At 37.6% G+C, this 144,179-nt stretch overlaps 3 protein-coding genes and 1 long non-coding RNA gene across 6 annotated transcripts; 2 read left to right on the top strand and 2 right to left on the bottom strand.

The window, feature by feature from the left end:
• Positions 1-9,126: 9,126 nt before the first annotated feature.
• Positions 9,127-32,394, bottom strand: LOC149803442 (tRNA wybutosine-synthesizing protein 3 homolog). 3 transcript variants are annotated; one of them, XM_089953147.1, is made up of 7 exons: positions 32,131-32,394; positions 27,822-27,905; positions 20,431-20,529; positions 17,952-18,023; positions 12,418-12,486; positions 9,812-9,876; positions 9,127-9,345 (listed from the first exon to the last, which is right to left on the bottom strand). In XM_089953147.1, the coding sequence occupies exons 1-7, from the start codon at positions 32,308-32,310 to the stop codon at positions 9,141-9,143; spliced, it is 774 nt and encodes a 257-aa protein (XP_089809273.1). In that variant the 5' UTR covers positions 32,311-32,394; the 3' UTR covers positions 9,127-9,140. The 3 variants fall into 3 exon arrangements, with proteins under 3 accessions (XP_089809273.1, XP_089809274.1, XP_089809275.1); XM_089953148.1 differs by lacking the exons at positions 27,822-27,905; positions 32,131-32,394 and adding an exon at positions 24,096-24,238; XM_089953149.1 differs by lacking the exons at positions 27,822-27,905; positions 32,131-32,394 and adding an exon at positions 22,806-22,926.
• A 6,434-nt stretch (positions 32,395-38,828) lies between these two features.
• On the top strand, positions 38,829-41,663 carry LOC149803441 (glutathione peroxidase-like). The gene is made up of 3 exons (XM_089951413.1): positions 38,829-39,160; positions 39,961-40,104; positions 40,734-41,663. Exons 1-3 carry the CDS (start codon positions 38,861-38,863, stop codon positions 40,968-40,970), a joined length of 681 nt encoding a protein of 226 aa, XP_089807539.1. The 5' UTR covers positions 38,829-38,860; the 3' UTR covers positions 40,971-41,663.
• Positions 41,664-44,529: 2,866 nt separating this feature from the next.
• Positions 44,530-62,190, top strand: LOC149803440 (uncharacterized). Its single transcript, XR_016420218.1, has 3 exons — positions 44,530-44,890; positions 59,601-59,744; positions 61,467-62,190. It is a non-coding gene; the product is annotated as an uncharacterized LOC149803440 (long non-coding RNA).
• A 17,255-nt stretch (positions 62,191-79,445) lies between these two features.
• Positions 79,446-141,608, bottom strand: LOC149803439 (DC-STAMP domain-containing protein 2-like). The gene is made up of 15 exons (XM_089953146.1): positions 141,447-141,608; positions 137,310-137,492; positions 136,671-136,841; positions 132,906-133,007; positions 130,122-130,242; positions 102,465-102,541; positions 101,825-101,890; positions 100,215-100,428; positions 94,646-94,803; positions 91,062-91,226; positions 89,005-89,172; positions 87,940-88,180; positions 86,573-86,700; positions 82,560-82,659; positions 79,446-82,107 (listed from the first exon to the last, which is right to left on the bottom strand). Exons 1-15 carry the CDS (start codon positions 141,598-141,600, stop codon positions 81,678-81,680), a joined length of 2,478 nt encoding a protein of 825 aa, XP_089809272.1. The 5' UTR covers positions 141,601-141,608; the 3' UTR covers positions 79,446-81,677.
• Positions 141,609-144,179: the final 2,571 nt, after the last annotated feature.

Here is a 144,179-nt window from a genome sequence, read left to right as displayed (position 1 = left end):
GATTATACGTAACAAAGATATCATCGACGCTACGATGAACGACAAACAAGCAGCAACTATCATTAAATACCTTGATAATCGCAAATATCTTTTCAGAATAAAATTTGTCGTGCTAACAGAAACAGATGATTGGATTATTCATGACAAATATGATCCTGTTCATGCTAATAAAAAAAACTGTCGTACTAAGTAAAGATTCCAAACCAGGTCTATTGACTGGTATTGACAAACCGTATTATGAACGAGCATACACTGTAACAGCAGTTATTTATGGAATCTATCCGATAAATGAAAAACCTAGCGTTGATAATCTGAAGCCAATGAAATTTTCAAAAATAAACTGTGTAGCCAAACGAGTAACAGAACATTTTACCGTTTCGACTCGTGGAAGCGGTTTAACAGATAAAGGACATAAAATAATAAATGAGTGGGGAGAAATGGTTAAAGATACCGGAGCGTCTATCAAGGATGTTGCTGAGTTAGGAAAAAATTAAAATTCCAAATAACCGTAGCGACAATAACAGGAGAAATATTATATGAATCAAAATATAAATCAAAAGGAGCTTCGATTAAAATTATTGATCATAACGCACACGCATGGACTAGCGCAGTAACAGTGTTTCCATGAAATCGAACTGTTAAATTTTACTGCGGAGATATGTTTGATTTTATTAACGAAATAAGTAAAAAGGATCCTGTGTCAGTATGGTTGTTTGAAAGTTCTGAAAACGACGAATCAGATGTGGAAGAAAAAAGTAAATTTGATCAGTTTGTAAGACCGAATGGTGTTATTTATCAAACAGATCTTCTCCACGAGAAAATGAAAAATCTTGCGCTGCAATATACTCATGATACTGATGAACTATTGAGCAACTGTTTTACTGTTCCGTCAGTTGCGGCTCATTTTGCTAGAAAGAAAAATTCGTGGAAACCAACTAGATTTGATTTTCTCAATGATATAATATCGAGTTGTGTCGAATACAGACACGGCGGACTATGGAATACTAAATACGATCATAAAGATGTTATTTCAGTTGATATGGTTGCATGTTATCTGGGAAGTTTTCTCGGATACAGAGATTGTTCTGTATACTTCAAGAGATTCGGTCATCCAACACATGAAATGGTGCGAGTATCGATAAATGGACCATAACAGGATTTTGACTTGACTGGATTTGCTTGTGTCGAATCATTCGAGTTTGCTAAAGATCTCCATATGATTTGTTATGTTTGGTTTGGTAGGCATTTTCCAGAAAAAATGTGGGCACCAATAGTACTATTATGATATATGCTTGATTGTGCGATATTAATATCGCTGACGATCAGTGAAGCAATTATATCATACTGGAAACAAACTGAAGTTTGGTTACCACAACAAAAAGAATATTCCGATTATGAAAACCACAATAAAACTGATTACAAGAATAAAATCGCAAAAGATCTTGGCAGAAAAATAATTGGCAAGTTCACCCAAGGAGGATCATATGATCATAAACGACACTGTACAAGACTGATCATGGACGATGCTGAGTTAGATTTTATAATCGCCGATACAACAAATAGAAACACATTTATAAGTCGAGAAATAGCTTTCTTGCCAAATGGAAATAAACTAGGTACAATTGTGAGCTATATGGACAGTGAGTCACCTCAATATACTCATTTAAGATCATCAATGTTAGCGTACGTTTCGATAAATCTATTATCGATGATAAATAAGGTTTCTGAGTTTGCTGTCAGAGTCACTATGGATTCGTTTTATATCAATAAAAAATATTCAGGACTGTTAGAAAAATTAAATATAGACACTTGTGCATCGTGGGGTTCATGGAGAATAAAAAAAAGAAAATATACTTAATTATTCCGAATCCGCTGATGTTGCGGTTAAAGATATTTACCTGATAAAATCAGGCAAAAATAATCAAACATTAAAGCTATCATCTGCACTATCAGTATACGATCCAATAACTATTAATAAAAAGGTTTATCTAAATGGACCTGGCGGTTCTGGTAAAACCACTCGAGCGATTGAACTATTTCAGAATTCAGATATGATTGTGCTAACACCTACACACAGACTCGCGCGAGAAATGAAACAATGAGTACAATCATGTACTTATAACAGCTTTTTTAGGTACAAAGATGATACATGGACTCCTGATTGAATGGGAGAAAAATATATTCCGAGGATTATCGTTTGGGATGAAATATGTACTGTGTCGTTGGAAGTATTAAAAACATTTCTCGATTGGTTATTAACAAGAAATACTGCTGTGATAATGTGCAGCGATCACGGTCAACCACCACCTATAGATGGAGCATCTCCACATGATTGGCTGAGAAATTTTGTTGATTATTACAAAGAAATAAATGATGATCATAGAGCACTTGATGCAGAATTAAAGGAATTAAAAAAATTAATCAGACTACAACCAAATAAAATTCAGTGTGAAATTATGCGCGAGGTAATTTCAGAAACACCCATGAACGACTTTCTACAAACGTGGAGACCAAACAATTTGATAGTAGCAAGTAGGAAGACAGTTCGTGATACACTTCAACAGGAGTTGTTTCAGTTACAATGAGAAAAGTTTCCAACGTTGCCAGTTCCATTAAGTTATCGACCAGCAGATACGCAACGGCAAAATATTGATGTTGATATACCAGGACAGGGGAAACAGAATCTTGTATTGAATGATATTATTGCAGTTGATGTTGATGTTGTTGAGGATGCTCTACGTGCTGATAAATCCCCATAGACGCTTGGATATGCGATGACGATTCATTCATCTCAAGGATTAACTATTACCGATACAGTTGTTTGGATCATTGATGATCGTATCGAATGGTCAAACTTAATTTATCTTGCAGTGTCTCGAGTTAGAAAAATATCTCAACTGCGGAGAATCATCATGGACTCGTCAGTGATCAATGATGACCTCGATAATGATATAATAAGAAAAAGATTGGCTGGTTATAAACAAAGTGTCAAAAAAAATAATTGAGAATTTGATCTTGACGTTGAATTTATTAATGCGCTGAAACAGCAACAAAATAATCTTTGTGCTTGTTGTAATTGTATAATGTTATGGCGGTATCTGAAAAATGATCCAAGACAATTTACTGTAGATAGAAAAAATAAGTCTTGGTCATACACGAGAAAATACTATGTTGACCTGTCTTAAGTGTAATCGACGTCAGGGTGCTGGCACCCTTGGTGACAGTTAAGTGATTTGGGTGGTAATTGAGTGTCCTCGGGAATTATTTGTAATTGTTCACGTACAAATCCACGTTGAGGAGCAGTTGAATCCAATCTGTAGATTGCGGGTCTACCAGTGGATCTTGTTAGGCTAGATATCATGTGCGTCGTAATACTCCAAATAGGATCAGTTGCTCTTTTTTTACCACCTTCAAGTTCACCAGGTTCATATAAATATCTTACAGTAGTATTACCTAATACTGGTTGTGTTGAAAAATCATGTCGTTGTGTAGGTATATGTGCTTTTGTAATTGCATTAATGGGTTTCATGTTGGTTGTTCGAGTAATTACATTATTTAATGCAGTTATCACATTTGGTAATCTTGCCACCCATTCACGAGATCTCGTATCCTGAATAAATTCCTTTGCGTATTGATATCCAAATAACCGCTCAAAGTGTTTGATTAAATCGTTCAACAATTGCCTGATCACGATGAATTGCAGTATGTCCTCATCGTATTTTGACATTATGTTACTTCATCAACGATGATACTGGACCAAGAAATTCCTTGCCAGGATCAACCTGTAATAATTGTGGCCATCGTAGACCACCTCGTTGATAAATTCGTTTAAAAGCATTGGCTACTTCAGATGATGTTTTAGTTGATAATGGTTCTGCATCTTTGTATCTACTTGCAACATCAACAACAGTTAGCGCGTATTTGTATGTTATTTGACGTCAACCAATTTTAACGGTATCATGTGGTAAAAAATAATATATCAGTCTGATGAACTTCATTAGGAACACTAACATCAAAATGTGCAAATCGAATTTGCTTAGGTGGCGGTAGGTAAATTTACCATATTGCCTGTTTGGATAACCATTTTGCGGCTGTAGAGTACTTGACTTTTGCTGCATCAGCGAGTTTACTAATTGCTGCTTTACCCCTCCAGTATCCAATTGGGGAATAATAAATCGATTCCATTTATATATTACCAGCCCCTAGTGCTAATTTACCTTTCATCGCGGATCTTACTAACCAATTAGCTAATGATTCTCTTATATTTTTATTTTTTATAGAATTTAATGAATGAATCAATTTCACATCTGCAATATGTCTATCTTGTAGGTGTTTGCTTTTATAAGCTACATCATGAACATGACATGCTTTATCAATAGCATTTATTGGTTCCTCGCCTGGTTTTGGTTGATCCTGATTATCAAGCCTGATATCAAGTCGAGTACCAGGACCGCAATAATTATATCTTGGTAGAGTACCAGGACCGCAATAATTATATCTTGGTAGATGATTTTCTCCAGAGTATTTAGCCCAGGGAGTGCCTGGGAACTTTGACATTAATTTAGCAATATCACCACCATCATTTTTAGGTGAAAAAGAAAACTTTTTTCTATTACATACTGCACATCTTCCACCATATGCTATTCTTGCATTTTTTGTTGTAACCATGGATAGATCATTAGTTGGGGTTTTAGTTCTACAACGTAAACAATATAGATTCATGTATTTATATAATATGGATATAATTGATTTCTCAGTGACTCGAAAATGAGAAACTGTCAAACACCATCCTGCGTTACCGAACTCAATTAGGATGATAATAATAGGACCATCTGGAAGTGGAAAGACACAGTTGTTACTTAATCTTATAATGAGATGGCTAAAATGGGATAAGTTGTATTTGGTAGCCCCGTCTGTAGATGATCAACGATGTTATGATGTGCTTAAAGATTTTAATGAAAACGCAAGATTATTGGACAAAGATAACGATGTTATCGAGTTTATAACCGATATTGATGAAGCACCATCAGTAGATTCCATAGACGGATTTATTAATAATTTGGTTGTATACGATGATGTGATCCTGGACAAACAATCAAATCCTGCTAGAATATTTTCTCGAGGTAGACATAAAAACACTGATGTGATTTATGTTACTCAGCGATACACACAAATACCAAAGGCGATCAGAGACAACTGTAATATTTTAGTTGTGTTTAATGGAGTTGATACACATACGTTGCGAAATATTCATCAAACTTGGTGTGGTGGTGACATGGATATAAATAAATTTAGAAACTTTTTTTTCATTAGCGCAAGCTACTCTGCATGGATTTATAGCAATAAACTTACATGATCCTAGAACAAGATATCAAATCGGACTTGATAAAATTTTTGGATAAATTAATAGCAGCCGGAAGGGCGCGACCTCACATATGTAAACAAAGTACATACATTACCTTATTTTTTCATATGATGTTTTGTTTTAAGCAAATTATATTTCAACCAAGTGGTCTGTTCGCTCTTCCTGCTGCTAAGCTTAATGGGCCATAAAGATTTACTCTTGCAATGAAGACGCTGTGTTCATCAAAATGCATCTGATTACAAAATTTAATGATTCTAGATAGAATACAATGTAAATAAAATGCAAAATAAACCTATTAGATCTACTGGTCATGAGCTAAAAAAAATTTATTATAACATAATCCAGTTAAAATGTGAATTGTAGCTTGCAGTGATCTTTTTTATTGGTGAGCCGCTAATAGATATAAATGCAATCCTCTAGTTTAATGACCCTAGAATGAACAGCTAAATGACAATATTTGACGTAAGTCAGTGAAACATGTATTATTGGTCATAGTGATCTACTTCTGCAATTAGAGTGTTTTACTTATCAAAATTCTGTTCAACAAGTTTTATGATTCCAGGTATAGTTTTGTATAGAATGCAAACAAGAGAACTGTAAATGCCATATTACACACTCATCTCACACTTAATAGTCATGTGTAGACACTTGTAAGGCTTGGCAGACTCTAGTGACTCTTGACCAAAAGAGTCTCAGTGACCTTGACTTTGGTCAAAGAATGTGATCTTGAACTAAACTCACTGTGCAGACACCATAATTATTTTCTTATTAGACATACCATGATCACAACCTTTGACCTTTAGAATCCAGAATCCATGTTTCTTTCTTACCCAAGTGCAAGCCAGCCACAAGGTTTGGACAAGTAACTTATTCTAGAACATAAATTATTGTGCAAAATCCATTTTAATTTGAGCCGCATTTACCATGACCTTTCACCTTTTGATCCCAAAATCAATACGCCTCATTCTTTCATCTAACTCTTCACAGACACTGGTCACAGTATGCAATCTAGAACTAAGTTTATGATGCAAAAACCATTTTTTCTTTAAATTACAGTGACCTTAAGCAGGACCTTTAGAGCCTAAAGTGAATACTTATTTCTTACCCAGCATGTAAGCCAATGACAACCTTTGGTGCAGGTACATATATATGAGCTTAAATTGTTGTGCAGAGACCATTTTTCAATTTTCATGCACAATGACCTTGACCTATGACCTTCTGAATTCAAATCAAACCAATAGGCTTCTACTTTACTCCAAGTGCAAACCATCCACAAAGCTTAGTCTATGACTATGATGTATAACTAAAGTCATTGTGCACAAACCAGTTTTCTACTTTTAGATTCAGTGTCTTTGACCGTTAAAACCAAAATTAAAATATAAGCCATTTGCAAAGTTTAGTAATGGTAGTTGGTTAACAAATCAAATTGCTGTATGAAAAAATAACAGGGAACAGATGGATAGTAAACATTATAACATGAAATGTTACACCTTATGGCATGCATAGTAAACATTATAACATGAAATGTTACACTTTATGGCATGCATAGTAAACATTATAACATGAAATGTTACACCTTATGGCATGCATAGCAAACATTATAACATGAAATGTTACACCTTATGGCATGTATAATAAACATTATAACATGAAATGTTACACTTTATGGCATGCATAGTAAACATTATAACATGAAATGTTACACTTTATGGCATGCATAGTAAACATTTTAACATGAAATGTTACACTTTATGGCATATAAATATCTATGTGGTTATCAGCTAAATGCAGAAACTTGAAACATGTGAAATGTAGATGATAGTAACCTTGTTTTGTTGTAAGGGTGTGATACAGAGATACATATACTCATGAAGTTTAATGATTCTAACATGAACAGTGCTTGAGAAATAAACTTTAAAAAAATATATAACTCAGTGAAGTGTGAAATCCAGGTCAGTGACCTACTTTTATACAAGAGTGTAGCATTCATCAAGATGTGTTCCAACACCAAGGTTGATGATTCCAAGCAAAATAGTATGGATATGGGGTGCAAAAAACCTATGTGGTATTGAGTTAAAAGCAACTTAAAGTAAGCCACTCAAATGTGAAATGTAGGTTACATTAACCTTTGTGGTAAGAGTTTGGTACTAATAGAGATGCATACAATCATCAAGTTGATGAGGCCAGCATGAACAGAGCTTGATAAATAAACTTAATACTAAATTTGATCAAGTTTCTAAAGCCTGACATATTGGCCACAGTGACCTACTTTGTGATGTGGGTGTAGTACTCATCAAATTGTACCCTATTATCATATTTCACATACCAAGTATCTATAGAGGATGTAGGCAACCTTTGCTAAACCAGCTTAACCAGGAATGTACAAGTAATGTACATATATACACTGCTAAGCTTGGAAGAATAGTGGAGATGTAGTAAGGCTACACACACACACATACATGTACACAAATACACCTATATGCACTCATGCATACAAAGACACAGAAATATGCTTTTATAAGAGTGGATGCCAGTGCCGCAGCAGAGGGAAATAGTACTACGGATCCATTTTATTTTGTATACATGAATTAAAATAAGACTGAATACTCTGCTATGCTGGTGACACTAGACAAGGAACTACATTATTGTTCAACTGCCAGTCCTTACGAGAAAACAGTCTTATTAAAATAGCATTAAAATGATTGACCTCTTTTTAAGGACACTGAATGAAGGGCAATGGACGTATTCATTCAGGTCGTTCTCAGTGCATAACAAATTCCTTAAGCTCATACCATGCCTCAGTTCATAAATAATTACTGGAGATCAGCGAGAGTCAGAGAAATCATATGCATGGAAAGCTTTAATATTTTGGTACTCATCCAACCTTGTTTGGTAACACTATTCTTGTTAATTTTTGTTGTTGTTGTTGTTCTAGGGTTTAACGCCATTTTTCAGCACAAGATAGGCTAAACATTGAGGCCAGTATAACTGGTGGAGGAAGAACCCTGGAAAACCCAGGGAAGAACCACCGATCCACGAGAAGCTACTGGCAGGCTTTCCCACGTACCCATGCTAGCCGAGCCTTGGACTCGAACCCACGCAGACAGAGGTGAGATGGCAGTGATCCGGAACGATGAGCGCTTTAGACCACTCAGCCACTTGGAGCCCCCTATTCTTGTTAAGATTGGATAGAATGTTGATTATTATTTCTCCATTATTTAATCTAACATCATCTTGCACAACTTAACATGGCGTTTTAGTGATGGTGCTTTTAATATGGTTGTTGTTGTAGGGCTTAACGCCATTTCTCAGCATAAGATAGGCTATACAAGGCAGCCAGTATAACCAGTGGAGAAAGAACCCTGGAAAATCCCATTCTGTGCAGGCTGAATAGTGATAAGGAGAATTTTCAGATGGCTGCCATGGCATCTATATTGGAAGTCAGATTGGCACCATTTTAATTTTGGACAAACAAGACATCAAAAGAAGCCTTTTATTGAAAACCCAATGTTGATATGACAGGAGGAGTAGTGATGTTATGGCTATTTTTGATGTCCAAGAGTGACCAATTTCACTGAGGATGAACTTAATTTTGGGATTAATGTACATTAATTTTTATGGCAATCCTCCAAATAATTCCAGAGGAGCAGCAATAACAAATTTGTACTAATGGACAAATGGCAGACAGACAGCAGAAAACAGGCCATCCCAGTGCTCCTCTGGTCTATGACCAGTATAGCTAAAAACAAAACAAAGAATAATTAACAAAGATTCTTTATGTCACAAAATCAGACTGAAACAGATTACAGACACTTAAATCCTCTTCCACAGAAACTTCCACTTCAGTATCTTTTTCATTTTCCTGTAGCTGAATTTTCTCAGTGCTAACTTTCCCTTTGATATGCTCTTTCTCTTTATGCTTCTTCTTTCTGTAGTCACAATTTTCTCCTGTGAGAGCCTCCTTCATGTTGGTGAAAAGTCTGAAGAATGAAAAATCATAGACTTGGTGACCTTTTTATGTGAAAAAATAGCAAATAAATGATCACACTGTTCAGCAAAGAGATTAAGTTTGTTTGTTTGTTTGATGGTTACCCACAAACACATGGAAGGTTAAATTGTGTCAAGACAATTGGAATAAAGTGCCTTGCCCAGGGACAAACTATGGAGGCTAACCTGGCAATGTCTGTGCAGGTAATGAAACTGTACCAATTGACAACAAAGTACATCATACTAATCACAGAGCAAACACTAACTGCATGTCTCTGTTTATTTTTATTAGGACTCTCCTGAAAATGCAAATTTTGCATATAAAAATGCACAAAAATATTTCAATGATGTCAGTACCTGGGTTTGAATGGGCTATTTTGTGAAGAACAATATATATCGATGATGATTATTTTAAAACAGACAGACAAAAGATAATTCAACACAAAGACAAATAGTTACCTTTCAATTCTTTGAAAATTTTCTTTCATCTTTATATTTGCAAGTTTGACAAGGTATTCAATATACTGAAAAGAAAAGAAAAAGCATAAATTTTGGAACAAAAACTTTTTCACTACAATGGATGTCCAAAGAAAGAAATTAAAGAAAAACATTATTCAAGAAACAAACATTCAACAATATTTTTGTGGTAAAATTTGATAATCTCTTCATGTAAAAGTTGATATGAATTTCGAAACAAAACATTTGGCTTCAAATATGAAACTTTTTTTCAGACTTGTGGATTAGGACAGAGTTAAGCCATAACAAACATGTTAATGTAAATTAAGTATTTAAGTCAATGGAATCATGACTTTGATCAAATCTATATAGAATCTTGAAGTCTTACGTCACTTGTAGGTACTAATATATCGGAAAGAAACTGACAATTTTTTTTACAAATACTGTTTACACAGAAACTATATTATGAATGGAATATTTCTTAACCTATTCCAGAACTTTCTGAAAACTAACTCCTCAGATTTTGTGAAACATAAAGGCCTGACCTTTCTTCCAAAATATTTTACCAAAATCTAAATGGTTTTTTTTTTGTTACAAATAAACTTGCCTTAACTTTCAAGTCAGATCTCATGAAAGCAAGGATTTCTGTCTCTTGCAAGATGAACAGACAAATGTCATAACTTCATAGATTTGACAGAGATTCATATTGGATTTTTTAAACTTGATTATTACTTAATATTTATGATAAAGAAAACCAAAAAACATGTACTGACTGTAAAGGTAATTCTAAACATTTTCTCTAATGATGACTGAAAATTTTGTGCCAACATTAGATTTCATTTTTACATCCAAAAAGTCACCCCACTACTACGGTAACTATTCCCAGACCAGATGCAATACTCATGTGGGCAAACTAAGCTGTAAAATGTTCAATATAATTTTATATACCTATCAATACACAACTCATGAAAAAGGCAAGTTTTCCCTGAGGATGATCTGAAGCCTTGTGTCAGATTTACGTCTGTATGAGTTGTTGTAGTAGAGCAATGATGGTTCATAGAGAAAGTTGCAGTTGAAATTTCAGTGCCAAGTGTCGAGAATTCCAATTTCACATGTTGAATCCCATTGTTGGTGTCAAAGGTCCCATTTCATATATTGAGTTCTGCTGAATTACAAAGCAATGATTGAAAGTTCCATTTTCTGTGTTAAGTTTTTTAAAATTTTTATTTGTTCCATCACACAGCAGTGGTTGAAATTTTAATGTTGTATTTTGAGAATTCCAGTTTCACATGTTTTATCAAATTATTTGCTTTAATAGATCCATTTCATGTCATGTTTTTAAACTGTATTTGCAGTGGTTGAAAATTTAATTTTGCACGTCGAGCTTTTAGACTTTACATTTGAATTACAAAGCAGCAATTAACACTAATTTTTCATACTAATTATTTGGTATACTAATTATCCGTATATTAATTTTTCATTTACTTTCATATTTCAAAAACTCATTTTTCATGTACTGTAAATTTTTTAAAGTCTAATTTTTCAAAAACTCCAATATTTGATTTTTCATACATTCCAATTTTTCATATATGCTAATACTTTTTACACATCATCAGTCCATAAAAATTACAATTATTTTTGGTCCTCTAATACAGAGAACTTTCTTATTAAAATTCAGCTAATTTAATTTACCCAATATACTTATATTTTTAAGTGTAATATTATCTGTAAATCTGAAAATTAATTATTAAACTGTGAATGCCATTTATTGTGGTTTTACAGTGCACTAGCACTGTAAGGCCATACAGCGCTACAAAAAAGGTTACATGATGAATGATTTATGTATGAAAAATGGTTCATTATCAACCAGTTATAAAAAGACAAAACGATGAGTGTGTGTGTGTGTGTGTGATTAGGATTTTTAATGTAGCTTTAAAAATTTCTTAGTCATATCGCTACAATGTCTGCAGTGTGACAGTTTATAGTGATGTCCAGCACTGAGGTATCATGCCGCAGACATGTAGAATGATGTCCCACCCAGTCACATTATCCTGACACCAAGCCGACCAATCCTAACACTAACCTCTTAATGCTGAGCGCCAAGCGAGTCAGCTGTTAGTACCATTTTTGCAAGTCTTTGGTGTGGTTCAGCCAGGAATCGAACCCACGACCTTCTGCATCTGAGGCGGATGTTCTAACCACTAGGCCACTGGAGCAGTACAAAATGATGAGATTGTTGCTCTTGTTGTGGGGTTTAACACCATTTTTCAGCACATGATAGGCTATGCATGGCGGCCAGTATTAATGGTGGAGGAAGAACCTGGTAAAACCACGGGAAGAACCACCGACCCATGAGAAGCTACTGGCAAGCTTTCTCACATACCCACACTGGCCGAATCCTAGACTCGAACCCATGCAGACAGAGGTGAGATGGCAGTGATCCGTAACGGAGAGCGCTTTAGACCACTCGGCCACTTGAGGCCCGCAAAAAGATGAGATGGTGATGATAATATAAAGTGTACAAAAATTACAAACACTAACAATAAATAGTTCTGGCTATAAATGTATATTTTAGCAAGAATAGGCTATGTGTTAATAGTTAAACCTACCTCTTCACTGACCATCAGTCTGCCATCACAAGTGAGGGGAACCTCTAATGAATGTGTACTTCTTACAGCCTGAAAAACATTCTTTTACATTATATTTACCTGAACGTTTTTACATATGGCATTATCTTTACTATCAAGGGTCAAACGATAATATTTGATGGTAGGGGCCATGATTCGCAACCTTTTACAGTTTTCCCATAAACTACAAATCTCATAGGACAGGTCATCTCCTATAGAAGGTCAGCTTTACATCATTTATAGTGATTACCTAATAACAGATGGGTAATAGTTTTAAGATTCTGTATTCTTTCATACATATTCCAACTGGTTTAAACACCTGGTAATTTGTCATGTATAAAGAAGTCACTATTGGAATTGTACATTTTAAAATGAGGAAATATCTTAAATTCATATTTTTAAATTCCTTCTTGTGGTTAATTTTTTCAATGATATCCTCATTATATGATTGATTATGTAAAACCAACCAATTATGTAGCATCAGTTATTATGTGATCAATCATGTCAGACCAATTATTATGTAATCAATTACATACTTATGCAAGATCAACTATATTGTAACCAATCGTGTAATAACATCAATTTTTATGTGCAGTAATTAATCATGTAACAACATCATTATGTAACTGAGTACATGACAATATCAATTTATATGTATAGTAATCAATCATGTAACAACATCATTATGTAAATGATTATGTGACAATATAAATTTATTTTTAATTTTTATTTTCAACTTGAATTAAAACCATTCATTATAATACCATGTTATTTTTATAACTTATTCTATTGAAAGTAAATCTTTTTTGTAAATTATGACTCTTTGAAACTACTTATCAGATCACATTAATGTTGCGAAATACAGTCAACCATCTCTCAAATCCAGCCAGTTTGGAAAGAAGAATATTTTGTCTTTTCCATCAATCGGCCATATGACAAAGGGAATAAACTCTCACCAATTACCTCCCTTGATCACAGCTAGCAGGCCACCCTTTTTGACAAGGTTTGAGAGGTTATGACGTGTTTCACTGTCTTTACTGGAAAAGGAGACATTTTTTTGGTCTCAGCCTGGGAGCACAATATTAAGCCTTGTTCTTTTATTTGGACAACAGAACTGCCTGATCTGAACTGGAGATAGTTCAGGTCCATCAAACAGGCATCCAACTCACTCTGCATGCTGAACCTTTAAGTTATCAAAAACATGTTTTGTAAGGTAGCAGCTACAGAGAGGTTCTGGTGAGGGGTTCCAAATTGTCTGAGTTGAACTATGTCAGAATGCATGAAAGTCACGCTTGGAGAAAAGGGTGATTGTCTGGTCAATTAAAGTCACAAATGTCATGCAAGTCATGGAGGTCATTGCTGTGACCTATATTTCCTCTTCCTTCGTATCTGAATGTGTCAGAGATGATGGAGTGGTTGCCCCTGATTAAAATAATGTGCTAACTTTATCCCACTGATGACACTGTGAAAGCAGTTAACAAGCTGACAGATTGAGGCCTGCAATGGAAAGATGTTGATACCCTGTGAAATCCTCTCACAATGACAGGGCCAAATATCTCTCTGCACAGAGCTCTCTTAACAAGTCAAATATATAGAAGTATTGGAGGAACAGGAAGAATTGTAGTATCAAAACATGATTCACCCAAGATCTGTCCCTTTTGAAAGAGGCTACCAGAATCACTCTGCAGGTCTGGTTGATCAGTTTCTGTATCATCCTTAGTATTAAAATTGATGGAGAGAAGGCACTGCCCCAAAACCCATCCAACTGACTGATAGAGCATACATGACCCAAGCTTCTGCGTCCAAGACTGGAGACATAAAGATAAGTAGTTTGTGGTTCCAACTCACTGCAAAGAGGTTTAACACAGGATTCCACAAAGCTTATTGTAAAGACTCAAAATGTCATGGTTGGTTGAAATTCACCTTTCTTGTCTCTTCTGGTTTTCAAAGTTTTGTGAAGTACTGTGGACTATGTTCCCTCTATGCACTGCACAGCATGTGCACCATGTTCCCTCTAACTATTGCACTGTACTGTGGACTATGTTCCCTCTAACCATTGCACTGCACAGTGCACCATGTTCCTTCTAACCACTGTACAGCACTGTGGACCATGTTCCCTCTAACCATTGCACAGCACTGTGCACCATGTTCCCTCTAACCATTATACAGCACTGTGGACCATGCTCCCTCTAACCTCTGCACTGCACTGTGCACCATTTTCCTTCTAACCACTGCACAGCACTGTGGACCATGTTCCCTCTAACCACTTCTTAGCACAAATACTGCTTGGTGAAGATGAGGAAGTATGGTGAAGCTGAAGAACATATTTTGTACAACTAAGGCACGCCTTCTGTCCCTGATAACCTTAAACCTCTTGTGTGCATGTGTGTGTGTGTGATTTGAATTTTTAACATAGCTTTAACAATTTGTAAGTCATACTGCTATGATGTCTGTAGTGTGGCAGTTTATAGTGATGTCTAGCACGAAGGCATCATGCCGCAGGCATGTGGCATCATGTCTCACCCGGTCACATTATCCTGATGCCAGGTAAACCAATCCTAACATTAACCTCTTAATGCTGAGTGCCAAGCAAGGTAGTTGCTAGTTCCAATTTTCATAAGTGTTTGGTATGACTCGGCTGGGGTTTGAACCCATGACCTTCCACATCAAAAGCAGAAAATCTAACCACTCAGGCCATGAGAGAAGTCTCAAACATTTTGCACTTGGTCATTGCGCAACTGAAACATGATAACAACAATGGAAAATTACAACCCATAAGTATTTACTATAACAGTATTACATGCCTTAATAAACATGCAGACATATTCAAGCAATGTCCTCAAATAAGACAGCTAACAGCAAGCATCAATGATACCATACTGGATTACATTTATAGAAAATCTAATGCCACACTGTGAAACAATTACACAATTATTGATTCAAATACAAAAGTAAGGTTACCAATATATAGCAAATACCTTGATCATCAATACTTCCTGTTTTTCAGGCAGAGAATAAGCTACATTGATTTCTGATTGGTGGTTACTGTTTAACCTGGAGCGGAGCAAGCAATAACATATTTCAACGTGCAACACACCGGTAAGATAGTTTTCAAATCAACCAAAGGAGTCAAGATACAATTCAAAGTAGAAACTTCGCGTGAAAGTGGTTATTAAATGATGAGTAAAGTACTTCATTAAACATGTAAAACATGTATGGAATGTATAGTATATGCTGGACATACTTCTGGGTTAAGATAATTAGCATGAAATTGGGGGGAGAGGAATGGATTACATACCATGTTACTTTGTGTTAACTTGTAGATGGCGAGTGGGTATTCTCAAAAAATCTTTTTTGTTTTTACTAATAAACATGAATGCCTGTGACTGCAAATGCTGTTTCAGTTGGATTGTAATTTTACAGAATAACAAGGCAACTAATAATAATTATTCATGACTGCTGATGACTAAAATAACATGCATACAGTAAGTATCGTTTTGCATTTTATGTGTATCGTTTCAGCAAAAGTACTGATGCATCGATATATCGATGAATCGTTTCACCCGTAGTATTAAAATATGCAAGCACAATTACACGACATGACAAAGCATTTGCTAAGTGTTTAAATGTTAAAGATGATGAGCATTATATTTAGGTTAAGTCCTAATGTTCACCATTTACAGTTTAATGTTTAATGTTCATCATTTACAGTTTACCATTCATCATTTATAGTTCACCATTCATCAATTCATTCAATGTTTATGGTTTACTATTCATCATTTATGATCTACTGTTCATTATTTAAGGTCTACCATTCATCATTTACAGTTTACCATTCATCACTTGTGGTTTATCATTCATCATTTACGGTTTACCATTCATTGTTTACAATTTACCATTCATTATTTATGGTTTACCATTCAACATTTATGGTTTACCATTCATTATTGATGGTCTAATATTCATTATTGATGGTTTATCATTCATCATTTATGGTTTACCATTTATCATTTATGGTCTACCATTCATCATTTATGGTTTACCGTTCATCGTTTATGATTTACCATTCATTATTTATGGTTTAACATTCATCATTTATGGTTTACCATTCATCATTTATGGTTTACCATCCATTATTGATGGTCTACTATTCATAATTTATGGTTTACCATTCATTATTTATGGTTTACCATTCATCGTTTATGATTTACCATTCATTATTTATGGTTTAACATTCATCATTTATGGTTTACCATTCATCACTTATAATTTACCATCCATTATTTAAGGTTTAACATTCATCATTTATGGTTTACCATTCATCATTTATGGTTTACCATTCATCATTTATGATCTACTGTTCATTATTTAAGGTCTACCATTCATCATTTACAGTCTACCATTCATCACTTGTGGTTTATCATTCATCATTTACGGTTTACCATTCATTGTTTACAATTTACCATTCATTATTTATGGTTTACCATTCAACATTTATGGTTTACCATTCATTATTGATGGTCTAATATTCATTATTGATGGTTTATCATTCATCATTTATGGTTTACCATTTATCATTTATGGTCTACCATTCATCATTTATGGTTTACCGTTCATCGTTTATGATTTACCATTCATTATTTATGGTTTAACATTCATCATTTATGGTTTACCATTCATCATTTATGGTTTACCATCCATTATTGATGGTCTACTATTCATAATTTATGGTTTACCATTCATTATTTATGGTTTACCATTCATCGTTTATGATTTACCATTCATTATTTATGGTTTAACATTCATCATTTATGGTTTACCATTCATCATTTATGGTTTACCATTCATCACTTATAATTTACCATCCATTATTTAAGGTTTAACATTCATCATTTATGGTTTACCATTCATTATTGATGGTCTACTATTCATAATTTATGGTTTACCATTCATTATTTATGGTTTACCATTCATCACTGATGGTCTACCATCCATAATGTATGTTTTACCATTCATTATTTATGTTTTACCATTCATCATTTCTGGTCTACCATCAATTATGTATGGTTTACCATTCATCATTTATGGTTTACCATTCATCATTTATGGTTTACCATTCATCACTGATGGTCTACCATTCATTATTTACGGTTTACCATTCATCATTTACGGTCTACCATTCATCATTTATGGTCTACTATTCATCACTTATGATTTCTTGTGCAAAGCATTGTTGTTGGGTCCTGTTCAACAAAAATAAAACTACTGTATATAGTTAATTATGAGTCCAGTTGCAAACACCCATCACATAATACACCACCAGATCCCGGTCTAGTTTGTAAGGAGTAATCAGCAGAATATGTAACGCAGACCCTGATTTGCCAGTATATTATGTGATGGCAGAATAGAGTCTGTATTGTTTGCAGTTAGACTTGAATTATAAGTGAGTATATATAGTAAAATCAATCAATCAATCAATCAATCAATTTCAACATTTAGTCATCAGGAATACTCACGGTTATAAATTTTCCCTTGTTTCCAATGCTAATGCCAGAATTTCTGAATCCTGAGGCAATTGCACAACTCAACTGAAATGATTTGAGTTCAACATTCAGTTATACTTATGAGACGTACAACACAGTTCATAAGGCACCAATATTTGGAAGTTATAAAAAAGAAAGCTGACTGATGTTACTAAATTAGATGGTTTCTTGCTGTGGCTTCATTAGAATTAACTTAAAACTCACTGATCCAGAGAGAATTTTTTTTCTGTATTATCCAACATTAATGGCAGAATGGAGTGTGACAAAACTGCCTTACCATATTGACCTGTGGTCAGTTACAAGGTCCCTATTGTTTTTTCTTCATGATTTAATCAGCCATTCCATGTTGTTTTACATACAAGGACCACCTAACTGAATGTGGTTCATGATGTGACCACATATTCATAAAGCCCCTTAACATTCGTGAAAACGTTCAAATTTAATACCCAACATGGAACAAACTTGTATATATGCAAAGATTTAAAATCTGTGTATGATCAAATCCAATGAATCAAACCAATGAATCAAACTTTGACTGAGTGAGCAATCAAGATGAGTTTGATAATTACATGGTCTGCTCTTTTCAACTAAGTGTATCACAATCTGAAACAAACTTTAAGTCCCTGTACTCAAATAACTGATATAAGTATGTTGGATTATTTCAAGAGAAAAAACCTCAATAATATCCTAAGAGCATTACTTAAGCAAATTATGTTGCTATTATTTCAATAAAATGTCCTAAACTATATGTGGGCTTTTTAATGATAAAGGCAGAGTTTCCACCTATGCCCAATGAGATTACTCCAAGATACCCAGATGTTAAAAAAAAGCACCTGTCCTCACAGATGGTATCTTAAAACAAATTCCACTATTCGTCTACCAACTTTATTAGGATTGTTACATACATCAGATTTTGCTGTAACTCAGGTACTGGTAATGAAAAGAGAATTCTAATAAGACCGTAAAGACTGATTCTCCAAATCCTATGGAAGAAATTTTAAAAATAATTGTTTGAAAGTTTTCAAAACTTTCTTCTTAACACACTGACTCAGTCTTTACCTTTAGTAGTCAAATATAATCACTGATTTAAATGTCCAGATATTACAAAAAATAATTACTTTTCTCACTGTCTGGATAATGCATGTACTAATGAAAATTATTATCTTTTCCTAAAAATAGTCCAGAAAATTAATATCTCATTTATCAAGATACTGCATCAGAGTGCATGGCAAGTTCAGTGTTGATTGGTATGCATGGCAAGTTCAGTGTTGGTCAGAATTGGTGGCTAGGTTGTATTATATCATTGCTTACCAATAAAGAACACTTTCATGATAATGTTTTGGTATTTTCATTTGTACAAATAATGAATGATTATTTTTAATTGCTGGTGATTGTTTTTGTCTGTTCAACATCTCAATATAATGCCAGTGGTGATAAGAACAGACAGTGTCCAAATATCTCCCGTGATGAGTCCTTAATGATGTAATTAATTTAATTTCTGTAAACTCTGGGTACGTTTTCAACATCATGGCAGATATCGTGCTGCTGAATCTGTTTGACTGGACATCCAAGTATTAATAAAATCAACTGATTAAAGCCAAACAAGTCTCCTTATGATCGCTACCATAACCCAGATTATAATAGTGTATGAGAACTAATGATTGAAATAAGTTCAAATGTTACATTGTTTCATGATATAAAGATTGTCGTTGAATAAAGAATTTATCACCAAAATCATTGACCTCTATTTATATTATCAATCCTTTGAAAATGCTTGAAACTATCTTGACACTACAAGTCTAAATATAGCAACAATCTTCCCCAAAAATGCCAGTGAGTCAAATCACTCAGATGGGTGCCAGAATTTACAATTCCATCCTCATTCTTTCTTATTTTTGGTTGGCTTCAAAAATTTACTTAGTGTCCAGAAATTGTCTGCACTGTTCAGACTGATAAAACAAATAGGGAAACTAATGCAATGATTGCCCCAAATATGTAAAATCAGTTAGACTGGTTCAGGAATTAATTACAGAATACTATTAATGTCCAATCCAACTTGAATCTTTTAAATTTTATTGGGCTTTGAAAAGATATACCTGTCTAAAAAAACTGGAGTGTTAAAAAATTTGGGTCAATGGCAGCATATTCTTATGGCGATCACTTTGTATGGTTTTGCAAAAAATGATATTTTTTTTGTACCTAAATTTGTGGACTGTGGAAAGCATTATATTGTTTTGGTAAAAGGGTTAGTTGTTTGGGTCTTTAAACTCCTGGTTTCTAGTAACAATGAAAACCATAAATTTATATGCCACTGAAAAATGATTTATTCACGGAAAATATCTTCCTCCAAGTATTTATCTCTTGCAGAACAGTTTGTAAAAACTTTTATGAGAAAAGTATTTCCAGTAGATATCTAATATGAATTTTAAATTAAGTAAACATGGATGCTTACAAGGGTTTGTGCATCTGTCAGATTTCTGCATTGTGCATGTAGAACAAATGGCTCAAACTTGAATACTGCATTACCATTAATGCTCTTCAAACTGCTGACCTGGAAATAAAGATAATATTATTAGCTATGACCTTTCCAATATGAATGACAGAATGAGCATAAGAATATGTTACCCAAACGATGAAACAAATCTGTCCTCTCTATAAATGGCTGATTTCAAAGCTAAATTCTGTCAAATTTTTTAAATATTCATTTCAAGTTGCAGTGGCACTGTGGTGGTTAAGGCAGTGAACATGTGACCAAAAGGGTTTGGGTTCGATTCTCACAGTCAGATCTCCTTGGAGTGTTCAAGAGTAGGACACATTTGTCCAATTGTTTCTGCATGATATAATGTTCAAAATAATGATGTACCCTAAAACCCCATAACCTATAAAAACTTGAAAATGTAATAAAATCTCACCAACATATAATTTGTCTTTAGACTCAAAATTTTGCAAACCAAGCAATACAGCTAAGTTTAATTACAGAAATGGTTTCCATCACAGGAAGACCACGCATAAATGGTTTAAGCAACAATGACACCATATAGAAACCAATATCTGAGGCATTAGGTGCATATAATGTGATAACCTGTTATGAAACCAAACTTATAAAAAAATTATAGAATGGTTTCATTGGTTCTAAACCACAGATGTAAAGTGTAGTTTGCTTGAGAAATGAAACAAGAGGCTCTAGAAGAGATTGATACTCTAGTGGCTGACAACAACTTGCAGGAATTCATGAGAGTCCACTTCAACCCTCAAAATTGTAGCCAAGAGTAACTTGCAATTTGTTATGACAACTCGCTAGCCAAAGAATACCAACAACTGGGAGGGGGACGAGGGGAGGACGATGACAAATGTCAACATCAATTCGAATATATAATACGTTCAGGCAAGTAAGAAAAACTGACATTATATATTTGTCTTTGTTTTAATAACAATAAATACTTCAGTTTTATTGCTTCTTTTTTAAACATAATAATTGCAGTTTTTATAAAAACATTTTACCTAACCTATAAACTAGCCACTGAAAGCTTGCACTTATGTCCACCAATGTGACATTTGCCTGGAGCTGTGAAGCACCATTCATCAATGGTTTGACTGGGATTGTAAATCTCGGCCGGTGGTCCTTTAACAACCAGCTGTTGCAGATCGCACAGGGTGGAAGTGTCTAGAGCCAATCTTTGTTTTGTTTTATTCTGTTTACAAAACTGAACCTTTGCTCACACGATGCAGTTGAGACAGCAATACAAGCTGTAGCTTCTAGAAAATTTTAATTATTTAGAATTTTTTATAAATAGCTATATTAAATATCACTGTAAACACCAATTAATAATCCAAACGCAGGATACCCAGTGAAGTGGGGGATGAATAAAAGACACTGTGAACACAAAATTGAAAAGAATGAACTTAAAACAAAGCACGCAGAAACTAACACACAGCACATGATACCCATGTGATGTCTGAGTGGGACAGGGTGCTTGTTGCTGATGCAATTGACTCTTCCAAATCTGAACTGATCCGAATATTGCCGAGTTACTTCGGTACAGAAGCACAGTTAACAATACGCCAAAAAGGGTGGGTAGGTATGCGCTGAATATGCCTCTATGCATTCCTCTCGCCCATGCATGGCACGCATTGAAGGTGTATAAGTATATTATTATGGTTATTCTAATTCTTTTCTCTCAGCAAAATCAAGACTCACGTCTAAACTGAAAATGCTAGTCAAACTGGTTGCCAGTAAATAAATGGTTTTTTAAAGTAGATAGAAAATCACGATTTTTTGTGAAAAATATTGTTGTATGATAGCCCACTTGTTATTTTCTGAGCATGCAAATGACATCTGTCCACTTGCAAATTGCCTATGTCAATATAGCTATTAAGAAGAAGAAGCAAAAACAATATTTTAATGATGGCTGCCATGACAGCCATTTTGGATTTCCAATTGTCACCAGTCTCATTTCAGACTGTCCTATATGTGATAAGAGTATTTAAGTAACAATTAAAGACCACCATTTCTGAGGAAAATCCATCCACTGCAATACATTACAATCCAATCATCATCATGAATAGACAGATGGAGAAACTGCGCATTGACATATATGCACGACAAACACCTCTTCTGGTTATTTCTCCCACATATTTTTTTCACATCCATCCACCACCCAACAATGAGTAAAACTCTGTATAACATACTTCAACCCTTTATATACAAATACCAAATGAAACTTTAGAAATGACAGTAGTAAATGGTTATCATACAAGACCCGAATATGTAAAACAGATTGATGGAAATAGACCGTGAATAAACTGTCTGTCCACAAAATTACTTACTTTGCAAATTACCATGCAGATGCCCATGCTTAATTACTTTACACTGGACAGACACCTATAAATATCATGTTAAACATAATTTCAGACTGGTACCAAGTTTTTCTGCACCAAAACTGATGTTCCACAAGACCTACCATAGGCAGTGTTTTAGATGGTTCAGACAAGACCCTGAATAATTGCCCTGAAGACTGTCCTAAATTCAGGACAGTCCAGACAAATGTGTGCACAACTTATACTAAAAATTGTTGTTTGTAAAATAAAACAGAATTTGTAACTGTGAATTAACTGCAGTTATAATGGTATTTTACCTAATTAAATTCAAATGCTACCAGTACTTCAATTTTGTATTGTCTTCTATATTCAAGACAGGACAAAGCTAAACAACAGGCCTCATTTATCATCTAGAGGACAAATTAAAGAGCTGACTGCTTTCCTGCCACTACTTACCTTACTAGTGTAATTAATGACTTAATTATTTACTTCCTTATGCAAGATTTACCATACACACGTATCTATTTCAGTAGAAATTTTCTTCTAACTAATTCTGATTCAAAATATCAAACTTCCAACAAAGAAACTACTGTCAAGTTAAACTGATAAAGGTAATTACTGACTAAAACCTAAAATGATATTCTTTCTAGGATTTCTCTAAAAAAAGTGACCTGTATCTGCCATATTTGTAAAACTGTTGCTTAAGTAAGATTTACACTCACCCCAGACCACTTACATTTTCAGCAAAATAAACTGAAAATATTTTTCAAATGTGTAAATGGAAATTAAATACTAATTAAAATGCCGACAGACAAAAATCAAATGAAGGAGTAATTATGGATTCGACAAGCATAGCACTTGATGCTCATCAGTGATTTCCAAAATAAAATTCGCATTTTTAATCTTAATTGCTTAGTTTTAAAATTTACAAACATAAATGTTAAATTACTGAAGACACATGTAATAAAATCATGGAAATATCAACTATCACCACTTTGGATGGTCATATAAAATTAAATAACTCACTTAAATGTCAAGTCCAACTGCAAACAAAACAGACTCATTCTGCCATTGCTTAATGCACCACTAGATCAGGGTCTATATTGTTAGTTGTACCAATTATGTCGAGGGAATTTCATAGACCCAGATTTGCCAGCACATTATGGCAACCAAGTCAAAACTGGAGAATGTGACATTGTACACTGTAGTAGATCCACTGCAACCTGTGTGAATAAGCACACATGTATATATTATGCTTTAGAAGTCATTTATCATTTACACCAAAAAGATTACACTTACCTGTGTAACACTTGCTGAAGCCTTGATCATTATTTTAAACATTTCTAAAATAGTTCTGGCCCTTTTTATTTGACAAGGTTCATTGTGAAGTGCACTCAAGGATAGGTGATGCCATTTTTCCAACACACTAAGCCATGCCAAAAGTTAGCAAGTGATGATTTAGCAAATCTGAAGCAACTTTATGTAACCAATCAAGGATGTAAACAAGCACTGGGGGATGTAGTTAATGCTACACTAAATCTTGACACTGATTGCAATGATTAAGATTTTGAAGATCTGTCATTTTGTCTGAACTCTCCACTGAAAAATCAACCAACAATGTAAAGGAAACAAACATTTTGGTATGAAGATCATGAAAACTGGTTGAGAAATAAGAAAATATATGATGGTTTTGCTAAAATTATTTTTCCATACATTAAAGCCTTGTGTGAACTATCTTAGCACCTACTGACAATTAAATTATTGGTATCAATAACCGGCAAATTTATTTGTTCCAACGTTATTCTAATACTGAGATAATGATCAGAATTTAGTTCCTATGTGTTATTTCTATCATTTTGAATAAAGAAATAACTGCAGTTTGTCACATGAAGGTACCCTAACATTAGAAAGCAATTCAGAAATTTAGTCAAAATCTGACACAGTAAAAACAGATAATTGCTGCCTGTTCTTTTAATCTGGACTATTAATGCTAAAATCTTTGCTGAAGATTATGTTTTACTAGCTTGAACTGAAGTTCTGTCATTGTATCTCCCATAAAGGACATACCAAAGTAGATGAGGTAAACGCTGGGAGAGGCTGTAGAAATCATATTAAGAAAGATAATAATGGTCACATGACACCAAGATCAATTAATACACCAATAATTAACAAAAATGCTATGCAAATTTGCCCACAGCTCTTTCACTGCGAAATAATAAGGCCCAAGTTAAATAACATCACTTAACTTCCTGAGACAGATCTAAAGATAGGAAGGGTATGGAAGAAGGTGGGGTTGAAGACATAATGACCTAAATGTCAAAAGGACTGATGCTCCAGTGGCAGAACAGAATTTCCTGGAATCCAAGATATAACCATTTCTTCTTTTTAACTGCTGAGTGTTCAAACCATCTCTGATATTCTTTTGTGATTACAAGACGGATGCCATGATGACCATACCTGATGCAAGATCGGCACTGTTTTCATTCAGGACCAACTAGACATCAAAGAAGTCTTTTCAGGAAAACTCCATGATAATATGAACTTCCATTCAGAAGGAGCAGCAAGATTTTCAATACTGCTGTTTTGGCCTCTTGGTAATAACTAGACTTCATAAAAATATTTTCTGGTGAAAATCCAATGCCAATATTACTTTCTGTATAGCAGCAATTACAAGATTTTCAAGATCAATTACAGCCTTATTGGATATCATATTGAAACCTCTTCATTTTAGGACCAATTAAACATCATATGAAGTCTTTCAGTGAAAATCACATTTCAATACCATTTGCAATGATTTATTTATACTCACAGCTGAAGGACTTGTGAACACCTATTTTATCCATTTACTTAAGAATTATCATCTAGTCACCTTGTAATAAGCGACATACATAAAAATATTTGACAAGCCATATTTGGAGATTGAGAATGTTTATTTTTATCCATTTAATTGTTTGGCAAGCAGTATGTATCAGTCTTCTGCATTTATCACATAAAGAGCTGTTCATAAACACATCTTGTAGGTTCTACATTTTTGGTAAATCGATCACGATTTGAACAAAATGCTCCTGATGGTTAATCATTAGAGTTGAGTGCCTTTATTTCCAAACACAACTGTCAAAGAATTCTCATGATTCATATTGCTAACAGTTAACACCTACTCACCTTAAAACTGGGAACATCAAAACAATTTTAGACAAGCCAATTCTTTAGAGTCAGCAAGCTAACAAACTGGCATAGGATATGGAAGTCAGTGAATCCCAGATACATACAAATATTACGATTAAAATGTAATGGATAAGTTAAAATTTAAGTATTTATTTCTCATTTGTCAAAACCTGCTTTAAATATTCACAATAATGTTCGCAAAAGAAAATGCGAGACTGACCTTCACACTGGGTACAAGATGGAATTAACATATAGTAAGTTTTTTTTTAAAATGTGAGCAGTTATGTGACAGAAGAATGTGGTACATATAAACACTAAATAAAGATGCCGATAAGTGTATGTGGCAGGATCACAGGGTACAAAACTTGCAGAATGTAAGCATTATTGAATGGAACACAACCCCTTTCTCCCTCTCTCTTGCGATGTTTTTGGAGTTGCCTACAGGAAAATCCTTTGGAAACTTGAGCTTGTCTGAACCAAATCTGAGCTTGTCCAGGGCATCAGGCAAGTTCATGTTTAAATCCCTGAAGTTTCCCAGTGATCCATAAAAGCTGCTGAACAAGCTGCATTCAAAAGATTCTGTCTTACACTGATTTCAGCTGCAGGAAAAATTCTAACCAAAATTTGGACAGCACAGTGATTTGTTGATGTTCACATCTTCAAAATGATGACCATAAGACAGAGTTTCATGTCATTCCACTGAAAACTACCAAGACTAGCTGTGTTCATAAGAATATTATATACTACATCAGGCTCCAAAAGTTAAAAGGGCAATAACTCTAAAAAACAAATTTCAGAAGGACAGTGGTTTGACTTTATGTGCATCATCAGATGATTACATTTCCCAAATTTCATGCTGATCCAATTGAACCTGTGAGGCAAGCTGAATTCAAAGGAGTCTCTCATACTCTGCACTCAACTGTTAAGTTAACAAGGGCTACAACTCTTACAAAACTGGATGATGGACAGGGATCTGAAAAATTTATCTTCAGGTGATGACCATAATATTTACTAAGTTTCATGGCAATTCATTAAAAACTACAGGACTAACAGCACTAATAAGACTGTGTCATGTATTTCCTTAAGCTACAAGACATACAGGGAAATAACTCAAACAAAGACTGTGTGAACAATGTGATTTTTCTTCAAATGATCTTTAGCAGATGACCATAATAATTACCAAGTTTTATCACAAGCCATAAACAAGACTCCCTTGATTGGACTCATACTCTACTGACCAAAAAGAATTATTAAGTGTTATGTCTATTTAATTTGAATTGATTGTTAGTTGTTTTTTTATTCATTATATGCTACTGATAACTGTTTTTTTGAACTTGATCTTGTTGATAATCAAGTTCACTGTGTTCCTGACTAGAGTCAGTGAGGATGTTTTTGTTTTAGTAAACAAATTATACATAGCTAATTAGTTTATCGAAGTGTGGGTTTAATATGAGGATCATTATCAACTGAAGCAAACTGTTATTAGCATCTGGGTCATGGTTATTGGAATTCCCCCATAAAAATACCTAGCTGACATGATGTTTATTACATCATTCTATATTATAATTCTAGTAACATTGTTCTACAGTGGAAAATTCCATTAAGTCATCAGAAAATGTTAATTGTGACCTAGGGTTTTATAATCTTGTTTACTGAGTCTTTGCAGTTTGCAGCTGGATTAGACGTAAGAGCAAGTACATATGGTACCTGGTTAAGTTTAATAATACTTTGTAATTATAGCAAAGTTAAACTTATGTTCCAAAATTATGGTACTATAATCATTAGGTGAGGAATCTACATGTACAAATTCACACATAAATTATCATATCCATAAAAGTTATTTGCTGCAGTCTGACTTACCACTTCTTTGCTTTCAACAAGGTCATGTGATGTAAATATCCATTGGCAACCTTTCTTTTTAATACTGATCTCATCAGTGTCACTCTATAATAAAAAAACAAAGAAGTGATCAAAGGATAAAAGTAATGGAATCTAGAAAACAATTTAAAACTGGAAACCATAACAAAAAACCTTTTCAAAATCACAGCCATATTTACTGGGCATGAATTCTCAATATAGTTTCATTTGAGTAAGTCCCTCACATTTTTGTTATTATGTTTCCTTGGGACTTTGAAATATTAATTCACCATCAGGAAGTCCCAGCTAACTAAATGTATGTTATTTTGTGACATCATCAGTACTCAAACAAATGAATAACTAACACGTGACCTTTCTGCATTTAGTTTAGGTGTACAAAAAACTACAATACTTGCAAATTTGGTACATTAGTGTTAAAATGGAAACTATTGTGTTTGTGTGATCTGGATTTTTATGTAGCTTTAATAATTTTTCAGTCATTCTCCTATGATGTCTGCAGTGTTGCAGCTGATAGTGATGCCTAGGACTGGGGAATCATGCCATAGCAATGAGGCATCATGTTCCACCTAGTCACATTATCCTATCACCATGCCAACTAGTCTCAACACTAACTTCTTAATGCTGAGTGCCAAGCATGGCATGTGTTAGTATCATTTTTAAAAGTCTTTGGTAATATGACCTGGCTGGACTTGGAACCAATGACCCTCCCGCATCCATGGCGGATGCTCTAACCACTTAGGCCACTTGAGCAGTAGCTTATTGAAAGTGACAATGTCAATGCAAATACCATTAAGAAGTGGAGAACAAGGTGTGATACTATTTTCTGCTGGTACCATTTATCACAGGGAATATGTATTAGAAGGACGAACACCATATCAGTTGTGCCCCTAATAGCTCTGAAGCCACACTAACTCTCTGGTTCTGGCAAGATAGATCCAGGCGAAATGCAGAGAACAAAACAAAGTACTGTACATCACATTTCTGGACCTGATGAAGGCATATGACACGGTGAGCAGAAAAGGACTGTGGAAAATCCTTGAAAAGCTTGGCTGTCCTCCTAAGTTCCTTACCATGGTCATCCAGCTACATGAAGACCAGCTTTGTTAGGTTTGAAACCTGTCACAGACCTTCCCCATCGCAAATGGCATGGAACAGCGCTGCGTTTTAGCCCCCACGTTGTTCTCAGTCTTCTTGAGCAGGATGCTCCAGAAAGCAACAGAAGACCTTGATGACGAAGATGGCATCTATATCTGAGTTCGTACTAAGGGCAACCTCTTCAGCTTAGGGTGACTTCATGCCCATACCAAGATCTTGGAAAAACTGATTAGAGAAATTCTCTTTGCAGAAAACAATGCCCTTGTTGCTAACATCAAAGCTGCCTTACAGCGAGTAACAACTTGCTTTGCAGAAGCGTGCCAGCTCCTTGGTCTTGAGGTCAGACTAAAGAAAACTGAGGTACTTCACCAGCCGGCTCCCAAGGAAGAGTACCAGCCACCAAGTATATTCATTGACCAGACATAGCTGAAAGCAGTCCACCAATTCACCTACTTGGACTGTGTAATCTCCTCTGATGCCAAATTCGACAAAGAAATAGACAAAAGATTGGCCAAGGCAAACAGTGCCTTTGGCAGACTCTATAAACAAGTGTGGAACAACACCAGTCTCAAGAAAGATACTAAGATCAGCGTCTACAAAGCTGTCATACTGACCACCCTCCTATATGGCACCAAATCTTGGGTCACCTACAGCTGCCACCTCCGCCTCCTTAAACGCTTCCATCAGTGCTGCCTCCGCACCATCCTCCACATCCATTGTAGTGACTTCATCACCAACACTGAAGTCCTCAAACAAGCACGGATCACCAGCATTGAGGCCATGCTCATAAAGATACAGCTACACTGGGCAGGGCAATGGTGAGCTGTCCATTAGCCACCGTGATAGAGGGACACCTTGAAAGAGATATAAAGACTCATTGAAAAAGACCCTCACCACCTGTGGCTTTGACCACCGCCAATGGGCATCATAAGCTGCCGACTGTGAAAGCTGACAACGTACAGTTCACCAAGCCACTATCACATTTGAAGAAAACAGATGGGCCAAAATCATTTTTAGTCAGTCTTTCCTTTTTATCTTAGATCAAACAAAGGAGAGCCAATTTTTAATCAAAGACTCAAAAGCCAATATAACCATATTTGATCCCTTTATTGCTAATAATACTTCAATAAAACACCCCACATTTGGCATAATATCCAGATTACAACAAGTAATAAATTAACAGCTTACCATGTCTACATGCTTGCTTTATTCCCATTTATTCCCATTACACGGCAAAGGATCATTACATTGGTTCCCATGATTGCTGGAACAGTTCCATTACCCACCAGACTGGTTTCTTTACTGTGCATAAATATCCAATATGCTATTTTCAATTCACATGTATGCCAAAGCCATATGAGCACTAGTTATAGTAACCCAGGCAGTTGGTTCCCCATGTATCACTTTGTACCTGACAAACAGATGATCCTCACAAGGTAATACAATGTGACAAATATTAATAATTTACCAGTCTTTTAACAACTTGAAAATAGTTTTATTGCATTTCATCAGCATGATCCAGGCTTGTTCAGTCAAATTAAAACTATTTTCAACAAACCCAACAGGAACCTCACGTACAATACAGGAGGGGCTCGAACTGAAATTATAGGGGTCCTGGGCATCAGGCTATCATGTTCTTTTTGGCATTGGTATGTAACACATTTATTTCAACAAATAATGTTTATTCATCATGTGACTGTTTAAGATTTGCCTTCAAAAAGATAAGTTCTCCTGAGGCAGTTAATCAGCTATCCATTAACATTTTGCTTTCAAACAATAATATCTTGAAAAGAAAATATATCTAATGCTAAGTCAGAACATAAACGTTAAAAAAATGTAAACAGGTACAAAATTATTTGTAACATTGCTGGAATATATGAACCACAAATCAGCTGTCCAACTGACTGAATCAATATATGTACACATACAAAAAACATTTTAATCACCCACTGCTTCTTCACGATTGCAGATTTTAAAATCTGCTTATACATGATATATGTATACACTGAACCAGTAAAGAAAGACCACAGTTGTTTAATCAAGATGTAAACGTTACATATGAGATGGAATTTATAGTTTTCACCAGTAATCTTAGAGGCTTGCACTTCTTTGTACTTTTGATATATCAAAGCACAGTATTGATAAAATCTGCAAGAAAATTATTCATTTCTTTCAAATATTATGATTTTTAAAAACCAGTCTTTTTGGGACCATGGCAGCCAAGTGGTGAAAAGTGCTAGCCTTTACCTATCATTGCCATCTCACCTCTGTCGGTGTGAGTTCGAGTCTCTGGCTCTGCATATGTGGGTAGGTAAGAAATGAGTTGTTGGTTATTTCCTAGGTTTTCCTTGGATCTTCATCTACCAGTTATACTGGATGCCATGTATAGCCTATCTTGTGCTATAAAATGGCATAAAGTCCACAACAACAATCTTAAGCATCTCCTTGTAAAATATACTGCACCCATTCCCATTCTGAGTGAATGGTAAATGGTAATCCACATTTTTTTCCAGGTCACCTGGACATTTATTAAATAAAATTAATCATCATACATTTCTGCTTTAAGAAGCATGAATCAGTTGCTGCTTGTATATACAAGCCATTGCATATTGTTCAATGAACTTCTGATACTTTCACTAGACACAGCTTAGCAAATGGGCCTTTTCTACTTTATTCACCCATTATCAAATTTAGACTCATCCAGCAGGATTCTAAATGAAGCTAGAAATGATTAGCAAAATGTATTTCATTAGTTTTAACCAAGCTGTTCACTAGATATGGATATTATGATCATGTCCGCATCTTGCTGAAGAAGGTGGTTTAAGAAATTAATCATTTTTATGCAGACTGTACTAATAATGTAATTTTTCTGTGAGAAGAATATAGGGATACTTGTCGCAGTGAACTAAGTTGTTCTTTGTGTTTATTTTTTCTGATTTGACTGGCTGCCACCAGTGAACACATCAGATGGTCGCCGAGAAAGGTACATAAGAAATTTGACATTAAATCTACTTTACACTGCATTACATATCAATGGCTGATTAAATGACAGCAAATTAAAAGTGTATGGGTGAAATGTGACGTGGAAAAGGAACCCCTAAAAAATTATATGACGTGGAAAAGGGAACCCCCAAAACTTTCTATAATGTGATGAGGAAAAGTGAACTTCCAAAAGCGTTTATATAATTAGTTGTACATTGTCCAACAGTATTATCCTTCCAGAGCATGAGCTGGTGGAGAAAAAATCAGGGTGATCATTGATTAACTGCACAAGGTGAATAATGTGTGCATCAACTGATCCTTTTCTACTGAGATCCGCCGCACTTAGACATTTCTTCTTCTGTTCATCAAAAAGGTGGAAGTTGTTTAAATTCATTTTTAACACTGAAATTTTACACTCTTTAAAGACTTTAAAGCATCTGTAACACAGTGCGCCGTAGTTCTCGACTTGACGGAAAAAGCCGAGGATATTCCGATTGTGTAGTGAACTAAACCCATTACCAGACTGACTACATTTACGGATTTTTCACATCTGCTGAGCGTGCGGACGGATAATGCAAAAATGCAGATTTTTCCATGGTCTAAAATAATTGTGCCAAACTGACTATTTATGAATAATTTCTGGAACTACTGCTTGCTTTCCTTTTTAAATTATCTGGGTCATGTAAGTTATTACAAGAAAGCAGGAAGAATATATATTGATATTTTATTGTATTTGTAGATGTCTCGCAACCCTGTCATAGATCTAGTTAGAGCGTTAGAGATGCCCCGTCGACTTGTAAGATATCAAAAGTTGTTATGTCTGTTATTATCAGTCCACACGAGTTGTTATATTAGGTATTTCCCATATTAAAAAAGTAAATCAATAAAAGGTCGAATTGTTTCTGTGTGTGTGTGTGTGTGTGTGTGTGTGTGTGTGTGTGTGTGTGTGTGTGTGTGTGTCTGTGTGTGTGATTTGGATTTTTAACGTAGCTTGAACAATTTTAGTCATATGGCTACCATGTCTGCTATGGGTCAATTTATAGTGATGTCTAGCAATGGGACATCTAGGTCAATAAATCAGACCGATATTGATTTCGGTTCCACATATCGTCCGTCAGTATCAAAACAGATGTGGGGGGGGGTATCGAACTATGGAGCACCATGCTGCAACATGTGGCATCATGTCTTACCAGTTACATTATCCTGACACCAGGCCACCCAGTCCAAACACTAACCTCGTAATGCTGAGCGCCAAGTGAAGCAGCTGCTAGTACAACTTTTTAAAGTACTGCCGTTACGTGCAAAAAGTCGTACATGCCAAATCATCTGAATACTACTGAATCTCGAAAGATATCGGTACTAAACACTCTTGGGTTCCATTTAAACCAGATAATATCGACGTTTCATCACATTATGAGCCAAATAATTTCTCCCTCGAACTGAGAAACCCGGATACGTTTCAGATATGTAGGAATTAATCCGATCTTAATCGGCAACATCAGTGCGTGAACCAATTTCAGTCGATAGCTGGAATACAATATTTCATGAGGTCATCCTTGTAAATATAAGAAGCTATCGCCACACAATGTCGGATTGTCTTCAGCCCAGGATCGCCCTTCAAAGCATTCCAGCGGCCCAGCTGATCACCAACAGTCACCAGTTTTATTTTTTACCTAATGCAAGCTTTTTCTTCTCAGATCCGCTTGAGCAAAGCGGGCCTGCATCTCTTCATTCCCTCACGAATCACTTAGTGCGCCACGTGCTAATGTTATTATTATTAGATTAGTCACTAACGGAATTTGACGAATGTATCACATCATCACCTTTGGAGCACTCCCGAAAAAGAACGGAATTACGAGCGACTTCAGTGACTGAATTAACGGGTGGCACCTCTTAATTCTACACTGAATATTTGAAGGTCGTTTAAGCATATATTTAGATTATTTCAAAGAATGGTATTTTTTAACCAATTGTTTCCTTTTTTCCAAACTTGAATTTTATTGGAAGAATGGTAAAATTTATTATAAACGGCAGGCACTGAGGCTTTAGCGGCGCGAAAGTCAGGATCGTATTTACCTATAGTGTCTGATTATCTTAGTGGATGGAGAACATTAACGGCATATATATATATATATATATATATATATATATATATATATATATATATATATATATATATATATATATATATATATATATATATATATATATATATATATATATATATATATATATATTTATTTATTTATTTAATTATTTATTTATTGTTACACGCACAGGGGTATTTACTTGACCGAGCGGTTGTCAAACCCTGGCGCGATTCCCGCTAGAAGTCATACGTTTACCCCAACATTCCAAAGACTTCCATACAACTTCAGTTGTAAATTAGAAAGCCCGACGTGTCCATTCTATACCTAAATTTTACTCTAATTAATGTAAGACCACAGATGAAACTACCTGCCAAATATATATCAACCGCACATCTGCATGATTTATCTTCATGTTTCCGTACCGCCAGCCGTTTACGCCTTAGAAGATATAACAATATCCCCTTAACACTGGGAACTATTTTAACTCCGCCACCTTAGGCAAGTCAATGTATGCTTTCCAGGCATACTTCGCCAATATAACTGCACACATTTGCCCCCATGGCGACATAAAAGGTATCTGCCAAGTCCCTTCTTATTTATTCTCTTGTGCAATTTACCGGTTTTCTACCGTAAATACTGCCACTGTAGTCCACCACCAATGTACACTACTAAATTTTAATATGGCCTATCTTACGACAGGGACATTCATTCGGTTTTGGCCTGAATTCACTAATAGTGAACCATGGCATCATGGAAACTCACTAACACTTCACTCCGTGACGTTTGCTCATAATAATTGGCTAATTATTTCGGGCTAGGAATATTTCCATTGCGCCGAATTCCAATAATCACACAAGCAATCACACAAATCTAAGAATTCCTTAAAACGGTGCGCTTTAACCAAATGCGCATACTCGATATTTATTACTATATATATATATATATATATATATATATATATATATATATATATATATATATATATATATATATATATATATATATATATATATATATATATCCCAATAAAATGAAGTTATGCTCTTTATAAATAACCCAACTTACACTATGCCTGGATTCAGATCACAATCATCTTGACTACTAACGTATCTTCAGATTACAAATGATTGGTTAATATAGCTCACATTATAAAAAGAACGTCTGTAGGTTGAGCAAACCTACTAAAATCAATGCTTTTGCCAAGGAAAGATAACTTACACAAATTGTATGTTCTTACATAAGACATTTTTAGGAACATGCTAATAATGTGTGGGACGTTTTCAGATTTGATAAATCTGAATACGGAGAAGAAAAAATAGAAACGTTTCCAAATGGAAGCAGAACGAATCTTAACCAGACTGTCATAATATGCGTTTCAGTAATATTAATTTGTTTGAAACTGGATCGGAAGCAATACCACAATAAGGAAAATATGTTTGTTTTATAATGAATTAGTAAGCACCTGAATTTTTAAAAGAACTATTACCCACTCTCAGTTCTCCTATATACACGTGTAATTTCAGGCTTGTAAAATGTATGTGATTGTAGACTCTCAGATACAAAAAGTTTTACTTACCATCGATGTTAACACAGTGAAGTAATCTTCATACATTGTAATTTCCATCGATGTTAATAGAGTGGAATGATCTTTGTAAACTGTATTTTCCATCGATGTTAATACGATGGAATGATCTTCATGCATTGTTCTTTCCATCCATGTTCATACAGTGGAATGATCTTAATGCAGTTTACTTTCCATCAATGTTAATACAGTGGAATATCGTCATACATTTATTTTTACATCAATGTCGATACAGTGTAATTATCTTCATGTATTTTACTTTCCATCCATGTTAATACAGTGCAATTATCATATAGTTTACTTATCATTAACGTTAGTATAGTGGAATGAACTTCATACTTTTTACTTTCCACCCATGTTAATACAGCGTAATGATCTACGTACATTGTACTTTCCACCCATGTTAATACAGCGTAATGATCTACGTACATTGTACTTTCCACCCATGTTAATACAGTGTAATGATCTTCGTACACTGTGCTTTTCACCCATACTATTATAGTGGAATGATCTATATACAGTGTACTTTCCACCAATGTTAATACAGTGGAATGATCTACGCACATTGTATTTTTCACCTATGTTAATACAGTGGAATGATCTACATACTGTGTACTTTCCACCCATGTTAATACAGTGGAATGATCTACGTACATCGTACTTTCCACCAATGTTAATATAGGGTAATGATCTACATACATTGTGCTTTCCACCCATGTTAATACAGTGGAATGATCTACACACATTGTATTTTTCACCTATGTTAATACAGTGGAATGATCTACACACATTGTATTTTTCACCCATGTTAATACAGTGGAATGACCTACATACTGTGTACTTTCCACCCATGTTAATACAGTGGAATGATCTACGTACATTGTACTTTCCACCAATGTTAATATAGTGTAATGATCTACATACATTGTGCTTTCCACCAATGTTAATACAGTGGAATGATCTACACACATTGTATTTTTCACCTATGTTAATACAGTGGAATGATCTACACACATTGTATTTTTCACCCATGTTAATACAGTGGAATGACCTACATACTGTGTACTTTCCACCCATGTTAATAAGTGGAATGATCTACATACATTGCACTTTCCATCCATGTTAATACAGCGGAACGATCTTCATGCACCTTGTCTTGTCTTCTATTTCATCTTTAACAAGAGCTTTGACAATGAATACCATGACACAAAATTATTATTGGTACTCATTCTTAGCATAAATTCAACTTTCACCACAACCGTTATTTGCCCACTTGCTGGCATTGGAACCGTGCAGCATTGCCTTATTCATTTTCCAAATTTGGTGCACGGCAGAACATCTGAACTGACCCATACTTTGTTCTAGTTGATACGCTTAAACAGCCTGTCGTGTGGTAATGATAGTCCCACTGAGAAAAAATATTTTTGTATGTTCAGAGGGTTTAATAAAGTTACCAAACGACTGAAACAATGATCAGCACTCAAATGCTCTGTCTCTCTCTCTCTCTCTCTCTCTTTCTCTCTCTCTCTGCTGTATTTATTAATATTTAAACTATTTATCTAGGTTTACAATATGTTGTCATGTTTCGCAGCGTTTATTTGTATATCACGCAGGGAGAGACGATGAAAGTTGATAGAATGTATGTCCAATTATATTGCATTTTATTGGGCAGTAACATACATTTAAACTAAGCCATACAAGATAAACGATGTCGATGGATTTGTCAATTTAATTGCTAGCTGAGTGTAAATTAGTGAGTAACCGTGTTGCCAGGCAGCAGCTTGTCCACCTTGGGTGGAACCTATGCGGAATGTATATACAATTTAAACCATTTATAAATTCGACATTCTTCCCTTCTAATTTAAAAAAAATATCCAATGGCTAAATGGACCTCTTTTAACCACTATGAAATATTATAAATAAAAATTACAGATTTTAAGGAAAGGTACATGCAAATGATTATGCAGAGAATTGTCAATATTTCCGAGTGGTCGATCCATGTTTCCAAGTGGTCAATAGCAAATGCACTGTTAATACAATGCAGTTGTTTAACGAATGAAAATAAATCTAGAAATATAACATAGAGCTTGATACAGACACACAGACATAATTCGAGAACCCTCACTTAACCAGAAGTAAACTAATTCTGATAAATAACCTTATCGTGGAACAAAAGTTCACAAATCAGCAGACGATACCTCGTGAGAACTCACATGCAAAGGACGTATTGATAATCGGACTGAAAGCAAATACATTTATCTTGGATTTATTGCCCCAGCGTGTCTTAACAGTTGATACGACTATCGTCTGTCTAAACAAAGGATATCCTTGACCTTGCGACTCTTCCATTGATGCAAAAATGGCGGCAAGATATTACTACAAAACATGATGAAATCGGTGATTTCATTAACTGGTTACCATAGTGAAATGCATACGAAGTATAGAAATCGAAGATGATGTCCCCATGACTTCCAAACAAGGCAACGGGTGGTGGGTGGTGGTGGTGGTGGTGTACGACTACGTTGTTATAAGTACCCCTATCAAAATATCTTGTGTCATGTTTATCTTTCCAAGATGTATACTGTGGAGATCATATTCAAATCTAAGAGTGATGCAGATTTTCTGCCAGTGTAAGCTTTTCTTTTTTTTTAATTCTCACTATTTACATACTTATGGAACGACCATTTAAAATTCGCGGGGGAAATGGGGGACTATGGTTTTCCTTCGAACAAAGATATTTTATTTTTTCTATTACATAAAAATAATTTTTTTTTTCAATTAATATAATTGATGTAATTCGATCTTTTTCTACGAAACAGAACAATGATATTTTTGGAAACTAACTGGTGGTTGAATATATATTTTTGGAATCCCAGTCTCCCCACTCCAACATTAAATTGTCCGATTGTCGGTCAGATCCCATAATAAAATACTTAAAATATTGTCTTTATTTCTCCAAAAATCTTCCTTATTCTATTTACGCAAAATTTCTGAAGTATTCTTTCTTTGTGTTGCACATATGGCTAAGCTTTATATTATATGTTTCAAGTACCATATTATATGTTGTTCACCCCTTTTATCGAGAAAAACTATGCCTCGAAGCTCTGCTATAGGAATCTCTTTACCAAATAAATATACTATAGTTACCGTGCCAAGGACAGTAAACATACTATCCATTAATCTAATCAGTAATTGTATCAGCTCGTGACTGCTGTACCTGTACAATCTCGGGTATAAATGTGAGTCCAAGTCCCCCCTGTTAGTGCGAAAAAATGTTAACACTTGGCCAGCTATTGCTGGCGTTCGTCATAGGGACGCTGCACAGCGTCTCTGGAACGCGTGTGACGTGTCTAAAGACAGATACTGACATCTATAACCAGACAATTATGGACATATATCAACAGGAAACTATAAATTTCAATGATTTTCGAGGAAAAGTCCTCCTGCTCATGAACACCGCAACCTTTTGAGGGTTAACCACCCCACATTACCTTGGATTGAACGCACTTGTCACCGAATTCGAGAATCAGGGTTTAGTTGTGATCGGCTTTCCTTGCGATGATTTCAATCTGGTAAGTGCAGATAATTGACAGTTTCAGTACTATGGCATCCATGACATGCAAAGAGCAATTCACAGGAACGATTTCCAACAGGTTGTAAAATGACGGTTTGCGCCTGTCAACTGTAACCGGAAATATTAGCGTCTTACATCCACTGATTCATTACTCGCAGATTACCCATTCAACGGGTTTACTAACGTCGATTTTGGCTAGTTTTACTTTTACACATTTGTAATTATTTAATCGAAATGTTACATCAATCATTTCCAACTGTCACTTTATAAAGTGTTGCATCTACCTAGGTACGATAGCTCACAGCGAAGGGTGGCTTAGTTCAATACTTGTTGTCTTTTTATATTGTGAAGACCAACTACCATCAATATTCAAACGCATTTGTAGGAGAGGGGCTCAAATGATTTCGAACCTTTAAAGGTGCAAATTGTCTAACAGGATATGTGGCCCGTAAGAGTCTATTTAGTTGACGATAAAGTTAAGACCTTAACAAAATTATATAATATGTATGTAAAGCAATTAGAGAGAAAAAGAAAGAAAAAAGAATTCATTTAAGGCATATTTTGCTAAAATGTCTTCTCATTCGTGTCCATGGAGACCAATATGGCTTCGTCTAAATCATCTGGGAAATTATCAGTCCTAGTTTGAAATTACTTCCACTTCAAGAATGTCATATGGCAACAGAAATGGTACTCAGGACCTGTAATTTATAAAGCACGTGTTGTAATAGCTAAAGTGTCATATCCACATATGCATGTAATTAGTAATTAGTTTCTTACTTTCTCTTTCTTTCCGAACAGCAAGAGCCTGGAACCAACGCCACTGAGATTCTCAACGGCTTGAAATATGTCCGGCCTGGGAACGGGTACGAGCCAAAATTTACTTTGACGCAAAAAATTGACGTCAATGGAGATAAAGAGCATCCTATCTACACGTACTTAAAGGTAAAATTACCTTTCATTTTGGATATAACCTAAAAACGTGTATCTGCTTCATTTTGCAACGAGTGACACAAAAGGGTTTACATAATTTTGATGATTTTAAACAACCTCTTCGGTCTCAGATAACTGTTGCCTGTTTATATTTACCTCTGACATGCAAAATTACTTGTTCTTAATTGCATCGCAATATTTTATAATGCTTAGTTCTGTATATATTTTTGTATAGTCTTCCTTGATGCGAATCCAAGAGTAACAAATGATACAACGGCTGTTTTATTCATTCTGTCTTAATACCACAGATCCCGACATTGTTTCTTGCAGTCCAAGTCTTTGGAACATCGACCTGAGGCTTTTTCGAACAAAATGATTAATCATGTTTTAAACTTTTGTAAGGAAAATACAATAAATGCCACCATAAAGAAAGTTTTGAACTTTAGAATATATATCTAATATTTGCGAGTCTTATATACCGGTAGTTTATGTCTGCATCTTGATGTACCAGTCTTTACCAGACAGGTATTTACCAGGTATTTTGGCATTCTATCATATCACATCTTTTCTGAATTAATTTTACCTTCATAATATTTTGATTCAAAGATCTCTATTAATTTATTTATTTGTACTTGCTGTAGTCTTACTGTGGGCCAACAAGTGACACTTTTGAGACAGCCGATATGTTGCACTATTCCCCCATCCGTGTGAGTGATGTTCGCTGGAACTTTGAGGCTTTTCTAATCACCAAAACTGGGATTCCCGCCTACCGTTACAGTCCGGACACTATGCCCAGCGACCTCAGACCGGACATCATCACTCTTCTTGAGAACAATGATATTTTCAAGGATAATTCCATCTTAAAGATACCGTACTAATTTATAGTCAAACATATCGGATATTGCAACTTTATTGGTATTCTACTTAGTTGACAGATTGTTTTGTTTCGTTTTCACAACAGAAGCGACATAACGTCGAAGAAAATATAGTGTCTACCCTTTTGTTCATATTTTAACAACTAGGTTTTAGTTTCATGACTCAAATTTAAAATGCAATCACTCCGCTTTTAGTAACTTAAAAGTTATGTTTCTTTAGTTATAAACTGAGCTTATAATCCTACTTTAAGGACTCGCCTAAAATAAAATGGAACCAGTGTGTGTGGAGGAGAGAGAGAGAGAGAGATGGTGAGAACTTTTACGATTTCTGTGTGGCATAAAGCAATTTTTTTTATTGCAAAAATACTTATTTATGACTGATATTACAATATGATAGTAGTTATTATATTTTCATGTAGATCATTCATTTGAGGAGATCAGGTCAGCCATTCGTAATGGTAACAGTCAAGTTAAGCTTGTTCAGTGCATGACGAGGGCTCCGAAAACAGTCGTTGGCTGAAGGTAGCTCCCTGATTAAGAGGGAACACTTGGAAATTTTGTGCGTTCTTTTTCCACGTGTAAACCTTCTTACTGAACAGTCTTCATTATGATCAAACCTGCAATATGGCTGACTTGTTTTCTTTCAATTTTGAATAAATGTTCGGAGGACAAATAAATAAAAGAATTAACAAAAAACTTTGCATTTTGTTTTATATTTCCATCACTTGGTGTCTCTCTGTACCTGTATTCATCAAACGCACGAAAGCTTAAACACAATACCTAACCACACAAAATGTTATCATAGAAAATGTAATCAGATAATAACCTATACTTCCTGTTTGCCTTCCCATACCCATACTCTTTGTTAGGTGTTCATGACATTTGCTTTCCCATCCCGTACTCTGTCCGTGACATTTTCTTTGTGATATAGATAATAGGGAAAGAAATCCTGGACAAATTTGATTTTTGTAACACAGCCTTTCTTCGTAGGAAGATAGCGCTCAGGCTCAAGCTTACCCAAACCTGCTTTTGAAGACGTCTATTCACTAAAAATTACTATCTCTAAAAAAACCGCCAAATTAAAGCATCAGTACGTGAGAAAGGGTCTATGGAATTCCGGCGAAATTCTAGAAATACGCATATGGCAGCTTTTTATGGCGTTAAAATATTTCTTTCTGACCACAACGAGCAATCGTATACCAAGGAGGAAAGAAAAAAAAAAACTTTTATGCAAAAAGAAATAGTATTAGAAACCAATTTGTCATGTGCGCGGCAAATTCTTCTGGGACGTTCCAATACGCACTAATAGGCTGCTACCGTTTATTTGCTACTCGTTTACTGGTAATAACCAGCTGTTGTAGGTTTTGAATTCTCATTATCAGCAGACTATGCTAGCGGAAACATGTAAATTAAAACTTGAATTATTATACAGAAGCACTCCCGGACGTTCGAGGTAGTTTAAAGTTCTCCTTGGTTAATCTAAAGTTCTCAATATAATATTCTCTATGGGCTTCAAAAAAGTGCTGTATATATCCCTGCATAATACTCACCTGTTTGTAAATAACTTGGACCTAGATCTCCTGTCACTATATGTCCCAGAAGATCTTAGTCTATGTTGTTCATTCTACTATAACAAGTTTCAGTGAAGAGTGCCGACTGGTGCGACATAAAGACAGATATGTTTGTCCGTGATGCGCACTATGCTCGGATAAACCGGCATTTTCAACAGCTGGTTTCAATGCGATAATTCAGTAAACAAGCAGAACAAAGCATCGTACATAAAAAAATAAATATGTCTTCAAGCGAGTAAAGTCCCACAAAGATAAGTCACAGCGGCGATGCGGTTAGCGTGCCAGATTTGTGACTGAAAGGGTTCGAGATCGAATCATACGATTGGCTCAATCCGGGTCGTTTTCTGTTAGTGAACTTTAGTCTGAATGCCTCGACTCTAGATAACCTGTCTGTGATACTGTGCCGTAAACAGTAAGCAACTCCATCAAAATTGTTTAAATAACCTTAATAATTCGATTTTGCTATCATAACCCCACCCACACAAACACACGCGCGCACACACACTCTCCGGCGTTAACATGAAATGGGCATTCATCATCACTCCTCGATCTACCCATTTGTCTGGATAACTACTTCAATGTTAGTTTTTTTGTATACATACTCCAAATGAATTTATATATTTACCATGTCGGTCACTTCGGCGATATATTTCTGACTGACAGATTTTTGAGTTACCTCAGTGTGCGTGCACATGTAAGTAACTAAGTAAAAAAGTAAGTAAGTAAGTATATATGTATGTATGTATGTATGTACGCATGTATGTATGACTGACTGAATTTCTTTATTTCCTCTTCAGAAGAGATATTCAGTTAATTTTTCATCATTACACAATAGAGATAGGAACATAGATTGACAATAATGGATTTACAGCACACTAAAGATGTAGTATTATATATATATACATATGCATACATACATACATTTATTTATAATGAAAAGATCCAACAGGTTTTACCTTTTACATAGTTCTGGAGGACTGATCACTTCACCCTATATGGACTTTTTTTTTCCAGAAGCCTAAAAGGACGGAGAGCAAGCCCATTGCTAACAGTGAAAACCCCAGTTTGGATTGAAACGCAAACACGGTTAGGAACCCCTTTGGCGACAATCTGGTTTTAAATGATAAATTAATGACTGAAATGACTTAATTCTGAGCATTTGGATATTCTTGAAGTGTTTCGTTTTTAAAATCACAAGGAGATACAGTATACATTGTCGAGGTGGGGGGGGGTAGGCAAATACCTTATATTTTATTTGATAATGCGTATACACGTTTTCTGCAACTTTGCAGAAACATTGTACTGGATTGGGCTGAAATGCGGTTAGAATTGTAATATGAAAATATATCATATATGAAAGCATAATAATTGAATGTAGATATGGATCTTTTTTGTAAATGACAGAAAAATTTTATATGCCTCCGACGTCAATACAGCATCCATGAGTCATGTTTGCAAGAAGATAACTTCAATGTCGAAAAATCGTTTTGTCTGGAGAGAATTTGTTTTATGACGTTGCTACAATGGCAACTCTAGCATTGCCAAACTGTAATCTTTCAGCAACAATGTAAATACGTTGCCACAACATCTTTTATGACATAATCAAACTGCAACCTTTCAAGCAACGTTTAAGATAAATTATGTGAAAGTAAGCTTGAGTAAGTTGCCAACCCGTCTCAGTCAGCACTTTCTCTTCAACCAATTTTTTCTCTCTCTGTCTCTGTCTGTCTGTCTGTCTGTCTGTCTGTCTCTCTCTCTCTCTCTCTCTCTCACACACACACACACACATACACAAATCTACAGTTTATAAAGACCTAACTTCTATACCCCATAGACTTTAAAATCCACTATTACGTTCATGGTTCTTTCGGATGACAACTGTTGAACAGATGTGTACGTACGGTATCGATTGATACTATTCGTTGCCTCTATTAACAAAGCTTCACCAGGAAGCAGTGTGACAATGACATGCGTAACAAGGCTAGGCTGAGTTCATTTTAACTCGGGCTGGCAAGCGAGTCTGTTACATCTGTTCCGACAGACATGACTCCCTCGACTTACTCCCCGTATGTTCTGCTGTCTGTACTTCTAGGGAGCGTCACTTCCGGTTATGGAAAGAGGGTGACATGCTCTAATGCTGAGAGTACTATTTATAATCATCGCATTTTAGATGTTTATGAACAGGAGGAAATTGAACTCGGCAGCTTTAGAGGAAACGTTCTTCTTCTGGTGAACGTCGCCAGCTACTGAGGTCACACCAGGGTGCATTACCCCGAAATCAACGCACTAGTAGAGAAATATCAGCATCATGGGTTAGTCGTGCTCGGGTTTCCTTGCAATAACTTTGGATTGGTGAGTTGTTTTTAAATTTAAATATGTCAATATCTTAATGCATATGTTAGTTTTACTATTTTTATCCTAAAGCCGCGGTGGCCCAGCGCTTCGCATGCCGGATTCACGACCGAAAGGGCGCGGCTTCGAATCCGACCTTTGGACCAATCTGGTTCAGATACTGTGGGATGTCCTTTGGCAAGGCACTCCGATTGTCTCTGCATAAAGTAACTTACTTATGTTGCAGTGTCTTAAAGTACCAAACCAAACCAAACACCTTTTGTGTCAGACATGGGCAGGACTCACAAGAGTGATTCTACGCGTGGCTTCGTGACAGCCTTGAAACATACCCTGCCTTAATGGACTCAACAAAATTAAAGTATTTAGACTAATCAGCAGCAATGCTTCGTTAATGCGTGACTGGTATGTGTGTACTGTTAAATGCCTTGGTGTTTTGGCTTCATTTGTGTTTAACGGCGCATTATGACGTAAATTCTTATAACGTGCACAAGTGCAATGAGAAAACAAAAAAGGCATTGCAAACAGGGCCGGCGCTACCATATAGGCAAACTAGGCAGCCGTCTAGGGCGCTGATTTCAGGGGGCGCATCTTCTAAAAAAAATTATTGTTTATAAATTTTGAAATTGATATATTCGGGGGGGGGGGCGGGTGTGAACCAAGCGTCAAAATCTAACTTTGCCTAGGGCGCCAGATAGTCTGGCAGGGTCTGGCGCCGGCCCTGATTGCAAAGATACACCACGGCGGTCGACCCGATTCGAACCCGCACCCTGCTAGTGCCAAGTTGGACAGCAAATGTGGTGCAAAGTGGTTCATAAAAATCTTTAAATGAACCTGACTACTACCTAAAATTGTTATCAATCGCTGGTTTTTGTTTCTTTTTAGAGAATCAACTAGTGACTTTGAAAAGTCTAAGTTAAGATTTTGCGCTAATGAAGACACGTTTTGAAATCAACAGAAAGATCTATAATTTGCAAGGATAACAATCATAATTAAAGGCTTGATGTTAGTCAGTTTTAAGAATAAGGAAGTTATTGTGACCCTGTTTATGAAGGCTGTACAGTGTTAGAACTGGGCAAATACTTGATTTGTAGTTTATTGTTTTACAGCAAGGCAATGATAATAACTTGCGACTGTTAATGTTAGTACATGGTCATTATGTATTTTATTAGAGACTGGAATTTATGTAATGATATAACGGATATGAGTCACATTTATCATCCAAGAAACTACTAAAAGGACAACTTATTTGGTGTTCCTCAAACGAAAAAGAATGCCATGGTCTTTTGAAAGATGAGTTATGTTGTGCATCTATAAATAAATCGTATTCTCTTATAAGTAAGCTATAATTCTTTAGGACTGACAACGAAGAACAGTTTTCTCTAGTTTACTTTTGACATTAATGAGTAATTATCCTTGGTCCACTAGTCCTCATTTTGCGGTTGGCGCTATTTAATTACTTAGTTGTTTATTTGGTCATGTGTGTTACCTGTTATGTATATTTGATTTAATTATATCTGATTTAATATATATTTATGCCAATTTAATTGTTTGTCAGTCTTTTTATATACTTTTTTATTTTTCATTACATGATATTGTAATATAAATTTTTTCACTAAAGATGATACTTTGTTTAGAAAATAGTTTGACCTTGACTGCTAGTTTATAAACCAGGTGTTGATCTAAATCCTGACCTTGTTTCGGGGTTTGTAGCAGCCTTCGTAAACAAGTTCTATTTTATTTTAAAATGATTGGTTGTTTCCAGGGTCATGATGGGACACTGTCTTTAAGATGTAAACAATTATTTTTTTTCTTAGAGTGAAAATGATTGGTTTTCGTCAGGGTCACATTGAGTAAACGTGATCTGTAACAAGCACTTGCTTCTATAACTTTCCAGAAGATGACCACGTGACCCCTTGTTTACGTTTTAGAAAGACCATATAACCAATGTTTTGGGGAATTAATCTCAGTAGAAGCTGGGCTGTTAAACTGTTAGTTGTATGTTGTGCTGTTTGGAGTTCCATCAAATTACTTGGTTTGGAGTTATTTCAAATTACTTGGATTCAAAAGGATTAATTCTGTTATTTTTCTGGAAAATACGTGTGCTCATGTAATATTGTGGAACAAGCACAGTTTATTTTATATAAAAATGTATTCAGCTATAAGAAACCAGAGTGATAGCTCTTGTTTTTACAAGGAACTGTAGACGTCAACACTACAGATTGCAGCATACGTCATCGTCTTCCATCTTGGATTCTTCCTCGGGATTCGAACGTGAAATCAGTAGAACATTTTGTTATTAAGACTAATACAATTTTATTATTGGATTATTCTTGGATTCATTTTGGATTTGATTCTATAAAACCGTAAGTTCATATTTGTTCATTTTTACAGAATTTTTCCAGGGAAATAAATTTTTGTATTTTTAAAAGCTTGTTTTTTGCACACTTTCTTGTGTTACTGTTCATTCCAGCCTAAACAAGTGACATAAGATACCAAGCATTCAGATGGAATCTTGCTCATAGGAACTTGAATAATCAGCTATCGAATGCGTCAACATTCGGACCTATTGCATAAATCAATATCTCCTTGAAAAATATTTTCTAACCGACTGCATTACCTGACTTAGATGTTGCGAGGTAAATAATCAGTTATGGGGGTGAGGTGGGGTGTGTGCCTCAATTGCTATATATTTTTTTGAATTTAAGAGCATTTCTGGAATAGAAGTTTGCTGTAATTTTGATACAGTTAACAGTCTTTTGATGTATCACAATAATATGATCCAAAGTCTCCTTGACTAAATTTACTATAATTCAAAATTAATATTTTATTTAAAAAATACCATTGAGCACTTTATAATTCCAGTAAATAATACTTGGAATAAAAAAACTCACCTAATTAAACACTGAAGACCACAATAAAACTGATTCTGTTTCAGATACTAAGGCAAAATTGAGTATTGTTTATTTTATTTAAAAAATGATATAAAGCTAATACATAATATCGATATACATATTTACTTACATCTGAATGGCCTGGGTGTAGCTCTGTGTCCTTTCTAAAACATTCAAACGTGTCCACAAGTTTAGGAATTTCTGAATGATAAACTAGTACCCTACATTCAGATGTAAGTAAATATGTTTATTACCATTTATAATGATCTGAATATCTATTTATACTCATACAGAAATTTACCTATGTATCATTTTGTTTACAAAATAAATGTCACTAGTCAAAAAACAACATTGACGTGATTTTGGACAAAGGTCAAGTACAAAATATAGATATGCATAGTATATATTCGTTGAGAAAAGCCAACAAACAATACAAATTAAATATTCATAACATCCTTCTATTTATCGTACAAAACAAATCAAGTTATCTTTTCCATGTAACTCAGCATGATTTCATTCTGACGAAGATGTTGCTTCTGTTTTGTATTTTTAATCTGTATTGTGCGATAGACCTTTGTCCATAACTGAGCTAAGATTTTGGGCCTACATACCTAATGTCATGTTCGGTAAACATGTTTACTTGCCTTGGACTTCTGACCCTATATAATACAAGAAACGAAGTTTGTTTACAGTTTGTTGGAAATTTCTATTAAGAAGACCTTTATCCGGGTCCTCATTTTGTGACGTAGGCTTTTATATAAGGTTGAAGTAAACTGAAATTAATTATTCCTACCTTAACATCCTAAATGGAATCATTCATTTAGTTGTGTTGAGCTAATAAGTTGAGAGGATTTATTTCTTTATTTAAATTATTCATTAGAATTGCAAAGTACTTTTTGAGTTTAGGATTAAATCACTATTTTGGAGCTATTGCTAATTCATTCAGAGACATTTTGTATTTAATCATTGTGATAAATCAATACTTTCAGAACATCTAAGCATTCCAGGCTATTGATAAATCAGCAGTATCAAATTGCAATTCATTCGGAACACCGCTGGAATTTGATCTGAATACTCTACACATTTTTTAATGTGATAAAACGTTTATGTATATGTGGGATTTAATTCACAATACTGTTAATTCGTTTTAAATTTTCACTAAGCATACGTAATAAAAATATACCACGCAAACCATTATATGCAAAATATACGCATATCAAAGAGTGCAATAATAAATGGAGAACACAGTTAAGTTAATGCTTTAAAAATCATCGACAACAAGCCTGGAGAGAAGAAAATACGAAACACAAGGGAAACATTTAAAATTAGAGATCATAATGACGATATCATATTTACGAAATGTTCAAGTTTTTATTCAAGTAGTATTAACTATAATTTTAAATGCGTTGACGCAAATGTAAAATGGGTAACACTGTTACAAATACTTCATTCGCATTATATTAGCGATTACTGTAAAGAGTAAATCTTGACGATACCCGAAGGGTTGATGAAAGGGATCTCGATACAAATTGCCCAATTGTTTGTAACTCTTTAGGCCTCTCTGATTCTAATCAACAGTGGCATTTTTTTTCTCTCGCTCTTTAGTGAAAACAGATTTCATATTTAGTCTGTTGTTTGTAGATATGGTTTGTAACCTTTGTGCAGCAATTGTTGTGAAGGATAGTTCAATCCATACCTGTTATGTTTTTTTTTTCTCGGATTAGAGGTCAACAATTAAAGTGTCACTTATAACATTTTGTCGCTGTCCAGTTAAAAGATTTCACAATTCCTAAATACCATCAAAAAAAGAGAGAGACGGGATCATATTAAAATAGTCGAAGTTTTAATAACTGTTAATTTTCTTTTTAGTGATATTTTAAATAATATCGTTTAGTCTGTTCAAACTGTTCTCCTTTGTTTCCTGGAATACCTAACTAATTAATAGACAGAAACCCTCGGTGTAAAATAGTACTGCTGCAATTGTTGTCAAAGTTGAAAATATATCAGTTACATAGCATACATACAACATATATTGCGGGTTATATTCTGTTTTAACGTTCATCTTTGATTTGTTTGAATGCTATCAAGGTACCGCTTAGTGTTGATAGATACAAGTCCAACGTGAATGGTAATAACCCAGTAAAATATCTAATACAATTCGATGTCATATGGCTTTTCAACTCACTGTAAATCACCGATCGAAAGAATTTACTTATCAAAGATGTTACTCGTAAAATAACACTTACAGTCATAGTTTGGCCGATTTTACAGTAAAAATGATTACATATTTTTCTTATTTTGTTTTGTGTGTGTGTGTTGCCAGCAATTTCTTTGTTAAATTTGTTCCAATAATATCTTTGTATGTACCATTTACAATTATTAATTTTCAATTCTTGTTTTTATTTTTCAATTTCAGAAGCAATAAAGCTACTGTTATTTTGATCTTCTGTGAAACCCGGTTATTTACAGAGTGTATTTTTTAAAAAATCCAATCCATTTAAATAACTTGAAAGTGCAAAAATATGGTTATCCCTATCAAAATTTTGAAATAACTCAGCATTGCCTGAGAAATTAACATGGATCCACACAAACAGCACCAAATATCGAACCATTTTACAGGCATCTGAAATATCAACCGAAGGTTTAAAAAGCTCCTCGTCAATCTAGACATACAGGTTTAGACTCTCATCAAATAATGCGAGATTTTAGCATTGATAAAATTTCAATGTGAGGATGATGTTATCAATAAGTATGCAAAAACTATAAAGTTAGAGATGATAAAATTACCATTTGACTAGAAAGTAAGAGAAACAGAGACAAAAGTAGATCATTACTGCAACTGAATTCAAACTGTAGAACGTCCACCTGCAGAGCGTCGGTTATTTACATTGGAAGAAGAAAGATAATTAAGAGGCTGTATAAAAACTATATACGTTATTAGCAGGGCCGTAGAGAGCGATCACTGGCCCTGGTGGAAGAAACACCCAGTCCTCTCCTAGTTCTTGCTCAATCAAAATATTTCTTTTATGAAATTAAAAAGTTTTGTTCGCGGCCTGGGCCCCGAGGATATATCATCGGTTGCCCATCCCCTTGTCGGCTCTGGTTATTAGTTTGAAATTATAATTAATGAAATCAGACGTCGAAAAGAATGACAGAAAGATGGAGAACACGTAGAATGCACTAAAGAAACAGACATACCGAAAACGGTTAAAATGTAAAACTGTTAGAAAGTCCTGAAAGTTAGCAAGCACTGATAGGTGGTCGTTTAATAGAGTTAAAGAGAAATGCAAAGACGACAAAAGACAAGAAACAATAAAATGAAACATTACCGTTAGGAGAAAGGCTAATATGATTGTTCTAAAATAAAGGCGGGATAATTATCACGGTAATATTAGCAATTGTTATGATTATAGAATCACTTGCCCTGTCTGTAACATAAAGTAAAATGTGTTGCAAGAGGCGAAGGATGAACAGATGTTTGTTGCGTACGTTCTGGTTATGGACATATTTGCACAAAATCAATGACAAAGTTAAACAAGGCATGCAAAATATTGTCCACTATTTGCTCGGAGTATCCAAAAAGGAAATCGCAAATTACCGAGTAATATTGACAGTTTAATGAGATGCCTTTTTTTTTTTTTAAAACTGATAAACATGTTTTGTTCTTAGATGAGTATGTCATTTTACTTATTCTAGCATTAACCTGTTGCTTGGAGATTTTATAAAAGGGGTATACACGTGAGAAAAGGCGCAAATTTTCATAACGTATTGGAAAAATAACATTAAGCCACCCCTTGCTTCCATTAGTATCAGCATAAATGACTGTAGGCTTCTTTCAAAGTCTCTTTCAAATCACGTGCAGTTGCGATTACACACCATTTTTGTACTTTTGCCAACAGAACAATTAACCAAGTTATCTTCGAATATTCTATTGTTTATCCTTGGAAGTATTACTAAAGAATTTTATCAGCTGCTGGAATCATATTTCTTTTTACGTCAGTATTTATCGCAGTGTTTAGTCCAAGTTTAAAGCTATCTGATTATGGGTTTCAAGTTATTGTAGCCAACACTGGTTTCCGTTTTCATCTTCATATCACTCTACAACAAAAATATATCATCACCATCGACTGTACTGTCTCACGTGATCTTTGAATCTGCAATATATTGCTGAAAATTGAATCATGTTTTCGTTTGTGTCAGATCATTTTTGTCCGACATTTTAAGTTCTAAGCAACCTGTTAACACTGTCTTAAAAAGTTTAAACAGACTGTGCAATGGATGTATTTTGTTCTGAGAGACTAAAATGCAGATGACAGCAATCCTGATATTCAGTTTTAAACTACTCGCGATTCCTTCTTCAGCAAGAAAGTTAATATCTTGCTGAAAGAAATATGCCAACTGAATTCTCTCATCTGAAGTAACCATCGTGTTGTCAAAATCTTTTTATTTTTTTCTTCCTAATGTTCCATGTATCCCCATTCAGTCACCCCATTCAGTCTCTTACCCTCAGTCTGGTCTCCATCATCAAAATCTGTTTCCCACACTATCGTAATCCAGTAAGCCGTGTCATCGTATAATACTGTCTAGGTTTTGTTTTCCCCATGATGTATCTCCAGTCATGAAATGGAAGTAGGTTAAAATTATTACAGATTTATTTAAAAAAGTTCGATCTGTGTTGTTTTTGTTGTTATTATTATTATTATTATTATGATGTGCCTGCTTATTAGGTAATGGTGCTACAAATTCATACAATAATTTCTGCATTTTAAAGTTAACAACAAAGTTATAAACTGATGTCACCAGCTCTTGTATATTTCAATTTGTTAAATGCCAGTAGGACATCACAGAAGAGGATATTGCTTTTCATATTGTCATCCACAGTGGTAAGTTTTATTGATTCTGGTCAATACTGTGTTCTGTATCATTTTCCATAATCATATTAGCAGAGTAAACGTTTTGGTAACCGAAAAAAGAAAAGTGGCCGGAGACATTTATCATTATGACCGTTTTCATTATTTTTATTATACTCAGAGAGTAAGCAGTAATGTAAATGTCGAATCCAATAAAGCACACATATAAAATACTATTAGACTGACAGTGATAGTTTATCCATTAATATGAATCAAGGCCGAAAGGGGTTGGCTGGGGACTTTAAATATTAATCTAATGGCTAAAGGAACAGGCTAGGAATCCCCATTCATCGTACTGCAAATATAAAAAAAGAAACAGCATTTTCTTATATCTACATATATACATAAATATTCGCTTTTTTTGTAACTACCACGTGACCTACTTAGCATCATGACAGTGCTTATATGTGTTAATAAAGCACCAACCATACTTATCCAACGTCACATGCGGAGGACATGTGTACGCACGCACTCACTCACTCAAGCACATACATGCATACGGAACAAAAATATGGCAAATTATGTCTTATTTTGGACTTACACTTTTATTCCTAAAATGCAATGGAAAAAAAAAATCTTCAAACCTATTATCAAACATGTCCATAAACTGGACTGTTTGCTACTAAAAAAATGCATGCAAAGAAATTAACTAACGGAACTTCAACAGTTTTCCTAAAGGTTATGCATGGCATGTATGTCAACGCTTTGATGTTGTTATAAAACAGAGCTACAGAAAATATTTGAAAGTAATAATTGTTTTGGAGTCAATGTTTCACAGTCCAGTAAAAAAAAGTCGTAAGACTGGCGAATGCACACTAAAGTATGATTTATGACGTCTGTTGTTGTCATACAAAATATTTAATTACTTGTAATTACTTTCTTCTGGAGATTTTGTCAGGATAAAAATCAGCCAACATATAAAATGTCCGTATATTTAATAATACATACAGGTTAGTATTGTTTACAAATCTGGAAAATGCATGTCACCCCTAATGATTAAATAAATATATAATAAAAAGCAAAACGATATAACTTTACACAAAAGCAGTTTACTGTCACTATGGTATTACAAAGACAATATAATATCACAAATGACTGTATAGCTTTGCCCACATATAAAACGCTTACAGTATTCAAAATGTCAGGGTTTAGTAATTGATTTTGCAGGGCGTGATGTTTACGATCTTGATTTTTGCAGTATTTTGGTTTCTCATTCACTAGAGCTGAAGAAATTATTTCTGAAATTCTGGTTAGAACAAACGAAAGAACGACCTAACCTTTCCCCTTTTGTAACTGTATTCTGGAATTTTTATACAATTATCCATATTTAAGAAACAGAAAATGAAGAGAGATTTCAATATTTCAGTTCATATACCTTTATAATCCTACAAAGGTAATCGATCCGTGAACGATTTAGATTTTCTATAAAAAAAATCAGTCGATCAATCAATATATGTGTCTATAGAAATAATGACCTCGCTAACGTGACATGAACGCAAGTCTTCAAAAAGTCGGGCTGACGGACATACATACATGCGGACGGACGGGAAAGGATAACACTAAATATCCCTTCCATAGTTGCTGGGAAACATGCAAATTAGTTAGTTTAAGACATTTTATGGGTTTTGCTCTACATGTTAGAAAACCAATGGTAACCGAATAAAACTAAATTATACATGACATTCATCCGGCTGTATGCTAGTGATTTATGGTCTATTTTACCTAAGTAATGCACAGTATATGCATCCGAACCTCGTCACGCCCTAAACTACGAATGTACAAAAGCAATTAACCAGTTACATGGAAACCTCCCCGAGACAAAATTTAACCGCTCATAAACTAGATACTAAAATGTAGAAAACAGTGTTTGAACAACACCTATACATTAGATCGCCTTGTAGTCCCATATAATATTGGTGAAGTTCATGATCAATATCCGAAAACAGGAAGTATCTTTCTCCATTAAAACATTTATATGGGAAGCACACACACACACACACACACACACACGCATAAGAGAGAGAGAGAGAGATGAATAATACTAATGCGAAGTACTACATATTTCCCCGAAATATGTTTTATATGCATCATCATTCGAGTTTTGTCATTCTTTGCCGATCGGAGCGGCAACTGCTGAGTGTTTAGCGTGCCGGACTGAAATTGAGTGGGTCGCCGGTTCGAATCCTGCTCATGCAAGCATGGGTACTGTCGCGGTGCGTCTCCGGAAAAGATACTCTATTCCTATTGCTTTGCCATTAAACAGTCTTTCATTTTGCTGATATGCCATTAAACACCACTCATCCCAGTTGATGATTTACTCCATATTTGTGTTATGAATGAAGTAACACGTGACATTAACTGTTTCTGAATTCGTCTCTATTTTCTGAAAATTGCCGGGCTTGACGTGATAATCAGTGGGTTGGTTTCTCTCATTTCCACTCATTGTCATTTTATATAACATACTATTTTATCCCTTTCCGCTGTCAACTCAACACAGAAAGATGACTATACTTGTGTTCCAGATGGCACTTTGAGGATCTCAAAAGACTACATAAACATTTGCAAATCATAGCGTTTTGTTTCTTTTAGAAATCGCTTTATCTTAGTTTTATTTTAAAGAGACTCGCAATAATCCCTGCCAAATTTGATCAAGGTGTACGGGAACTAACTTACCCACATAATGAATTTTTTTAGGGTGTTGTGCTTGAAATTCATTATTTGTTTGGTTGGTTGATAGTTCTTAACTCGTCTGACTATCAAGTCACGACAGTGTGCAAATGGTCCTGTGTCCGGTATTCGTTTTTCTTCAACAATTATTACTGACAATTTCTCAAACACCACGCGACCTTTCAATTCTTTGCAAATTATGCCAATTTGCCATCAAATATCGCCGCGTTACTATATCTAAAAAACAAACAAACGGTTTAGCTGATTAGTAATAAAAACTATTAAAATATTCGACCATAGTTGACAAAGATTTTGCACATGGCACAAGACATCTTAACAAGAAGAACGTTCAATATTTACAGTTAATGCGGACTTGATGACTGCCATTACTAAAAAAATGAACAAATGTTACAGTACTTCAGGCGCGTTTGTTCGTCGTCCGTGGACAATTTGCATTTTCAAACTGTAAAACAACTCTGCTTAATTTAACAAATGTTCACGCAAGGCAACCCGGCATGAAAGACTTGAAAGGTTTGAAAAAAAATGCAGATTTTTTAATCAAATATAGCTGCCACTATTAACGATAAGTAAATAGTATACTACTTCATTAAGGCGATATGTAGAAGGTGAAAAATGTGGACATATAGCATCCTAGGCCTTTATGAATGCCGCCACACAAAAAATTATCAACCTTTAAACGACTTTTAAGAAACCGTTAAATAGAATCTGACAAAATACGACAAAATCATGCTGGAATGAAATTTTTTTAATTTTGGAAAACAATGTCTATCTTCTCTCAAAAATGACCCTGTTACTAAAAGAGACATTTTTTTTTTCTAAAAATGTTTAACCGAATTTTCTTCAGAAGCAAGTCTATATAATTTGACAAAATATGAAAGATAGCGTCCTTGCAAGAAGGGTTTGTATACATGATACATGAATTTGACCAAATTTCACAGGCAGCAACCTGGTAAAAGGCCAAAAATGTTTGTACAAATAATACCGATACGTCATCCAATATGGCTACCATTAATAACATATATAATGATGCCGATACGTTATCCAAAATGGCTACCATTAATAACATATATAATGATGCCGATACGTCATCCAATGTGGCTACCATTAATAACATATATAATGATGCAGATACGTCATCCAATATGGCTCCCATTAATAACATATATAAAGATGCCGATACGTCATCCAATATGGCTACAGTTAATAACATATATAAAGATCTGTAAATTTAAAAACAGATCCTATTAACACATATTTCTCGGCCTACTGTCCTGGCATTTGATTTTAGGTCACTTGCGTACTATGTTGTTTCTATTTTACGTGGCAATATTGAAAGGCTAAATCCAAAATTCCACCTTCTGTTCTTTCTAGTGTAATATCTACGAATTTTTCAACATTATAGCTTACTTTTCAAGGAATATGACAGGAAGTAACTTTTCAGTAGTTGTTCAAATTAACCATTTATATTTTAATGTATATGAATCTACAGTTATATGTGTTTAGTTCACCTGGCTGTTAGGCCGAGTAGACCTGTGGTATGGCGCTGCGTCCGTCGTGCGTCAACCGTTGTGCGTCGTACGTCGTTAGTCCAAACATCAATAATTGCTTGTAACCACTCGGTATTTCACATTTCTAATCAGATTTACATCATCAAAATCTCAGACGAGTTCGATAATAGGCAAGAGGAATGCATATTAATGAGGTGAACGTGCACCTGATTGGCTAACCTTGCTACCACTCTGGAGGCCATACTTCTTATACGATTTTGATCGAACATGGAAAATATTCTTATATCATTACAGCCTCGAAAGAATTCCATAAAGAGCGAAATCCACATTTAATAATTCGGTGATACCGAACCTGAACTAACCTTTTTACCACTCTTAAGGTCATACTTTAATTTGATTTTCATCAAACTTAGAAAATATGCTTAAATAATTAAGGTCTCTGATGAGTTCACTAATGAGCTAGATCCACGCATATTAATGAGATAATCTCGCATCTGTTTGTCTGACAGTGTTGCCATTCTGGAGGCCATATTTCTAATCCGATTCTGATCACACTTGGCGTATATGCTTATATCGTCAAGATTTCGGGGATGTGCACGCATATTAATGAGACAATTACATCGGACTGGATAAGTTTGTTACCTTCTGTAGGCCATATTTATAAATTTATTTTAATTACACTTGGAATATATGCTATTATTCGTACATCCCTCAGTTTTCAATACAAGAAAGAGCCAGAGGTTGGACTTTTTCCCGGTTACAGCTGAACAAGCGTGAACAACTATGTTGTTGCCTCACTAACATACAAAAGGAAATTAGTAACACTCTCATTATCAAATTGACATTATGAAGCTTCAACAACTGGTCCAATCCCATTGTAAATAATTGTTTTAAAAAAATCTGTCATCCCGATGCCAATGCCCCATCGGAGCCTCTCACACCGCTTTTAACCTGGAATCAGATCACAGTTAGGTTTGCTATATGTTTCTCAGTACTGAACTTTTCATTTTGTCTCAATGATAATAAATCATATCAAATTCCAAAATACTTTCAAAGATGAACTCACGGTGAAGATCTTGTCATAGGTAATCCAGCATTTCTGGTTGTTGTGAGGCTGGACTATAAACAAAGCAACGTAAATTGGGTCACATATTTCATTTTCTGATCATCAAGCAATGCCGCCTTACTTACTGTGCACTATCGGCGACATACACACGTAAAATCGCACCTTAATGCTCATATTCCAAAGAATATACATTTACCTTTAAATCAACACCAAAAACGCCTAAATCAAGCTCATGTATCGCCACCAAAAGGACACAGGAATAAATGCTCTAAGAATAGACTGGGACTACATTCGAGGGTACTGAACCGGAACTAATAACTGTGTTCTGATTCCACCTGGCCTAGGAAAGAAACTTTCAGAGTCATTCAAGTGTTGAAATCTTCCGCAATGCAACATTTGGGAACTGTTTAATACTTGTAAGTCAAATGTATGGGTCTGCTGCCCCCATGCTTTTAGGAATTCATGCTACTAACAGTGGTTATTTAGTGAAATTTAGTGACTCATTTCACGCGCTTCATTGAACAACTGAGATATTTATGCGCGTATCAGCTGTCTAATATGCCTTTCGGTTCGTGACTTAAGAAAGGTTGAATTGTTAAAATATTTTAAGTTTTGCAGTAAAGTACATTGATTTTATTAAAGTATCTGAAAATTGACAAATATATAGCAAACATATATATCGTTCTCATTGCAATTCGATCTTAATTGCTAGATGACACCTTTTTGTCTGGATCAGAAATTTAGGCTCATGACTTTACTCTTCGTGTTTCATAATTTTCTGGAGTTTCTAACGCTGTCAACTCGATTTCACCTAGCAGTTAAGATCGCACTACTGTGATAATCCATTTACACGTACACACACACACACACACACACACATAGACACAGACACACACACACACACACACACACACACACACATATATATATATATATATATATATATATATATATATATATATATATATATATATATATATATATATATATATATATATATATATATATATATATAATCATCTTCATCGCGATCTTGTCCATGTCTGATACCAGGTGAGATGCATGCATATTAATGAGTTGATCTGGAATCTAATTGGTTGAGCTTTTAATCACTCTGGAAGCCTATTTGTGATTTCCGATCCTATTATGATCACATCTGATATATTGGCTTGTACCATCAAGAGTTTTTATAGAGCGAGACCCACACGTATTAATGCTCTAATCTTACATCTGATTGGCTCAGCTTGTTACTTCTTTGGAGGTCATATATGTGATCTGATTCTGATGAAACTTGGAATATGCGCTTCTGTCATCACGATATTGTACTGTTTCATTGAAGCGAGATCGATGTATATCAATAAGGCTATCTTCCGTCACATTGATTAAGATCTTGGATGAATTTGATTATGAGCAGGAGACAGTATGCGTCCAGCTTTAAAAAGTGCTTATATCAAGGTATTGTACAATAGGTGAAATAAAAATACGAAAATTTGGGAGGTAGTCAACATATGAAGTGTTGTTGTACTACTAAAAAGCTTTGTTTGTGAACCGGTCAGCTGCAAAGTTATGTAAACCAGATAAGCGATATCAGGGCCACTTGGGTCTTTTGTTCTTACAAACTTTAACTGATCTTTTGATTTATTTCAGCAAGAGCCTGGAGCTGATGCCTATGAGATCCTAAATAGTCTTAAATTTGTGCGGCCCGGAAATGGATTTGAACCACGGTTTAGGCTAACACAGAAAATAGACGTTAACGGTGACAATGAGCACCCAATTTACACATATTTAAAGGTAACTGATACATGGATCTGGAAACCCTTGTTTACAGTACAATAGATTTTGCGTTTATTTTTATGTGGTACGGTATAGAATCTACTATTATTTCATGTAATACTTTCATAATGACTTATGAATTGATGCCCCATATACTACTGTTAATTTCTTTTAAAATTCACAAAACCGACATTTAAAAATATGAAAATTACGGTGGTCCACGTGAAACGTTTCCAGATATTTGCTGACGACTACAGGTATACGGTCTGGTCATGGAGCATTATTACGGAGTATACTGATGTAACTTAAACAAAAATACTATATGTGTGTTTCTCATTGACATCTGGGTTTAGTTCTATAATGAGAAGTCTTTGACTTTCGATTGAAACTGACATAGTATAAATTTTGACGGCTTGTGAACACAATACTTTTCATGTAACTCTTATATGAATATACCGTGACGTATTCTAAACTTCTGATAGCTAGCATTGTGTGAATGTTGTCGCACGGTGAAAAACCATGACCTTTGTTTTCTGAAATATGGTAGATGTGAATATAATAATTTGAAAAATATAAACCATATTGACGAAACTAATTCCTTTAGCGTCTGTATCATCAACATGACTGACGAGTTTGTTAACCAGATCCTTGTGAGCTTGGGCTCAAGGTCAAGCCCAAGTTGAAAAGAATCTTGACCAAACATTATACTAGCTGAATTGTAGCATGAAATTCGACTTGTCTGATAAGCTAAATTTAAGGTCATTGGTCATTAATTCAGTTTTGAACAATACCAGTTGTGGACATTGAACTACAATAAATTATGACTGGAACTTTGTCAAATCTGGTTTTGCGGATTTATTTCAAGAATACCCACAAGAGGTGCAATTAGGTCTTTTGTGATCTTGAAATCAATTTCAGTGTATGTAAATTATTATAGTGTAAATACAATCATTCAAAGATATAGTAACCGTGGGTTTTAGTTTTGCATTTATGTATATCACGAATTTATCTGAGTTCAATAATTAGCTAATATACACGTCAAAAGTTCAAGAAGTAAGGTAATGACTCGGACTTCATACTTCCAGTTAACCTGTAAGTACTCCACCAGTCAACTCACACTTATAATATTAGATTCTGACCAACCTTTGTTGTGGTTTCTCAATAATATTTCATCTGATTCGGTACTTATAATTTTTAATATGATATAAGAAGGAAACAAATATAATCATACTTTATTAACACAAATTTGTTAAGCCATTTTAGATTAATTCCTTCAAGGCCGCGTTCTATCCAGGCTTGGAGGTCATACAATGTTTTAGCTTTTGTTGAGGTTGATATTTGCTGGCAACCAATTAGAAAGAGATCTTGCTTTTGTAACACCATATTTAATTGGACGATGGTGAAACCAAACGTCATACTCAAGGTGGTTCGTGCCCAGATATCTTACACCACTATGCTTTTATATGGATGTCACTTGCTTTTGAGAGGGTGGTTTATTATTATATTTCTCTTCCTTCCAAAAGGTTGCTGTTTGCATATAAACAAATTAATCAAGGGTTTATATGTTTTGGACGTATTATATAACGCTAATCAGAAAAGTATGGCGTGATTTCACCGTTTAACTTTTAGTCTTTGGTATTTTAAAAAGTTTTAAAACATAGACGTGATAAATTCTGAACTATTACAACCGTTCATCAGTCCAGCTATATTTATCTTAGAATATAACTCTAAAACTTTCAGAGAAACTGCGAATCTCCAAAAGATATGTTCTACAATACGACCGACCTCTTCTATTCACCTCTACGCTCTCGGGATATCAGATGGAACTTCGAGTCTTTCCTGATCAGTAAGGACGGTTACCCCATATACCGATACAGCGATGACACCCTTCCCCTGAATCTAAAATCCAGCATCGAGGCACTTCTTCAATTTTAGTAGTATTGATATTATTACTACCAAACCAAATGCGAAAAAAATGTAGGAATCATCATTTCACCAACAATATTTTAATCCTTGAGTTTCATGAACTTTGTTTAAGGTAAATTCAAGCTGAACAGGATCTGCTCTTGCTATTCAATGAACTTTCGGGAATCTGGTTTGTAACCAACGTTCGAAACATTTTTATGACTAATAATTGTTCGAGGCTGCCTACTGAGATTGTGCCATAGTGATAGTAAATATATGAAGTACTAACTGATGTGTGTAAATATTTTTAAATGAGAAACAGTAAGTAAGATGTAATGATCAAAATGCGTTTTTTTTTATCATTTCATGACGAGGTCATCTGAACTGACATTTTGGTCAAAAATGCCCTCTGATATAAGCCTTACCAAATGGGAAAAAATGTGCGTTGTTTTCCATGTGGGGCTTTTGTGTAAAAATGTCGCATTTTGTTCGCATACATCAAAATGTCTCTGTAATTTAATAATCTACATTATCTTATATTAATAAAGCTTTGCTTTAACTTTGGCCTTGAATTCACAAAAATATTTAAGAATGCATCATGTACTTAAGATCTTAAAGCCACAATCGGAAATTATGTTTTGAATTAAACTTAAAATTAGAATCCAGCATCTGATTGGCTGAAATTTAAGTCTGACTTAAAATGGATCAGTCAGATGTCTTAAGCCTAGACTTAGTTTAACAGTTTAAAATTTAATTCGGTGAAATCTAGCATCACTCTAAATTAAGAACTCCATAATGTTTACTATTCCATTTGATTGTTTCGTAACATGATATAAGAAGCACACATGGCCAATATTTAGCACACCCCTACAAAGCTGAGGTAAGTATGACACCCGTATCACAAAAATAAGTCAGTGTGACCCCTATTTCACGCTTCACTGATATTGGTTAAATTTAATGTTTGATGTATATTTCTCAAGCTCTGTTCGTGATATGTGTCATCATACTAGATAATCGTATCCATCGATAATTAGTATCACACCTTCGCAACAAGAGTAAAGTCATGGTCACCAACACTTTACATTTTACTGGCTTATGTCAAGTTTTGTGTTTTAGTACTATTTATACATACTATTATACAAAAACTCGTGAAAATGTTTGAGGGGGTGCATCTGGATGTGTATTACACTATCATTACAAAGTTATTATTATTTTTACAAGTTTATACGACTATGGCTGACTTTAATATCTTTGGTTTAGTTTCCAGACTCTGCTCGTGGTAGAACCACCAAACTAGATGACTGGATGTATCTTATAAGTAACATACTCTTACAACAAAAAGGTCAGAGTGACCTACATTTCGCATTGTGCTGGTTTAGGTTAAGTTTTACGTTTAGCTCATAAATAGGCATGTAATACCCTGTATAAATATTGTTATACCAAGTATCATTAAATTTGGTGAGATGATGGTTATTAATGTGATCATAGTCAGAAATGTAGGCCACTGCTACCCATATTTAACTAATTACTGACAGGTTCAGTCGAAAGTACTGTTCATGCCAGAATCATCAAAACAAAACGATTGTATGAATCTCTGTTAGTATCACAACGATAAAAGAAGGTTATATAAAGGATGGGCATGTGGTATCTGCATAAGCTTGCTAGTAACTTACTGTGTGTTGGTGGTTCGCCTGGGGTTTTTACGCTTTCTTCCTCCACCAAATATATTGGTCATTTATGATGCGCTTAAAACTTGCGTTAAACTCTTCAATGCCAAAGCAGACTTAGAAGGCCCAATCTGACCATTACTTTTGGAAGCAAATTAAATGTTTATTGAAGTATTCATTTTCCATGCATTTTATGTTGTTGTATGTCACCCCAACAGGTTAACTGTATTATTGTATGTTTGATGAGTGAAATTCATGCTGCTTTCTGGTTAATCAAGGTCATCATAAATGCATGAGTTTATACTGCTTACCATGCCAATCTTGTAATATCTGGCTTCTCGGCGGTGCCGGACTATTTACTAAGCACATGTTTATAGCACCAACAAAAAAGAGCTCAAATTAATTGTTGGTGATAAAATTGAATAAATTATATATGACTATATCGGTCTGCATGTACGAGTATTTTGATTTGGAAAGATGGAAACACTGGTATTTATTTTTTAGTTTCACATTTTGTGTGTGTTGGGGGGGGGGGGGATACTATTTTCAGTGCTTAGGGCCCAGGAAGGCCTTAATCCGGCACTGCTTCCTGAGGTGCTTTCTGAGGTGGTCAATTATAATTGCTTGTCAAGCATATTTTAAGAACAACAGTAGTGAATGGGGCCACCCTAGCCTCAATGGGAATTAGCATTACAAGGACCCCTGGGCCACTCTAGCCTCAATGGAAAATTAACATGGAGAAAAATCGTGGGCCACTCTAGCCTCAAGGGGAATTTAACATGGGAAATAGTCTTGGGCTACTCTAGCCTCAAGGGGAATTGAACATAGAGAAAAAACCCTGGGTCACTCTAGCCTCAAGGGGAATTGAACATGGGATTTTTTTAAATTTTTTTTTAAATTTAAATTTAAATTTAAATTTAAAAAAGGGGTAGGCAATTTAATAAAGTCATTCTCTTTTCGAGAAATATGGCTGGCCCTGAAAAGGGCCTTTGGGTTTATGTTAATGTATCCATTAACATAAAGGGCACCGCATTGGTCTTCTTCTTGTCCTTAGGCTGCGTTTCACTGTAGGACCGTAAATCAGGACTCTTTTGAGGCATCCTTGTCTTTCTACGTAGATCCTACGTATCCACAGACTGGTGTTTGTCCTGTGGACAACGGTCCACTTGGATCGGACATACATGGGTATGTCCGTCCGGAACATCATGGAAGACACAAGCGTAGAAGATTGCACATCGGTCCACATCTTGAAGCGACGAGAACAAGTGAATCAATGCACTGAACTGCGCTTATTTATAGGTAGAGGTAGGATTGAAACGGATTGAGTTCATTCACCAATCCAAACACGCGTTACAAAATTCAGTCAGCCCGCATCCAATCCGAAGAGATTAGTCTGTGACGTCAGTTGGTCTATATAGATTCGCTAGCGCTTGTGTGCAGTCAATCTATGCGACAGTGATTCAACATGACGGAAATTCAGAAAACGATCCATTGGGGTGCACCAGCAGGGGAGACCGCCCAAGGGAACCCGGACTTACTTTCAGAAGAGGTACATTGGGATTTTGTGGATTTTCTTACCTCGCAAGAATTTGTTCCGGAACCTTCGTCTCATTCTTCATTACCGCAAGTGGAGAATTTTAGACAGAGACAGAAAGAAGAATTGGAGAAATTTATGCAACGACAAAAGGAAGCGGAACAAGCTTTTCTCCTACAGCAACAGCAACAGCAACAAGAAGAGGTAAGAAAAAAACAACAGCAACAACAGCAAGAAGAAGTAGCAGCAAAGAAACAAGAGGGTGAAAATCAAACGGCTACGGTACTGTTGGACATTTTAGCGGAGTTAAGAAGTCTGAAACAAATGTATCAGACTTCTTTATCACGACCGAAGAGAATACGACCTTCCCGAGCTAAACACGCCAACCCTGTGACTAAGCCTGTCGTACCCCCCTTAGTGATTTCAACCAAATCATCAGAAGTAGGCCTTGGCCGTGGCAAAGGCTTAAGGCAGTTAAAGTTGATTGGTTAAACTCACTCCTACACCATAAAGAAAAAAGGCCCTTTTCAGGGCCACCCACATTTCTCGAAAAGAAATACAATTTCAATTTGCCAATAACTCAAAAATAAACCCCACCCATTTTACCCTTATAGTACGTGTCTGTGTATGAGTGCGTGAGTGTAGCTTCTTATTTTAAAATCAAAACTCAAAGACACTTACCTTATATCATTAATGTATTCTTTTCTCCATAGTTACAATCCAATTCACATTTCACAACAGAACACTTTAATTAAAAGTTCATTGACTTCTTCTTTCTCCTTGTTTAGTCTCTCTGTTTTTTGAATTTCTTCACCGTTTTTTCCTCATTTTCTTCCCTTCTTCTTTTCTTCTCCTGTTTCTTTCCCTCTTTTAAATAGAATTGTCTTCTTTCTTCCTCTTCTTCCTCTGAAGAATCCCTCTCTTCTTTCGAAGAATCCCTCTCTTCTTCCGAAGAATCCCTCTCTTCTTCTGAAGAATCCTTCCTTTCTTCTGACTCCTCTTGTTTCTTTTTTGGGCAATCTGGAGACCAATGTCCTTTTTCTTTACAATAATAACAGGTATCTTGACTTTTGTCTTTTTTAGCCCCTGTTTTTTTTTTCTTTTTTGACGGTCTGGACACTCTGAAGACCAATGCCCTTTCTTCTGACAGATATAGCAAGTATCCTGACTTTTATCTCGAAAGGAAGGAGAGTAGTCCGTAGGCTGGTCTGAAGAGAATTTTCTAATGACCCCTCGCAAAGCTCTGACGAAACTTTCCATCTGGGTAGTCTCTTCCATCGTTGTGCTCGGTTTGAGAGTGAAATGAATAGTGAAAGGACAAGACACACACCCTTTTATATACGCTGGTTTGTCATGGCTATAAATTAGTCTATGGTGTTTAAACTTTAGTCATTTGACGTTTTTCACTCAAGATGACACGATCCTATTCATTCGAGAAGAATGAAGAAGAAGAAGAAAGTAAGAGGCAGAAACGTGATCTATCGCCTCGTACCAGGGCTGAAGTCTTGGCACAAATTCATGCCAGTGATTTTGAAGAGGACATGAGTGAACCAGAATCAGAACCCTCTAAACCAAGTTCACCACCCTTAGTCAACCCTGAAAAGTACTATTCCATTCGAGAGACGGAAAAGCGCTCCTCTAGAAAATTCAGAACCACGGCTTACACCTACACAGTGAAGTTTAAAGATTTCAAGGCCGACGTACCATTGGAGAAAGCAGAAGGGTTTACCACCGAGATGTGGGATTCTTTGCTCACCGCACTCAAGCGACAATGTCAACCCAAAGAAGACGATCGCTTGACACTATCCATAGATCACGACGGTTTGAAATCCCCTGTTTGGATCGAGTTTAGCAGACCCGCAGAACTAACCCCTTCCAAAGTCATGGACAAGATTCAACACGTACAACAATCTAATGACCAGTTTGACATCACCGATTGTAAAGCCACACTGAAAATGGCCCGCGTCTCTCCTCCTCAAGGGACTGGACGCAAAAAGATGTTATTGGTGGACGACCTTCGCAACACCAAAACGAGTCTCGTCCGAATTAACAACCCTCAAGACCAGATGTGTTTAGCTCGAGCCATCGTGGTGGGACGAACCTATGCCAACAAGAACGACACGGTAGAATGGAAAAGAGCCTGGAAAACTATTCGACAATCGGACCGAGCCAAACAACGAAACGAAGCAGAACTCCTGTTGCAACAAGCTGGTCTGTCCAAAGACACACCCTGTGGCATTCCTGAGATGCAAAAATTGCAAGATGCCCTAGCTCCACGCTACACCTTGAAAGTGCACCCTCAAGAAATGCGCGGACCTCTGTTGTTTCGAGGCCAAGACTTTAAGGACGGAAAATACATTCATGTTTATTACCACGATGACCATTTCGATACCATTACCACTATCACCGGATTCCTGGGATACATATATTACTGTGAGAAATGTGATTATGGTTATAACAATCGAGAGCAACACAAGCATTGTGGATGGAAATGCCCAGGATGTTTGGCCTCTCCACCCTGTCTGAGCGAAGAACCAGTGCCTTGTTCGACTTGTCTGCGCACGTTTGTCAGCCCTACTTGTTACCAACAACATTTGAAAACACAAGGTTCGCAGAAGAAATGTGCTTGTCAACTCCTGAGATTGTGCCCTACGTGTAGACAAGGCATACGTACCAACAGTACCAAGGCACACGTATGTCGAGGAAAGAAAAAATGTCACATTTGTCACCACATCGTCCACTTGGAACACCAATGCTACGTGCAAAAATACCAACCCCCACCAGAGAAAGAGGACGGTCACAAGAAGAAAAGCAATTTCATCTTTTTCGATTTCGAATGCATGCAAGAGACCGGCATTCACATTCCTAATTTCTGCGTGGCTCATCGAGCGTGCGAGAAGTGCATTCAAGAACCTATCTTCAGTCATTGCCCTCACTGCAGCAAGATTCCTGGAGGGCGCGAAAAAATCTTTCGAGGACCGAACACGTTAGCCGATTTTGCCCAATGGGTCTTAGATCCCATCGACAAGACGTGGAGCCAAGAGGACATCGAACGTTACGGAGATTGTCATCGTCATGCCACAGTGATGGCTCACAATTTCTCCGGATACGATGGACAGTTTCTTCTCAGATACTATACGGAACAAGGCACCGAGCGTCCTAAAGTGACTTTGAACGGAGCCAAAATCATTTTCATGCAAGTGGGACAAGTGCAGTTTAAAGATTCGATGAGTTACTTGGCCATGCCTTTGAGTCGAATGCCTGAAACGTTTGGAATGACAGAAATGGCTAAAGGGTACTTTCCTCACTTTTTCAATACGGAAGCCAATCAACATGCCGTTCTACCCCATTTACCTGAGGCTCACTATTATGACCCCGACAACATGCGTACCGAACAACGAGAAGCTTTCTACCCTTGGTACCAAGCTCACGCCTCGGACCCTTTCGACTTTCAGGAAGAAATGTTAAAGTATTGTCGTTCCGACGTGGACATTTTACGGCGTTGCTGTGGAAAATTTCGAGAACTGTTCATGGAACACGGAGGGGTCGATCCTTTGAAAGAAGCTTGCACCATTGCCAAAGCGTGTTCCTTAGTGTATCGACAACGATTCATGCCTGAAAACACTGTGGCTGTCATCAGTCCTCAAACGACCCACTTTGTCAAACGTCAATACTCGGTCAAAGCCCTACGTTGGTTACATTACTTGTGCGACAAGGAAGACAAGTGGATTCAGCATGCCCGCAACGGAGGGGGTGAAAAGACCATCGGAACGTATTCGGTCGATGGCTGGGACTTAGAAAACCCCAAGATCGTGTACGAGTTTAACGGTTGCTTATTTCACGGATGTCTCGTCTGTTACCCTGACCGTGGCACTAAAAATCAGTTTTTGCAACGAACCATGGAAGACTTGTACCAGGACACTTGTCAGCGGCGCCTAAAGTTAGAACAGGAAGGATACCAAGTGGTGGAAATGTGGGAACACGAGTACGATCACCGTATGAAAACCGATCCCGAGTTTAAACGCCTCGTGGAAGGTTACCAGTTCATGGACCCGCTGAACCCGAGGGATAGTTTGTACGGAGGAAGGACCAATGCCACCTGTTTGCTGTACCAAGCCGACGAAGAGAAAGGAGAAGAAATCAAATACTTGGACGTGTGTTCGCTGTATCCCTACGTGTGCAAATATTGTCGCTTTCCTGTAGGGCACCCACAATTGTTAACGGAACACATCGACCTGAAAAACATTCGACAATACGAAGGCTTGATCAAGTGTAAAGTTTTGCCTCCCACGAACCTATACCATCCCGTCTTACCTTACCATTGTCAAGGCAAACTGATGTTTCCATTGTGCCGTACTTGTGCCGAAACGTGCAACCAAGATCAGCCTTGTCAGCACAGCCAGGAAGGACGGACCTTGACGGGAACCTGGGTCAGCATAGAATTGTTCAAAGCTCTGGACATGGGATACCAACTGTTACAAGTGTACGAAATTTGCCACTTTCCCAAGACACAACAGTACCACAAGGGTGACCCTACTCAGAAAGGCATTTTCGCCGACTACGTGGATGCCTTTTTGAAACTGAAACAAGAAGCCAGCGGTTATCCTTCCTGGTGTCACACTCCCGAAGACCAAATAAAATTCAAAGAGAAATACTACGAACAAGAAGGCATCTCTTTAGACCACATCGAAATAAACGAAGGCAGGCGATCGTTTGCCAAAGTGATGTTAAATTGCTTGTGGGGTAAAATGGCACAACGACCGTGTTTACCCAAGACGGAATATTTGACAGAACCTTCCCGCTACTTCCAGATGATTCACGACAAAACCAAATACATGAAACACGTGGACGTCGTTTGAGAGGATTTGATCTTGGTCAGTTACGAAGAAGATCTGGACTTTGTACAAGACGACCCTTTTGGAAATGTCATCATTGCGGCTTACGTGACAGCTCATGCTCGCTTAAAATTGTACGAAGCTTTAGAACTGTTAGAAGAACGCGTCCTGTACTTTGACACGGGCAGTTGCATTTACATCCATCACCCGAGTCAACAGCACCCTGACATCGAAGGAGACCGTTTAGGAACCTGGACAGACGAGCATCCCGACGACAAGATTCTAAGTTTTGTCAGTGGCGGTCCCAAAAATTACGGCTACGAATACCGGGACAAACAAGGAGAAGTGCACACGACGTGCAAAGTGAAAGGACTGACTCTGAATTATCGTACCAGTCGAGTGGTCAACTTTGGGGTATTGAAAGAAGCCTTGCAATCGGGAGAGGATGGAAACTTTAAAGTGACCACCTATCAACCGAACAAGATTGTACGTTTACCCACTCACCACATCGTCAGTCGACCCTTGGAAAAAGTCTATCAAATTGTATACCAGAAGCGAGTGCGACTTCCCAATCACTTTACGTTGCCGTACGGTCACGTCGGTATTGGTCTGTATATAAAAAGGAACCCTAGGCAAGATCGATAGTTCATTGTTCATTGAAGTAACTTACCATGTCGTTGACGAAGAAGAAACCAGATTGGTTAGGAGTCAAATGTTGGACATCACCGAGACCAGGGTTTTGAGGCTTGGACACAAGAGGTAGCCCAGTATGCACGAGAGTTATTCAAGGAAAAAAGTTACTTTTCAACCTGTGTTAGTGACGGTGCAAGAATAACCCGTCACCCAGGACAGGACTGTCGTGGACAGGCCTGAAAGACCCTTTCGGGAGGACACTTGTGTGACCTTACCCCATACTATAGAACTGGTTAGAACTTTACCCAAAACATGTGGTTGTTGTACAGACACTTGTTTTTATTCCACGTTCATGGTTATCATGTGCCTTTTATTCTTGTACTTAAGCCTTTGGCTTTTATGTATTTTTGTCTTTCGTATTCATGTTTGAAAAAAAACATTCAATAAACGTGTTCTGAAAAAAAGTATATAAACTCTTGTCTTGTTTGTTTTCGTGTCACAAGTGACATTTCTCACACTATGGCTACCTCTGCTGTCTCTGCTCCCTCTTCCTCTACTGTCAAAGTCATCGAAGAACACTTAGATCGTGCCAGTTGGGAGGCTTTGTATCTTCGCCATCCCTTTAACATGTTCATTGCTGGACCTAGCGGTTCAGGCAAAACCGAATTCGTTAAACGTTTGATCGAACATAAACATCATTTGATCGATCGACCCCCTCAACGAATCGTGTGGTGTTACAAAGAGTGGCAATCGGCGTACAGCCTCTTGCGAGAAAGTCAAGGCGATTCCATCGTGTTTGTGGAAGGCATTCCTAAAGAAGACGACGGCATCGTCTCTGACTCCCGTCTAACCGATTTGGTCATTTTTGACGACATGTTAGGAGAAGACGAAGAAGAAATTAAACTGTGGTTCACGCGCAAAGGGCATCACCGTAATGCCAGTGTCGTTTACATCACCCAAAATTTGTTTCAACAAAGTAAAGCCCATCGCACCATCAGTCTCAATGCGCATTACGTGGTCTTGTTTAAAAGCCCTCGAGATAAATCGCAAGTGCAAGTCTTAGCCAAACAGTTATGAACGCCTTGGCTGACTCAGGCGTACGACGATGCCACTCAAACTCCACACGCCTATTTACTCGTCGATTTGAAACCTACGACCCCCGAGTATTTGCGATTTCGTACACACTTGTTTCACCACTGGTGCCAAGACGGAGGGCCTGTCCTGTACACGTCGCCGTCCTCGACTTCATTTCACTCCCCATAAAAAAATCTATAAAAACCTCAGACCCTTTTCGTCTGTCTCACTCTCAGTGCGAACATGACGTCCGTTCAGTCGCATCTTCCCGTCAAATTGATTCGTGCCTTGTATGGCATCAGTCGAGAAAAAGATCCACAAACACGAGCTCGTGTCTTAGAAGCTAGTCTCAAAGAAGTCTTACGATGGTTCACGGTGACGGCACGTCAATTACTCCAAGGAATCATTCAGATTCCTCATCAAACCAAACGCATTTTTGATCGAAACAAAGTCGCTTCGGTCCAACTGGCCGATCCCCGCATCGACACTCAAACCAAAAAACAAATCATTTTGCAACCTGGAGGGAGCGGTACTCTAGGAGGGGTCATCATTCGCTCACTCTTAAGATGGGATCCTAATGCCCCAAAGTTATACCCAAGACAAAAGTCCAACGAAGCCCCAAGAAGAAAAAGACCAGGTCCCCAAGGAGAACTTCTCCAGTGGCAGGACCCTCCTCTTACCAGACACCACCCCGGAAAAAGAAAAGAAGCCCCCAGAAAAAGAAACAGAGAAAAAGTCCCCAGAAAAAGAAAAGTCCACAGAAAACTAGTCGCAAGAGAGGCACTTCGGCCAGGACGCAACCTTACACTCGCAAACCACGACCTGCCACGGCGGTGACTGCGTCTCCGGCAGCCTCACGTTTGTCCACTTCTCCGTTAATGACACCCAGAACTGAAGAGTACTTGGAGACGTTGATCACACCAAGAACTTCTCCGTTGATGACCCCCAAGAGAACTTCCCCAGTGGCAGGACCTTCCAATTTAGTGGCAGTGGCTGCTGCTCACAAAGTACCTTCTCCCAAAATCAAAGTTCAAGAAAGATCGGGCATGTTACAAAGTTTACTGGATTTGTCCAAGCAAGAACTGGCTCGATTTAGTCCGTTACGTACCCCTGCACGACGTGTCATGCCTGTCCTCAAACTAATACGACGTAAAGACAATCAGTGGCGACGCGTTCCAGTATAAAAAAGGCCTGTGACCAAGTCGGGTATCAGTGTTTTTTGGTGCTCCTGAAGACTCAAAGATGTCACCCTCCAGAAAACCCCAAGGAAAGAAAAGGAAAGGACTGCCACCACGTTTAGCCAAACATGGGGACATGTTATCTGTCGTGTCCAAAGCTTCTCCACCCCTACGAAAAAAACTCATTCAAACAGCCTCCAAAGAGGTCATCGATACCGTGTGCGAATGTTGTTTGAACGTTTTGAAAGGCACGATCCCTTTGTCCAAACACCAGAAACAATGCTTAGGCAAACATCGTCACGTTCTTCGCCAAATGGTTCAAAAGAAAATTCCCATTCGTCAAAAAAAAGAAGATGTTAGTGCAACGTGGAGGTATTTTACCTCTCTTGTTAGGCCCCATACTGAAAGGAGTCTTGGGAACCATGTTGGGAGGACTGGTGGGAGCAAGATAAAAAGGCCTCGGAAGTTCCAAGATCTCAGAATCGACCCCTGACAACCCCATGGAAGGACGAAAACTAGCTTTAGTGCCTTACAAACGATGGATGGAATACCATCGGTGGCAAGAATAACACAGCCCGCATTTACCTCCCAATCCCAATCTGAGCGAGATGTCCCAGTTACAACACGAATTGCAGTCCTTGATGGATCGCCAAGATTTGTCCGAAACAGAAAAATCGCAAAAGTACGGTCAACTCTTGCAACGACTGCAACTCTTTCAAAAGAAAGCTTTAGACGAAACAGCTCTACCCACTCTGAAAGATTTTAAGACCTTGATGAAAAGTCCAGCACCATCACCAGTACCAGTACCAGTGACCAAGACAGGAAAAGGAAAAGAAGAAGAAGAAGAAGGGTTTCAAACTCCACCAGAAAAAGTACGCAAGTTAACAACACCACCTACCTCCAGAATTGGATGGATTAAAAAGATGATGGCCACCCCTTCTTCATCACAAGAGAAAAAGAAAGTGAAGACAGAAGTGAAGACAGAAGTGAAACAAGAACCGATATCCCCCGCTCAGACATCCTCCTCCTCCTCTTCAACACCTATTGCCGGTCGCACACGCAAAGCATTGCAATCCAAGAAAATACCCCAAGAGAAAAAGAGTAGCATCCTCCAAGAGTGGGTGCCTTATTAACACACCAACCAACACAAAAAAATGGAAAAAGTCTTAGCCAGCATTTACTACGATCCCTCCCATCCTGCAGGTTACGCAGGAGTTCAAAAATTGTATCGTGCTGCCAAAACGCGACTGAAAAGTCTCCGTTTACCTCAAGTGCAACGATGGTTACAAGAACAAGCTACCTACACTTTACACAAACCCATTCGACGCAAGTTTGCCAGAAGTCGCACCCGAGTGGAAGGCATCGATCATCAATGGCAAGCCGATTTAGCCGATGTCTCTCATTTGGCCAGCTACAATCGTGGCTACAAATATTTGTTTTGTGTCATCGACGTCTTTTCCAAATTTGCTTGGGTCGTACCCTTGACTTCCAAATCGAGCAGCGAGTTAGTGCGAGCCCTGCAACGGGTGTTGAAACAAAGCGGTCGTCACCCTCTTCGATGGCAAACGGACAAAGGTACCGAATTTCTGAACCAAGCTTTCCAAAAAGAATTAAAGAAACGTGACATTCATTTTTTTTACCACCGAGAATCCCGAAACCAAAGCCAGCATCGTGGAACGTTTTCAACGCACTTTGAAAGAACGCATGTGGAAATATTTTACGCATCACCACACTCTGAAGTACATCGACATCTTACCTCACCTGGTGCAAGCGTACAACCAATCTTACCATCGAAGCTTTGGACGTGCCCCGCAAGACGTGACTCCCGACAACGAAGTGTTGGTGTTTGAGCGCCTGTTTGGTACGTCCCCGACGAGGGCTGTCCCCAAGAAAAGTGGAGACTTGGCCGTAGGAGATTGGGTGCACATTGGCAAAACCAAACGTACTTTCGACAAAGGTTACTTACCTAATTGGACGACCGAATTGTTTCGCGTCACTGGACGAGTGCATGGCCGTCATCCTGCCGTCTATAACTTGGAAGACATGAACGGAGAAGTGCTCAAAAGAACGTTTTATTTGCCCGAGTTACAACGTGTCACCAAAAAAGAAGACAACGTGTACGACATCGAAAGCATTCTCGAACGCAGAACCCGTAAAATGGGCAAACGACGTGTCAAAGAAGTCAAAGTACGTTGGAAAGGATATCCACCCAGTTTTGATTCTTGGATCGACGCTTCGCAAGTCATCGACTATAAAAAGAAGTGACCATCATGCCCTTTCACACAGCAGACGCAGCTACGTCGACCACTCCTCCTTCACCTAGTTCTTCTGTGCAAGATTTACAAAAACAACCCTTGTGGGTGTGGTGTGGAGAACGTGTGCCTAAAACGCAAATCGTCTTTTTCTGCCAAATCTTCGTGGTGTATTGTGTCATCGGGGCAGCCATGGCCAATTTGAGTTTGCAACAAGGAGACAAACAATTGTGGACCATTTTATTGAGCAGTTGCATCGGTTACCTGCTTCCCAATCCCTCCCTGAAATTCTCTTCCAACGGGAACCTTGTGTCCAGTGCCAGTGCCAGTCACCACTCCAATCACCACAATCAGAACCCCATTTTGGGCGGAGACGAGATCGTACTTGTCCCTGTACGAAGCCACTGGCCAGTTAGGAACCAACACCAGTCACGGCATTACGTACGAAGATTATGCAGGAGGCTATGCTTTGTGGGCTTTAGATTTCACTCCAGACCAAGGCAGCGACGAGGGACATTTCCACCCTATAGAATCCGGCCAGATTCGTGTGGAAATTCAGTTTAAAGACCGAGACCCTGATGAAACGGTGAACGTCATCCTGTATGCAGAATTCGATAACACAATAGAAATCAACAGTTTGATAGAAGTCATCCTAGATTACTAGAAACCATGGAAGACTGTTATCCCTCTTTACCTAGTGGAGAAACTTTGGACATGAAATGTGAGGAGACCGTGGAAAAAGAAGAAGTGATCATGATGAAGTCAAGATGGCCAGAACAAGAAGCCCATATAGTCTCCTGTTTTGCCAAACACTTGGTCGACAAAATGACGGAATTGATCAAGAAAAATTGCTATGGATGTCAAAACGATCATCCCAGTCAAATTCAACACGATAAATGCCTGATGTTGAGTCAAGAAGAAAAATTGGACGAGTATCTGGACGAAGCTTGGAGTCTCATCTCGAACAAAGACGTGTTGCATCAGTGGTATAAAGACCTGCATAAACATTCTTGTCCATCATTAACCACTCAAGAGATCCATCGTATCGAACCTCTCCTGAATCAGAGTGAGGAAACAGAACGAATAACCGTTTATTCGTCAGACATTTTCAAGCAAAAAGTCAGGATCGAATTGACGACTTATTATTACCTGTGAAGAAGAAAAAAACACACACAAATCAATGGATACCTGGGAACTTTATTACCTTTTGAACCACAGTTCGTATACGGCTTCTTGGAATCCTGTCGTCTGTGCTAAAGATGAACTCCCTCATCGCAAACCTCAAGACTATCAAGCTTTCGTGATCAACACGGACGACAGTCATCTCCCAGGAACCCACTGGGTAGCCGTCTACTTTCCTCAAGAAGGATGTGTGGAATATTTCGATTCGTACGGATTGCCCCCTTTGGAAGACGATATCATCGACTTTATGAGAAGAAATGCTCAAACCACCCGATTCAATAATGTGAAATTACAAGGCACAGATTCCTTGGTGTGTGGACAATATTGCGTGTATTTTCTGCATCATCGAAGCCTGGGCTATTCCTTAGAACATTTAGTGACTCATTTTGATCCTCGTTCTTCTTCAAGAAATGATGTGAAAGTAGATAGATGGTTTTGTGACCATTATGCTTATCTTTTGTCTCAAGCTAGGAAACGTAGTGTCCATCAATGGCCTAATGATTTCCAACAGTGGAAATCACAATTTCATTCACAACGTTGTCAGCCCTGTTTAAAATAGATTGTGAATTGAGAAAAAAATGTTGGTGATTTGAAAAAATTGTTTGATGTTATAGTGTTGGATTATTGTTAAAAATGTTAGAGTTGTTGTTGGTTAGTGTTAAGTGATTTTTGAATAAAAATGTTGTGTTTTGAAAAAAATGCCTTTGTCTTTTGTTTAGCTATAAGAATGTTGGATTGATGCTCTTTGACTTCTTACTATCCCTCTCATGACACTCACTATAAATTGCGACTCGAAAACCGTGTGGGGGATATTTTCCTTCACGTCCGCGCTTTGACTTTAAGAACCGGTTTGTTTCCAGTTTAACCATCCATTGTCGACTCATCCTCCTAAGAAGATGTGCTCCAAACTAGCTAAGCTAAACGAAGCCTACGTGAATTTGCATAAGGTCAGACACAGTCTGATACCGAAACCAGAAGAAATAGAGAATGTGAGAATGTTAAAAATCACTGAAGACCTGATAGAAGAGCTTTTCAGAGAAGAAATGAACAGGGAAAAAGAAGAATGGACAGAGAAGTACAGACTTCAGAGACAGCAGCAACAGCAGCAACAACAACAGCAGCAACAAGAACCTGAAGCTGACAGAGGCTTTGTCGATTGTCGTATCGACACCAAAGAGTTCTTCTTCTCTTTCCGAAGAAGCAGACCTATCGCCAGAAAGTCTATCCTCAGAGGACATCGCATTCTTAGAAACTAAAAGATTGCCATAGCAAACAAAAAAAACCAGCCCTTTTCAGGGCTACCCAATACTCTAGAAAAGAAATAGCTATCCATTTGCCAATGTGTGTAGGTAGAGTAGTGTGAAAATAAACTAACTCTTTTTAAAAAAATGTGAGGATATGTGTTTGTGAGTTTGTGTGTTTGTAAGTGATCAAGTACGTTGGTGTGGATAGTAGATTAAAATGATGTCTTTATTTGGTGTTTGAGGTGTAGATTTCGGGGTTAGATTGGATTGCTTTGAGTATGTGGATAGTCAATTGAAGTGATTTATAAAAAATTTTAAAATAGTGATGGGTAGAATAAAAAAGTGAGTGAGTGTTTCTTTTAGGTCCGCGCGTTGTTGTTTTTTTTTTGGTTATTATCTAGGTAAGATCAATTTTATGTTTTTAGGGGGATGTTTTCCTTCACGTACGCGCTTTCACTATAAATTGAAACTCGTTCGGCAGTCTAGCTACCCTTGTTGATTGATCAACACAAGAATGAATAGTAGCAGAATAAGCAAACTTCTTGAACTCCAGATACATCTGGAATATGTCAGGCGCCTGGTAAATGAACTGGCTGCGGAGGCTATAATAGAAGAAGAAAGAATAAAGAAGGAAGAGGAGGAGAGAAGACAGAGGGAAGAGGAGGAAAAGAAAAGAGAAGAGAGGATGTCGTTCAATATTCCTGAGACAGAGGATTGGGGTGCTGAAGCGAATCATCCTCCCTCTTCGCTCCCCAGAAGAAAGGTGAAAGGAGACTGGGGAAGAAGATGCGTGTGTGGCGCCAGGCCAGGAAGGTGCAATCATTAGATAGTTGCATCTGGAGTTCAAAAAAACAGCCCTTTTCAGGGCTACCCAATACTCTAGAAAAGAAATAACTATCGATTTGCCAATGTGTGTGTGTGTGTGTGTGTGTGTGTGTGTGTAGGTAGAGTAGTGTGATTATAAACACTCTTTTTTCATAGTGCGAGGGTATGTGTTTGTGTGTTTGTGTTTGTAACTGCTCACGTAAGTTTGTGTGAATGGTAGATTATGGGTTTCTTTATTGTTTCTTAGCGTATGTGAAGAGTATAGTTTGGGTTTTGTAACCGCTCACGTACGATTGTGTGGATAGTAGATTATGGATTTTGTTTATTGTTTCTTAGCGTATGTGGAGAGTATAGTTTGGGTTTTGTAACCGCTCACGTACGATTGTGTGGATAGTAGATTATGGATTTTGTTTATTGTTTCTTAGCGTATGTGGAGAGTATAGTTTGGGTTTTGTAACCGCTCACGTACGATTGTGTGGATAGTAGATTATGGATTTTGTTTTAATGATTTGCGTGTGTAAATAGTAGATTTGGGGTTTGTTTATTGTTGCTTCACTTATGTGGATAGTATATTATATGAAATGAGAAAAGTAGTGGATGTTTTCTTTCACGTCCGCACGATGTTAAGTCATGATCTAGGTAATATCAATTTTATGTTTTAGGGGGATGTTTTCCATCACGTACGCGCTTTCACTATAAGAACCCACAGTATTCGTCGTTCAAACCATTCTACAAAGAAGATGGCTTCTAACCAAATTGACAAAATGCAAGCATTGCAAGACGTTTTGGACAATTTAGGAATGATGGAGCAGATGTTAATAAGACTCGTTGAAGACCACTATTCCTATAGTCCCCATCGTGTAAAGATGGAAATTAATAACTTAAGAAAGGTAAAGGATAAGATAAGTGGTGTAATGAAAGAGATAAAGGAGGAGAAGGAGGATGAAGAGGAAAGGATAAGAATACGCAAATGGAACGAAAAAATTGAAAAAGAAGAAGAAAATGAGAAGAGGAAGAAAGAAGAGGAGGAAGAGAAGAAGAAAGAAGAGGAGGAGAAAAAAAGAAAGAAAAGAAGAGAAAGAGTGTAGGAGAGAAAATAAGAAGTTGGTTGAGAAAAAGAAGAAATTAGAAGCAGAAGAAGAAGAAAAACCAAAGGCCCTTTTCAGGGCCAGCCATATTTCTCGAAAAGAGAATGACTTTATTCAATTGCCTACCCCTTTTTTAAATTTAAATTTAAATTTAAATTTAAAAAAAAATTAAAAAAAAAACAAATCCCATGTTCAATTCCCCTTGAGGCTAGAGTGGCCCAGGGTTTTTCTCCATGTTCAATTCCCCTTGAGGCTAGAGTAGCCCAAGACTATTTCCCATGTTAAATTCCCCTTGAGGCTAGAGTGGCCCACGATTTTTCTCCATGTTAATTTTCCATTGAGGCTAGAGTGGCCCAGGGGTCTCTGTAATGCTAATTCCCATTGAGGCTAGGGTGGCCCCATTCACTACTAACAACGTTTATAAAACAAAACAAACCCCACCCACAAAAACAACATTGATTATCTTTTATCAACTTCTACTATGATATCATAGAAAAGAATGTTCGTTTTTATTGTTTTGTATCTTTTGTACTCTGTCACAATAGGTATTAGGTACGTGTGTCATAAGTGGGATGTTGGATATGTTGTTTCGTGGTATGTCAGCACAATAGTGTCTCCATAATGTCGATCAAAATTTTAATTGTTAATTTGTACAAGCTTAAATGTTCAGAATGTAAATATAAAAATTGCCTAAAATGTTAGGTTTAAAAAAGGACCATGAATATTTTAGTAAGGATATATTTTCCGCATGACAGTGATTACGATGGGCATTGTAGAAGAAGAAGTGAACTGTATAATCGTTATTCGTACTCTTATTTACGTTGCCGTTGCTGTCTCGCAAATCCACGGGTTTTCTATCGATCAAAGTGGGAAAGAAAGCAGCATGTAAACGGCAGCCCTGGCTTCTATGTCTAAAACACTCCAGAGCCGTCCGCTTTAAGGTAAATAGAACATTAGGTACATTCGACATTTTCATCACAGTTTCTTTAATGTCACTTATAAATCTTAGTTCATGGAATATTTCTAAATCAACACTTGCTGTCACTGTGAAAGAATGCTGGTGATGTAATGGATGACGTTATGATCTCAAAACAAGTGCGCGAGGTATCGAGGAAGATGGCGAAATAATCGAGGACGTGAAGCAAGCTTAGGGATGTCGGTTATATCTGAAAACATTTCAGGCAAAACAAATAAAAAACAGAAAACTAAAATAGGAATTATAGAAACAGCTATTTAGTTTTTCTACCAAGTTCCTATGTGAGTTTTACTATATCCACGATATGCAGATTGTATTTCTTAACTGACGACAACAGTGAGGAGCTTTTGCCAAACTTGTGTGATGCCATCCCATTCCTTCTCCGAAACAAGCAGATGATATCCGAAGCTTGATTGTGCAGTATATCGAGAAATATATATCTTGTCCCATCAAGACACCAAAGATTCAAGAGCGGTAACTCAGCTGGCACAGCATTGTTCGAGCAAATTCAAGACCCACATATTCGATACCCGCTCAGATCGGCTGCCTAGGTGTCTCTTTGGGAAAGGCACGTAGCTCCCATATGCATGGCATATTACAGTCAATAGTGTGTTAAATATGCCATTTAAACAAACGAACGAAAAAGCGAAAGCCAATGCCACTTAGTGAGCTGAAAACCTTGAAATGCGTATCGTGTTACAATTTTAGTTTGTAAGATCATTAAATTACACAGCAGCATCAAATTTCATCTCTCTCTCTCTCTCTCTCTCTCTCTCTCTGTAGTAAATGTAGCAAACAAGTCCTGAAATCAACAAATGTCGTACCAGAAGATCTTTAAGCTAGTTATATGATAATGGCAATAACACACTTTAAACGATAGCTATATGATAATGGCAATAACACTTTTAACGATAGCTATATGATAATGGCAATAACACTTTTAACGATAGCTATATGATAATGGCAATAACACTTTTAACGATAGCTATATGATAATGGCAATACCACTTTTAGCGATAGCTATATGATAATGGCAATACCACTTTTAACGATAGCTATATGATAATGGCAATAACACTTTTAACGATAGCTATATGATAATGGCAATAACACTTTTAACGATAGCTATATGATAATGGCAATACCACTTTTAACAATAGCTATACGATACTCGCAATAACACTTAACGATAGCTATATGATAATGGCAATACCACTTTATTTAATGGCAACAACACTTTTAACGATATCTATATGATAATGGCAACAACACTTGTACCGATAGCTATATAATAATGGCAACAACACTTGTAACGATAGCTAAGCTGTATCAAGAGATGAAAACTGGCTACATTCTAATATAAACTTTCAAACTTGAGCATGTATCCCTACTTATCTTTCACCTGTGTTATAATTTGTCATCTTTGAAACTGTCTGTTTTCATTATTAATTTCATCGAATAACACCAATAACATTTGTACTTAGCCCCAATATTTTTTTGAGTATTTTTAGTACTTTCCAACCAGCTGTAAAAGTAGTTAAATTTTTAAACATCGTTCTCAATGTCGACATAGCACACACCTTCTCGGTTCATTTAATGGCAAATTTACATGGATACCATCGGAGTCTGATTCACTATCATCTGTCGTGGTATCTTCAAAAATGTCCTCCGTGACCAGCAAGTCTTTTATATTTTCACGATGATTATTATTAGTTCTGTTCATAGTTCTTTCAGCTTCGTCACTTTCTGAAGATTCTCCACAGTTATTCTTGTTGTTGCCAGACCTGTCTGATTTGGAATTAGTTTTAGCAGCAGGTGATGGCCATTGTTGATCTGTCTTCGTAAACTCCGTGAGGCCCATCATTCCTTGAAATCTGTGCATGATGTTGTCATCTGTGCGTTCATGTTGCAACTGTTCCAGCTTTGTTTTTCGCGCCTGTTTTTGTACACTTCTCTTGCGGAGCTCAGATTCGTCTTCACTAGAGTCACTTTAATAATAATAATAATAATAATAATAATAATAATGATAATGATAATAATAATAATAATGATGATGATTTTGATGACGGCGACGACGATAACAACAACAACAACAATAATAATGATAATAATAATAATAATAATAATAATAATAATAATAATGATAAGGAAACAAAGAGGAGGATGAGAAGGGGAGTAAGCGTATATAACGTAAGTTTTAACAAAGAGTGGCCCTTGATAATTGTCAGAAAAAAATAGTAATTGTGAGGAAGGAAAGCACATAGAATCAAAGACCCCTAAAGGGAAAACTACAACCGTTCAAGCATGATCAGAACATTTGCCTAATGATTCCCAAGCATCGCTGGTGGCAGATTAATTGATTTTAATTGATGCGAAGAAAGGAAAGGAGAATCCCGAATCATTACGAAGTTCAATCAACGAGACTTAATAATATACCTACATTTCTTCACTCATGTCCGAGTCATCTCCATAATCCACCGGGTTCATGCATACTGTACACATGTTGTTCAAGTCCGAGTAACATTCCAAACAATATACAGCTATTTAGATGGAATATAAAGAATATAATTACAACGCAGTGTAAGACATTTGATGATGCAAGAGTTGTAAAAAGAAAACTTGCCCTGTAATTTGTATTAATTTCATGCATGACTAACAAAGCGCCCTGGTTGGTGCAAACTTACACTTTTCTCTGGGTCTTTACATTTCGAACACTATATATATATATATATATATATATATATATATATATATATATATATATATATATATATATATATATATATATATATATATATATATATATATTCCTTATTAATATTATTAATTAGTATCATAATATTTATAAATACTTACAAGCCAGATAAGCATTTAAATTTGCAGGAAACAGCAATTTTACATAGTTATAAGAAAAAGTCAAGTCAATAAAGAAATGTAAGTAATTTATATATTGGTACCATATCTGTGCAAAGGTAGATTTTCCCTGAAAGTTATGCATTCAGCGAAAGGATAACCGTATGTTTTATGCAAATGAACTAAAAATTGTATGTTCTGAGACAAAACTGTACTAGCAGTTAAGGAAAATAAGCAAACAGGCCACACACACACACACACACACAAATATATATATATATATATATATATATATATATATATATATATATATATATATATATATATATATATATAAAGATTCCAAATCATATGGCGAATAATGTGCCCTGGATCCAGCAAGGGATCACGTGTGTCGGGGGCATTGATTAAGATAAATGTAATAAACTGGCAACGAACAGTGTGAAACTAATTATCTAATTAGTCTGAGCGCTTTCGACTCTTTAATGAGTCTTTTTCAAAGGTAAATACAAAACGTAGACAAGACAAACAAATAAAACACGAAAACGGTTATTTTTGCAAAACTTTACATGGCTGTTTTTACAGGAAATAAACCTTTAACTGTATTATGTTTCAACTAGCTTATTAAAACTTGTTGCTGATACTGTAAAATATTCGTGTTGACAGAGAAATCGATGAGCCATAACGGCATCTGTTATTTTATGTAAATTTATGTAAGCGCAAATTATATCCCAGATATTTCATTGTTATAGTGGTCATTATAGACTATTAAGCAAATTTAGAGAATTATTTAAAAGAAAACGTGTCGCCTGCAAAAGATAATTTTATTTGTGCATAGCTGTCTTTTTTCTAGTCTTCTATGTATAAACCGCTTGGTTTCAATGTTCTAAGGCGGCGTATCCCGTAAGATTCATTTTCTTTCCTGGTTTTGGAACTCCAGTTCTCCAGTTTGGGTTGTGAGCAATTGATATAAATGTTATATCACTGAAAGTGTGGTCAGAGGAGGAGAAGTGTTCTGCGACCAGGCTCATTCAATATATATATAGTGTTTGTGTGCGTGTTTGTGTATAATCGTTCATTTTTCAAAGCTGAATACCTGAATACCCTCTGGGAACCATCTGCTGAAGGTATAACATTGGAGATATAATTAATGCAACCAGAAAGGAAAAAATAAATCTTGTGTTTTGGGGGTCATCTGACCTGATTATGAACATCTTGCAGCCAACGTAAATTGTATTTATCACTGTGGATCATTCGAAGACAATATTAAATGTTGATCCAAGAAAGCTTATTTTGAGCTGCTGAAAATCGAACCGAAAAACAATTACCGTGCAATACAACGTAGCTTCGTCCGTAGATTGTTATTTTAAAATTTTCATTTTTCTTTTATGTTCCATCAACTTTACTAACTGCATACGCTGTAGATAAAATATGTGCCTTTCATAAATGCATGCCTATTTATAATATAGATTATATTATAAATGATTTTATCTGAACAAAATATAGTCAATAAGGTTAATAGACTTTGTTCAGTTACACTTGTTCTTAAAGAAAGCACGTACTATTACCAATAAATGGTGTCAATAAACAGAGAGAAACGTATCCGCTGAAAATAATAATAAAGAATTTCTTCGCATACAAAGCAAGTAGCTCTGTGTATACGGTTCCTCGTAATTTTTCTCCAATTAGAGACAATTTTCCCCAATATATATAAATGTTACGATGGTCTTAGACTAAGTAACAGAAAGAAGTAAAACAAAAACGTTTTGTAACTTTCAACAAATAATTTATTTCCCTATAGTATAAAGTAAACATGTAAAAAGGAACTTACAGTATTTTGAATTAATCTAAATAATCCTGAAAGTTATATCACAAGTCCAAAAGTATAGTGTTCCGAATGAATTCCAATATTGAATGTGCTGATGTACCAGTACTCCTGAATATACAAGTCTAGATGTATCACAATGATATAATCCGAAATGTCTTTAAATGAATTCGAGATAATTCCAAAATAATGTTCTTGTGTAAAAACGATAATGAGCACTTTGTAATTCCAATGATTAATTTCAATCAATGATTCCTCTCAAATTATACATAAACACGTTAGTAAATGATTCCACATACTGAACTTATACTGGAATGAATAATTCTATTTGCCAAAACCTAAGAAAATATAATAATCAGGATATGGGTCAAAAGTTCTCTTCCAGAACATTCAAAGTTTCTAAACAAGACTAAAGCTTGAACTAAGATATTAGTAAAAGCACGTTTATAACTTATACAAATGCAAAAGGTCATATGCACACAAAACTATATCCTCAGTCATTGACAAAGGTCTTCCACGTAATGGCCCGAGGGGTTCGCTTGCATATTTGCTAACTCAAACTTGACCCACCTACCCCCGGTATCAAGTACAAGTGTGAGTGACGATCATTGATCGGGAAAACATATCAAACATAGCACATTACTGCCGTTGCATGTGCATGTATTTGTTTTACCATGGTGTTAATTACGGCAACATATCGATTGCTATGAATTATTACTGACCAACATGTTCCCTAGCATGAAAATAGAAGAAAAAATTATTTTTCTGAACTTGTATAAAAAAATTCTATAAAATATCATAATGATTTCGAAAGGTTCTATTTTGCCTCGAGTACATCAGCATGAGGCTAAGTTCTCGGTAATTGTCCCGCGATTTCCCCCTTGTTACACTATATTACTCCATCGAAGTAGATCTGATGTGTATTTGGACTTGTACCGGCTAACATTTTCAAGCCAATATCGATGGCCAGTAACTAGCAAAAAGAAATCAGGATCTGATTGAAGCCAATATCAATGACCGGGAACCAGTCAAGTAGAAACAGTATCTGATTCAAACCAGGATCAATGGCTGGTAGCTTGTAAAGTGGAGCCATAATTTGAATCAAGCCAGTATCACTGGAAAGTAAATAGTACAATGGAAACAAGATCTGATTTAATCCAATATCAATTGCCGGTAGTATGTAAAGTGGAAATATGATCTGATTCAAACCGATGTCAATCGTCGGTAACCAGTATAAAGGAAACTGTGTCTGATTCAAGCCAATGCCAATGGAAGGTAACTGGTGAAAGGGAACGGGATCAAATTCAAGACAATGTTAATGGTCCGGTAACTTGTAAAGTGGAAACAGGATTTGATTTAAGCCAATTTCAATGTCCAGTAAAGAGTAAAAAGGAAACAAGATTTGATTCAAGCCAATATCAATGACCCGGTATCATGTAAAGTGGAAACAGGATCTGACTTAAGCCAATATGAATGGCCCGGTAACTATAAAGTGGAATCAGGATCTGATTCACGCTAATATCAATGACCGGTAAATAGTGAAAGATAAACATGATCTAATTTAAGCCAATAGCAATGGCCCGGTAACTAGCAAAAAGGAAAAAGGATCTGATTCAAGCCAAAATTAAAAGCCGGTAACTAGTAATAAGGAAACACGATGTGGTTCAAGCCAATATCAATAGCCAATAACTACTAACTGGAAACATGATCCTATTCAAGCCAATAGTCCTGGCCGGTAACTAGTAAAAAGGAAACAGTATCTGAAAAATACTCACCATTGCAGTCCGTATTGATGCAGTGTATAAAGTTCAACATGTCGTCAGGCCTACCCTCCCGTGCGCAGCAGAGACACGCCTTACGATTCCAGCCGAAAAATCTTAATATTCTTTCCGCCAGAGGAAATCTGTTCATGTGATGTTGCAAACGTGTGTTAGAATTTGATTATAATACTTCAAGGTCAAACACAGAGTTCAAATTAGTAACCATACAAAAGGGAATGATATTAATTATTTGGTGAAATAAGACAGTCGTTATTTGACATTTGACATCTTACGATTGTTATGAGTTTTACTGTTCGCTCTTTTCGTACATGTCACGATCTTAACTTTGACTTTAAACTTTACAATTTAGGTGGAGACAATTACGAATAATGACATTTTATATATTTCAAAGCTATTAGAGCAACATAAGAGCTGTAATGTATATGTACACATGACGATCTTATTAAGGTAGCTGCAATGTAGTCTTAAGACTGTTTGCATGGCAGGTCAGCGTAATACGAATAACTTTAGCACGATATTAAGCCAAATTTACCACTGAAACAAATGATCTGCACCACATTCTAGTGCCAGATATGAAGGAGGAAATGGGTTCATAAATATTTTGGAATATAAGAAAAGGCCTCCCCAACAAAAAAAATAATAAATAGAAACTGAACAAAGAAGTGGGCTATGTTGCAAATGAGACGAGTTATTTTTGTGTCTCAAAAAAATCGTGGAAAAGACTTGATACATGGTCCTTCTTATGTCGCATGTCATCTTTTTATTCATCTATCTTTCATCGTCTGGGGTCCCTTTCGTGTTAAGTTGTAGTAATTCTCCCATTCTCACAACTTTTAATTACGATTTATCGTTACTGCAACAGATTTTCAAGTAAATTGAGTACCGGACATGAAAAATGTATTTTGATCGGGGTAAAGTCAGCGGTTCAGCTTATAAGGACATACTCTGTTGTGGCTAGGAGATCAGTTTTAATCTGCTTGGTTTTTTTTCTTTCTTTTTTTAAGCCTGCTTATCATATCGAATATATAGCTTATGGCACCACAACGTTTGGGGTCACGCCTAAGTTATTGATGACAAGGTCAGAGTATTCCTTGAAGTAAAAAGGTCGTGTAATACATTAATTAAAAATTAAAAGCAGATTGGTATTTGTGCTTCAGATTGTGTGCAACTGATTTTAATGCTTCTGCTGCGCCCATCTCACAAGGTTTGCGGCCTACGCGCATGGACGCAAATAAAATAAATATATTTGCCTACAAGTCGAAACAAACTGCGAACTACAAAGATCCTGTGCAATCATGGGTCTGTGCAGTTTGCAGTTGGCGTAATCTGGTAAGCGAATACATGCGATATATCGTCAATACCTGGCTGCTAACTGGGATAACAGACTTATCTGCTTCTCTTCTTTATCTCCGAAATATTTTCTACGCAGTTCTCGTCGTGTGTTCTGCAGGAAGTTTCCCCTGGTTTTGATGATGTGGTTATACAGCCAGATCGCCCGCGTCCTCTCCCTTTTTGGGTAATAGCAGGCCATTATGGAGTGTCTAAGACGTAGGCCATAGGCTTCAGATACGGTCAGCATCAGACATACTCCAAAGATGACTCCTATGAATATATGATGTAATCAAAACTTCATATAAAAACAATAGGTGAGTAGTACAGATCATAATGTCACTCTTCCTAATTATCAATTTATATTAGCCTTGTGTTTATGTGATTAATAACCTTGTTCATTTTGCCTTCAATGTATTCAGGATTTTCGTTGGTAGGTTTAGCGTTTTACGGTACAGCATGACAAATGGGTTGTTTAGTGCCGACTCAACTGGAGCAAAGTGCCTTGCCTAAAGACACACCAATTTAGCTAACCACTGAGGCACTGCAAATCTGGACCGAGGCTGTAAGGAATAAAATTTCTAATTTTTCCCTTGGGATTTGTTATTAGCAAGAATTTTGTTTTAAAAAATGCGTATATAACTGCATGTTTTCTTTTAAATGTACATTATTATAACATAAAGAAAGCACATTAATGTGTAACACCTTATGCGATTCTATGAAGATGTGAACACAAATAATGATATATACATTACTTGATTTATATATGAGCATGTGAACCATTCCGATTTCTTTTACAAATAATAGGCCGTTATGCATTTTATGCAAAAAATAATTTTTAAAAAGTAATACAAGAAAAAGTTCTTGCTTTAGAACAGTGGTTCCAAAACTCTTTCGGGCCACGCCCCTTTGGTTATCCTCAGCGCCCCTTATCTTACCCCGTCACAAGTATTATTCAGCATTAGCGCATCCCCCCACTAACCTCAGTAATCTCACCGCCCACTTTGGGAACCACTGTCCTAGAAGGTAATAGGGCTTAGCTTATATAAAGCCTTATCAATATCTTACGGTATTATGACGTTGAAAGTTTAAATTACCTATCTGTATATAAATACTGAAATCCGGCTTGAAGGCATGGGGCAGGCAGGGGGCTGTATCAATCTGAATATTGCTCTGAACTATTGGATCAAACATGGCAGTTATCGCCTGGTACATGTCGGCAAAGGGACCTTTGCCGTCTACATGCAGCTTTAAATGTGGAGGTACTATGAAAAGAAAAACAGAAAGAAAAAAAGAAAACAAACAAAAACTGTATGAATATATTTTATATAGTAGTTTTCAATCAGCTCTTCATCCAAAACTAACAGAATCAATCCAACTTGCCACTTGTAAATAAGGTTTTAATATTTGCAACAATATACGAAACTAATATTAATTAGCATATTTGAACGAACAGATAATTTTCTACATGGTATAGATGAGATTTTACTACAGAAGCATTGTTTACTACTTTAGCTTCAGAAATTATACATGTGTTACCTATCTCATGTTAAACATTACCTTCATATAACGTTTGAATGAAACGAGTACCTGTGTACAAATTATGTGAGACTATATATATATATATATATATATATATATAGTTACTAGCCAGAGTTCTTTATTTGACCGAGCGGTGTCAAACCCTGGCGCGTTTCCCGCTAGAAGTCATAAGTTTGCCCCAAATTTCCAAAGACTTCGTACAACTTCAGTTGCAAATTAGAAAGCCCGACGTATCCGTTCTATACATAAATTTTACTCTAATCAATGCTAATCAATACAAGACCACAGATCTTACAACCTTCCAAATATATATATCAACTGCGCATCTGCATGGTTTTTCTTTGTTAGGTTTCCGTACCGCCAACAAACAGTTCACACCGTAGAAACTATACAACTCACCGGTAACACAGGGAACTATTTTAACTACGCCACCTTAAGCCAGTAAAACTATAGTTTCCAGGCACATTTCGCCAGTACAACTGCATCGCATTTGCCACCATGGCGACATAAACGGTATCTGCCGAGTACTTTCTTATTGATTCCATTGTGTAATTTACCGGTTTCCTACGGTAAATACTGCCACTGCAGTCGTACCACCAATGGACACCACTAGATTTTAATAGGGTTATGTTATGATAGTGTCACTCGTTCGGTTTCGACCTGAATTCACTACTAGTGAAACACAGCATTAAGGAAACTCACTAAAATTTCACTCCATGACGTTTGCTCCTAGTAGTTGGCTAATTATTTCGGGCTAAGGAATATTTACATTGCACCGAACTCCAGTAATCAGACAAGTAATCACAAAAATCTAATAATTCCTAAACCGGACGCTATAACCAAATGCGCATAATCCAAATTTATTACTATATATATATATCTATATCTATATCTATATAGTCAAGAGTGTGGGAGACAGATTTTATACATAAAATAAGCGTAAAATGCAATCTTGCAAGTAGTCAGCAGGGATTCAAAATTCAAATGTAATGCCCTATTTATAATAATCTATTTTCGGTAACAAATTACTATCAAAGAAGCTATGCTTAATACGAGAGAGAAAAAATCTTCAAGGTCACAAAGCACCGCAAGTAGATAAAAGACACTCAAAAATGCACCTGCTTGAAAAGGGTCCGTGAGAACGTCAATAATCATCCAGATGTGAAGGGGCCGTCCGGACGTTCATAGTCATCCTAATGTGAAGGGGCCGTCCGAACGTCAATAATCGTCCAAATGTAAAGGTTTGTGTTCAAATGCTCAGCATCTAACAACAATTTACTTGCTGGACTTAAATATCCGAGTCCGATTAATTTTTGACTAATAAAACAAACCCAAAAAAGACCTAACGTTTAAGGTATATATTTTTAATTTTTTAAAAATCGATGTATAATAAAATAAGAAAATACCCTAATGCCTGACTAATTTTATGGAAGGTTGATTAGGAATTTTCTTCTACACTATAAAGATAAATAAGACCTAAATGAGTTCAAGATAGTGACATCATGTACTGTAGACTGAATGTATACTTTAGTGTTATTTGACTCACGGGACAAAAAAACGAGATATATTGAGTTTAAATATTTGGATAAGAGTATAAAATGTGCAGACATACCAACAGCTTTCGTTTCGATGTCAAAGTTTTTCCGGATCAGTTCCAAAATTGCATAGAGTCCATAATCACAAGCGAGGTAAAACCCGGCATTGAAAGCGCTTACCACGAATAAAACGATGCCAACAATTAACTTCCTCTTCTCTTTATTGGCAAGACGCAGTGAATCTGCAAAACAATGCCAAATTAATAAGCTAGGTTAAAAATCTGCAGGAGTATATGTGACTTATAAGTGTAGTCGTATCTATTGAGCCATTCCCGTAATCCTGAGAAAAACCTCGCATGTTTTGCATGAGTGATTTTCATACATTTTCTTTTCTTAAAAACCATTTAACTGTGCTCACATCCAACATAATAATAATAATAATAATAATAATAATAATAATAATAATAATAATAATAATTATTATTATTATTATTATTATTATTATTATTATTATTGTTGTTGTTAGTAGTAGTAGTATTGTTATTATTATTACAAAAATGCAAATGCAAGGTACAATTTTTCTTATATTCTGTTTTCTTGCGTACAGTTTGCACACAGTGTGTACAATTGGACAAGTTCAAATTTACACACGCACGTAGCTATTAACAAATTTGCAATGCGTTTACGTGAGTTTTAAGAAAGATGTGAAAAATTAGGTATATTTAGGTACAGATATTTTACTAATCTACACATTATAATTCTCATATGGAAATAATGTGTGCAATGGAAACACGTCCTCTAATATGAAGGACAACATCAAAGATGACTATCCTCCTTCTAATAGTCATCTTCACTACTATTATCACATACAGTTATCACAGTCATCACCTATCAGGGAGACAAACAGTTTAATTTTTAATTTTACTTTTATTTTCAGTGATATTTCGTGACGGACGTCTGTGTCGCACTTAGCACATATATATTTATTTCTTTATTCATCACCATTTAGAACAATGTACACATGCAAACAAGCGTATGAATACAATTACATCCCCATCATAGCATGAAATAATTCTTCTTCCGCTCTACATGTTGATCGTTTTGTTTTTGTTTTGTTTTTTTCGGGGGGGGGGGGGGAAGAGGGCATTTTTTGGGGTGCGAAAATTTGAATAAAAAATCGCACTCATCGATGAATGATAGGAATCTGATATGCCTGCAGTAAGTGGTACAAAAGACGGGCATAAAGTTAGCACATATATGGAGAAAAAAAATGTACATTTCGTCTAATTTCCTACAAGAATAACGGAGATGGAAGGATTTTCTCTACGTTCATTATGGGGGTATCATGTATTGTGGTCCGTGTCCTTATTATAGCATATGCGTCTGTCCCTACGTTCCATACGTCATAAATCTGGTTTGAAACATATATATAGACTAAAAACAAATTTGGGTATGAAGCATAGCACAAAACAAAATATATGGCAGATTCGATTTCAACACGTTTTGTACAAATTTGACAGAGTTGTAACACATGGAAAACTGACAGTGACTCAGACATTTCGCTTCTGCTCCCATCTTGGCAAGTATTGACATATTAAAATTTATTTTTCATCTTATTAGGACCCAAGTTAGGTTCGAGTTTTACCTTTTTCTATCGTCAACATTTAGTTGATCATTCTTTGACGTAAAAAATAGTTTTCTTGCATATCAGTTCAATAATTTTTGGCTATGCATTCTCTCTCTCTCTCTCTCTCTCTCTCTCTCTCTCTCTCTCGTTTCCTTTTCATGTCCTTGCTCAACAAAAAGCTTAAGTAATGCGATTCGTCACATGCATGCATCCCTTCATCTCTACCTACCTACCTACTCCCCCCCACACATACATACATACATACATACATACATGTTCATTGATATACATGCATTCTGATAGACATATATGTATGCATACGTTGTGCATACAACCATAGATTTATATACCCATCTATATTTTCATCCATTCATCTATCTACTCTTCCATTCATCTATCTCTTCATCCATCCATTCATCTATCTATTCATCTATCTATCTATTCATCCATTCATCTATCTATTCATCCATCCTATACCAAATCTTTAAACAAACTCACTGTATATACAGGCTGACATAAAATCATAAAATTCATGCGTGTCTAACAAACTCCATCGTATAGGCAGGCAGACATGTACAACTAATGTTGAGATTTTAGTTTCTTACATCGTACAGATCACCGTGTATGAAGAGAGGAGGATACACAACGTAAATGAATTTCGACGTGAATATGCAGAATGTAACATGAACATTACGTGTAATGAATCTTAACGCAAACATGCAGAATGTAACAAACATTACGTGTAATGAATATTGACGTGAATATGCAGAATGTAACACGAACACTAAGTGTAATGAAGCTTGACGTGAATATGCATAATGTAACATAAACACTATATGTAATGAATCTTGACGTGCATATCCATAATGTAACATAAACACTACATGTAATGAATCTTGACGTGCATATCCATAATGTAACATGAACACTACATGTAATGAATCTTGACGTGCATATCCATAATGTAACATAAACACTACATGTAATGAATCTTGACGTGCATATCCATAATGTAACATGAACACTACATGTAATGAATCTTGACGTGCATATCCATAATGTAACATAAACACTACATGTAATGAATCTTGACGTGCATATCCATAATGTAACATGAACACTACATGTAATGAATCTTGACGTGAATACGCAGAATGTAACATGAACACTACGTGTAATGAGACTTGACGTGAATATGCATAATGTAACATAAACACTACATGTAATGAATCTTGACGTGCATATCCATAATGTAACATGAACACTACATGTAATGAATCTTGACGTGAATATGCAGAATGTAACATGAACACTACGTGTAATGAGGCTTGACGTGAATATGCAGAATGTAACATGAACATTTCGTGTAATAAACCTTGATGTAAAAATGCACAATGTAACACGAACATTTCGTGTAATGAAACTCAACGTTTATTCTTATGAGGAGGCTACATTATCAAATTAACGGCCTGACCATTTAAACAAAACTGGTGTTGGTTGTGATAGTGGTTGGACGTGCTGGAATTTGTATTCCAAATATATATATATATATATATATATATATATATATATATATATATATATATATATATATATATATATATATATATATATATATACAATTAATACAGTGGATCGAATTCTTTTTTGTTTTTAAAAGAAAATCAGAGAAAGAGTAATTTTTTTTGGGGGGGGGGCCTTGGGATCATTTTGTTTCCAAAAGATATATTTTGTTTCCAAAATATCCGTCAAAGGCCATCTCAATCCCCTCTTAAAAATGATAAACTTAAAAATCGTCGGTTTATGATACCATCTAATGGATCAAGGTTCGTTACCTTTGTAATACATTGTTTTACAATGAGGTAATTTTATGCATTTTTTGTGTAATTTTACTTGTTGTTCGTAATGGTACTGCACACACTGTCATAGGTAGCGTTACATTATTATATATCTGTGAATCGATGATTTTCAAGAAAAAACTATACGGATGATCAAGCTTATTGCCTACGATACCCTCAGTAGAGACCAACGTACTAGAATAGACGTATTTTCCCTGTTCTTTCCAGGTTAGAGGCAGTATTGGTTCACGACCCAGAGCTTTCCTCCTTTCATCTATATCTCTCACTTTATATGTGACGTAAATATTGTCGAATCGGTCGTTACTCAAGAACTTATACTGGTAGAAAAGGGCTCTGAAACAAATTGCAAAATTAATGACAACATTGTAAAATCATCTTTCAAAATAATATTGGTTGGGGCTACATGTCGTCGCTAAACACGAAGAAGTTTAAACCATTCTGATCAACGACTAAATACACCATGGTCTGTTTTCTATACTAACATCAGATTGATTTATTTTCTAAGCTTGACTTTGCAAATACGAATATAACAAAAAATCGAGCGTGTATATAAATGTTCGGTGGCAACCATTATTCTTATAGACATGTGATAAAAATAAATTGTTCCATTTTAGTATTAATATATTTTGATTTACATACAACTTTGTGAACCGAGGCGGAGTCATACCAGAGATTTCCAAAAATAAAATGGTACTAGCGGCTGCCTCGCTTGGCGTTCAATGTTAAGAGAATAGTGTTAGGACTGATTGGCCTGGTGCCATGATAATGTGACTGGGTGGGACATGATGCTACATGTCTGAGGCATGATGCCCCAGTGCTAGACATCATAATAAATTGCCACACTGCAGACATCGTGGCAATATGACTGAAATATTGTTAAAGCTACATTATAAATCCAAATCGCACACACACACACACACACACACACACACAATTTTGTGAAACTATATTCATTCAGCAAACTCTAATACACTAGTGCAAGTGAAGAAAATATACCCAAACACTGTCCTTCAAGGATGAACAGTATTGCCTGTAAAGACACCTCTCGCGTAGATGTGAAATAAATGTTTGGGTTTAAGGGTTTCGCCTTAGAGATGGGCCCAGGCTAAGGGAACTTTAAAATGTTGATCTGGGCACACCGCAGGTGTTGGATTCTGATCTGGTCTTGCTCGATGCCCTCTCATATATAAGGATATAAAGCAGTTTCTAAAAGATGATTAAGGGCGAAGAAACATGAAGCTAGTTTCTGTTGGAACGCACAAAAAGTGCAGTAAAACGTTGCATCGTTGGTATTGTAAAGTCCACTGCGAAGGCAAACTTGCTTGTAGCAATAGCAGCGTTGGGATTTAGGTTAAGCATGCCCGCTACAATAGATTTTGGGCCGCACCGTTAAAGTTGCTCTTTAAAATGAGGCCATGTATGAGTTAAAACCTCTCACGATGATTCTGCCCATTCAGAGACAAATGTATACCCGGATAAACGCACTTGGTTACCTGTCAATTTTGATAGCTTAGTAGCATCCTTTTGCGAAGTTCTTTCCACTGACGCTACTTTGGGCCATTGGGAGCAACAGTAAGAGATTTAGAAACGTTCGACTGGGCGAAGATATAATGGTTTGGTCTCACTAGAGCGCATCCCATTTGAGTGCCGCTCAGTGAGGCGCTGAAGAAAAAAGAAATTCTCATTAGGGCTAACCCCATTAGGGCGCGAAAAAATCTCACTAGAGCGCATTCACAATATGGCGCGGAGAAAAAAATTAAGTTCAACAAGATTGAATTGCAATCACGTTTGATGTTATATATATATATATATATATATATATATATATATATATATATATATATATATATATATATATATATATATATATATATATATATATATATATATATATATATATATGTGTGTGTGTGTGTGTGTGTGTGTGTGTGTGTGTGTACAAAAATGGCGGTCTCGTCACTATTAGAAAATAATTACTAGACAGAAACCAGAGAACCATCAATACACATAATTTTATACAACTATTATACCTTACACCGGTTTATTCTTTTTTGTACGCAAATAAACAAGTAGATAAAAATGTAATGCAAATTATACTATATAAAGTGGTCATTCCTAGCACAAACACGATATTACATGAATAAAACAATATAGATACATATATAGCACAAACACAATACTGTAGTAGATTGATCCTTGGTCAAGATCACTATAATTTAGAGACCATGTTATAGAAACCAGTCGCAAGACCTAGTGTCTGAAGAAGGAAGTATATGTCATAAAGAAATATACCGGGAAAGAAAACAAAGAAACCAGCTCCAAGGACAGTATGAGTACGACACATCGTAAAATAATAAAATGCAAAGATCAATGATCAACCCCCCGAACGAGAATAATAAATATTTTGTTTCTTCAAAATTCTTTTGATTAGTTCGCGCTCTAGTGATACTAGTTCTTCTCACTCTGATGGGATGCGCCCTAATAAGATTAGCTCTAGTAGGACAAAAATATTTTTTGCGCTCTAGTGGGATAAGCTCTTATTGTTTGCGCTCTAATGAGACGTTACCGATGTAATATCAGGTGGAGTTCCCTCTACGCAGAACCCATTAGGTAAATGCTGCCTGCGTTCCTTCCTGATACTGACAAGGAATGGGAGAAAATGAGCACAGGAACCAATACCCCTAGTGGAGTTGTAGGCTGCCATTGGACGGTACCGTAAAACCAAGGCTGTGACATGAATAATTAGTTGATTGTCATAGTCGCGCATGTTGTGCAGCACAACTAGCACCTTCATTATTTCTGGATAAAAGTGCAAATTGATGCTACATGCTTGATGTCCAGCGCTGCTGTACATACCGGCAATATGGCATTGGTCTCTCACCCTCTCCGCTCCCAGCTCTTCACCACATATGTGACAGTCCTTTGTTTCCCGAAGGTTCCCTTAGTCTCCCCGTCCATAATCACTTTTGCATGGTTCCCGAAGACCCGGGGAATCTCTTCTAGCTTCGCCAACAGGAACCAGATGATGGTCGCAACGGTATCCTTTCACAGATGTAACAACGTCTCCTTGCAAACTCCGTCGCTACGGAAGACTCAGTAGCAAATTGAACATGGAACGTTGTCAGCGATTTTCTGCGTGTTGCTTTTATTCATATCGTCAGCAGTGCCTTCAGTTGGACCATACATTGGCTCAAAGTCTGCATATAAGATATAAGGGAGGCGCGTCTGGCGGTGGTAGTTCTGAATGACATGGTATTGTTCCTGGCTTCAATAAAGTCACGTACTGAGGCTTTTCGCCTATAGCGCGGCAGTCTTTAGTGTGGGATTCCAATCAATCGTTCCCGCGAAAGACGTGGAGGCACCGACGGCAGACGTGTTTCTTTTCGTTGAATTGATTGTGATGCCTTATCACGCGGTTTATGTCAATCATCAACACCTAGTGGCTTTTTCGGTTTTACTTTTGATCCATTGGGGCAGCATTAGATCCACAGCGTGTGGCCTGACTTAATTTCTAACACGTAGCGGGTAGAGGTCCTTTTCTGAGCCAAAGATGGTAACTTAAAGTTCCGGACTGAAGCATTCGAACTTGTCGATGTCGCTCACTTGCCCTGGAAAATAAATTCCCTCGAAATGTAACTCTCCTATGTGCTAGTCGGTCAACGTTATCTTTCGCTGGGTATGAAGCCGACAAAATAGACCACTCAAAACAATGATTGTCGATATCTTTTTCGTTTATAACAGATCGTAGCGGAATTCCTTTTGACGTTGGAAAATTTAGAGGGTAGATGTCCTCGAAACAGGTGGTAATGCAACATATCAACATCGAGTGCCTCGTACCGCCATGCAGACCGCTCACGGGCACACATTTCAATGCGCTCTTGAACTACGGTATTGAATTTGGAGACCATTCGTTCGACCGTATCAATTTGAATGGCTGAGGTGGCTTTTCTCCTATTATAAGCTGTGATTTTAACGATGTGCATACAAATTTCTTGATCGTATACGTTTTTCTGGCCTGGTGGGGCTTTCTCCAGTTGCTATCAGCACGAGAGTAAACGTCAGGCCGCCAAATTTCCTGAGTTCTCTGTCGATGACATCCTGCTCGCTGGGTGTTATGGCATTACGAAGTGGTAAATCGTCTGCTTCTAGCCCGTGCTTTTCAGGCGTGGTGGCGCGGTAGTCTTTCCCAATAGTGTTGATTCTGCCCCTCTCTAGTGACATACAGTTTGCCCTGCAGAGAAAACCCTATAAGTCGCTCGTCCATTTTGCCATCAATACTGTGCCTGCGTGACTTTAGGTGGCAGGGTCCAGTTTCGTAAATTGGCCCCTGGCACATTTCTTAACTTAAGGCTAAGGTGTGACTTTTTCAGCTATTATTGTTTACTATTTATAGATATGCATATATTTGTGAACTAGGTGTTTCGGGCTTGTGTTGTTCTTGAAATTGATGTCAGGCATGTACACCTTCCATAGTTGCTCTGCAGTATGTTGATAGTGAAATACCAATAGTCGGTTTAGGGAGAAGAGCTAGCCTCCCATAGCAGTACACACGTGGGTTCAAGACAAGTAGAGTATCTCAAAAACGGCTTGGATGACAACTATTCTGAATTGCATCAAACTATTTAGTAGACAATGTTTTTCAAAATTTTCATCCAGGGAAAGAGCTTGCCTTTGCACTGTGAGCACCATATGCTGTCAAAAATGGCCTTTGGATGTGAAAAATGCATGTATAAAATAGGGGTAAACTTCTTCTGCTATGAACTGCCATTGATTTCTCTGGTCAAGTGAATACTATTCTTATGCTTTGTTTTAATATAGGTATCTAAAAATATTGACCTTTTTGACCTCACTTGTGTGTTTGATTATTTATGATTTTTTTATACTAGGTCGCTGATTGCGGTATTAAATTTGTACATAAAACTGTCCCCTGCCCCCTTAGCAGTGGGGCGTACACCACTCCTAGCAGTCTTAACTGGTGCATGAGGGACGGAACTAGAGGCTGAACTCTGCGTCTAGGATCCGAAACTAGTCCTTTACCAGTCTCATCAGCCTGCAGCGTAGCCTCATACCTCTCTTTCTTTCAGCAGTCCCTTGGAAGCAACTCTCCCTAAGCATAGCCCCTAAAGCAACTCTCTCAAGTTTCAGTAACAGAGATTGCTTAGTATGTATACTCTAGGCTACATAATTTCTCAAAAAGTTCTTATTATGTACCCACAGCTCACAAAGTAAATCATGATGTCGAACTGACATGACTCCAGTCCATTATTTCCAATATGACAATATCACACATCCTTTTGTACTCTTTGCTGCAAGAGCGAGACAGTATATACCCACATGGCTTTCCTCACATACCTCTTATGTTGCCAGTTCAGTCAGGCGCACCAGTGTTTATTAGAAAAAAATACTAATGAACACCATCCTCAAGGTGTATGTTATAAACATTCGCCGATATTTATTTAAATAAATAATCCCGTTTTAGCTGGGGAGAATGGAGGGGTGGGGGTAACTTCCTAGCAGTTTGGGCCCACTTGACTGGCATTTTACCTGCTAAACCTGAGGCCTTCACCCCTGAGGCAAAATCTTTGAGCCCAAATATCTCTGTAACAGCTACTAGCATCCCCCCATTATCTCTCTATTTGTGTCCTGCCATACATACATACATACATACATGACGAGAGAGAGGCTGAAAAATATGTTTCTGTGATGTGTCCGTCAATATTCACTCTAAACACTGTACTACTCACTTCAGCAGGACGAGAACAATGGAGAACATCATAAAGTTTTGAACGAGATTGACGGTATCCATAAACTTTTTGACACGTGACCAGATCTCTCGCGTGATGTCCTGCCGTATCTGCTTGTAGGATTTGGACTGAGTCATCGTGTAGTTAAACTCGTAGTCCATCGTGACGTTAAAGTAAAACATGTCCTTCATATCATCAAGAACTGCTCGTACAGCTAAAAGAATAAAGGAAAAAGTATAGTTTTATGAAATATATTATGACATTCAAACAGAACCAAAAGAAAGAAAGATTCCTACGAACACCCCATTTTTCTCTGCATCAAACATTAATTTGAATTTTCTGCCTGAAGGGTTCCTGACTGACCTGGATCAGTTTAGGCTGGCAGTCAGCAGCTTTCAATATAAAAAACACATACTTGATGCTGAACATTATTTCTAACCTGCTTTATGTCTTATGCAAGTTCTAAGCCTTTTTGTATTTCGTCCTGTTACCCACAATTTTTTTTTACCGTGTTCCTCCTCCGCCATTAATACTGGCCGCCCTGTATAGCCAATTGTGTGCTGAACAATGGCGTTAAACCCTACAACAACTACAACTATATGATAATCACTCAAGTTTGACTATGACTCCAGTATGACCACATGACGGGCATCATTTAAGGTATGCAGATATATGTGTGCATCGTATCATTGCTTACTAAAGATATGAATATACAACCTTTCAGTCAGAGTAACGAAAAGAAGTATTTTATTATCTTTAAAACCCTTCGTTGGCTTTACACAAAGATTATTCAATTATTATTAGATATAGACCCTATGAAGCGCCACTTCCTTTTAAAAAATTCAGAAATATACATTTTACAGTGAAGTTTCTTAAACATTAGTGTGATTTTAATTACAGATAGTCGAGTCCTGTAGTAAATAACCTCAAATTCTTTACGCTTAAATATTATCCATTAAGCATTGATCTCACCGCGCTTTTTAGTCGAACAAGTGTTTGGGATGTGAACTGAACTTAAATCAACACATAAAAGAACTTGCACTAACTCGAAGTGATGCGAGTTAAAATTATATTGACTGACTATTCGAATATCTGAGTTGTCCAGGTCACATAATAAAAAGTATTACGCCTGGACTGAGCAAGATAATTTTGCGAGGGATGACATCCGTCCATGAAAATTGAATAGCAATGGGAAATACTGACCTAAAGGAAACTATACAATATATTTGACTATAATGAGATTCAAAGTCAACCGAAGAATGTTACAATGTTTAGGTTTTTAGTCTCCGCTTGATTTTCATTAGCAAAAAATTTGAAAAACCATGAAATCAAGTAGGATTAGAATGATATGACGAAACAAGCAAGACGTAAATATTGTGCATGTAAGTGTACTTTCTTCAAAGTGTCATGTTAACTCTACTATGGACTAGTGTCTCCTGCGGAAGAACTTTCTTGTGCAAAAGTGTCATGCTGAGGTATATTGAAGTACTTGTGTCATGTAGCGTGAGGGCTCATTTAAGTTGTTAGAAATTGTGTCCAGTTTCATTATATCAAATTGTGACGATAAAATATCTTATAACCAAATAATGCTATAGAATAAATACACTTACGTATAGCTAATGAATTAACTATTAAATCCTTGATCGCGGATACAATCATGCATACCAACTCTCCAACTGGAAAAAGAAATACAAACTGATAAGTTCAAAGTCAACTTTATAATTTACATTACTTTGGATTCTTTATTGCTATCCAATAAAGAGATAATATTATTGTATCTTAAACCTTACACACAGATTATATATCAATCATGTATATTAATAGATTTAAAATTATAATAGTGCAGCTGAATCTTTACCAAAAACGTTATTCCCTTTATCTACTTTATGTATGCCCAAGTGAAATACGTTAATGAAGAGCTCTCCTTTGAAACGCTGAAAAACTTTACATTGTACAAGCATGAATAAAAGCCAAATGAATTTTGAAATAATCTGTTTGGTGACAGATTGTGGTAGCCTCCAATGTCTACCCTTTGCAACGTTTCTAAAAACGTTTTGTCAGAACTTTCTCTTATAGTCGAATAGTACTCGCCCATAAACTCTTGTCTATCGTTAGATGGCGTGAGTGTCCTTTAGGACTTCTAGATGGGTCATTGAGACCAGAGGGGCTTTCTCATGAGAAAGTTCTAAACGGGGAATCAAAAGTCGGTAGTACACGAGCGCAATCTGTACGAATGTTTACATCACTTACTTCTGACGATGTTGCAGATTTCCCCCACTGCCCCAGCAATGTCACAGGCCCAATGAAGGAAGACAACAAGTGCATCTCTGAAATGATAGTGTAAGATTAGGACTAAAATCTGTTACAATGAGAGAGAGAGAGAGAGAGAGAGAGAGAGAGACATACATACAGACAGACAGACAGACAGACAGACAAACAGACAGACAGAGAGGGAGAGCTTCCGCAAACAAAGTACGCAAACACACAACTGGCGTTACACACATGTTTGACATGTTTGTATTATTTTATTTCATTTCTATCCTCCTGCAAAAGCAATATAGTTAATGTCACGATGATTTACCAAATGTTTTAGTTTCGTACACCGTTTAGTCCGAGTTTGCTCTGAACTCTCAGCCATGTTAGATATTTAGACAAGTACGTTGGGGTGGGATGTCAGAGCGCAACCCTAATCGAAAACCTGGACTTCGCCCAAACCACAGGGTAGAGTTACTAAAACGACTTTACATCGAACACTAGCTGCCTGAAATTGATTTGTAGCTTATTTATCTTCCTACATATGCAAAAATTCAATTTGTTTACTTGGGCAAGCCGACTTTTGAGCCGATAATAAAGTATTACGAACAGTTATTACGCCATGATGAAGCACTGCTTAAGGACAGTAACGCTCAATATGGCGTTATCGAACGCTATCGGCTTTTCCATCAATACGAGCTTCACTTTGCAAACACAAACACAAACAATTTCGCTCGTGTGTCGGAGGAGGAATATATTTTTATAGTTATGAATGAGAAGTTAAATTGTCATCTTATCGATTTTACGGAGATACTGTTCAATATAAAGTCGCTTAAGTTTGCTATCTCATGTGTAAACAGATCACCCGATGACTCTAGTGCGTGGGTTTGGCAAGGTCCATAATTTTAACAAGGAACTAGTTCTTCCCTCTGACCACAAGATAACTGGTCCAACTATTAACATTGGATTAATCTCGTTCAACCAAATCTCTTCCTTGCCTCCCTTATATATTTCCATACATGACTTTACTAACGATCGTTACGCTCAAAACGCGGCTTACAAAAAAATCATGTAAAATCGTTGCTCTGTTGACAGGTTATTCAGCGTTCTTAGTAAAAGTTTTCGGATTTTATTCATGGTTTGGAAGGACACATAAGATATTTAAAGGTAATGCACTATTTCGCTTCAGGACGAAAATCTTGTGTTGAGTTTAATTATAGTGGCGTGCGCACAATTGTGCATGTACCACTTTTTTTCTGACTGCATTGCAGCCTGCTAGTTGTTCCTGGGGAAGGGAATGGTGCCAGCTCCCCCATGCTTTTATGGCTTCAAGGAACCCTGATAGTTTGGCCTCAATCGGTGGGTCCATAAAGGTCCCTTACAGTTGAATGGTTGGCTGTCATTAGTGGGAAGGAGAGCTCGGGAACGGTCCTGGTTGCTTCACATCGCTGGTTTCTTGTTGTATTTGCCTGGTGTTTCTTGCGGTTTGTTTTTCTTTTTTTTTTCTTTCTTCAAAATGTTCTAAAAAGGGGCTTGTTCTATGCTGTTTATAGAGGTTCTTAGTAGAAATCATGTATGAAGAGAGATTTTCAAAGTTATTATGGTATTACTAGTCGAGGTGTTTAGGGTGTGCTTCCTATGTTATATTATTTATAAGTTTTTAGATATTGCCTCTTTAAGTTATTTATTTATTAATGTTTTTAGAGATTGGATGCTATTTGTACTTTATTTAGCAAGAGACCGGAGTCCTAGCCGATTACACGGTTCGTTAAGGACATCTAGGACCGGACTCCTAGCTGATTACTCGGTTTGTTAAGGACATCTAGGACATCCGATTTTGCGGTTTCCTTAGTTTTTGATAGGTGCTTCGTAAGTGAATTATTTATTAATATTTTTATACTATTGAATGACATGTTATGGGTTTTTATGTGGGGGCTTCTAAATGTATTTAGCTAGTTACTGGGTCTTTTGGTTTTGTGGGGATAAAATTATATTTTGTTCCTTAGTCCTGCTGAGTCTATGAATTTATTTATAATTTTATATGCTGATTGTTTATTTTTATTAGAGTCCATAAGTAACTCTGGGTCTGTGTGTGGTGATCCAATCTCTTTTTGGTTTTTGATAAATATTTTCCTAGCGGGTTGATATTTTGGGATATATTGAATACGTGGTGTAGATCTTCGGTGGTGTGGCAGTTAAAGCAGTTAGTGGTGCTGGTTTGGGTCCTATAAACCTTCCAAAATTGCTTGCTAGTTTAGTTTTTCCAGTTATTATCCTGTTTATGGTTTTCTGTTCTAAATAGGTGCCCTTAGGTAGCTGTATGTTCCTATCTACGGTTTTTTGGGTTTCATGATGCTTTTTATCTTTTGTGGAAGAGTTCCAAAAATCTTGCCATGTTTGGTCTAAATATGTTTGTGCGAAGCGTAGTGCTTCTGTAGAGCTATAGTTAAGCTTGATAGAATTTTGATCTCCTAGTTTGGTTTGTGCAACTTTGTCTGCTGTTTCATTGCCAGAGATTCCAATGTGCGACGGTATCCACATGAGCTCGACTAACTGATTTGTTGTGGTGAATGGTCGATTAAGTGGCATGCTTTGTCGAAGAATTGTTCCATAGAGTGTGTATTGCGATTTTGGATCGATTTGATAACGCTTAGGGAATCGCTTATAATGACTGCTTTAGGTATTTGGTTGGTATTTACACTTGTTTATAGCTATTTTTGTGGGATGGTCGTCTGGGTGGGTATCTAATCGAATGGAGTATCGGATGAGCAGTTCTTGCCTACGTAATTTTAAGGGTAGTCCTTCTGTTAGTGTTTGTAGTTCTTCTAATGATGTTGAGGGGAGTGTTCCTGTGCATAGTAGTAAGACTTTTCTCTGGGTAATGTCAAGTTTTTGTAGTACAGGTTGCTTAGCCGAGTTACATGCTTGGCAACCGTAATCCAGTTTTGATCTAATTAGGGTTTTATATATCGTGAGGAGGGTTTCCTGGTTGGAACACCAGTCAGTCCCTGTGATGTTCCTGAGTAAATTGAGATCTTTGTTACAATTCTGGGTGAGGTGTTCACTGTGCTGTTTCCATGTGAGGTGGTTGTCAAAGAACATTCCTAGGAATTTTACTACTGTTACGTATTCGAATAATTGATTTTGTATATAGAAGTTTGGATAGACTAGGTTGTTATTTCGTTTAGTGGTGAATATGATTGCCACAGTTTTTTCATGAGATATTTTGAAACCCCATTTGTCCGCCCATCTCCCTATGTTGTCTTGTCTGCTGGATTTCTTTAACTACTGTTTTATTGGCAGGTTTTCCATTCCTCCATATGCCACTATCATCTGCAAATTATGACAAGTTTATTTTTGCGGTGGCTGCCTTGAGGTCAGGGTCGTTTACCATTAGGTTAAATAGTAGGGGACTTTTTACACTGCCTTGCGGTCTTCCATTTTCAAGTGAAAATTATTCCGAATGGGTGTTGCCTATTCTTGTGGTAATTTTCCGGCCTCTGAGGAAATCGACAATCCAGTTGAACAAGCGTCCAGTTATTCCAAATTGGTTTAATTTGGCCATTAGTCCATTGGTCCATACTAGGTCGAACGCTTTTTCTAGGTCTAGAAAAACCTCTATGAGGTTGAGATCGGTTTTCCTATGTGCGTTAAAAGCGAGTCTGATGTCTGTTTCCAATCTGAGAAGTTGGTCAGTGGTGGACCGTTTGTTCCGAAAGCCACTTTGATTTTCGGAGAGTATGTTATTGGTTTCTAGGTGGTGTTTTAACCCATTTGCGATTATTGTCTCCATTATTTTGCAAATATTGTTTGTAAGGGAGATGGGTAGGTACGAATTTATGTTGTTGGGATCTTTACCTAGCTTGGGGATTGGTATTACTATGGCCTGTTTCCATTTGGTGGGTAGTTGGCCTTTATCCCATATCCTATTAAAGAGTTTCATTATGGCTATTGCTATATTGATAAGCATTTTTTTAATTTTATTATAAATAATGTAACCTAACTGATCCTTACCAGGGGATGTTTCGTTTTTGGATCGTAGGGCTATCTCCCATTCATGTACTGTGATGTCGCTATTTAGGTGAGATTCTTTTGTTCCTTGGTCTTGAAACATTTGAGGTTGGGTTTCCTCCATTAGTTTTTATGAGTTCTTGAAAGTTTCTGGTGTAGTTATTGTTGCTACTCATGTTCGGAAAATGCTTCTCTAGGAGGTCTGCCTTATCTTTATTTGTTATGGCATTTTTCATTTTTGGGGCTGAGGTAGTTGCTTTCCCTTTTATGGCTTTTATCTCGTCCCATATTTGTTTTGAGTTTGATTTTAGACTCAGTTTAGAGCAAAAGGTTTGCCATAGATTAATTTGAGCAGTTTTTATAGTTTGTTTTAGTGTTTTTTCTTTATCTTTATATTGCTGGAAGTAGATAAAATTTTGGTGCGTTTATATTTATTTAAAGCCCTTTTTTGTCTTTATGTGCTATAGTGCACTGTTTAGTCCACCATGGTACAGGGTTTTTATTTTGGATATTAGTTGTCTTTGGGACGCATCGGTTAGCTGCCTCTATAATTGTGTCTGTTATGTTATCATAATACATGTCAATAGTTGGGCTTTCTAAGTTATCTGGATTTACTCCTGCTAGTAATAATTGGAATAGGTCCCAGTCTGCCTGTTGGTACCTCCATTTAGGTTGGGTTTCGTTTAGAATGTGTTGAATGTTTGCTTGAATATTGATTGTGATGGGGAAATGATCACTTCCTAACGTATCTTCTTGATCCACCCACCAATTTGTGATTTGAGCCAATTTTGGGGTAGTGATGGCTAGGTCTATGGCTGAGAGAGTGCCATCCTCAGGGTTTAATCTAGTGTTCGAACCGTCATTTAAGATGACCAGATTGTTCTCAGTTATCCATTTTTCAACCATTTTCCCTCTTTGATCTTTCTTTTTACCTCTCCATAATTCACTGTGTGCGTTGAAGTCGCCACAAATAATTAGATTGTTGTTGTTATTATTAGTGATTGCCCTTAGTGAGATTAGGCTGGTAGGGCAGAAGGTACCCCCTGGGTCGTATGCATTTATTATTTGAATGTTTGTGGTTCCTATATTTATCATTACTGACATTATTTCGATGCTATTATTGATGTTTAGGTTAGAAGATACTTCTATTATTTCATAGTAGATTAGTGTATCTATCAAAAAATTGCTAGTCCACCCCCCTTTCTGCCCCTTAGGCCTGTTTTTAAAGATTCCCTGGGTATAGCCTTGTAGTTTGGGCAGGCGTTTGTGTTCTTGTGTCATGAGGGTTTCCTGTAGGCAGATTTAGTCTGGTTTTACGGCCATATTATTCAGTTTGTTCTGCAGTTCTGATAGGGTTTTAAAGATTCCTCTGCAGTTCCATTGCCAGATGGTGATTTTATTATACGAAACTCTTGCAAATGATCGGCCTGTGGTACTAACTCAACGACTAACATCCCAAACGGCATACCTTGTCCACTTATGCGCCAATACCTTCTACCACCTGTACAGTACGCTTGCATTTATTGCCGATCAACGAATATTGCTGTTGGACGTTATGGTATGAATTATGTATTTGTCAGAAAGAAGAAGAGAAAAGCAAAATTATAAGTGACATCTGTCGGAAACATACCTAAACCAGACTGTCACTTTACAAGGGCCTTTTCCAGACTCTAGGTCGACGAAGTCCCCCTGAGTCACGCAAAAGTCTCATTAAACGTGACTAACACGGGATGGGCAAGGTCTCATCAACTCAAATTACATTCCAGCCCACTACAAAATGGAGGAGGGAGTATCAAGATTCTAACAACGCTGTGCACATTTAACAAACAAACCAAATTGTATCACAGGCGATTAAATTTCTGTCTCAGGCGGGTTTTTTGGAGGAGTTTGTACCACATTACGAAGAATCAACGCACTGACTGAGAACGAACGGACAGAATCGCACAATCTCCAGTATATAAGCATATGTCATCCGCTTCCTTTGGTTTGTATATAATTTTTGTAAATTTTAAAAAGCTAATACCTAATCTTGATGACCATGGGGACACCATCCAAATCGGAACTACGTCTTTTCTGCCAAATCTCTCTCTCTCTCTCTCTTTCTCTCCTATCCGTATACCCCCGTTGATTTCTTTAAGCATGGAAATAACAGAGTGCTTCAACATATTGAAAGAGGTTACAACTTTCTCTCTACAAAAGGGATTTCATTAGTGGCGTTCCAGTCAAGAAACAAAAATCAACAAAATAGTTTAATGAAACTAACTCAAGGAGAAAGATGGAGAGACGTCATCAGTACAAAGCATCAATTTTTCTTTCACTCGTACGTGAGTAGTGAAAGGGGTCACCCTACGGACAATGGGAATTAGCATTACAGGGACCCCTGGGTCACTCTACGGACAATGGAAATTTAACATGGCGAAAAATCGTGGGTCACTCTACGGACAAGGGGAATTAACATGGAGAAAATCGTGGGTCACTCTACGGACAAGGGGAATTTAACATGGCAATAAATCGTGGGTCACTCTACGGACAAGGGGAATTTAACATGGGATTTTTTTTTAAAAATTTTTTTAAAAAAGGGGTAGGCAATTCAAAGACTATCTCTTTTCGAGAAATATGGCTGGCCCTGAAAAGGGCCTTTGGGTTTTTTCTTCTTCTTCTTTTAACTTCTTAACTTCTTCCACCATCCTCTTATTTTGTCCATCATTCCTTTCTTCTTTTTCTTTTCTGTTTCCGGCAACCAGTCCGGGTGGCCCATGGCCCGGAACTTCTCTTGGATTTTCATCCAGTTTGTGTTCAGTTTTTCGAATTCATCCCTTTTTTTTCTATTTTCTTCTTCTTGTCTTTCCTTTAACCACTTTTCTTTGATCTTCTTGACCTCTTCGGTCAGCACATTCCTCATTAGTTCTTCAGCTTTCTTAAGTTTTTCTAACCCCCACTTCGCGAAACACCAATCTGTCCATTCTACAATGTCTTCTAGAAAGCACCTTGCACTCGTCACATGATCTATCGCTTCTTTTAACTTACCCACTTTGACATACGGTGGGTTAATTAAACCTCTGATTCTCTTCTCCTCATCCTGTATCATTTCTTTTACAATATTTACGGATAAGTGGAGGCTGGTTACTTGTCTTGAGACGAAGTCTTTTGTCACTCCATACCTCCATTCCTGTTCAACCCTTTCTACTACACTCAATCCATCTACCATCCAATACCAACTTCCCATAAGATTGTTATATAAAGCTGAAGCTGCTGGCATCTTCTTGTTTGCTTATTCCGTAGAATGGGTTCCAATGGCCAACACTGTTAGTTTTATACTCAAAGCGCGAACGTGAAGGAAAACATCCCCTAAAAACATAAAATTGATCTTACCTAGATCATGACCCAACAACGCGCGTACGTGAAGGAAAACATCCCCCCTACTTTCTCATTTCATATAATAAAACCCTAACTTTACTCTTCACATACGTTAGAAACCCATAATCTACTATTCACACAAACATACCTGAGCTCTTACAAACACAAACACACAAACGCATACCCTCACACTATCTTAAAAAAGAGTTAGTGTTTATATACACACTACTCTACCTACACACATTGGCAAATTGATCGTTATTTCTTTTCTAGAGTATTGGGTAGCCCTTAAAAGGGCTGTTTTGTTTGGAACTTCATGGGCACCTGGTTAATGGTGGCACCTTCCAGGCCTGGCGCCACATACGCATCTTATCCCCCAGTTACTTTTTACCTTTTGGGGGGAGAGAGCAGAGGCAGGATATGTTGCTTCAGAATCCCAATTTTCGCTCTCCGGGATTTTGAAATTTCTTCTCTCCTTTTCCTCCTCCTCTTCTTTGTTTCTTCTTTCCTCTTTATATCTTCTTTCTTCTTCTTCTTTGTTTCTTCTTTCCTCCTCTCTTATCCTTCCCTCCTCGACAATGGCTTCCGCGGCCAGTTCATTTAATATGCGCCTGGCATATTCCAGATGCACATGAAGCTCCAACAGTTTCTCAAGTCTCGTGTTCATTTTTTTGGTGTTGATCAATCAACAAGGGTAGCTGGACTGCCTAACGACTTTCAATTTATACTGAAAGCGCGGACGTGAAGGAAAACATCCCCTAATAACATAAAATTGATCTTACCTAGATCATGACCAAAAAACAACAACAACGCGCCGACCTAAAAGAAACACTCGCTCACTTTTTTATGCTACCCATCACTTCAATAGACTATCCACATACGCAAAGCAATCCAATCTAACCCCAAATATACACCTCAAACAGCCCAAAAAACTAACATCATTTTAATCTACTATCCACACCAACCTACTTTATCACTTACAAACACAAACACACCAACACATACCCTCAAAATTTTTAAGAAAGAGTTAGTGTTTATTTTCACACTACTCTACCTACTCACATTGGCAAATTAATAGTTATTTCTTTTCTAGAGTATTGGGTAGCCCTTAAAAGGGCTTTTTTTTTGCTATGGCATTCTTTTTAGTTTCTAAGAATGCGATGTCCTCTGAGGATAGACTTTCTGGCGATAGGTCTGCTTCTTCGGAAAGAGAAGAAGAATTCTTTGGTGTCGATACGACAATCGACAAAGCCTCTGTCAGCTTCAGGTTGCTGCTGCTGCTGCTGTTGCTGCTGTTGCTGCTGTCTCTGAAGTCTGTACTTCTCTGTCCATTCTTCTTTCTCCCTGTTCATTTCTTCTCTGAAGAGCTCTTCTATCAGGTCTTCAGTGATTTTTAACATTCTCACATTCTCTATTTCTTCTGGTTTCGGTATCAGACTGTGTCTGACCCTATGCAGATTCACGTAGGCTTCGTTGAGCTTAGCTAGTTTGGAGCACATCTTCTTAGGAGGATGAGTCGACAATGGATGGCTAGACTGGGAACAACCCGGTTCTTAAAGTGAAAGCGCGGACGTGAAGGAAAACATCCCCCACACGGTTTTCGAGCCGCAACGTTCATGAGAGGGATAGTAAGAAATGAAAGAGCATCAATTCAACATTCTTATAGCTAAACAAACCACAAAGGCATTTTTTTCTAAACACAACATTTTTTATTCAAAAAATCACTTAACACTAAACATCAACATTTTTAACAATAATCCAACATTATAACATCAAACAATTTTTTTCAAATTACAAACACTTTTTTTCTCAATGGACGATCTACTTTAAACAGGGCTGACAACGTTGTGAATGAAATTGTGATTTCCACTGTTGGAAATCATTAGGCCATTGATGGACACTACGTTTCCTAGCTTGAGACAAAAGATAAGCATAATGGTCACAAAACCATCGATCTACTTTCACATCGTTTCTAGCAGAAGAACGAGGATCAAAATGAGTCACTAAATGTTCTAAGGAATAGCCCAGGCTGCGATGATGCAGAAAATACACACAGTACTGTCCACACACCAAGGAATCTGTGCCTTGTAATTTCACGTTATTGAATCGGGTGGTTTGAGCATTTCTTCTCATAAAGTCGATGATATCGTCTTCCAAAGGGGGCAATCCGTACGAATCAAAATATTCCACACATCCTTCTTGAGGAAAGTAAACGGCTACCCAGTGGGTTCCTGGGAGATGACTATCGTCCGTGTTGATCACGTAAGCTTGATGGTCTTTAGGTTTGCGATGAGGGAGTTCATCTTTAGCACAGACGACGGGATTCCAAGAAGCAGTGTACGAACTGTGGTTCAAAAGGTAATAAAGTTCCCAGGTATCCATTGTTTTGTGTTTGTTTTTTTCTTCTTCACAGGTAATAATACGTCGTCAATTCGATCCTGACTTTTTGCTTGAAAATGTCTGACGAATAAACGGTTATTCGTTCTGTTTCCTCACTCTGATTCAGGAGAGCTTCGATACGATGGATCTCTTGAGTGGTTAATGCTGGACAAGAATGTTCACGCAAGTCTTTATACCACTGGTGCAACACGTCTTTGTTCGAGATGAGACTCCAAGCTTCGTCCAGATACTCGTCCAATTTTTCTTCTTGACTCAACATCAGGCATTTATCGTGTTGAATTTGACTGGGATGATCGTTTTGACATCCATAGCAATTTTTCTTGATCAATTCCGTTATTTTGTCGACCAAGTGTTTGGCAAAACAGGAGACTAAATGGGCTTCTTGTTCTGGCCATCTCGACTTCATCAGAACTTCTTCGTCTTTGTCTTGAGATTCTTCTCCTTCCACGGTCTCCTTACATTCCATCTCCAAAGTTTCTCCACTAGGTAAAGAGGGATAACAGTCTTCCATGGCTTCTAATAATCTAGAATGACTTCTCTCAAACTGTTGATTTCTATGGTATTATCGAATTCTGCATACAGGATGACGTTCACCGTTACATCAGGGGCTGGGTCTGCAAACTGAAGTTCCACACGAATCTGGCCTGATTTTATAGGGTGGAAATGTCCCTCGTCGCTGCCTTGGTCTGGAGTGAAATCGAAAGCCCACAAAGCGTAGCCTCCTGCATAATCTTCGTACGTAATACCGTGACTGGTGTTGGTTCCTAACTGGCCAGTGGCTTCGTACAGGGACAAGTACGATCTCAAGTAATTGTTCTGGGTAAACTTAGGCTCAAAGGGCCGGGTACACAAGGTCTTGCCATCGCGACTGACTTCGATTTTCTTCACGTTGAAGTGTTGAAAGTTGAAAGGATTTTGATCGAAGTCTCCATTGAAGGCTGAATTCAGGACCATACCAAGGATTAAACGCTTGGGTAACTGTCCTTGGAACAGATGATCTTCGATTATAGATTGATGGTTACGGGGAATGGTGAACGTTTTCACTTCCACACGTCGTATGGGATACTTGGCAGTCGTTCTGCTCAACGTTTGACTGATGTCATTTCCCACTTTAGGTAACACTTCCACGCGTCGTACGTAGAGTTTGGCCTCCTCGATTTGGCTTTTAGGATTGCCACCAGTAGTAGCATCACTATCAGCCAACAAATGGAAAGCGGCACTGCTCCGATTCAGTCTCAGGCGAACATTGACACCGTTCAGCAAATATTTCTCTTGCAACCACATGTCCAAATGCAAACGATCCATCAGTTCTAAACTCTTCTTATTTAAGATTTTGCTTCGTCTTTCCTCAAAGCCGTCATTGTTTTTTTCTATTATGTCAAACTTGGTCGCTTCGTCAGGTTCCCATACCACACAGGCATCGAGATGAGTATTCTTGGCATCTATTCCGTACGTCAAGAGATTTTCCAGGTAGGCACGGTAAGGGTAAGTATCCATGCTGCTGCTGACCAGTTTGTTGTTCAAGTACAAGTCCACTGAGCTGAACAAGGAATGCATGAAATTGTTGACGGGAGCTATATTCTCAGTGTTTTCAACTCCATTACCATCCTTATCTAGAACTTTGACTTTCAGGTACAAGTAACTGCTATTCAGATCGATGTAATCTTCGGGCTGTCCTTTGATTTCAAACTCGATGGGAGCGGAATCGGTCAATGAGGAGACGGGATGAAATTCCACCCACTGGGATTCTTGCATCGTCATCATGGTGGGGGGCATGGCAAACAGATCCAGTTCCGTCTTGGAACAGGCGCAAGACTCTCGGTGCATCATTTTTTTGTTGTTGCTGTGTCTCAATAATCGAAAACGTCTAAGTCTCGAACGGTTCTTCTTTTCTTGGCCTTTCTCGCTTGAAGTCTGGTGAAAGGGTGTTTTCTTTGTCGTCGTCTCTTTCTGCCTTGTCCTTGCTGAATGCCTGATTCGGTAGCCTGCAGGGCATTTATAGGTGTGTCTCGTCGGCCTAAAATGTCTTTGCCTGTTTGCAGCAAGACATTTTTGCCTGCCCTCATGAAGGCTTCTTTAGGGTTTTGTTTGTCGATGATGACATTTTGGAGAAATTCTTTGCCTTGTGTCAGTGCCGCATCTTTCAAGGCGTGCAATCCTCGTGTCACCATCGGTTTCAACACCGGGGCCACCGAACGAAAGGCCGATTTTAACATGTCTCCTAAACCGTGTCCTCGCTGTCGAGCCACCCCTCGGTACACTGGATACATGACTTACGAGTCGTGAGAGAACCGTTTTCGAAAATGGAGTTTCACCGTGACTTTTCCTTTGGTGAATGGAATATCTTGTCCCAAATCTCCTTTTATAGTAATGTTGACCGTGTCCAAATACGACTTGCTGACCGGCAAATAGTGAGGATGGACAAATTCGCGGTGGACGTGGTAAGTGTTTCCACCTTCCTCGTCAGCGTTTGTGGCAGAATCCACTTTGAAAGGAATGACACGCAGTAACGGCACGGAGGTGTGTCCCACCACGTTGTATTCCACCACATCGGAATACACGAACATCAAATTCTGTCCTTGGTTCAGTTCTACCGGGGTACGAAAATACTGGCCAAAAGTCTCGTTGTCGTAAATGATGGATAATTCGGGGGGGTTTTTTCGTTGTTCTACTCTCTTCCTCAGCTCCATGTCACCACCCAACATGTCAAACAATTCATCACAAAAATAGAAACCGATGATTTTATCCTCAGGAAATTTTATCAGGAAGCGACGAGCTGTTTTGTGGTATTCCAGGGTGACAGTTTTGTTCTTGACATTCTTAAAAGCTTCCCCAAACACGCCATTAAACCTGGTGGCTATGGTGTTGACCAAATGTTGACCACTAAAATAATACCCTTGGGGAACGAACAAGTGATAGATGGTGTAATGTTGTTTTTTTGTGCTAGGGGTTCTATGCTTAAATTTGCTATTGTCATCCATCCACTTTTGCAGTTGTTCGTCATAAACTTCCACATCAAAAACATTTTGATTGGCAACGACATTGAGGACTTGGGTCGGGTGAATCATTTCTACTAAAGCCACTTCCCAATGGGCTTCGTGATCTAAGGGGATGGCTTGAGGTAATTTGGCCGTGTAACAGCACAACGTGTTGTTGGGAAACACCTCCATGGAACTGTCACTGGGTAAAGTTAAGTAAAATTGGTTTTGGTGACTCATAATTCCAGAGTTCTGTGGCTGTCCGAGGGAATATTAGTGGATGTCAGAGGTGTGTCTCCACCCAAAATGGGGTTCTGGTTGTGGTTGTTGGAGTGGTGACTGGCACTGGACACAACGTTCCCGTTCGAGGAGAATTTCAGGGAGGGATTGGGAAGCAGGTAACCGATGCAACTGCTCAATAAAATGGTCCACAATTGTTTGTCTCCTTGTTGCAAACTCAAATTGGCAATGGCTGCCCCGATGACACAATACACCACGAAGATTTGGCAGAAAAAGACGATTTGCGTTTTAGGCACACGTTCTCCACACCACACCCACAAGGGTTGTTTTTGTAAATCTTGCACAGAAGAACTAGGGGAAGAAGGACTGGTCGACGTAGCTGCGTCTGCTGCTGTGTGAAAGGGCATGATGGTCACTTCTTCTTTTTATAGTCGATGACTTGCGAAGCGTCGATCCAAGAATCGAAACTGGGTGGATATCCTTTCCAACGTACTTTGACTTCTTTGACACGTCGTTTGCCCACTTTACGGGTTCTGCGTTCGAGAATGCTTTCGATGTCGTACACGTCGTCTTCTTTTTTGGTGACACGTTGTAACTCGGGCAAATAAAACGTTCCTTTGAGTACTTCTCCGTTCATGTCTTCCAATTTATAGACGGCAGGATGACGGCCATGCACTCGTCCAGTGACGCGAAACAATTCGGTCGTCCAGTTAGGTAAGTAACCTTTGTCGAAAGTGCGTTTGGTTTTGCCAATGCGCACCCAATCTCCTACGGTCAACTCTCCACTTTTCTTGGGGACAGCCCTCGTCGGGGACGTACCGAACAGGCGCTCGAACACCAGCACTTCGTTGTCGGGAGTCACGTCTTGCGGGGCACGTCCGATGCTTCGATGGTAAGATTGGTTGTACGCTTGCACCAGGTGCGGTAAGATGTCGATGTACTTCAGAGTGTGGTGATGCGTAAAATATTTCCACATGCGTTCTTTCAAAGTGCGTTGAAAACGTTCCACGATGCTGGCTTTGGTTTCGGGATTCTCGGTGGTAAAAAAATGAATGTCACGTTTCTTTAATTCTTTTTGGAAACCTTGGTTCAGAAATTCGGTGCCTTTGTCCGTTTGCCATCGAAGAGGGCGACGACCACTTTGTTTCAACACCCGTTGCAGGGCTCGCACTAACTCACTGCTCGATTTGGAAGTCAAGGGCACGACCCAGGCAAATTTGGAAAAGACGTCGATGACACAGAACAAATATTTGTAACCACGATTGTAGCTGGCCAAATGAGAGACATCGGCTAAATCGGCTTGCCATTGATGATCGATGCCTTCCACTCGGGTGCGACTTCTGGCAAACTTGCGTCGAATGGGTTTGTGTAAAGTGTAGGTAGCTTGTTCTTGTAACCATCGTTGCACTTGAGGTAAACGGAGACTTTTCAGTCGAGTTTTGGCAGCACGATACAATTTTTGAACTCCCGCGTAACCTGCAGGATGCGAGGGATCGTAGTAAATGCTAGCTAAGACTTTTTCCATTTTTTTGTGTTGATTGGTGTCTTAATAAGGCACCCACTCTTGGAAGAGGCTACTCTTTTTCTCTTGGGGTATTTTCTTGGATTGCAAGGCTTTGCGTGTGCGACCGGCAATAGGTGTCGAAGAGGAGGAGGAGGATGTCTGAGCAGGGGATATCGGTTCTTGTTTCACTTCTGTCTTCACTTCTGTCTTCACTTTCTTTTTCTCTTGTGAGGAAGAAGGGGTGGCCATCATCTTTTTAATCCATCCAATTCTGGAGGTAGGTGGTGTTGTTAACTTGCGTACTTTTTCTGGTGGAGTTTGAAATCCTTCTTCTTCTTCTTCTTTTCCTTTTTCTGTCTTGGTCACGGGTACTGGTGGTACTGGTACTGGTACTGGTGATGGTGCTGGACTTTTCATCAAGGTCTTAAAATCTTTCAAAGTGGGTAGAGCTGTTTCGTCTAAAGCTTTCTGGTGAAAGAGTTGCAGTCGTTGCAAGAGTTGACCGTACTTTTGCGATTTTTCTGTTTCGGACAAATCTTGGCGATCCAGCAAGGACTGCAGTTCGTGTTGTAACTGGGACATCTCGCTCAAATTGGGATTGGGAGGTAAATGCGGGGTGCGTTGTTCTTGCCACCGATGGTATTCCATCCATCGTTTGTAAGGCACTAAAGCTAGTTTTCGTCCTTCCATGGGGTTGTCAGGGGTGAATTCTGAGATCTTGGGACTTCCGAAGGCCTTTTTATCTTGCTCCCATCAGTCCTCCCAACATGGTTCCCAAGACTCCTTTCAGTATGGGGCCTAACAAGAGAGGTAAAATGCCTCCACGTTGGACCAACATCTTCTTTTTTTGACGAATGGGAATTTTCTTTTGAACCATTTTCCGAAGAACGTGACGATGTTTGCCTAAGCATTGTTTCTGGTGTTTGGACAAAGGGATCGTGCCTTTCAAAACGTTCAAACAACATTCGCACACGGTATCGATGACCTCTTTGGAGGCCGTTTGAATGAGTTTTTTTCGTAGGGGTGGAGAAGCTTTGGACAGGACAGATAACAGGTCCCCATGTTTGGCTAAACGTGGTGGTAGTCCTTTCCTTTTCTTTCCTTGGGGTTTTCTGGAGGGTGACATCTTTGAGTCTTTAGGAGCACCTAAAAACACTGATACCCTACTCGGTCACAGGCCTTTTTTATACTGGAACGCGTCGCCACTGATTGTCTTTACGTTTTATCAGTTTGAGGACAGGCATGACACGTCGTGCAGGGGTACGTAACGGACTAAATCGAGCCAGTTCTTGCTTGGACAAATCCAGTAAACTTTGTAACATGCCCGATCTTTCTTGAACTTTGATTTTGGGAGAAGGTACTTTGTGAGCAGCAGCCACTGCTGCTAAATTGGAAGGTCCTGCCACTGGGGAAGTTCTTTTGGGGGTCATCAACGGAGAAGTTCTTGGTGTGATCAACGTCTCCAAGTACTCTTCAGTTCCTGGTGACATCAACGGAGAAGTGGACAAACGTGAGGCTGCCGGAGACGTTGTGGCAGGTCGTGGCTTGCGAGTGTAAGGTTGCGTCCTGGCTGAAGTGCCTCTCTTGCGACTAGTTTTCTTCTGTGGACTTTTCTTTTTTTGAGGACTTTTTCTCTGTTTCTTTTTCTTGGGGCTTCTTTTCTTTTTCCGGGGTGATGGTGGTGGTGTCTGGTAAGAGGAGGGTCCCGCCACTGGAGAAGTTATTCTTCTTGGGGACTTGGTCTTTTTCTTTTTCTTCTTGGGGCTTCGTTGAACTTTTGTCTTGGGGATAACTTTGGGGGCATTAGGATCCCATCTTAAGAGTGAGCGAATGATGACCCCTCCTAGAGTACCGCTCCCTCCAGGTTTCAAAATGATTTGTTTTTTGGTTTGAGTGTCGATGCGGGGATCGGCCAGTTGGACCAAAGCGACTTTGTTTCGATCGAAAAAGCGTTGGGTTTGATGAGGAATCTGAATGATTCCTTGGAGTAATTGACGTGCCGTCACCGTGAACCATCGTAAGACTTCTTTGAGACTAGCTTCTAAGACACGGGCTCGTGTTTGTGGATCTTTTTCTCGACTGATGCCATACAAGGCACGAATCAATTTGACGGGAAGATGCGACTGAAGGGACGTCATGTTCACACTGTGTGAGACAGACGAAAAAGGGTCTGAGGTTTTTATAGATTTTTTTCATGGGGAGTGAAATGAAGTCGAGGACGGAGACGTGTACAGGACAGGCCCTCCGTCTTGGCACCAGTGGTGAAACAAGTGGGTACGAAATCGCAAATCCTCGGGGGTCGTAGGTTTCAAATCGACGAGTAAATAGGCGTGTGGCGTTTGAGTGGCATCGTCGTACGCCTGAGTCAGCCAAGGCGTTCCTAACTGTTTGGCTAAGACTTGCACTTGCGATTTATCTCGAGGGCTTTTAAACAAGACCACGTAATGCGCATTGAGACTGATGGTGCGATGGGCTTTACTTTGTTGAAACAAATTTTGGGTGATGTAAACGACACTGGCATTACGGTGATGCCCTTTGCGCGTGAACCACAGTTTAATTTCTTCTTCGTCTTCTCCTAACATGTCGTCGAAAATGACCAAATGGGTTAGACGGGAGTCAGAGACGATGCCATCGTCTTCTTTAGGAATGCCTTCCACAAACACGATGGAATCGCCTTGACTTTCTCGCAAGAGGCTGTACGCCGATTGCCACTCTTTGTAACACCACACGATCCGTTGAGGGGGCCGATCGATCAAATGATGTTTATGTTCGATCAAACGTTTGACGAATTCGGTTTTGCCTGAACCGCTAGGTCCAGCAATGAGCATGTTAAAGGGATGGCGAAGATACAAAGCCTCCCAACTGGCACGATCTAAGTGTTCGTCGATGACTTTGACAGTGGAGGAAGAGGGAGCAGAGACAGCAGAGGTAGCCATGGTATGAGAAATGTCACTTGTGACACGAAAAACAAACAAGACAAGAGTTTATATACTTTTTCAGAACACGTTTATTGAATGTTTTTTTTTTTTTTTTTTTTTTTTTTTTTTCAAACATGAATACGAAAGACAAAAATAAATACAACCCAAATAGTGATGTACAGGAATATAAAACACAGCAAAGCGATCAAAGTGAAATATAAACAAGTGTCTGTACAACATGTTTTGGTTAACCAAGATGTCCTAGGGACAGTGTGTAATGTTCTTACAGTTTCTACATGAGGTATTGTCACACAAGTGTCCTCCCGGAATGACCTTTCAGGCATGTCCATGACAGTCCTGTCCTGAAGCGAGTGGTTGTTCTCGGTGACGGGTTCTTCTGGCACCGTCACTAACACGGGTTGAAAAGTAACTTTTTTCCTTGAACAACTCTTGTGCATACTGGGCCACTTCTTGGGTCCAAACCTCAAAACCCCCCTTTTTCCAATCACGAACATCTGTCCAATGAGGGTGTAAGTCACAAGCTACACACACATCGTCATACACGTCTTGGGTCGCTAAAAGTTGACGAATCTTTTTTTCCTGTTGAGGTCGAGAAGTATCCAGATGAAAACGCAAGGCTTTGAACAAAAGGAGTTTTTCGTGACCATTTAAGGCCATGGAGGTGGTAAGTACTGATCGTAAAGAGTCCACAAAGAATCGGCTGGTAAACGAAATCCCAGAAAACAAGTCACTAAGACACACACCACTTGTCGTCCAAAATTGAATGGATACAGTTCTTGTAATAATTGATGGTAATGATCCACGGTTTGAATATGGTCATTGAGTTCCTTCCACGGAATCTGTTGGATGACATGTGACATAAACCGTGGCATGGCAGCCTCTTTTTATATTCTCTTTTTTTCGGATGCAATAGACGTACTTTCTAGCCAGAGATCTTCGTTCTCCAGTAGGGAATCTAAATCTTGCATACTGTAACCGAAACGTCAGAGTTCGTTTAGGTGTTTCCTCTTCCTCTAAGTAGATTCCACGTAAAATATGTTGGTAATCCTTTAACTTGTCTTCCTCAATGTATTGCTGTAGGTGAATCTCGAAGTAACCATAATCATGAACATGTCGATCATTAGCGACCTCAAAGTTTTGAACAATGTCTGACCATTGAAAGAATTTCTGACGAATCAGTTCTTTTATACCATTCAAGTACCAGTGGTTAAAGATCTGGTGACGTATCGGATGCAATTGTTCTTTACGTTTCACTTGTATTTTCACCAGCTCTCGGTAAATGCGTTCTCTCAACTCCACAGGCAAAGCACGAATGTTCTCTTGTAAAGTATCCATGAATAGGTCATACTAAATCCTCTTTGGTCTGACACAAGAAATGTACTCTTTGCACAAACATGGTTTCACTTCAGTGTCGAATTTAAATCGTTGAGTCACTAATCTACACATTACAATTCGTTCAGAAGTTTCCTCTTTCACCAAGTTGACATTGTGTGAAAGATGTTGGTAATTCGTTAACTCTTCCTCTGGAATTCGATGCAATACGTTTACAATGTAGTAGATAGAATCGTCAATACCAAACCATTCCTTTTTATAACCAGGAGGTCGTTGATCAATGTCTGTCCAATGGAACACTTTCAATTGAATCAGACCTTGTATAGCCTTCAGGTACCAGTGGTTCAAACACCGGTGACGTATCGGATGCAATTGTTCTTTACGTTTCACTTGTATTTTGACCAGCTCTCGGTAAATGCGTTCTCTCAACTCCACAGGCAAAGCACAAATGTTCTCTTGTAAAGTATCCATGAACAGATGATTATGGTAAGAAGTTACTTCAATGTCTCGGTCCCACTAAGGGTAAGTAATGACAATTCGGTGACCATCGAGCATGTTCAACGAAGGCCGAATCTTGCGGTTCCCAGTGGTGAAGTGACACACCGCAACTGAAGCACTTGACTTTATCTCCTTCGCCCAAGTAGAAAAATCCGGCTCTGGCTAATTCTTCGGGGGTCGGTCCTCCCAGATACTTTGGCCATTTTCCTTTGAACGATTGAAGACGATTTTCAAAGTCGCAGTATTCCGACGAACGCACAGGAAACGAATATTCGTTTTTCACAGGTTCGTTTCGATGAGGGTTGAGTGAAATGGGTAGGAGTTTGCTCAGGGCTGGATGACATCCGTAGGGAGGTAAACGTGAAGGTCGACATTCCCCTTTAAAACGAAACCCAGTAAAATGTCCAAGAGGACGAGCAGCATCGCTTTCGCATCCCACAGGTTTGACACGCACAGCATCACTTTCCATGACAGGGGTAGGGGCACTAAAGTTCCCATGATGCTTTACGGCATCGCTCAGGTCACAAGGTACAGCATCGGTCCCATCGCAAGGCTCACAATCGCACTCGTCTGCAAACTCCGTTACGCAATTACAATGGTAACCACATGGACAATCGCAGTTTCCTTCCGGACATTTTCCGTCGCAATGCATGGGTCTTATCCATCCAATATTAGTCACACTAGAGGAAGATACAACTTTTTTACAATCCCCAAACTGGAACGATGTCTTTTTCAAAGTATTCATCTTGTTTGCTCGGTCTTGGTAGTCACAATGAACTATCGATCTTGACCATAGCCCCCTTTTTATACTAGTCGCAATGCAGTCTCCAGCTTGTACATCTTTCCTTTTTTACGTTTTTTATGTCTTGTTTCGGAAGGTACCGTCTCTAAGGTACCGTCAACATTGTACCGTAGTGTGATGGGTGGAAAGGCCATAGAAAGGTAAGGGCAGTGCGGAGACCATCGAGTATGTTCCAGAATAGCTGAATCTTTATAGATACATAGATCCATTCGTAACTTCAGTCCGCAAGCAAAACACTGTACCTCGTATCCCAATCCTGACTCAGGTCCCAAGTAGACAAATCCTGTTCTAGCTAAAACATGCGAAGAAGGTAATCCTTCCCTATCCGTAGGCCATTTCTGAAACGTGTCCAATCGACGGGCACAATCACAATAGTCAGGTAAGAAGACTGGAAAATGGTAGGGTTTGAACTTGGAGTTCTCATCGGGTTTCTCACTCGATTCTTGCTGTGGCGAAGTCATCTTTCTCGTAACTATCCTCTTACAACCAATGTTTTATACCAACGTGTCCATACGGTAAGGTGAAATGATTGGGAAGTCGCACTCGCTTCTGGTATACAATTTGATAGACTTTTTCCAAGGGTCGACTGACGATGTGGTGAGTAGGTAAACGTGCAATCTTGTTCGGTTGATAGGTGGTCACTTTAAAGTTTCCATCCTCTCCCGATTGCAAGGCTTCTTTCAATACCCCAAAGTTGACCACTCGACTGGTACGATAATTCAGAGTCAGTCCTTTCACTTTGCACGTCGTGTGCACTTCTCCTTGTTTGTCCCGGTATTCGTAGCCGTAATTTTTGGGACCGCCACTGACGAAACTTAGAATCTTGTCGTCGGGATGCTCGTCTGTCCAGGCTCCTAAACGGTCTCCTTCGATGTTAGGGTGATGTTGAATCGGGTGATGGATGTAAATGCAACTGTCCGTGTCAAAGTACAGGACGCGTTCTTCTAACAGTTCTAAAGCTTCGTACAATTTTAAGCGAGCATGGGCTGTCACGTAAGCCGCAATGATGACATTTCCAAAAGGGTCGTCTTGTACAAAGTCCAGATCTTCTTCGTAATTGACCAAGATCAAATTCTCTCGAACGACGTCCACGTGTTTCATGTATTTGGTTTTGTCGTGAATCATCTGGAAGTAGCGGGAAGGTTCTGTCAAATATTCCGTCTTGGGTAAACACGGTCGTTGTGCCATTTTACCCCACAAGCAATTTAACATCACTTTGGCAAACGATCGCCTGCCTTCGTTTTTCTCGATGTGGTCTAAAGAGATGCCTTCTTGTTCGTAGTATTTCTCTTTGAATTGTATTTGGTCTTCGGGAGTGTGACACCAGGAAGGATAGCCGCTGGCTTCTTGCTTCAGTTTCAAAAAGGCATCCACGTAGTCGGCGAAAATGCCTTTCTGAGTAGGGTCACCCTTGTGGTATTGTTGTGTCTTGGGAAAGTGGCAAATTTCGTACACTTCTAACAGTTGGTATCCCATGTCCATAGCTTTGAACAATTCTACGCTGACCCAGGTTCCCGTCAAGGCCCGTTCTTCCTGGCTGTGCTGACAAGGTTGGTCTTGGTTGCACGTTTCGGCACAAGTACGGCACAAGGGAAACATCAATTTGCCTTGACAATGGTGAGGTAAGACGGGATGGTAGAGGTTCGTGGGAGGCAAAACTTTGCACTTGATCAAGCCTTCGTATTGTCGAATGTTTTTCAGGTCGATGTGTTCCGTCAGCAATTGTGGGTGCCCTACGGGAAAACGACAATATTTGCACACGTAGGGATACAGCGAACACACGTCCAAGTATTTGATTTCTTCTCCTTTCTCTTCGTCGGCTTGGTACAGCAAACAGGTGGCATTGGTCCTTCCTCCGTACAAACTATCCCTCGGGTTCAGCGGGTCCACGAACTGGTAACTTTCCACGAGGCGTTTAAACTCGGGATCGGTTTTCATACGGTGATCGTACTCGTGTTCCCACATTTCCACCACTTGGTATCCTTGCTGTTCCAACTTTAGGCGCCGCTGACAAGTGTCCTGGTACAAGTCTTCCATGGTTCGTTGCAAAAACTGATTTTTAGTGCCACGGTCAGGGTAACAGACGGGACATCCGTGAAATAAGCAACCGTTAAACTCGTACACGATCTTGGGGTTTTCTAAGTCCCAGCCATCGACCGAATACGTTCCGATGGTCTTTTCGCCCCCTCCGTTGCGGGCATGCTGAATCCACTTGTCTTCCTTGTCGCACAAGTAATGTAACCAACGTAGGGCTTTGACCGAGTATTGACGTTTGACAAAGTGGGTCGTTTGAGGACTGATGACAGCCACGGTCTTTTCAGGCATGAATCGTTGTCGATACACTAAGGAACACGCTTTGGCAATGGTGCAAGCTTCTTTCAAAGGATCGACCCCTCCGTGTTCCATGAACAGTTCTCGAAATTTTCCACAGCAACGCCGTAAAATGTCCACGTCGGAACGACAATACTTTAGCATTTCTTCCTGAAAGTCGAAAGGGTCCGAGGCGTGAGCCTGGTACCAAGCGTAGAAAGCTTCTCGTTGTTCGGTACGCATGTTGTCGGGGTCGTAATAGTGAGCTTCAGGTAAATGGGGTAGAACGGCGTGTTGATTGGCTTCCGTATTGAAAAAGTGTGGAAAGTACCCTTTAGCCATTTCTGTCATTCCAAACGTTTTAGGCATTCGACTCAAAGGCATGGCCAAGTAACTCATCGAATCTTTAAACTGCACTTGTCCCACTTGCATGAAAATGATTTTGGCTCCGTTCAAAGTCACTTTAGGACGCTCGGTGCCTTGTTCCGTATAGTACCTCAAAAGAAACTGTCCATCGTATCCGGAGAAATTGTGAGCCATCACCGTGGCATGACGATGACAATCTCCGTAACGTTCGATGTCCTCTTGGCTCCATGTCTTGTCGACGGGGTCTAAGACCCATTGGGCAAAATCGGCTAACGTGTTTGGTCCCCGAAAGATTTTTTCACGCCCTCCGGGAATCTTGCTGCAGTGAGGGCAATGACTGAAGATAGGTTCTTGAATGCACTTCTCGCACGCTCGATGAGCCACGCAGAAATTAGGGATGTGAATGCCAGTCTCTTGCATGCATTCGAAATCGAAAAAGATGAAATTGCCTTTCTTCTTGTGACCGTCCTCTTTCTCTGGTGGGGGTTGGTATTTTTGCACGTAACATTGGTGTTCCAAGTCCACGATGTGGTGACAAACGTGACATTTTTTCTTTCCTGAACATACGTGTGCCTTGGTATTATTGGTACGTATGACTTGTTCACACGTAGAGCACAATCTCAGCAGTTGACAAGCACATTTCTTCTGTGAACCTTGCGTCTTCAAATGTTGTTGGTAACATTTAGGGCTGACAAACGTGCGCAGACAAGTGGAACAAGGCACTGGTTCTTCGCTCAGACAGGGTGGAGAGGCCAAACATCCTGAGCATTTCCATCCACAATGTTTGTGTTGCTCTCGATTATTATAACCATAGTCACATTTCTCACAATAATAAACATATCTCAGGAATCCAGTGATACTGGTAATGGTATCGAAATGGTCATCGTGATGATAAAGGTGAATGTATTTTCCGTCCTTAAAGTCTTGGCCTCGAAACAACAGAGGTCCGCGCACTTCTTGAGGGTGCACTTTCAAGGTGTATCGTGGAGCTAGGGCATCTTGCAATTTTTGCATCTCTGGAATGCCACAGGGTGTGTCTTTGGGCAATCCGGCTTGTTGTAACAGGAGTTCTGCTTCATTTCGTTGTTTGGCTCGGTCGGAACGTTGAATAGTGTCCCAGGTTCTTTTCCATTCTACCGTGTCGTTCTTGTTGGCATAGGTTCGTCCCACCACGATGGCACGGGCTAAACACATCTGGTCATGAGGGTTGTTAATTCGGACGAGACTCGTTTTGGTGTTGCGAAGGTCGTCCACCAATAACATCTTTTTGCGTCCTGTCCCTTGAGGAGGAGAGACGTGGGTCATGTCCAGTGTGGCTTTACCATCGGTGATGTCAAACTGATCATTAGATTGTTGTACGTGTTGAATCTTGTCCATGGCTTTGGAAGCAGTCAATTCTGCAGGGGTGCTAAACTCGATCCAAACAGGGGATTTCAAACCGTCGTGTTGTATGGAAAGTCTCAAGCGATCGTCTTCTTTGGGTTGACATTGCTGCTTGAGTGAAGTGAGCAAAGAATCCCACACCTCGGTGATGAACACTTCTGCTTTCTCTAACGGCACTTCAGCCTTGAAATCTTTAAACTTCACCGTGTATTTGTAAGCCGTGGTTCTAAATTTTCTAGAGGAGCGCTTTTCCGTCTCTCGAATGGAATAGTACTTTTCAGGGTTGACAAAGGGTGGTGAACTTGGTTTAGAGGTTTCAAATTCTGGTTCACTCATGTCCTCTTCAAAATCACTGGCATGAATTTGTGCCAAGATTTCAGCCCTGGTACGAGGCGATAGATCACGTTTCTGCCTCTTACTTTCTTCTTCTTTCTTCTCGAATGAATGGGATCGTTTCATCTTGAAAGCAAAAAGTCAAATGACTCAAGTTCAAACACCATAAACTACTTTATAGTCATAGCAGACCAGCGTATATAAAAGGGTGTGTGTCTTGTCCTTTCACTATTCATTTCACTCTCAAGCCGAGCACAACGATGGAAGAGACTGACCAGATGGAACGTTTCGTCAGAGCTTTGCGAGGGGTCATTAGAAAATTCTCTTCAGACCAGCCTACGGACTACTCTCCTTCCTTTAGAGATAAAAGTCAAGATACTTGCTATATCTGTCAGAACAAAGGGCATTGGTCTTCAGAGTGTCCAGACCGTCAAAAAAGAAAAAAAACAGGGGATAAAAAAGACAAAAGTCAAGATACCTGTTATTATTGTAAAGAAAAAGGACATTGGTCTCCAGATTGCCCAAAAAAGAAACAAGAGGAGTCAGAAGAAAAGAGGAATTCTTCAGAAGAAGAGAGGGATTGTTCAGAGGAAGAGAGGGATTCTTCTGACGAAGAAAGAAGACAGGTGAAGAAAAAGAAACAGGAGAAAAAAAGAAGAAGGGAAGAAAGTGAGGAGGAAGAAGAGGAAAAGAGTGTGACGGTGAAGAAATTCAAAAAACAGAGAGACTAAACAAGGAGAAAAGAAGAAATCAATGAACTTTTCATTAAAGTGTTGTGTTGTGAATTGTGAATTGGATTGTAAAAAATGGAGAAAAGAATAAATGAATGATATAAGGTAAGTGTCTTTGAGTTGTGATTTTAAAATAAGAAGCTACACTCACGCACTCATAGACAGACACGTACAATAAGGGTAAAATGGGTGGGGTTTATTTTTTTTTTTTTTTTTTTGAGTTATTGGCAAATTGAAATTGTATTTCTTTTCGAGAAATGTGGGTGGCCCTGAAAAGGGCCTTTTTCTTCATGGTGAAAGGGTGAGTTTAAGCAATCAACTTTAACTGCCTTATGCCTTTGCCACGGCCAAGGCCTACTTCTGGACTGCGTAATGTTGATGATGATGATAATGATTGGGTTGAAATCACTAAGGGTGGTACGGTAGGCTTAGTCACAGGGTTGACGTGTTTAGCTCGGGAAGGTCGTATTCTCTTCGGTCGTGATAAAGAAGTCTGATACATTTGTTTCAGACTTCTTAACTCCGCTAAAATGTCCAACAGTACCGTGACCGTTTGATTTTCACCCTCTTGTTTCTTTGCTGCTACTTCTTCTTGCTGTTGTTTTTTTCTTACCTCTTCTTCTTGTTGCTGTTGCTGTAGGAGAAAAGCCTGTTCCGCTTCCTTTTGTCGTTGTATAAATTTCTCCAATTCTTCTTTCTGTCTCTGTCTAAAATTCTCCACTTGCGGTAATGAAGAAGGTAACGAAGGTTCCGGAACAAATTCTTGCGAGGAGAGAAAATCCACAAAATCCCAATTCACCTCTTCTGAAAGTAAGTCCGAGTTCCCTTGGGCAGTCTCCCCTGCTGGTGCACCCCAATGGATCGTTTTCTGAGTTTCCGTCATGTTGAATCACTGTCGCATAGATTGACTGCACACAAGCGCTAGCGAATCTAAATAGACTACGTGACGTCACAGACTGGTCTCTTCGGATTGGATGCGAGCTGACTGAATTCTGTAACGCGTGTTCGGATTGGTAAATGAACTCAATCCGTTTCAATCCTTCCTCCGCCTATAAATAAGCGCCGTTCAATGCATTGATTCACCTGTTCTCGTCGCTTCAAGATGTGGACTACAGTTGAGTCATCCACCCTTGTGTCTTCCATGATGTTTCGGACAGACTTGCTCATGTATGTCCGATCGAAGTGGACCGTTGTCCACAGGACCAACACCAGCCTGTGGATACGTAGGATCTACGTCGAAAGACAAGGATGCCTGAAAAGAGTGCTGATGTACGGACCAACAGTAAGACGCAGCCTAAGGACAAGAAGAAGACCAATGCGGTGCCATTTATGTTAATGAATACATTAACATAAAAATCAAAGGCCCTTTTCAGGGCCAGCCATATTTCTCGAAAAGAGATAGTCTTTGAATTGCCTACCCCTTTTTTAAAAAAATTTTTAAAAAAAAATCCCATGTTAAATTCCCCTTGTCCGTAGAGTGACCCACGATTTATTGCCATGTTAAATTCCCCTTGTCCGTAGAGTGACCCACGATTTTCTCCATGTTAATTCCCCTTGTCCGTAGAGTGACCCACGATTTTTCGCCATGTTAAATTTCCATTGTCCGTAGAGTGACCCAGGGGTCCCTGTAATGCTAATTCCCATTGTCCGTAGGGTGACCCCTTTCACTACTTACGTGTATCATTCCAGCATGAAATCACTCTTGGCTTGAACTCTTGATATTAAGAATAAAAGAGACTGAGATTCCTTTAACTGTCGACGGCCTGTAACAAAATCATTTCACTGAGCGTTGTACTTGTGCCGTGTTTCAAAAAGTGAAACGATGGTTTGACAATTATACAATTACCCTAAGAATATGGCTACGACGGGATGAAACATCGAAAACAGAGAGAAGCTATTCAAACGGTAAACTGTTATCAAACATCAACTAACATTCCTCAATCGCATGATTTCTTGCTGTCTGAAGTCCAAAGAACTGAGCACTTGATACTAATGTATTCAAAAGAGCAAAATCTTTGAGCACATATACATAGACCCTTCGCATGCTGTTGTGAATATCCACCCAGCCCCATTATTGTATACTTCTCGTTACCTAATATCCACCCAGCCCCATTATTGTATACTTCTCGTTACCTACTATCCACCCAGCCCCATTATTGTATACTTCTCGTTACCTCCGAGTCGGGGCCTAGGGTGGCAGAGTGGTCTAAGGCCTTCTACTTTATAAATCACTGACATCTCACCTCTCATAGAGTAGGTTCGAGTCTCAGGCTCTGCCAGCGTGGGTATGTGACAGAACTTGCCATTATCTTCCCGTGGGTTGGTGATTCTTCCAGTTGTTTTCTCGGGTTCTTCCTCCACCAGATATACTGTCCATTACGTATAGCCTATTATGTGCTGAAAAATGTCATTAAAGCCAGAACAACAACAGCAACCCTGAGTTTATGGCGATATATTTAAAACAGCTTACTTGCATCTGTTCTCTCCGTCATCAAATACTTGTCGACATCTCCGGTAGGGCTGCCCTATCTTATCATTGCAAATATCTGCCATACTACCTACCCAGTGTGCAGCGCGCTGTATTGCAGCACCTGCAAAAGACACGATTACAATGACGTCAGCATAGTGACAAAAAGCTAACAGTATAACGGCTTAATATATGACAATGAACCAAATTACTTTTTTTTTATTTTAGGAGTAAAGGTTACAGCATTGACTTTTTTTTCTTCTTCTCAATAATGCTTTGCTGCCTTTTCGTTCTTAGAAAAATATGGCACAAACATTCGAAATCAAAGTGCTGAAAGCCCGAAACTTACATTCTGAAGATAGGAAGTAATAATAAATAGTCACTCCTAGATTAATTATATATATATATAATTATATATATAATTATATATATATATATAATTATATATATATATATATAATCTTTCTCAAAACATGATCATTTATAATATTGTGACTTAGAATAATCAATTACATATTTGTCCTTCCTTTAATTTCTGTTTCACAATGCCTCGAAAAAAAAATCAAATTAAAAAAAAAATCGCAAGAAACACCAGGCAAATGCAACAAGAAACTAGCGATGTAAAGCAAGCAGGACCGTTCCCGAGCTCTCCTTCCCACTAATGACAGCCAACCATTCAACTGTAGGGACCTTTATGGGCCCACAGATTGAGGCCAAACTATCAGGGTTCCTTGAATCCATAAAAGCCTGGGGGAGGTGGCACCATCCCCTTCCCCAGGAACAACTAGCAGACTGCGGTGCAGTCAGAAAAAGTGGCACATGCACAATTGTGCGCACGCCACTATAATTAAACTCAACAACAAAACAATGCCTCGAATATTTGAAATAGGCATTCTTAATTTTTTCAAGATTCATTGAAGCTTTTATTTATGCCATGAAAGAGGCGTGATAAGGATTTTTCAGTTATTTACTCTTACCTAGTTGTTCCTTTGTTTCCACATTTACGTTTTACTTCACTTTTTATTGAAATTTATCACGCCCTTTAAACAACTTTTTTGTACTTTTCTCTTAGATTCTCAGATTCAAAACATGTACTAAATGCACGGACTCATGAGCTGATCGACCCTGAAGGAGTTATTTCAGTATACGATGTAGAACAAATATAAAAAATAAGCAAAACACTCAAAGGTAAACTTCTGTATTTGCAAAACACATATCTTTGCACTTCTGTGTGCTGACATCCAATCTAAACCTTTGAGCCTCTTGAGTAGAATTTTGATAGGGACGGCCGTTTGAATCATTGTCAGTTGCGTATATGTATTTAAGGGACAGCAGTTCGAATAATTGTCAGTTGCGTATATGTATCTCAGGGACAGCCGTTTGAATAAATGTCACTTGCATATTATGTATTTGAAGGACAGCAGTTCGAATAATTTTCAGTTGCGTGTATGTATTTGAAGGACAGCCGTTTGAATCAATGTCATTTGCGTATATGTATTTGAGGGATAGCCGTTTGAATCAATGTCAGTTGCGTATATGTATTTGAGGGATAACCGTTTTAGTAAATGTCACTTGCGTATATCTATTTGTCTTTTCACTGTTAGTAGCTATTATACTGTTACGAAGTGGGAATCGCAGTAGTTTTCAAGCCATGACCAAGGGCCCAAACCCATTTGGGATGGTTAAGAATGGATTCTGGGGTCTATATCACTTGCATGTTTCAGTTTATCTGTTCATGCTCTGGAAGTTCATGTCCGGTCATAGGGTGGGGATTTCAATAGTTTCCAAGTCATGACCCAGGGATATGTCCCTGATGGCATGAACGGACCCAGAGAACAGTTATCAATTTTATGTGTAAATTTGTCTCTTCATGCACAATAAGTGTTCCAATGATATGATCAATGGGCTGAGTTCTTGTGGTGGGTGGTAGATTAGGGTAGGCAAAATCCGAGGAGTTCACGTCTGACATGTGTTGACACTTGGGTCGTTGACTCACATGCACTTTTTCAGACATCTGAGACAAACATCCCTTTACTTACCTGAAATTTAAAAAAAAATCACTCCTAAAACTAGCCTAGCCCAGCCAAACCCCACCCATCACGGGCAGGATCAATATTTCAAAAGTGTTGCAACAATTTACACCAATGAGACTATCGTTGACCAAAGTTACATGTGCCGAGCTTCAATAGCTTAGTAAGAGTTGAAGGACATTGCACACGTGTATATATCGATGCCAGTCTTTACGCTGAGACTATGCCACAATATTTAAGAAATTCTTTGAAAATGTGGTGATTAAAAGATTTGGCAACACCAACTGAATGCTGCGCGCCTAAATCCGTATTATTACAACGTTGAAGATTAAATACTATATTGATATTAGATATATCCATGTATGATAAGAGGCAATTAAAGATCGTTCTCTCTTTCTCGGAATAAAAGAATAGGCAACTAGGATGGGGAAAAAAGGAAAACATCCATTGCCGCATTAGGAATTTCCTGGACTCTTAGCAATGACAAATTATGGTGCACCACCCCTTCTTACAAGACGTGAAACTGAAGAAAAGAAAACAATATTAAAAATTAAGCAGGTGGGAAATATTAGTGTTGCCATCATTCCATATCAAAACACTCGTACGCACTGATCGAAATGGTCATATATAATTCATTAAATTTTATCATCAGCAATTATTTTGAATTTTTTCTGGTGTCCATGTTGCGCCGGTGCCCTAAGCACCTACTAAGTGTGCATAATAGGTGATCTGACACAAAAAAACATCCAAATGATACCTATCTCCTCGATTGTCTTCTTCAGTCGCTCGTATGTTTTTCTTAAGTCCTCCGCAAATTTCTGCAACCGGTCCAGAATATCCCGGATGTTCTCAACTACGCCTGAAAGCAGAGTATATATAGCTTTGTGTGTCTGAACTATTTTTCCAAATAAAAGATTTTCACTCAAAATCTACATTTTCATATCCGCGTTTTGAAGATTGATTACTAGCGTTTTAATACAAGCCTTTGACATGTATATTGAGGTTATGCAAATTTACTGCTAATTTTAAGACGGTAAATCATGAATTGCCTCACTGACATTACTAAAAGCATTCTGTCAGTCAGAATTGCAAAAAATCACAGATTGTCATCAGAATGTTTCTTGCACATGCCTCTTTTAGATAATAATTTTTTATACGGGTAAATACCAATTTGAAACTTTCCTGCTTGACACGAGACAGTTAACAACTATATCAGATTTGAAACAGAAATACATGTTGTATCACAAATTATTCGGATCGTTAGTACGCTCTATGCATTATTCAACCGAAATGTAGCTCATTCGACTGAGTACCGCATAACACATACGATTTTGCATTTCCTCGGACCACAACAAGAAACATCTTTCAAATATCTCATCCCCTTTGGACAGGAACAATTTAATATACCCAGTAAATATGTATAAGAAACGAGTTAAATTTTTTTCATTCATAATTGATCAAATTTTCAAATTTGTATTTCTTTGTGTTTTGTTTTCTTCATTGTCTTGCAATATACTAATAGAGAGAAGTCTTTTGGAATTAATTTTTAGCCATAATGGGTCTTTTATTGCTGTTACGGTATTCAACTGATCCTGAAAAAGGAAAGATAAATTGCCAATTGAGCAATAAGATTTATGTTATTGTATTTTATAAGAATCCGTGGCACGTTGGCATGTCTGCATTGTTATTGATCAATAATTAGCAGACTTGCATATAATTAGCAATTTGTATTTAGTAGAGTTAGTACTAGCAGCTTGTGGACTGGAAGAATAAATACACTAATCCATCATTAGCAGCGCAGCAATTTTTTAAATATAGAATATAAAACACCAAAACCCAAAATACGCGAGAGAAAACCTCAAGGCTAAGATGGAGAGAAATTGCATTTGTAGACTGAAGCTTTCATTTTTGTAAAGTTGACAACTATTTCCAGACCTATCTCTGGCACAAGTCTGAAACGAGTACTGAAAAGTGGTCAAATTTCCATGTGAACTTGGCATAAATGACTATTTTTGGAGGTTGTTTGTAATCTTGCAGAAACAATCATTGAAACCTTTGAAAAGTTTGTCAACCTCTCATGACCTCCAACTACAGAGTACCTAAAACAACTGGATGTCATTACAGTTTAGATTCATAAATTTCTAGACATCTTATATCATTGATGACACCCAGCAAAAGTAAATAGACAGGTGAACCCTCACGGTAAAAAAATAATATGCAGAGCAGCTACAAATACAGTGAAAGGTTAAAAACTTAAAGCATATATTTATCTGCATGATCTTTGAACATTTTAAAGGATATGTCTATGCAAACACCAAGTTAAATGTGGTTATGACGTATACGTGACCAACTCCTCAGTACATCGTAGGCACGGTTGTGTAACCTATGATTGGGTGATAGATGACAGGATAGGAACCAATTGTGATCATCTTCGTAGGTTTCACATCAGTAGCTGAGATGACTACCTGCCCAGCTAGACTCTTCATGCATTGTTATGCTGTTATTTGTACCAACAAGGATACATAGTAAGTCTCCTCTGTTAGTTGTACTGAGTGCCTCTACAACCTTATTAGTTCTGCCAATTTAACCGCTAGTACAGCTCTTGGTTTTGCATTTAACACAAGATGTCTCAAATTTATTTCGGTTGTCAAGTTTTCAAAAAACAAGTTAGCCTTTAAGTTTTCTCTCCTGTAATTTGAATGTAGGTATTTTGTATTCTGCAAAGTACAGGTGTACAGTTTAAAAAAGTCACTCACTTTCAGAATTCCTTGTCCTTTGCGATTTCTCGGTCTATCGCCTGGAAAACTTTGGGAAAAGACTAGCTATGTGCCTCCTCAAACTCTTTCTTCACTCTCCAGAAGCCGGATCATGAATTTATTTTTATGACATTGGCTGTGATACTGTGCCTCTCAAACAAACGACTTCTAACCTCTTATTTTCGTGATACCTTTTGAATATATGTCCTCTTGGATATCTTCAAGAACTGATTTCCATCCATCATATTCAAACTACAAAGTTCCTTCTGCTGCCCATACACCCTTCTGTTTCATTTTCCCTTATCTTTCTGTTTTGTTGCAAAAGACGTAATCTGGCTTGAAAAGAATCTCATCTGATATATGAGAAAATGGACATGAAGTTCGAGGTGTACACGGTTGAAACCTCTTACAAGACATGTGGTCATTACAATCGGGACAGGTTCATTGTAAACCTCTGATAACAGTTACGGTGGTATCTGTGTTCATCTGTGTATTCACCAAGTACTTTTACACGGGCGTCTTCTATCATTTTGACCAGAACCTACAGATAGAGTCCGTCATTGTTTACATGTATTTTTTAACATCCTGCAACTGTTATCTGAACATTGTTTGGGATAAAAATTCACGGTTTGATCCTGCAAAGTGAATGACGAATATGTCTCTTCCTTTACTCTGTAGTTGAACCTTCACTGACGTCTTTTATTCTTTGAATCTTTTCTCTGAATCCATTTTCTTCCTATATGTCTTCATTCACTACAATTCACCGAAAGATGGTATTATAATAAATATTTTTGACATCTTATGTCTGCTAATGATGGAACAGTCTATTTTCACTGCCAGTCCACTAGATGTCTAGCAACGAACCATCGAAAACATGAACACAACGATTAATACGACCAAATACTAATTGTTAATTATATACAAGTAAATTAAAAACTAATCAATGAAGATACAGACATGCCATAACAATTTACAGATTCATATATAATGTGATAATCGTTTTGTTTCTCAATTTGCAAATTATCTTTCCTTTTTCAAGAAAGAAACAAGCTTCAAAAATGTAGGATTCGGGAAGATTAATTGTATACCGTAACATCAATAGCTGCCATAGAGACTAGCAGTAGTAGTGTAATGAAAGACAATGCAAACAAAATGCATGCAAATGTCAGTTGGAAAACAAATTGATTTTGGGTGAAATCACCAACTTGCGTTTTATATTTTAGCTTGGTCTAGGTTTATTTAAAACTTTCCTGTGACCAAAATGATTTAGATATTTGGATGCTCTTTGTTGTTATGGGGGAGGAACTGTGTATATAGGATTAACTATGTGTAGAAAAGCCACTGGCTTCAAGAAAAAGGATTCCAATAGGACTATGTCATCACATCACACAACTGTCTCAGTGTTTAGGCCGTTAGGGTTTCCCTTAAATATTCAGGCAGCATAGCAAGTGTAATACACAATTTGCAATGTTAACATAACTTTTTGCTTGGTATAATCTAAAACAAAAATAGATAAAGGATAGAGACGATGTGAGGTGGAGTGCACGGTAGGCCTACCTAGCCCAGGGTCTATATATCTGTATCATTTGTTCGATTTTCCAAGCCTCCAATAATCCATGAGGTTTGATAGTCTCAGATGTACTGTAAATTTTTATGATTTATTGCGTGGGATGGTAATATTGCTTGAAATTATTAAAAGATCACTTAGACCTGATAAAAATGCACAGCTACTGCTTCAAATCGAAACAAATAAAAGTAATTCCTACCAGCAAAGGGAGCTACAGCGGCTTTCACGAGATCCTTTGTTTTATTGTAAGCCATTTCTTGTCCGCAGGTCGAGCTCTGTGACATGACCACTATGTTCCTGTTGAAATTGATCAAGGGATGATTCATCACCAGGTAGAGAGCATACATCAGGAAAAACATCCGTCCTTTGCCTGTTCGTAAATTAGATAATGCAAGTGTTTTCTGAATGTCAGTTAATAGCTCAGCTACAAGTTCTAGACCGCGAGACCACGCCCACTTTCATTTGGACTCGAAATTACATGTAACTGAGCCACAAACTCTAAAATTATAACGAGCATTTATTTAAATATTTGAAGAGTATCCAAGCTATTTTTTTCTGTATTATTATTAGGGTTTTCTTGACTGACCTTGATGATGTCACTGCATTATCTCATCCGGAGGCAATCTATATTGGTCCTTGAAATGACAATGATAAAATACAATTTAAAATATAACAGATGGGTGACAAAAATTATGTATATTTAATCGAATTGACTAATAAGTATGTTTTAGCTTTATTTGAACCCGTTATGTTTCGCTGTATATATCTTCACGAGTAATCCAATTTATATGAAAAGTTTTATTCGCATTAACATTATATTACAGTATGTGTTACTAACTTGTAAAGAACTGTGGCAACATCAACAGCACCAGACACCTCGTCCATTTGAAAAACGCCATGCTGAAGGTGAATATCAATCCGAGCCCGGCACAGATGTAGAATGCTGTGGACGGGCGTAGCTGCATCTGATACAGCATCACAGAGAACAATGTAACTGATATAAGAACTCCACCGAAAAAACCTATGTAAAGAAATGACATCTTCAGATTGATTGCCACTAATATTATTAAATATGCAAAATCATTCTAAACTTATAATGTGTTTGTTGATAATGAGAATCGTCTTCCGACGCTGCAACATAAATGCACGGTTTAGACAATAAACAAACTTGCCTTGAAATACACACAATCTATATAAAAAAAGACACACACACACACACAGATATATATATATATATATATATATATATATATATATATATATATATATATATATATATATATATATATATATATATATATATATTCCTTGTCTAGCATATTTATTCAAAGATTTTCAATTTGAAATTAATAAAGATGTGTCAGAACACATAGCCCCCGATTGAATACAGGCTCACCCTACTTAGTCTTTAGTTATGTTCCATAAGTAGAGGCATGGGCGAGTTGATTGCTGGATTTATGTATAAATAAAGTTTTGTTTGTACATATTGGTTAGATTAATTATTAGATTTTTCGATGGATTCAGAGCTGGAATGAGAGAAGAAATACGGATGGATGGGTGCGTGGACTCGTTAATGTCGTCAGTGGTTGGATGAAAATAATTGATGAAAAAGGGACAGTAAAAATAAAGACATTAATAAACATAAAAAACAAAAAGTTGATTCAAAAGCTTTCTTGGATATTTATGATCCGGAAACTTCATAACGCATATTATTTTTTAAAGTTAAGATTTATATTTACAAATATAAATATCCAAATGAATACTTTTCTTGAATATGCTGTATATAGGCGAAACCGGTAGAGTAGTAGCAGAATTTGCAGTTTCTGAAGCTTTAACATTCGCCTAAATAGGATGCTTTATACGGCTTCTAACTGAGAAGATGTCACATCCGCAGCAATTAGTTTCTTGTGCCATAAAAGTGTCTATCAAGCAATCGGGAGACTGGAGATTTGGGAGAAAACAGGGATCGAGTGGAAAATCCTGCAGTTGCTTTTATGAACAACTATAGACATGGAATAGAGAAAACCCTTGTTATACGGTTTATTATCGCAAAGTTGTAAACAGTCAACGTATTGCCAAAAGACGATTTATGTACATAAAAGCATGAGGAATTATGGACGGGACAAACGTATGAAGTCTTTGAAAAATATAATGTGATGATTATAGAACACGCACACGACATGAATATGGTTGTAAATAAACTTCTTAGAGAAAATAGTAAATACAATTCCAATGAAAGATGGCATGTTGCTAAGGTTATTATATTTTCACTTGTTCTCCATTAACTTTATGTTGTCGGAATCGTGCAGTATTTTTCCATTTCTGCACGCCTTCATATTGCACGACACATGCGTCTAAAATAGCATAGTTTATTAGGAACTACTTTGTAAACAAACCATGTATACTCATGTACAAAACGCTTTAAGTTTTATTTTATTAGATTGTGGATGAACTAAAGAATCCGTTTCGTCTATTTGAAAGCAGAGATGAAAAGTGTACGACGTGGACGAATTTGCTAAATCACAAATGAAACTTTCAAGCAAGCAAACGAATGAACGTGATATTCCACAACAAACGTGAGATACTTAGCATTGAAAATACCATTCTGATAATGAAAATAGTTATCTAGGACAAATGTTTTTGCAAATGGAATGGTTCAGACTATGACCAGTGCTCTCTGGGGTAGGCCTATATATAAAAACGCATAGAAAAGTATATTGAAGACAAGGGCTATCGCATTTCTATCAAAGACGTACCATTTTATAACGCAAGGTGTTAAATTCAAGAAACAAATGCAACTGAAGGTTTTGGTAGAAATGTAAGGGCCTCGGAGTCAATAAGCCACGACAAAGAGGAATTCCTATCTCCGCTGGCTGAAAAGACTGTCACACACCAGCTGCTTTGCAATTTTCCACGTTAACCTTTTTGATATAATGTTTCGGATTTAATATTAATATTCTGTAGATGCTGTAGATGTCATTACATAGATGGGGTCCCTACAAAGAGCATGCTTTTGACAGAGCATAAACATGTTTTCAAAAAAATATACTTACATTTTTTATCTTTATTTCCTCAAAATGTACTTTCTTAATTCTGCAAATCCGAATTACATGAGCTATGTCATTGGTTTTAAAACATAACGCGAAAGTGTACTGTAATTTTGAATACATTTCCAACTACAATTACATTCACCCTACTACAATCAGAATGAAATGAACGTGATATTCCATAGCGTATTTTTGATAATTTCATTTGTGTGTGCGTCTGTGATTTGGATTTTTAACGTAGCTTTAACAATTGTTTAGTCATATCGCTACGATATCTGCAGTGTGGCAGATTATAGTGATGTTTAGCACTGGGGCATCATGCCGCAGACATGTAGCATGATGTCTCACACAGACACATTATCCTGACACCAGGCTGACCAGTCCTAACACTAACCTCTTAATGCTGTGCGCCTAGCGAGGCAACTGTTAGTACTATATATATATATATATATATATATATATATATATATATATATATATATATATATATATATATATATATATATATAAGTCTTTGGTATGACTCGATCGAGGTTCGAACCCACGATGTCCTGCATCCGAGTCGGACGCTCTAACCACCAGGGCACCGGAGCGGTGATGTAATAATACTTTAATTTGAAAAAGTTCATAGTTTTCCTCATTATCCTTACAAACAATCAACGACAAAACAGTAACACACATACAGCTCCGTGTTCAAGGTACCATGTACTTCGTACGGAATTCACACAGCTAATAAATCCAGTCCATCACAAGTAGAAAATCAGAACTAAGTAGAAACGACAAAAAAAAAGCATCCATTCCAGACCAACTGGAAAAGTTGATGCAATGTACATTCATTCACAATATGAATCTAATTTTCAATTTTAAGTAGACCAAAACGAGTTCTTTTTTAAACTAATTTTGAAGCGCGAGACGAAGTTCAAATGTCGCTGGGTGGAGCTATATGCGCATTAATATTGCTATTGTGTATTGATGAATCTACGTTTGTGTGTTTATTTTGGAATACAGCATAAATTCGATGACCTTGTTTCTTGTATTGTATCGTTTTATACTTAAGCCTTACATAGAAAACAAAATGAGTATATAATAAAACGTTTACTGCGTTTGCATGGGAAAATGTGAACTCATTTTTTCGGACAAATACTGTACTCCCAAGGTCGTGCAGTATTTACTCCGAAAACTTCGTTCATATTTTTCCATACAAATGCAGTAACCTGCAAGTAATTCCTGACTAATGAAACAAATTACAAACAGGGGAAAAATCGGGGACTTAGAAGCTTTTGATAAAGCGTTTTTGTGGAGGAACAATTTCTACTTGGCAATGGAGTATTTTGAAAGAGATGATAATAATTGCTACAGCTGGTCGACACTTTACTCCATCCTTTCCAACCCAATGTGCAATATGCCAAGAATTATTCCACTGCGAAGAAAACGATTACATTCATCATTTATTGTGACTAAGGACCCAACGGCCCTCAAGTTGTTCGCTAACTTTATCCATTATACCGTAGTTTACAAAAGCCTAAAAAAATAGTATTTATGGTCCATACGCATACTTCATTGAAAGTATATAATCAAACTCATCACATTTGTCTTATGTATGTATGCATATAGGCTGGCTTGCAGGTAGGTGGGTAGGTAGGTAGTTATTTATGCAGGTGAGTCAGAATTTGTACGAAGATAGCTGAATAGGTGAGAAATTGGGTAGGTCGTTTGGTAGATGAACAGTAAGTAGGCAGCGCGTCAATCGATCGGTTGTTAGGCAAGTAAATGGAGGAAAGAAATCGGTGGATTAGGTAGGTGGATGTATGTGTAGGCAGATGGGTAGGTGTCAGTAATTGTGGGTATACGTTTCGTTAGATTTTAGATATGTATCTAGACGGTTGGGTAGGTGTCCAGGCCGATAGGTTGGTAGAAAAATCTTTTACCTAGGAACTGCTTCAGGATATCATTTTCATAACTTCCACTCGAACATAACCTATCACAGCAAGTCTTTGGCTTCCTTCTCTTCAATCGTCTGTTTTTGTCATAAATGCAGCATGGGCAGATGGCGAGACAAATTGTTTCCCTAAGGAATCGCATACTCTTTATGAAGCATTCCTGATACCTGTATACGAATTAGTATTGGATATAATGAGAGAACAGTAAAAACAGTGAAATTTAAAATATTAATATTTTGTGTGGGTTCCCGTGCATAAATTTACACACATCAAGAAATCTTCAGAAGTTCAAATTCCAGCATTGAATTCACTACTCTTGTGTACACCATAATATCGTGCTACTTAAATTTTCTTTCATTACACGGAGGTGAGAAAATGCTATTGAAAAAAAATCACCAAACAAGATAGATGGATCGAACGAATTGCAGATATCAACTTTGTAAACGTGGCACATTTAGAAACAGCTTGAGTTTAGAAGATCAAAGGCGTATTTGTACTAACAGGAAAATAAGAATAATTACATATTTAAGTGTTTATAGATTATAAAAATTAATATTTCCAACACTGTCAATTTTAAAGTTACCTAAAAGTAGGTTCCGTGACCAAATAACACTTTCTTGATTGCACACTATATCGAATGTAGACAAACTAAGACATACAATCAATAAACAGTAAAATCAATACATAATAAGTATTGCATAAGCTCTAGATCATGAGAACTCCAACAGAAAATTAATGAATGATGCGCCATTAGAACATAAAATGCAATGTAATGACTGAGATAGCTAAAAACGTTACTCCAGCCCAATATGAAATATACTCTATTATTAACGTCAACCACCAGATTCATTTGTAACTGTACATCTGGTTTTGCCAACAGTTTGAGAAAGCACTATAAACGAAACAACGATTACATTGAGAATTTAATTATTCACCACTAAATAACAACAATATTTATTTTATTCACTACTAAATAACAACCATATTGCAAAAACAAAGTCGTCCAGCATAGAATAAATGTAGGTTTTAAAATTTATTAAGACCACAAAACACACACAGACCGATAGGCGTGTGACTCTAAATGAACCGTAGACGCCAATGGAAGGAAAACCATAATTTGATGTTTTCAGCGACACCCAGGCAGATTTGAAGTAAAACTCCAGGCCATAAACCTTCCGGAAGGAAAGGACGATGAAGCTTGCTTTTGGAGTAGCACCCACAGGTTAACAGAGCAGATGCATCTAAACAATTGGTAGTGGCATTTATATTGCTAGCTAAATGACTAACATCATGTAGAATCTCTGACACAAAATAATGTTTCACTAAAAGATGAATCAAATGATTTTTGTTTTGCCTGTACCTCAATAGCATATCATTTACGTGGCAGAATGAACGTACTGAATAATTTACAAATATGTTACGAATACGAATAAGTTGCGCATAGCAGACATATAAATCGTATGACAAAATGATATATATTAAATTAAACTTAATAAACTATATACTAAATGCAAACCTCTACTACCGTACGACACCACCATCGAATACAGGCGACGCACAATATATAAGTAGTATTATGAATAACTGGATACCCTGATTTCAGCCACCCCGACATCTGCGCCGCACATGATCTCGTCATCACAACACTTTGCTCCGTCTACCTACCCGTCACAAGATGTCAAGCATGCACCCCAGCTCAAAGTATTGGCATCTAATCGACTACGTCATCATCAGGTTGAAGGACAGAAAGGACGTACGAGTGACGAAGGCGATCTGTGGTGCTAATTGTCGGACGGCCACAGGCTAAATGTTTCCAGGTTCAATCTTCACATCCAGCCCAAGTAATGTCACCAAGGAAAAATTTGTAGAGAGACTTTACAATTCAATGCTAATAATTATCTCAATCGCTCAAATCCTATCAAGGATCTTGGATATCAAACTGGAAATCCTCAAGATTGGACAGCAACTGCAGAAGAGACTGGGCCTTCTTTAGAGACACTGTCTACTCCACAGCCCTCTTACATCTGGGTCAGACGTCACGCATAAACAAGGACTGGTTCGATGAGGACAGTGAGGCGATAGAAGCACTGCTTGCAGCAATATGCCGTCTACACAGGGCCCTTTTGAACGATCCTTCACCAGCCTTTAAGAGGGCATTCTTCATCAGTATGCGTAAGACCGTTTAGGCGACAGTAACTACTCAAAGTTCTTTTACGACGTCCTGAAAGCTGCCTACGGCTCCCCATCATCAGGGCCCGCTCCCCTCTTTAGTGCAGATTGGACAACACTACTTACTGAAAAGGCGATGGACCGAGCAGTTCAATTATATCCTCAACCGTCCATTATCCATCAACGATGAAGCCATTGAACGCTTGCCTCAAGCGAAACCTAATTTAGAGCTGGACACTTCACACAGAGTGCAAGAAATTACGAAAGCCATCTGTCAGCTGTCTGTGGAAGAAATCCTGAATGTGGTGCCATAACTGCCGATGTGTACAAAGCTAGTGGACCTGTATTACTACAGAAGCCTACAGACATCTTCCAAGCAATCTGGAACGAAGGAGTGATTCCACAGGGATTGAAAAACGCCTATATATGCCACATCAACAAGCGTAAGTTCAACCGTCTGTGCTGCGACAACCACAGAGGAATCTTCCTCTTGTCAATCGCTGGCGAGACACTTTCTCGTATCCTGCTATACAGTCTCACTCACCAAAGTCT

Source organism: Sinohyriopsis cumingii, chromosome 3 (genome assembly GCF_028554795.1).
Source record: "Sinohyriopsis cumingii isolate HCF-2022 chromosome 3, ASM2855479v2, whole genome shotgun sequence".
NCBI lineage: Eukaryota > Metazoa > Mollusca > Bivalvia > Unionida > Unionidae > Sinohyriopsis > Sinohyriopsis cumingii.
Note: the sequence above shows the minus strand (reverse complement) of the source record. Positions and strands in the feature narration are given on the sequence as shown.

Bases quoted from the DNA above. Each gene is read 5' to 3' on its own strand.
- LOC149803439 (XM_089953146.1), bottom strand. From the start codon at position 141,600: ATGCGATTCCTTAGGGAAACAATTTGTCTCGCCATCTGCCCATGCTGC. The intron at 102,542-130,121 runs GTAAGCTGTTTT...CTATCATTTCAG, and splicing joins GACGGAGAGAACAGATGCAA to AGATGCACTTGTTGTCTTCC. The intron at 86,701-87,939 runs GTATTGACGATA...TCACATGAACAG, and splicing joins TTATCCCAGTTAGCAGCCAG to ATTTCCTCTGGCGGAAAGAA.
- LOC149803442 (XM_089953147.1), bottom strand. From the start codon at position 32,310: ATGAATTTAAACAACTTCCACCTTTTTGATGAACAGAAGAAGAAATGT. The intron at 12,487-17,951 runs GTGAGTATTCCT...AATGTTTTTCAG, and splicing joins ACAAGGGAAAATTTATAACC to GCTGTAAGAAGTACACATTC. The intron at 9,877-12,417 runs GTAGGTTTAACT...TTTTCTTTTCAG, and splicing joins GACTGATGGTCAGTGAAGAG to TATATTGAATACCTTGTCAA.